The sequence below is a fragment of the Pristiophorus japonicus genome, chromosome 25 (assembly GCF_044704955.1).
Source record: "Pristiophorus japonicus isolate sPriJap1 chromosome 25, sPriJap1.hap1, whole genome shotgun sequence".
Taxonomy (NCBI): domain Eukaryota; kingdom Metazoa; phylum Chordata; class Chondrichthyes; family Pristiophoridae; genus Pristiophorus; species Pristiophorus japonicus.
Window position 1 is genome coordinate 34,220,123 of NC_092001.1, and position 132,561 is coordinate 34,352,683.

Here is a 132,561-nt window from a genome sequence, read left to right on the forward strand (position 1 = left end):
CTGCTCAGTTTTTTCTTCAGTTTTTTTTCTCAGTTCTTTTTTTCTTCAGTTTTTTCAGTCGTTTTTCTCAATTTTTCTTCTCAGTTTTTTTACTCCGTTTTTCTTCAGTATTTATTTGATAGTTTTTTTCTCAGTTTTTCTGCTCAGTTTTTCTGCTCAGTTTTTTCTTCAGTTTTTTTTCTCAGTTCTTTTTTTCACAATTTTTTTCACAGTTTTTTTCTAAGTTTTTCTTCAGTTTTTTCAGTCGTTTTTACTCAATTTTTCTTCTCAGTTTTTTTACTCCGTTTTTCTTCAGTATTTTTTAAATAGTTTTTTTCTCAGTTTTTCTGCTCAGTTTTTTCTTCAGTTTTTTTTCTCAGTTCTTTTTTTCACAGTTTTTTTCACAGTTTTTTTCACAGTTTTTTTCTAAGATTTTCTTCAGTTTTTTCAGTCGTTTTTTCTCAATTTTTCTTCTCAGTTTTTTTACTCCGTTTTTCTTCAGTATTTTTTTCATAGTTTTTTTCTCAGTTTTTCTGCTCAGTTTTTCTGCTCAGTTTTTTCTTCAGTTTTTTTTCTCTGTTCTTTTTTTCTTCAGTTTTTTCAGTCGTTTTTTCTCAATTTTTCTTCTCAGTTTTTTTACTCCGTTTTTCTTCAGTATTTTTTTCATAGTTTTTTTCTCAGTTTTTCTGCTCAGTTTTTCTGCTCAGTTTTTTCTTCAGTTTTTTTTCTCAGTTCTTTTTTTTCAGAGTTTTGTGCACAGTTTTTTTCTAAATTTTTCTTCAGTTTTTTTTCTCCGTTCTTTTTTTTCTTCAGTTTTTTCAGTCGTTTTTCTCAATTTTTCTTCTCAGTTTTTTTACTCCGTTTTTCTTCAGTATTTTTTTGATAGTTTTTTTCTCAGTTTTTCTGCTCAGTTTTTCTGCTCAGTTTTTTCTTCAGTTTTTTTTCTCAGTTCTTTTTTTCTTCAGTTTTTTCAGTCGTTTTTCTCAATTTTTCTTCTCAGTTTTTTTACTCCGTTTTTCTTCAGTATTTATTTGATAGTTTTTTTCTCAGTTTTTCTGCTCAGTTTTTCTGCTCAGTTTTTTCTTCAGTTTTTTTTCTCAGTTCTTTTTTTCACAATTTTTTTCACAGTTTTTTTCTAAGTTTTTCTTCAGTTTTTTCAGTCGTTTTTACTCAATTTTTCTTCTCAGTTTTTTTACTCCGTTTTTCTTCAGTATTTTTTAAATAGTGTTTTTCTCAGTTTTTCTGCTCAGTTTTTTCTTCAGTTTTTTTTCTCAGTTCTTTTTTTCACAGTTTTTTTCACAGTTTTTTTCACAGTTTTTTTCTAAGATTTTCTTCAATTTTTTCAGTCGTTTTTCTCAATTTTTCTTCTCAGTTTTTTTACTCCGTTTTTCTTCAGTATTTTTTTAATAGTTTTTTTCTCAGTTTTTCTGCTCAGTTTTTCTGCTCAGTTTTTTCTTCAGTTTTTTTTCTCAGTTCTTTTTTTCACAGTTTTTTTCACAGTTTTTTTCTAAGTTTTTCTTCAGTTTTTTCAATCGTTTTTTCTCAATTTTTCTTCTCAGTTTTTTTCCTCCGTTTTTCTTCAGTTTTTTTAAATAGTTTTTTTTCTCAGTTTTTCTGCTCAGTTTTTCTGCTCAGTTTTTTCTTCAGTTTTTTTTCTCAGTTCTTTTTTTCACAGTTTTTTTCACAGTTTTTTTCACAGTTTTTTTCTAAGATTTTCTTCAATTTTTTCAGTCGTTTTTCTCAATTTTTCTTCTCAGTTTTTTTACTCCGTTTTTCTTCAGTATTTTTTTAATAGTTTTTTTCTCAGTTTTTCTGCTCAGTTTTTCTGCTCAGTTTTTTCTTCAGTTTTTTTTCTCAGTTCTTTTTTTCACAGTTTTTTTCACAGTTTTTTTCACAGTTTTTTTCTAAGATTTTCTTCAATATTTCCGGCCGTTTTTCTCAATTTTTCTTCTCAGTTTTTTTACTCCGTTTTTCTTCAGTATTTTTTTAATAGTTTTTTTCTCAGTTTTTCTGCTCAGTTTTTCTGCTCAGTTTTTTCTTCAGTTTTTTTTCTCAGTTCTTTTTTTCACAGTTTTTTTCACAGTTTTTTTCTAAGTTTTTCTTCAGTTTTTTCAATCGTTTTTTCTCAATTTTTCTTCTCAGTTTTTTTCCTCCGTTTTTCTTCAGTTTTTTTAAATAGTTTTTTTTCTCAGTTTTTCTGCTCAGTTTTTCTGCTCAGTTTTTTCTTCAGTTTTTTTTCTCAGTTCTTTTTTTCACAGTTTTTTTCACAGTTTTTTTCTAAGTTTTTCTTCAGTTTTTTTAAATAGTTTTTTTTCTCAGTTTTTCTGATCAGTTTTTCTGCTCAGTTTTTTCTCAGTTTTTTTTCTCAATTCTTTTTTTTCACAGTTCTGTGCACAGTTTTTTTCTAAGTTTTTCTTCAATTTTTTCAGTCTTTTTTTCTGTTTTTCTTCTCATTTTTTTCATCCGTTTTTCTTCAGTTTTGTTTCTCAGTTCTTTTTTTTCACAGTTTTTTCATCCGTTTTTCTTCAGTTTTTTAAAGTCGTTTTTTCTCAATTTATCTTCTCAGTTTTTGTACTCCGTTTTTCTTCAGTATTTTTTTCATAGTTTTCTTCTCAGTTTTTCTGCTCAGTTTTTTCTTCAGTTTTTTTTCTCAGTTCTTTTTTTCCACACTTTTGTGCACAGTTTTTTTCTAAATTTTTCTTCAGTTTTTTTACTCCGTTTTTCTTCAGTATTTTTTAAATAGTTTTTTTCTCAGTTTTTCTGCTCAGTTTTTCTGCTCAGTTTTTTCTTCAGTTTTTTTTCTCAGTTCTTTTTTTCACAGTTTTTTTCACAGTTTTTTTCTAAGTTTTTCTTCAGTTTTTTCAGTCGTTTTTTCTCAATTTTTCTTCTCAGTTTTTTTACTCCGTTTTTCTTCAGTATTTTTCAAATAGTTTTTTTCTCAGTTTTTCTGCTCAGTTTTTCTGCTCAGTTTTTTCTTCAGTTTTTTTTCTCAGTTCTTTTTTTCACAGTTTTTTTCACAGTTATTTTCTAAGTTTTTCTTCAGTTTTTTCAGTCGTTTTTTCTCAATTTTTCTTCTCAGTTTTTTTCCTCCGTTTTTCTTCAGTTTTTTTAAATAGTTTTTTTTCTCAGTTTTTCTGCTCAGTTTTTCTGCTCAGTTTTTTCTTCAGTTTTTTTTCTCAGTTCTTTTTTTCACAGTTTTTTTCACAGTATTTTTCTAAGTTTTTCTTCAGTTTTTTCAGTCGTTTTTTCTCAATTTTTCTTCTCAGTTTTTTTACTCCGTTTTTCTTCAGTATTTTTTTCATAGTTTTTTTCTCAGTTTTTCTGCTCAGTTTTTTCTTCAGTTTCTTTTCTCAGTTCTTTTTTTTCAGAGTTTTGTGCACAGTTTTTTTCTAAATTTTTCTTCAGTTTTTTTTCTCCGTTCTTTTTTTTCTTCAGTTTTTTCAGTCGTTTTTCTCAATTTTTCTTCTCAGTTTTTTTACTCCGTTTTTCTTCAGTATTTTTTTGATAGTCTTTTTCTCAGTTTTTCTGCTCAGTTTTTCTGCTCAGTTTTTTCTTCAGTTTTTTTTCTCTGTTCTTTTTTTCACACTTTTTTTCACAGTTTTTTTCTAAGTTTTTCTTCAGTCTTTTTAAATAGTTTTTTTTCTCAGTTTTTCTGATCAGTTTTTCTGCTCAGTTTTTTCTCAGTTTTTTTTCTCAATTCTTTTTTTTCACAGTTCTGTGCACAGTTTTTTTCTAAGTTTTTCTTCAATTTTTTCAGTCTTTTTTTCTGTTTTTCTTCTCATTGTTTTCATCCGTTTTTCTTCAGTTTTGTTTCTCAGTTCTTTTTTTTCACAGTTTTTTCATCCGTTTTTCTTCAGTTTTTTTAAGTCGTTTTTTCTCAATTTATCTTCTCAGTTTTTGTACTCCGTTTTTCTTCAGTATTTTTTTCATAGTTTTTTTCTCAGTTTTTCTGCTCAGTTTTTTCTTCAGTTTTTTTTCTCAGTTCTTTTTTTCCACACTTTTGTGCACAGTTTTTTTCTAAATTTTTCTTCAGTTTTTTTACTCCGTTTTTCTTCAGTATTTTTTAAATAGTTTTTTTCTCAGTTTTTCTGCTCAGTTTTTCTGCTCAGTTTTTTCTTCAGTTTTTTTTCTCAGTTCTTTTTTTCACAGTTTTTTTCACAGTTTTTTTCTAAGTTTTTCTTCAGTTTTTTCAGTCGTTTTTTCTCAATTTTTCTTCTCAGTTTTTTTACTCCGTTTTTCTTCAGTATTTTTCAAATAGTTTTTTTCTCAGTTTTTCTGCTCAGTTTTTCTGCTCAGTTTTTTCTTCAGTTTTTTTTCTCAGTTCTTTTTTCACAGTTTTTTTCACAGTTATTTTCTAAGTTTTTCTTCAGTTTTTTCAGTCGTTTTTTCTCAATTTTTCTTCTCAGTTTTTTTCCTCCGTTTTTCTTCAGTTTTTTTAAATAGTTTTTTTTCTCAATTTTTCTGCTCAGTTTTTCTGCTCAGTTTTTTCTTCAGTTTTTTTTCTCAGTTCTTTTTTTTCAGAGTTTTGTGCACAGTTTTTTTCTAAATTTTTCTTCAGTTTTTTTTCTCCGTTCTTTTTTTTCTTCAGTTTTTTCAGTCGTTTTTCTCAATTTTTCTTCTCAGTTTTTTTACTCTGTTTTTCTTCAGTATTTTTCAAATAGTTTTTTTCTCAGTTTTTCTGCTCAGTTTTTCTGCTCAGTTTTTTCTTCAGTTTTTTTTCTCAGTTCTTTTTTTCACAGTTTTTTTCACAGTTATTTTCTAAGTTTTTCTTCAGTTTTTTCAGTCGTTTTTTCTCAATTTTTCTTCTCAGTTTTTTTCCTCCGTTTTTCTTCAGTTTTTTTAAATAGTTTTTTTTCTCAGTTTTTCTGCTCAGTTTTTCTGCTCAGTTTTTTCTTCAGTTTTTTTTCTCAGTTCTTTTTTTCACAGTTTTTTTCACAGTATTTTTCTAAGTTTTTCTTCAGTTTTTTCAGTCGTTTTTTCTCAATTTTTCTTCTCAGTTTTTTTACTCCGTTTTTCTTCAGTATTTTTTTCATAGTTTTTTTCTCAGTTTTTCTGCTCAGTTTTTTCTTCAGTTTTTTTTCTCAGTTCTTTTTTTTCAGAGTTTTGTGCACAGTTTTTTTCTAAATTTTTCTTCAGTTTTTTTTCTCCGTTCTTTTTTTTCTTCAGTTTTTTCAGTCGTTTTTCTCAATTTTTCTTCTCAGTTTTTTTACTCCGTTTTTCTTCAGTATTTTTTTGATAGTTTTTTTCTCAGTTTTTCTGCTCAGTTTTTCTGCTCAGTTTTTTCTTCAGTTTTTTTTCTCTGTTCTTTTTTTCACACTTTTTTTCACAGTTTTTTTCTAAGTTTTTCTTCAGTCTTTTTAAATAGTTTTTTTTCTCAGTTTTTCTGATCAGTTTTTCTGCTCAGTTTTTTCTCAGTTTTTTTTCTCAATTCTTTTTTTTCACAGTTCTGTGCACAGTTTTTTTCTAAGTTTTTCTTCAATTTTTTCAGTCTTTTTTTCTGTTTTTCTTCTCATTGTTTTCATCCGTTTTTCTTCAGTTTTGTTTCTCAGTTCTTTTTTTTCACAGTTTTTTCATCCGTTTTTCTTCAGTTTTTTTAAGTCGTTTTTTCTCAATTTATCTTCTCAGTTTTTGTACTCCGTTTTTCTTCAGTATTTTTTTCATAGTTTTTTTCTCAGTTTTTCTGCTCAGTTTTTTCTTCAGTTTTTTTTCTCAGTTCTTTTTTTCCACACTTTTGTGCACAGTTTTTTTCTAAATTTTTCTTCAGTTTTTTTACTCCGTTTTTCTTCAGTATTTTTTAAATAGTTTTTTTCTCAGTTTTTCTGCTCAGTTTTTCTGCTCAGTTTTTTCTTCAGTTTTTTTTCTCAGTTCTTTTTTTCACAGTTTTTTTCACAGTTTTTTTCTAAGTTTTTCTTCAGTTTTTTCAGTCGTTTTTTCTCAATTTTTCTTCTCAGTTTTTTTACTCCGTTTTTCTTCAGTATTTTTCAAATAGTTTTTTTCTCAGTTTTTCTGCTCAGTTTTTCTGCTCAGTTTTTTCTTCAGTTTTTTTTCTCAGTTCTTTTTTCACAGTTTTTTTCACAGTTATTTTCTAAGTTTTTCTTCAGTTTTTTCAGTCGTTTTTTCTCAATTTTTCTTCTCAGTTTTTTTCCTCCGTTTTTCTTCAGTTTTTTTAAATAGTTTTTTTTCTCAGTTTTTCTGCTCAGTTTTTCTGCTCAGTTTTTTCTTCAGTTTTTTTTCTCAGTTCTTTTTTTTCAGAGTTTTGTGCACAGTTTTTTTCTAAATTTTTCTTCAGTTTTTTTTCTCCGTTCTTTTTTTTCTTCAGTTTTTTCAGTCGTTTTTCTCAATTTTTCTTCTCAGTTTTTTTACTCCGTTTTTCTTCAGTATTTTTTTGATAGTTTTTTTCTCAGTTTTTCTGCTCAGTTTTTCTGCTCAGTTTTTCTAGTCAGTTTTTTCTCAGTTTTTTTTCTCAGTTCTTTTGTTTCACTGTTTTTTTCACAGTTTTTTTCTAAGTTTTTCTTCAGTTTTTTTTCTCAGTTCTTCTTTTTTTTCAGTTTTGTGCAGTTTTTTTCTAAGTTTTACTTCAGTTTTTTTTCTCAGTTCTTTTTTTTCACAGTTTTATTCGAAGTTTTTCTTAAGTTTTTTCAGTCTTTTTTTCTCAGTTTTTTTCTCAGTTTTTCTCCTCAGTTTTTCTGCTCAGTTTTTCTAGTCAGTTTTTTCTCAGTTTTTTTTCTCAGTTCTTCTTTATTTCCACAGTTTTTTTCAAAGTTTTTCTTCAGTTTTTTCAGTCTATTTTTCTCAGTTTTTCTTCTGTTTTTTTCCTCTGTTTTTGTTCAGTTTTTTTAAATAGATTTTTTTCTCAGTTTTTCTGCTCAGTTTTTCTAATCAGTTTTTTTCTCAGTTTTTCTCCTCAGTTTTTCTGCTCAGTTTTTCTAGTCAGTTTTTTCTCAGTTTTTTTTCTTAGTTCTTCTTATTTTTCACTGTTTTTTTCACAGTTTTTTCTAAGTTTTTCTTCACTTTTTTCAGTCTTTTTTGCTCAGTTTTTCTTCTCAGGTTTTTTACTCCGTTTTTCTGCTCAGTTTTTCTGCTCAGTTTTTTCTCAGTTTCTTTTCTCAGTTCTTTTTTTTCACAGTTTTGTGCACAGTTTTTTCTGTTTTTCTTAAGTTTTTTCAGTCTTTTTTTCTCAGTTTTTTTCTCAGTTTTTCTCCTCAGTTTTTCTGCTCATTTTTTCTCGTCAGTTTTTTCTCAGTTTTTTTTCTCAGTTCTTTTTTTTCACTGTTTTTTTCACAGTTTTTTTCTAAGTTTTTCTTCAGTTTTTTTTCTCAGTTCTGCTTTTTCTTCACAGTTTTGTGCAGTTTTTCTTCAGTTTTTTCAGTCTTTTTTTCTCAGTTTTTCTTCTCAGTTTTTTTCCTCCGTTTTTCTTCAGTTTTTTTTATTAGTTTTTTTTCTCAGTTTTTCTCCTCAGTTTTTCTGCTCAGTTTTTCTAATCAGTTTTTTTTCTCAGTTTCTCTTCTCAGTTCTTCTTTTTTTTCACGGTTTTTTTCTAACTTTTTCTTCAGTTTTTTCAGTCTTTTTTTCTCAGTTTTTCTTCTCAGTTTTTTTCCTCCGTTTTTCTTCAGTTTTTTTTATTAGTTTTTTTCTCAGTTTTTCTCCTCAGTTTTTCTGCTCAGTTTTTCTAGTCAGTTTTTTCTCAGTTTTTTTTCTTAGTTCTTCTTTTTTTTCACTGTTTTTTTCACAGTTTTTTTCTAAGTTTTTCTTCAGTATTTTTTCTCAGTTCTTCATTTTTTTAACAGTTTTTTTCACAGTATTTTCTAAGTTTTTCTTCAGTTTTTTCAGTCTTTTTTGCTCAGTTTTTCTTCTCAGGTTTTTTACTCCGTTTTTCTGCTCAGTTTTTCTGCTCAGTTTTTTCTCAGTGTTCTTTCTCAGTTCTATTTTTTCGCAGTTTTGTGCACAGTTTTTTTCTAATTTTTTCTTCAGTTTTTTTTCTCAGTTCTTCTTTTTTTTCACAGTTTTTTTCAGTTTTTTAAAAAGTTTTTCTTAAGTTTTTTCAGTCTTTTTTTCTCAGTTTTTTTCTCAGTTTTTCTCCTCAGTTTTTCTGCTCAGTTTTTCTAGTCAGTTTTTTCTCAGTTTTTTTTCTCAGTTCTTTTGTTTCACTGTTTTTTTCACAGTTTTTTTCTAAGTTTTTCTTCAGTTTTTTTTCTCAGTTCTTCTTTTTTTTCACAGTTTTGTGCAGTTTTTTTCTAAGTTTTTCTTCAGTTTTTTTTCTCAGTTCTTTTTTTTCACAGTTTTATTCGAAGTTTTTCTTAAGTTTTTTCAGTCTTTTTTTCTCAGTTTTTTTCTCAGTTTTTCTCCTCAGTTTTTCTGCTCAGTTTTTCTAGTCAGTTTTTTCTCAGTTTTTTTTCTCAGTTCTTCTTTATTTCCACAGTTTTTTTCAAAGTTTTTCTTCAGTTTTTTCAGTCTATTTTTCTCAGTTTTTCTTCTGTTTTTTTCCTCTGTTTTTGTTCAGTTTTTTTAAATAGATTTTTTTCTCAGTTTTTCTGCTCAGTTTTTCTAATCAGTTTTTTTCTCAGTTTTTCTCCTCAGTTTTTCTGCTCAGTTTTTCTAGTCAGTTTTTTCTCAGTTTTTTTTCTTAGTTCTTCTTATTTTTCACTGTTTTTTTCACAGTTTTTTCTAAGTTTTTCTTCACTTTTTTCAGTCTTTTTTGCTCAGTTTTTCTTCTCAGGTTTTTTACTCCGTTTTTCTGCTCAGTTTTTCTGCTCAGTTTTTTCTCAGTTTCTTTTCTCAGTTCTTTTTTTTCACAGTTTTGTGCACAGTTTTTTCTGTTTTTCTTAAGTTTTTTCAGTCTTTTTTTCTCAGTTTTTTTCTCAGTTTTTCTCCTCAGTTTTTCTGCTCATTTTTTCTCGTCAGTTTTTTCTCAGTTTTTTTTCTCAGTTCTTTTTTTTCACTGTTTTTTTCACAGTTTTTTTCTAAGTTTTTCTTCAGTTTTTTTTCTCAGTTCTGCTTTTTTTTCACAGTTTTGTGCAGTTTTTCTTCAGTTTTTTCAGTCTTTTTTTCTCAGTTTTTCTTCTCAGTTTTTTTCCTCCGTTTTTCTTCAGTTTTTTTTATTAGTTTTTTTTCTCAGTTTTTCTCCTCAGTTTTTCTGCTCAGTTTTTCTAATCAGTTTTTTTTCTCAGTTTCTCTTCTCAGTTCTTCTTTTTTTTCACGGTTTTTTTCTAACTTTTTCTTCAGTTTTTTCAGTCTTTTTTTCTCAGTTTTTCTTCTCAGTTTTTTTCCTCCGTTTTTCTTCAGTTTTTTTTATTAGTTTTTTTTCTCAGTTTTTCTCCTCAGTTTTTCTGCTCAGTTTTTCTAGTCAGTTTTTTCTCAGTTTTTTTTCTTAGTTCTTCTTTTTTTTCACTGTTTTTTTCACAGTTTTTTTCTAAGTTTTTCTTCAGTATTTTTTCTCAGTTCTTCTTTTTTTTCACAGTTTTTTTCACAGTATTTTCTAAGTTTTTCTTCAGTTTTTTCAGTCTTTTTTGCTCAGTTTTTCTTCTCAGGTTTTTTACTCCGTTTTTCTGCTCAGTTTTTCTGCTCAGTTTTTTCTCAGTGTTCTTTCTCAGTTCTATTTTTTCGCAGTTTTGTGCACAGTTTTTTTCTAATTTTTTCTTCAGTTTTTTTTCTCAGTTCTTCTTTTTTTTCACAGTTTTTTTCAGTTTTTTAAAAAGTTTTTCTTAAGTTTTTTCAGTCTTTTTTTCTCAGTTTTTTTCTCAGTTTTTCTCCTCAGTTTTTCTGCTCAGTTTTTCTAGTCAGTTTTTTCTCAGTTTTTTTTCTCAGTTCTTTTGTTTCACTGTTTTTTTCACAGTTTTTTTCTAAGTTTTTCTTCAGTTTTTTTTCTCAGTTCTTCTTTTTTTTCACAGTTTTGTGCAGTTTTTTTCTAAGTTTTTCTTCAGTTTTTTTTCTCAGTTCTTTTTTTTCACAGTTTTATTCGAAGTTTTTCTTAAGTTTTTTCAGTCTTTTTTTCTCAGTTTTTTTCTCAGTTTTTCTCCTCAGTTTTTCTGCTCAGTTTTTCTAGTCAGTTTTTTCTCAGTTTTTTTTCTCAGTTCTTTTTTTTCACTGTTTTTTTCACAGTTTTCTTCTAAGTTTTTCTTCAGTTTTTTTTCTCAGTTCTTCTTTTTTTTTCACAGTTTTTTCTCAGTTTTTTTTCTCTGTTCTTTTTTTTCACTGTTTTTTTCACAGTTTTTTTCTAAGTTTTTCTTGAGTTTTTTTTCTCAGGTCTTCTTTTTTTTCACAGTTTTTTTCACAGTTTTTTTCTCAGTTTTTCTCCTCAGTTTTTCTAGTCAGTTTTTTCTCAGTTTTTTTTCTCAGTTCTTTTTTTTCACTGTTTTTTTCACAGTTTTTTTCTAAGTTTTTCTTCAGTTTTTTTTCTCAATTCTTCTTTTTTTTCACAGTTTTGTGCAGTTTTTTTCTAAGTTTTTCTTCAGTTTTTTTTCTCAGTTCTTTTTTTTCACAGTTTTATTCGAAGTTTTTCTTAAGTTTTTTCAGTCTTTTTTTCTCAGTTTTTTTCTCAGTTTTTCTCCTCAGTTTTTCTGCCCAGTTTTTCTAGTCAGTTTTTTCTCAGTTTTTTTTCTCAGTTCTTTTTTTTCTCTGTTTTTTTCACAGTTTTTTTCTAAGTTTTTCTTCAGGTTTTTTTTCTCAGTTCTTCTTTTTCTTCACAGTTTTGTGCAGTTTTTTTCTAAGTTTTTGTTCAGTTTTTTTTCTCAGTTCTTTTTTTTCAGTTTTTTTCGAAGTTTTTCTTAAGTTTTTTCAGTCTTTTTTTCTCAGTTTTTTTCTCAGTTTTTCTCCTCAGTTTTTCTGCTCAGTTTTTCTAGTCAGTTTTTTCTCATTTCTTTTTTTTCACTGTTTTTTTCACAGTTTTTTTCTAAGTTTTTCTTCAGTTTTTTTTCTCAGTTCTTCTTTTTTTTCACAGTTTTCTGCAGTTTTTTTCTAAGTTTTTCTTCAGTTTTTTCAGTCTTTTTTGCTCAGTTTTTCTTCTCAGGTTTTTTACTCCGTTTTTCTGCTCAGTTTTTCTGCTCAGTTTTTTCTCAGTTTCCTTTCTCAGTTCTTTTTTTCACAGTTTTGTGCACAGTTTTTTTCTAATTTTTTCTTCAGTTTTTTTTCTCAGTTCTTCTTTTTTTTCTCAGTTTTGTGCAGTTTTTTTCTAAGTTTTTCTTCAGTTTTTTTTCTCAGTTCTTTTTTTTCAGTTTTTTTCGAAGTTTTTCTTAAGTTTTTTCAGTCTTTTTTTCTCAGATTTTTTCTCAGTTTTTCTCCTCAGTTTTTCTGCTCAGTTTTTCTAGTCAGTTTTTTCTCAGTTTTTTTTCTCAGTTCTTTTTTTTCACTCTTTTTTTCACAGTTTTTTTCTAAGTTTTTCTTCAGTTTTTTTTCTCAGTTCTTCTTTTTTTTCACAGTTTGTGCAGTTTTTTTTCTAAGTTTATCTTCAGTTTTTTTTCTCAGTTCTTCTTTATTTCCACAGTTTTTTTCGAAATTTTTCTTCAGTTTTTTCAGTCTATTTTTCTCAGTTTTTCTTCTGTTTTTTTCCTCTGTTTTTGTTCAGTTTTTATAAATAGTTTTTTTTCTCAGTTTTTCTGCTCAGTTTTTCTAATCAGTTTTTTTCTCAGTTTTTCTTCTCAGTTCTTCTTTTTCTTCAGTTTTTTCAGTCTTTTTTTCTCAGTGTTTCTTCTCAGTTTTTTTCCTCCGTTTTTCTTCAGTTTTTTTTAATAGTTTTTTTTCTCAGTTTTTCTCCTCAGTTTTTCTGCTCAGTTTTTCTAGTCAGTTTTTTCTCAGTTTTTTTTCTTAGTTCTTCTTATTTTTCACTGTTTTTTTCACAGTTTTTTCTAAGTTTTTCTTCACTTTTTTCAGTCTTTTTTGCTCAGTTTTTCTTCTCAGGTTTTTTACTCCGTTTTTCTGCTCAGTTTTTCTGCTCAGTTTTTTCTCAGTTTCTTTTCTCAGTTCTTTTTTTTCACAGTTTTGTGCACAGTTTTTTTCTGTTTTTCTTAAGTTTTTGCAGTCTTTTTTTCTCAGTTTATTTCTCAGTTTTTCTCCTCAGTTTTTCTGCTCAGTTTTTCTAGTCAGTTTTTTCTCAGTTTTTTTTCTCAGTTCTTCTTTATTTCCACAGTTTTTTTCAAAGTTTTTCTTCAGTTTTTTCAGTCTATTTTTCTCAGTTTTTCTTCTGTTTTTTTCCTCTGTTTTTGTTCAGTTTTTTTAAATAGATTTTTTTCTCAGTTTTTCTGCTCAGTTTTTCTAATCAGTTTTTTTCTCAGTTTTTCTCCTCAGTTTTTCTGCTCAGTTTTTCTAGTCAGTTTTTTCTCAGTTTTTTTTCTTAGTTCTTCTTATTTTTCACTGTTTTTTTCACAGTTTTTTCTAAGTTTTTCTTCACTTTTTTCAGTCTTTTTTGCTCAGTTTTTCTTCTCAGGTTTTTTACTCCGTTTTTCTGCTCAGTTTTTCTGCTCAGTTTTTTCTCAGTTTCTTTTCTCAGTTCTTTTTTTTCACAGTTTTGTGCACAGTTTTTTCTGTTTTTCTTAAGTTTTTTCAGTCTTTTTTTCTCAGTTTTTTTCTCAGTTTTTCTCCTCAGTTTTTCTGCTCATTTTTTCTCGTCAGTTTTTTCTCAGTTTTTTTTCTCAGTTCTTTTTTTTCACTGTTTTTTTCACAGTTTTTTTCTAAGTTTTTCTTCAGTTTTTTTTCTCAGTTCTGCTTTTTTTTCACAGTTTTGTGCAGTTTTTCTTCAGTTTTTTCAGTCTTTTTTTCTCAGTTTTTCTTCTCAGTTTTTTTCCTCCGTTTTTCTTCAGTTTTTTTTATTAGTTTTTTTTCTCAGTTTTTCTCCTCAGTTTTTCTGCTCAGTTTTTCTAATCAGTTTTTTTTCTCAGTTTCTCTTCTCAGTTCTTCTTTTTTTTCACGGTTTTTTTCTAACTTTTTCTTCAGTTTTTTCAGTCTTTTTTTCTCAGTTTTTCTTCTCAGTTTTTTTCCTCCGTTTTTCTTCAGTTTTTTTTATTAGTTTTTTTCTCAGTTTTTCTCCTCAGTTTTTCTGCTCAGTTTTTCTAGTCAGTTTTTTCTCAGTTTTTTTTCTTAGTTCTTCTTTTTTTTCACTGTTTTTTTCACAGTTTTTTTCTAAGTTTTTCTTCAGTATTTTTTCTCAGTTCTTCTTTTTTTTCACAGTTTTTTTCACAGTATTTTCTAAGTTTTTCTTCAGTTTTTTCAGTCTTTTTTGCTCAGTTTTTCTTCTCAGGTTTTTTACTCCGTTTTTCTGCTCAGTTTTTCTGCTCAGTTTTTTCTCAGTGTTCTTTCTCAGTTCTATTTTTTCGCAGTTTTGTGCACAGTTTTTTTCTAATTTTTTCTTCAGTTTTTTTTCTCAGTTCTTCTTTTTTTTCACAGTTTTTTTCAGTTTTTTAAAAAGTTTTTCTTAAGTTTTTTCAGTCTTTTTTTCTCAGTTTTTTTCTCAGTTTTTCTCCTCAGTTTTTCTGCTCAGTTTTTCTAGTCAGTTTTTTCTCAGTTTTTTTTCTCAGTTCTTTTGTTTCACTGTTTTTTTCACAGTTTTTTTCTAAGTTTTTCTTCAGTTTTTTTTCTCAGTTCTTCTTTTTTTTCACAGTTTTGTGCAGTTTTTTTCTAAGTTTTTCTTCAGTTTTTTTTCTCAGTTCTTTTTTTTCACAGTTTTATTCGAAGTTTTTCTTAAGTTTTTTCAGTCTTTTTTTCTCAGTTTTTCTCCTCAGTTTTTCTGCTCAGTTTTTCTAGTCAGTTTTTTCTCAGTTTTTTTTCTCAGTTCTTTTTTTTCACTGTTTTTTTCACAGTTTTCTTCTAAGTTTTTCTTCAGTTTTTTTTCTCAGTTCTTCTTTTTTTTTCACAGTTTTTTCTCAGTTTTTTTTCTCTGTTCTTTTTTTTCACTGTTTTTTTCACAATTTTTTTCTAAGTTTTTCTTGAGTTTTTTTTCTCAGGTCTTCTTTTTTTTCACAGTTTTTTTCACAGTTTTTTTTCTCAGTTTTTCTCCTCAGTTTTTCTAGTCAGTTTTTTCTCAGTTTTTTTTCTCAGTTCTTTTTTTTCACTGTTTTTTTCACAGTTTTTTTCTAAGTTTTTCTTCATTTTTTTTTCTCAATTCTTCTTTTTTTTCACAGTTTTGTGCAGTTTTTTTCTAAGTTTTTCTTCAGTTTTTTTTCTCAGTTCTTTTTTTTCACAGTTTTATTCGAAGTTTTTCTTAAGTTTTTTCAGTCTTTTTTTCTCAGTTTTTTTCTCAGTTTTTCTCCTCAGTTTTTCTGCCCAGTTTTTCTAGTCAGTTTTTTCTCAGTTTTTTTTCTCAGTTCTTTTTTTTCTCTGTTTTTTTCACAGTTTTTTTCTAAGTTTTTCTTCAGTTTTTTTTCTCAGTTCTTCTTTTTCTTCACAGTTTTGTGCAGTTTTTTTCTAAGTTTTTGTTCAGTTTTTTTTCTCAGTTCTTTTTTTTCAGTTTTTTTCGAAGTTTTTCTTAAGTTTTTTCAGTCTTTTTTTCTCAGTTTTTTTCTCAGTTTTTCTCCTCAGTTTTTCTGCTCAGTTTTTCTAGTCAGTTTTTTCTCATTTCTTTTTTTTCACTGTTTTTTTCACAGTTTTTTTCTAAGTTTTTCTTCAGTTTTTTTTCTCAGTTCTTCTTTTTTTTCACAGTTTTCTGCAGTTTTTTTCTAAGTTTTTCTTCAGTTTTTTCAGTCTTTTTTGCTCAGTTTTTCTTCTCAGGTTTTTTACTCCGTTTTTCTGCTCAGTTTTTCTGCTCAGTTTTTTCTCAGTTTCCTTTCTCAGTTCTTTTTTTCACAGTTTTGTGCACAGTTTTTTTCTAATTTTTTCTTCAGTTTTTTTTCTCAGTTCTTCTTTTTTTTCTCAGTTTTGTGCAGTTTTTTTCTAAGTTTTTCTTCAGTTTTTTTTCTCAGTTCTTTTTTTTCACAGTTTTTTTCGAAGTTTTTCTTAAGTTTTTTCAGTCTTTTTTTCTCAGATTTTTTCTCAGTTTTTCTCCTCAGTTTTTCTGCTCAGTTTTTCTAGTCAGTTTTTTCTCAGTTTTTTTTCTCAGTTCTTTTTTTTCACTCTTTTTTTCACAGTTTTTTTCTAAGTTTTTCTTCAGTTTTTTTTCTCAGTTCTTCTTTTTTTTCACAGTTTGTGCAGTTTTTTTTCTAAGTTTATCTTCAGTTTTTTTTCTCAGTTCTTCTTTATTTCCACAGTTTTTTTCGAAATTTTTCTTCAGTTTTTTCAGTCTATTTTTCTCAGTTTTTCTTCTGTTTTTTTCCTCTGTTTTTGTTCAGTTTTTATAAATAGTTTTTTTTCTCAGTTTTTCTGCTCAGTTTTTCTAATCAGTTTTTTTCTCAGTTTTTCTTCTCAGTTCTTCTTTTTCTTCAGTTTTTTCAGTCTTTTTTTCTCAGTGTTTCTTCTCAGTTTTTTTCCTCCGTTTTTCTTCAGTTTTTTTTAATAGTTTTTTTTCTCAGTTTTTCTCCTCAGTTTTTCTGCTCAGTTTTTCTAGTCAGTTTTTTCTCAGTTTTTTTTCTTAGTTCTTCTTATTTTTCACTGTTTTTTTCACAGTTTTTTCTAAGTTTTTCTTCACTTTTTTCAGTCTTTTTTGCTCAGTTTTTCTTCTCAGGTTTTTTACTCCGTTTTTCTGCTCAGTTTTTCTGCTCAGTTTTTTCTCAGTTTCTTTTCTCAGTTCTTTTTTTTCACAGTTTTGTGCACAGTTTTTTTCTGTTTTTCTTAAGTTTTTTCAGTCTTTTTTTCTCAGTTTTTTTCTCAGTTTTTCTCCTCAGTTTTTCTGCTCATTTTTTCTCGTCAGTTTTTTCTCAGTTTTTTTTCTCAGTTCTTTTTTTTCACTGTTTTTTTCACAGTTTTTTTCTAAGTTTTTCTTCAGTTTTTTTTCTCAGTTCTGCTTTTTTTTCACAGTTTTGTGCAGTTTTTCTTCAGTTTTTTCAGTCTTTTTTTCTCAGTTTTTCTTCTCAGTTTTTTTCCTCCGTTTTTCTTCAGTTTTTTTTATTAGTTTTTTTTCTCAGTTTTTCTCCTCAGTTTTTCTGCTCAGTTTTTCTAGTCAGTTTTTTCTCAGTTTTTTTTCTTAGTTCTTCTTTTTTTTAATTTTTTTTTTTACAGTTTTTTTCTAAGTTTTTCTTCAGTATTTTTTCTCAGTTCTTTTTTTTCACAGTTTTTTTCACAGTATTTTCTAAATTTTTCTTCAGTTTTTTCAGTCTTTTTTGCTCAGTTTTTCTTCTCAGGTTTTTTACTCCGTTTTTCTGCTCAGTTTTTCTGCTCAGTTTTTTCTCAGTTTTCTTTCTCAGTTCTATTTTTTCGCAGTTTTGTGCACAGTTTTTTTCTAATTTTTTCTTCAGTTTTTTTTCTCAGTTCTTCTTTTTTTTCACAGTTTTTTTCAGTTTTTTAAAAAGTTTTTCTTAAGTTTTTTCAGTCTTTTTTTCTCAGTTTTTTTCTCAGTTTTTCTCCTCAGTTTTTCTGCTCAGTTTTTCTAGTCAGTTTTTTCTCAGTTCTTTTTTTTCACTGTTTTTTTCACAGTTTTTTTCTAAGTTTTTCTTCAGTTTTTTTTCTCAATTCTTCTTTTTTTTCACAGTTTTGTGCAGTTTTTTTCTAAGTTTTTCTTCAGTTTTTTTTCTCAGTTCTTTTTTTTCACAGTTTTATTCGAAGTTTTTCTTAAGTTTTTTCAGTCTTTTTTTCTCAGTTTTTTTCTCAGTTTTTCTCCTCAGTTTTTCTGCTCAGTTTTTCTAGTCAGTTTTTTCTCAGTTTTTTTTCTCAGTTCTTTTTTTTCACTGTTTTTTTCACAGTTTTTTTCTAAGTTTTTCTTCAGTTTTTTTTCTCAGTTCTTCTTTTTTTTCACAGTTTTGTGCAGTTTTTTTCTATGTTTTTCTTCAGTTTTTTTTCTCAGTTCTCTTTTTTTCACAGTTTTATTCGAAGTTTTTCTTAAGTTTTTTCAGTCTTTTTTTCTCAGTTTTTCTTTTTTTTCACAGTTTTGTGCACAGTTTTTTTCTAATTATTCCTTCAGTTTTTTTTCTCAGTTCTTCTTTTTTTTCAGTTTTTTTCAGTTTTTTTTAAAGTTTTTCTTAAGTTTTTTCAGTCTTTTTTTCTCAGTTTTTTTCTCAGTTTTTCTCCTCAGTTTTTCTGCTCAGTTTTTCTAGTCAGTTTTTTCTCAGTTTTTTTTCTCAGTTCTTTTTTTTCACTGTTTTTTTCACAGTTTTTTTCTAAGTTTTTCTTCAGTTTTTTTTTCTCAGTTCTTCTTTTTTTTCACAGTTTTGTGCAGTTTTTTTCTAAGTTTTTCTTCAGTTTTTTTTCTCAGTTCTTTTTTTTCACAGTTTTATTCGAAGTTTTTCTTAAGTTTTTTCAGTCTTTTTTTCTCAGTTTTTTTCTCAGTTTTTCTCCTCAGTTTTTCTGCTCAGTTTTTCTAGTCAGTTTTTTCTCAGTTTTTTTTCTCAGTTCTTTTTTTTCACTGTTTTTTTCACAGTTTTTTTCTAAGTTTTTCTTCAGTTTTTTTTCTCAGTTCTTCTTTTTTTTCACAGTTTTGTGCATTTTTTTTCTATGTTTTTCTTCAGTTTTTTTTCTCAGTTCTCTTTTTTTCACAGTTTTATTCGAAGTTTTTCTTAAGTTTTTTCAGTCTTTTTTTCTCAGTTTTTCTTTTTTTTCACAGTTTTGTGCAGTTTTTTTCTAAGTTTTTCTTCAGTTTTTTCAGTCTTTTTTGCTCAGTTTTTCTTCTCAGGTTTTTTACTCCGTTTTTCTGCTCAGTTTTTCTGCTCAGTTTTTTCTCAGTTTTCTTTCTCAGTTCTATTTTTTCGAAGTTTTGTGCACAGTTTTTTTCTAATTTTTTCTTCAGTTTTTTTTTCAGTTCTTCTTTTTTTTCACAGTTTTTTTCAGTTTTTTAAAAGTTTTTCTTAAGTTTTTTCAGTCTTTTTTTCTCAGTTTTTTTCTCAGTTTTTCTCCTCAGTTTTTCTGCTCAGTTTTTCTAGTCAGTTTTTTCTCAGTTTTTTTTCTCAGTTATTTTTTTTCACTGTTTTTTTCACAGTTTTTTTCTAACTTTTTCTTCAGTTTTTTTTCTCAGTTCTTCTTTTTTTTCACAGTTTTGTGCAGTTTTTTTCTAAGTTTTTCTTCAGTTTTTTTTCTCAGTTCTTTTTTTTCACAGTTTTATTCGAAGTTTTCCTTAAGTTTTTTCAGTCTTTTTTTCTCAGTTTTCTTTCTCAGTTTTTCTCCTCAGTTTTTCTGCTCAGTTTTTCTAGTCAGTTTTTTCTCAGTTTTTTTTCTCAGTTCTTTTTTTTCACTGTTTTTTTCACAGTTTTTTTCTAAGTTTTTCTTCAGTTTTTTTTCTCAGTTCTTTTTTTTCACAGTTTGTGCAGTTTTTTTTCTAAGTTTTTCTTCAGTTTTTTTTCTCAGTTCTTCTTTATTTCCACAGTTTTTTTCGAAGTTTTTCTTCAGTTTTTTCAGTCTATTTTTCTCAGTTTTTCTTCTGTTTTTTTCCTCTGTTTTTGTTCAGTTTTTTAAAATAGTTTTTTTTCTCAGTTTTTCTGCTCAGTTTTTCTAATCAGTTTTTTTCTCAGTTTTTTTCTCAGTTCTTCTTTTTTTTCAGTTTTATTCGAAGTTTTTCTTAAGTTTTTTCAGTCTTTTTTTCTCAGTTTTTTTCTCAGTTTTTCTCCTCAGTTTTTCTGCCCAGTTTTTCTAGTCAGTTTTTTCTCAGTTTTTTTTCTCAGTTCTTTTTTTTCTCTGTTTTTTTCACAGTTTTTTTCTAAGTTTTTCTTCAGTTTTTTTTCTCAGTTCTTCTTTTTCTTCACAGTTTTGTGCAGTTTTTTTCTAAGTTTTTGTTCAGTTTTTTTTCTCAGTTCTTTTTTTTCAGTTTTTTTCGAAGTTTTTCTTAAGTTTTTTCAGTCTTTTTTTCTCAGTTTTTTTCTCAGTTTTTCTCCTCAGTTTTTCTGCTCAGTTTTTCTAGTCAGTTTTTTCTCATTTCTTTTTTTTCACTGTTTTTTTCACAGTTTTTTTCTAAGTTTTTCTTCAGTTTTTTTTCTCAGTTCTTCTTTTTTTTCACAGTTTTCTGCAGTTTTTTTCTAAGTTTTTCTTCAGTTTTTTCAGTCTTTTTTGCTCAGTTTTTCTTCTCAGGTTTTTTACTCCGTTTTTCTGCTCAGTTTTTCTGCTCAGTTTTTTCTCAGTTTCCTTTCTCAGTTCTTTTTTTCACAGTTTTGTGCACAGTTTTTTTCTAATTTTTTCTTCAGTTTTTTTTCTCAGTTCTTCTTTTTTTTCTCAGTTTTGTGCAGTTTTTTTCTAAGTTTTTCTTCAGTTTTTTTTCTCAGTTCTTTTTTTTCACAGTTTTTTTCGAAGTTTTTCTTAAGTTTTTTCAGTCTTTTTTTCTCAGATTTTTTCTCAGTTTTTCTCCTCAGTTTTTCTGCTCAGTTTTTCTAGTCAGTTTTTTCTCAGTTTTTTTTCTCAGTTCTTTTTTTTCACTCTTTTTTTTCACAGTTTTTTTCTAAGTTTTTCTTCAGTTTTTTTTCTCAGTTCTTTTTTTTCACAGTTTGTGCAGTTTTTTTTCTAAGTTTATCTTCAGTTTTTTTTCTCAGTTCTTCTTTATTTCCACAGTTTTTTTCGAAATTTTTCTTCAGTTTTTTCAGTCTATTTTTCTCAGTTTTTCTTCTGTTTTTTTCCTCTGTTTTTGTTCAGTTTTTATAAATAGTTTTTTTTCTCAGTTTTTCTGCTCAGTTTTTCTAATCAGTATTTTTTCTCAGTTTTTCTTCTCAGTTCTTCTTTTTCTTCAGTTTTTTCAGTCTTTTTTTCTCAGTGTTTCTTCTCAGTTTTTTTCCTCCGTTTTTCTTCAGTTTTTTTTAATAGTTTTTTTTCTCAGTTTTTCTCCTCAGTTTTTCTGCTCAGTTTTTCTAGTCAGTTTTTTTTCAGTTTTTTTTCTTAGTTCTTCTTATTTTTCACTGTTTTTTTCACAGTTTTTTCTAAGTTTTTCTTCACTTTTTTCAGTCTTTTTTGCTCAGTTTTTCTTCTCAGGTTTTTCACTCCGTTTTTCTGCTCAGTTTTTCTGCTCAGTTTTTTCTCAGTTTCTTTTCTCAGTTCTTTTTTTTCACAGTTTTGTGCACAGTTTTTTTCTGTTTTTCTTAAGTTTTTTCAGTCTTTTTTTCTCAGTTTTTTTCTCAGTTTTTCTCCTCAGTTTTTCTGCTCATTTTTTCTCGTCAGTTTTTTCTCAGTTTTTTTTCTCAGTTCTTTTTTTTCACTGTTTTTTTCACAGTTTTTTTCTAAGTTTTTCTTCAGTTTTTTTTCTCAGTTCTGCTTTTTTTTCACAGTTTTGTGCAGTTTTTCTTCAGTTTTTTCAGTCTTTTTTTCTCAGTTTTTCTTCTCAGTTTTTTTCCTCCGTTTTTCTTCAGTTTTTTTTATTAGTTTTTTTTCTCAGTTTTTCTCCTCAGTTTTTCTGCTCAGTTTTTCTAGTCAGTTTTTTCTCAGTTTTTTTTCTTAGTTCTTCTTTTTTTTAATTTTTTTTTTTACAGTTTTTTTCTAAGTTTTTCTTCAGTATTTTTTCTCAGTTCTTTTTTTTCACAGTTTTTTTCACAGTATTTTCTAAATTTTTCTTCAGTTTTTTCAGTCTTTTTTGCTCAGTTTTTCTTCTCAGGTTTTTTACTCCGTTTTTCTGCTCAGTTTTTCTGCTCAGTTTTTTCTCAGTTTTCTTTCTCAGTTCTATTTTTTCGCAGTTTTGTGCACAGTTTTTTTCTAATTTTTTCTTCAGTTTTTTTTCTCAGTTCTTCTTTTTTTTCACAGTTTTTTTCAGTTTTTTAAAAAGTTTTTCTTAAGTTTTTTCAGTCTTTTTTTCTCAGTTTTTTTCTCAGTTTTTCTCCTCAGTTTTTCTGCTCAGTTTTTCTAGTCAGTTTTTTCTCAGTTCTTTTTTTTCACTGTTTTTTTCACAGTTTTTTTCTAAGTTTTTCTTCAGTTTTTTTTCTCAGTTCTTCTTTTTTTTCACAGTTTGTGCAGTTTTTTTTCTAAGTTTATCTTCAGTTTTTTTTCTCAGTTCTTCTTTATTTCCACAGTTTTTTTCGAAATTTTTCTTCAGTTTTTTCAGTCTATTTTTCTCAGTTTTTCTTCTGTTTTTTTCCTCTGTTTTTGTTCAGTTTTTATAAATAGTTTTTTTTCTCAGTTTTTCTGCTCAGTTTTTCTAATCAGTTTTTTTCTCAGTTTTTCTTCTCAGTTCTTCTTTTTCTTCAGTTTTTTCAGTCTTTTTTTCTCAGTGTTTCTTCTCAGTTTTTTTCCTCCGTTTTTCTTCAGTTTTTTTTAATAGTTTTTTTTCTCAGTTTTTCTCCTCAGTTTTTCTGCTCAGTTTTTCTAGTCAGTTTTTTCTCAGTTTTTTTTCTTAGTTCTTCTTATTTTTCACTGTTTTTTTCACAGTTTTTTCTAAGTTTTTCTTCACTTTTTTCAGTCTTTTTTGCTCAGTTTTTCTTCTCAGGTTTTTTACTCCGTTTTTCTGCTCAGTTTTTCTGCTCAGTTTTTTCTCAGTTTCTTTTCTCAGTTCTTTTTTTTCACAGTTTTGTGCACAGTTTTTTTCTGTTTTTCTTAAGTTTTTTCAGTCTTTTTTTCTCAGTTTTTTCCTCAGTTTTTCTCCTCAGTTTTTCTGCTCATTTTTTCTCGTCAGTTTTTTCTCAGTTTTTTTTCTCAGTTCTTTTTTTTCACTGTTTTTTTCACAGTTTTTTTCTAAGTTTTTCTTCAGTTTTTTTTCTCAGTTCTGCTTTTTTTTCACAGTTTTGTGCAGTTTTTCTTCAGTTTTTTCAGTCTTTTTTTCTCAGTTTTTCTTCTCAGTTTTTTTCCTCCGTTTTTCTTCAGTTTTTTTTATTAGTTTTTTTTCTCAGTTTTTCTCCTCAGTTTTTCTGCTCAGTTTTTCTAGTCAGTTTTTTCTCAGTTTTTTTTCTTAGTTCTTCTTTTTTTTAATTTTTTTTTTTACAGTTTTTTTCTAAGTTTTTCTTCAGTATTTTTTCTCAGTTCTTTTTTTTCACAGTTTTTTTCACAGTATTTTCTAAATTTTTCTTCAGTTTTTTCAGTCTTTTTTGCTCAGTTTTTCTTCTCAGGTTTTTTACTCCGTTTTTCTGCTCAGTTTTTCTGCTCAGTTTTTTCTCAGTTTTCTTTCTCAGTTCTATTTTTTCGCAGTTTTGTGCACAGTTTTTTTCTAATTTTTTCTTCAGTTTTTTTTCTCAGTTCTTCTTTTTTTTCACAGTTTTTTTCAGTTTTTTAAAAAGTTTTTCTTAAGTTTTTTCAGTCTTTTTTTCTCAGTTTTTTTCTCAGTTTTTCTCCTCAGTTTTTCTGCTCAGTTTTTCTAGTCAGTTTTTTCTCAGTTCTTTTTTTTCACTGTTTTTTTCACAGTTTTTTTCTAAGTTTTTCTTCAGTTTTTTTTCTCAGTTCTTCTTTTTTTTCACAGTTTTGTGCAGTTTTTTTCTAAGTTTTTCTTCAGTTTTTTTTCTCAGTTCTTTTTTTTCACAGTTTTATTCGAAGTTTTTCTTAAGTTTTTTCAGTCTTTTTTTCTCAGTTTTTTTCTCAGTTTTTCTCCTCAGTTTTTCTGCTCAGTTTTTCTAGTCAGTTTTTTCTCAGTTTTTTTTCTCAGTTCTTTTTTTTCACTGTTTTTTTCACAGTTTTTTTCTAAGTTTTTCTTCAGTTTTTTTTCTCAGTTCTTCTTTTTTTTCACAGTTTTGTGCAGTTTTTTTCTATGTTTTTCTTCAGTTTTTTTTCTCAGTTCTCTTTTTTTCACAGTTTTATTCGAAGTTTTTCTTAAGTTTTTTCAGTCTTTTTTTCTCAGTTTTTCTTTTTTTTCACAGTTTTGTGCACAGTTTTTTTCTAATTATTCCTTCAGTTTTTTTTCTCAGTTCTTCTTTTTTTTCAGTTTTTTTCAGTTTTTTTTAAAGTTTTTCTTAAGTTTTTTCAGTCTTTTTTTCTCAGTTTTTTTCTCAGTTTTTCTCCTCAGTTTTTCTGCTCAGTTTTTCTAGTCAGTTTTTTCTCAGTTTTTTTTCTCAGTTCTTTTTTTTCACTGTTTTTTTCACAGTTTTTTTCTAAGTTTTTCTTCAGTTTTTTTTTCTCAGTTCTTCTTTTTTTTCACAGTTTTGTGCAGTTTTTTTCTAAGTTTTTCTTCAGTTTTTTTTCTCAGTTCTTTTTTTTCACAGTTTTATTCGAAGTTTTTCTTAAGTTTTTTCAGTCTTTTTTTCTCAGTTTTTTTCTCAGTTTTTCTCCTCAGTTTTTCTGCTCAGTTTTTCTAGTCAGTTTTTTCTCAGTTTTTTTTCTCAGTTCTTTTTTTTCACTGTTTTTTTCACAGTTTTTTTCTAAGTTTTTCTTCAGTTTTTTTTCTCAGTTCTTCTTTTTTTTCACAGTTTTGTGCATTTTTTTTCTATGTTTTTCTTCAGTTTTTTTTCTCAGTTCTCTTTTTTTCACAGTTTTATTCGAAGTTTTTCTTAAGTTTTTTCAGTCTTTTTTTCTCAGTTTTTCTTTTTTTTCACAGTTTTGTGCAGTTTTTTTCTAAGTTTTTCTTCAGTTTTTTCAGTCTTTTTTGCTCAGTTTTTCTTCTCAGGTTTTTTACTCCGTTTTTCTGCTCAGTTTTTCTGCTCAGTTTTTTCTCAGTTTTCTTTCTCAGTTCTATTTTTTCGAAGTTTTGTGCACAGTTTTTTTCTAATTTTTTCTTCAGTTTTTTTTTCAGTTCTTCTTTTTTTTCACAGTTTTTTTCAGTTTTTTAAAAGTTTTTCTTAAGTTTTTTCAGTCTTTTTTTCTCAGTTTTTTTCTCAGTTTTTCTCCTCAGTTTTTCTGCTCAGTTTTTCTAGTCAGTTTTTTCTCAGTTTTTTTTCTCAGTTATTTTTTTTCACTGTTTTTTTCACAGTTTTTTTCTAACTTTTTCTTCAGTTTTTTTTCTCAGTTCTTCTTTTTTTTCACAGTTTTGTGCAGTTTTTTTCTAAGTTTTTCTTCAGTTTTTTTTCTCAGTTCTTTTTTTTCACAGTTTTATTCGAAGTTTTCCTTAAGTTTTTTCAGTCTTTTTTTCTCAGTTTTCTTTCTCAGTTTTTCTCCTCAGTTTTTCTGCTCAGTTTTTCTAGTCAGTTTTTTCTCAGTTTTTTTTCTCAGTTCTTTTTTTTCACTGTTTTTTTCACAGTTTTTTTCTAAGTTTTTCTTCAGTTTTTTTTCTCAGTTCTTTTTTTTCACAGTTTGTGCAGTTTTTTTTCTAAGTTTTTCTTCAGTTTTTTTTCTCAGTTCTTCTTTATTTCCACAGTTTTTTTCGAAGTTTTTCTTCAGTTTTTTCAGTCTATTTTTCTCAGTTTTTCTTCTGTTTTTTTCCTCTGTTTTTGTTCAGTTTTTTAAAATAGTTTTTTTTCTCAGTTTTTCTGCTCAGTTTTTCTAATCAGTTTTTTTCTCAGTTTTTCTTCTCAGTTCTTCTTTTTTTTCAGTTTTATTCGAAGTTTTTCTTAAGTTTTTTCAGTCTTTTTTTCTCAGTTTTTTTCTCAGTTTTTCTCCTCAGTTTTTCTGCCCAGTTTTTCTAGTCAGTTTTTTCTCAGTTTTTTTTCTCAGTTCTTTTTTTTCTCTGTTTTTTTCACAGTTTTTTTCTAAGTTTTTCTTCAGTTTTTTTTCTCAGTTCTTCTTTTTCTTCACAGTTTTGTGCAGTTTTTTTCTAAGTTTTTGTTCAGTTTTTTTTCTCAGTTCTTTTTTTTCAGTTTTTTTCGAAGTTTTTCTTAAGTTTTTTCAGTCTTTTTTTCTCAGTTTTTTTCTCAGTTTTTCTCCTCAGTTTTTCTGCTCAGTTTTTCTAGTCAGTTTTTTCTCATTTCTTTTTTTTCACTGTTTTTTTCACAGTTTTTTTCTAAGTTTTTCTTCAGTTTTTTTTCTCAGTTCTTCTTTTTTTTCACAGTTTTCTGCAGTTTTTTTCTAAGTTTTTCTTCAGTTTTTTCAGTCTTTTTTGCTCAGTTTTTCTTCTCAGGTTTTTTACTCCGTTTTTCTGCTCAGTTTTTCTGCTCAGTTTTTTCTCAGTTTCCTTTCTCAGTTCTTTTTTTCACAGTTTTGTGCACAGTTTTTTTCTAATTTTTTCTTCAGTTTTTTTTCTCAGTTCTTCTTTTTTTTCTCAGTTTTGTGCAGTTTTTTTCTAAGTTTTTCTTCAGTTTTTTTTCTCAGTTCTTTTTTTTCACAGTTTTTTTCGAAGTTTTTCTTAAGTTTTTTCAGTCTTTTTTTCTCAGATTTTTTCTCAGTTTTTCTCCTCAGTTTTTCTGCTCAGTTTTTCTAGTCAGTTTTTTCTCAGTTTTTTTTCTCAGTTCTTTTTTTTCACTCTTTTTTTTCACAGTTTTTTTCTAAGTTTTTCTTCAGTTTTTTTTCTCAGTTCTTTTTTTTCACAGTTTGTGCAGTTTTTTTTCTAAGTTTATCTTCAGTTTTTTTTCTCAGTTCTTCTTTATTTCCACAGTTTTTTTCGAAATTTTTCTTCAGTTTTTTCAGTCTATTTTTCTCAGTTTTTCTTCTGTTTTTTTCCTCTGTTTTTGTTCAGTTTTTATAAATAGTTTTTTTTCTCAGTTTTTCTGCTCAGTTTTTCTAATCAGTTTTTTTCTCAGTTTTTCTTCTCAGTTCTTCTTTTTCTTCAGTTTTTTCAGTCTTTTTTTCTCAGTGTTTCTTCTCAGTTTTTTTCCTCCGTTTTTCTTCAGTTTTTTTTAATAGTTTTTTTTCTCAGTTTTTCTCCTCAGTTTTTCTGCTCAGTTTTTCTAGTCAGTTTTTTTTCAGTTTTTTTTCTTAGTTCTTCTTATTTTTCACTGTTTTTTTCACAGTTTTTTCTAAGTTTTTCTTCACTTTTTTCAGTCTTTTTTGCTCAGTTTTTCTTCTCAGGTTTTTCACTCCGTTTTTCTGCTCAGTTTTTCTGCTCAGTTTTTTCTCAGTTTCTTTTCTCAGTTCTTTTTTTTCACAGTTTTGTGCACAGTTTTTTTCTGTTTTTCTTAAGTTTTTTCAGTCTTTTTTTCTCAGTTTTTTTCTCAGTTTTTCTCCTCAGTTTTTCTGCTCATTTTTTCTCGTCAGTTTTTTCTCAGTTTTTTTTCTCAGTTCTTTTTTTTCACTGTTTTTTTCACAGTTTTTTTCTAAGTTTTTCTTCAGTTTTTTTTCTCAGTTCTGCTTTTTTTTCACAGTTTTGTGCAGTTTTTCTTCAGTTTTTTCAGTCTTTTTTTCTCAGTTTTTCTTCTCAGTTTTTTTCCTCCGTTTTTCTTCAGTTTTTTTTATTAGTTTTTTTTCTCAGTTTTTCTCCTCAGTTTTTCTGCTCAGTTTTTCTAGTCAGTTTTTTCTCAGTTTTTTTTCTTAGTTCTTCTTTTTTTTAATTTTTTTTTTTACAGTTTTTTTCTAAGTTTTTCTTCAGTATTTTTTCTCAGTTCTTTTTTTTCACAGTTTTTTTCACAGTATTTTCTAAATTTTTCTTCAGTTTTTTCAGTCTTTTTTGCTCAGTTTTTCTTCTCAGGTTTTTTACTCCGTTTTTCTGCTCAGTTTTTCTGCTCAGTTTTTTCTCAGTTTTCTTTCTCAGTTCTATTTTTTCGCAGTTTTGTGCACAGTTTTTTTCTAATTTTTTCTTCAGTTTTTTTTCTCAGTTCTTCTTTTTTTTCACAGTTTTTTTCAGTTTTTTAAAAAGTTTTTCTTAAGTTTTTTCAGTCTTTTTTTCTCAGTTTTTTTCTCAGTTTTTCTCCTCAGTTTTTCTGCTCAGTTTTTCTAGTCAGTTTTTTCTCAGTTCTTTTTTTTCACTGTTTTTTTCACAGTTTTTTTCTAAGTTTTTCTTCAGTTTTTTTTCTCAGTTCTTCTTTTTTTTCACAGTTTTGTGCAGTTTTTTTCTAAGTTTTTCTTCAGTTTTTTTTCTCAGTTCTTTTTTTTCACAGTTTTATTCGAAGTTTTTCTTAAGTTTTTTCAGTCTTTTTTTCTCAGTTTTTTTCTCAGTTTTTCTCCTCAGTTTTTCTGCTCAGTTTTTCTAGTCAGTTTTTTCTCAGTTTTTTTTCTCAGTTCTTTTTTTTCACTGTTTTTTTCACAGTTTTTTTCTAAGTTTTTCTTCAGTTTTTTTTCTCAGTTCTTCTTTTTTTTCACAGTTTTGTGCATTTTTTTTCTATGTTTTTCTTCAGTTTTTTTTCTCAGTTCTCTTTTTTTCACAGTTTTATTCGAAGTTTTTCTTAAGTTTTTTCAGTCTTTTTTTCTCAGTTTTTCTTTTTTTTCACAGTTTTGTGCACAGTTTTTTTCTAATTATTCCTTCAGTTTTTTTTCTCAGTTCTTCTTTTTTTTCAGTTTTTTTCAGTTTTTTTTAAAGTTTTTCTTAAGTTTTTTCAGTCTTTTTTTCTCAGTTTTTTTCTCAGTTTTTCTCCTCAGTTTTTCTGCTCAGTTTTTCTAGTCAGTTTTTTCTCAGTTTTTTTTCTCAGTTCTTTTTTTTCACTGTTTTTTTCACAGTTTTTTTCTAAGTTTTTCTTCAGTTTTTTTTTCTCAGTTCTTCTTTTTTTTCACAGTTTTGTGCAGTTTTTTTCTAAGTTTTTCTTCAGTTTTTTTTCTCAGTTCTTTTTTTTCACAGTTTTATTCGAAGTTTTTCTTAAGTTTTTTCAGTCTTTTTTTCTCAGTTTTTTTCTCAGTTTTTCTCCTCAGTTTTTCTGCTCAGTTTTTCTAGTCAGTTTTTTCTCAGTTTTTTTTCTCAGTTCTTTTTTTTCACTGTTTTTTTCACAGTTTTTTTCTAAGTTTTTCTTCAGTTTTTTTTCTCAGTTCTTCTTTTTTTTCACAGTTTTGTGCATTTTTTTTCTATGTTTTTCTTCAGTTTTTTTTCTCAGTTCTCTTTTTTTCACAGTTTTATTCGAAGTTTTTCTTAAGTTTTTTCAGTCTTTTTTTCTCAGTTTTTCTTTTTTTTCACAGTTTTGTGCAGTTTTTTTCTAAGTTTTTCTTCAGTTTTTTCAGTCTTTTTTGCTCAGTTTTTCTTCTCAGGTTTTTTACTCCGTTTTTCTGCTCAGTTTTTCTGCTCAGTTTTTTCTCAGTTTTCTTTCTCAGTTCTATTTTTTCGAAGTTTTGTGCACAGTTTTTTTCTAATTTTTTCTTCAGTTTTTTTTTCAGTTCTTCTTTTTTTTCACAGTTTTTTTCAGTTTTTTAAAAGTTTTTCTTAAGTTTTTTCAGTCTTTTTTTCTCAGTTTTTTTCTCAGTTTTTCTCCTCAGTTTTTCTGCTCAGTTTTTCTAGTCAGTTTTTTCTCAGTTTTTTTTCTCAGTTATTTTTTTTCACTGTTTTTTTCACAGTTTTTTTCTAACTTTTTCTTCAGTTTTTTTTCTCAGTTCTTCTTTTTTTTCACAGTTTTGTGCAGTTTTTTTCTAAGTTTTTCTTCAGTTTTTTTTCTCAGTTCTTTTTTTTCACAGTTTTATTCGAAGTTTTCCTTAAGTTTTTTCAGTCTTTTTTTCTCAGTTTTCTTTCTCAGTTTTTCTCCTCAGTTTTTCTGCTCAGTTTTTCTAGTCAGTTTTTTCTCAGTTTTTTTTCTCAGTTCTTTTTTTTCACTGTTTTTTTCGAAGTTTTTCTTAAGTTTTTTCAGTCTTTTTTTCTCAGTTTTTTTCTCAGTTTTTCTCCTCAGTTTTTCTGCTCAGTTTTTCTAGTCAGTTTTTTCTCAGTTTTTTTTCTCAGTTCTTTTTTTTCACTGTTTTTTTCACAGTTTTTTTCTAAGTTTTTCTTCAGTTTTTTTTCTCAGTTCTTTTTTTTCACAGTTTGTGCAGTTTTTTTTCTAAGTTTTTCTTCAGTTTTTTTTCTCAGTTCTTCTTTATTTCCACAGTTTTTTTCGAAGTTTTTCTTCAGTTTTTTCAGTCTATTTTTCTCAGTTTTTCTTCTGTTTTTTTCCTCTGTTTTTGTTCAGTTTTTTAAAATAGTTTTTTTTCTCAGTTTTTCTGCTCAGTTTTTCTAATCAGTTTTTTTCTCAGTTTTTCTTCTCAGTTCTTCTTTTTTTTCAGTTTTACTCGAAGTTTTTCTTAAGTTTTTTCAGTCTTTTTTTCTCAGTTTTTCTCCTCAGTTTTTCTGCCCAGTTTTTCTAGTCAGTTTTTTCTCAGTTTTTTTTCTCAGTTCTTTTTTTTCTCTGTTTTTTTCACAGTTTTTTTCTAAGTTTTTCTTCAGTTTTTTTTCTCAGTTCTTCTTTTTCTTCACAGTTTTGTGCAGTTTTTTTTCCAAGTTTTTGTTCAGTTTTTTTTCTCAGTTCTTTTTTTTCAGTTTTTTTCGAAGTTTTTCTTAAGTTTTTTCAGTCTTTTTTTCTCAGTTTTTTTCTCAGTTTTTCTCCTCAGTTTTTCTGCTCAGTTTTTCTAGTCAGTTTTTTCTCATTTCTTTTTTTTCACTGTTTTTTTCACAGTTTTTTTCTAAGTTTTTCTTCAGTTTTTTTTCTCAGTTCTTCTTTTTTTTCACAGTTTTCTGCAGTTTTTTTCTAAGTTTTTCTTCAGTTTTTTCAGTCTTTTTTGCTCAGTTTTTCTTCTCAGGTTTTTTACTCCGTTTTTCTGCTCAGTTTTTCTGCTCAGTTTTTTCTCAGTTTCCTTTCTCAGTTCTTTTTTTCACAGTTTTGTGCACAGTTTTTTTCTAATTTTTTCTTCAGTTTTTTTTCTCAGTTCTTCTTTTTTTTCTCAGTTTTGTGCAGTTTTTTTCTAAGTTTTTCTTCAGTTTTTTTTCTCAGTTCTTTTTTTTCACAGTTTTTTTCGAAGTTTTTCTTAAGTTTTTTCAGTCTTTTTTTCTCAGATTTTTTCTCAGTTTTTCTCCTCAGTTTTTCTGCTCAGTTTTTCTAGTCAGTTTTTTCTCAGTTTTTTTTCTCAGTTCTTTTTTTTCACTCTTTTTTTTCACAGTTTTTTTCTAAGTTTTTCTTCAGTTTTTTTTCTCAGTTCTTCTTTTTTTTCACAGTTTGTGCAGTTTTTTTTTTAAGTTTATCTTCAGTTTTTTTTCTCAGTTCTTCTTTATTTCCACAGTTTTTTTCGAAGTTTTTTTCAGTTTTAACAGTCTATTTTTCTCAGTTTTTCTTCTGTTTTTTTCCTCTGTTTTTGTTCAGTTTTTATAAATAGTTTTTTTTCTCAGTTTTTCTGCTCAGTTTTTCTAATCAGTTTTTTTCTCAGTTTTTCTTCTCAGTTCTTCTTTTTCTTCAGTTTTTTCAGTCTTTTTTTCTCAGTGTTTCTTCTCAGTTTTTTTCCTCCGTTTTTCTTCAGTTTTTTTTAATAGTTTTTTTTCTCAGTTTTTCTCCTCAGTTTTTCTGCTCAGTTTTTCTAGTCAGTTTTTTCTCAGTTTTTTTTCTTAGTTCTTCTTATTTTTCACTGTTTTTTTCACAGTTTTTTCTAAGTTTTTCTTCACTTTTTTCAGTCTTTTTTGCTCAGTTTTTCTTCTCAGGTTTTTTACTCCGTTTTTCTGCTCAGTTTTTCTGCTCAGTTTTTTCTCAGTTTCTTTTCTCAGTTCTTTTTTTTCACAGTTTTGTGCACAGTTTTTTTCTGTTTTTCTTAAGTTTTTTCAGTCTTTTTTTCTCAGTTTTTTTCTCAGTTTTTCTCCTCAGTTTTTCTGCTCATTTTTTCTCGTCAGTTTTTTCTCAGTTTTTTTTCTCAGTTCTTTTTTTTCACTGTTTTTTTCACAGTTTTTTCCTAAGTTTTTCTTCAGTTTTTTTTCTGAGTTCTGCTTTTTTTTCACAGTTTTGTACAGTTTTTCTTCAGTTTTTTCAGTCTTTTTTTCTCAGTTTTTCTTCTCAGTTTTTTTCCTCCGTTTTACTTCAGTTTTTTTTATTAGTTTTTTTTCTCAGTTTTTCTCCTCAGTTTTTCTGCTCAGTTTTTCTAGTCAGTTTTTTCTCAGTTTTTTTTCTTAGTTCTTTTTTTTAATTTTTTTTTTTACAGTTTTTTTCTAAGTTTTTCTTCAGTATTTTTTCTCAGTTCTTTTTTTTCACAGTTTTTTTCACAGTATTTTCTAAATTTTTCTTCAGTTTTTTCAGTCTTTTTTGCTCAGTTTTTCTTCTCAGGTTTTTTACTCCGTTTTTCTGCTCAGTTTTTCTGCTCAGTTTTTTCTCAGTTTTCTTTCTCAGTTCTATTTTTTCGCAGTTTTGTGCACAGTTTTTTTCTAATTTTTTCTTCAGTTTTTTTTCTCAGTTCTTCTTTTTTTTCACAGTTTTTTTCAGTTTTTTAAAAAGTTTTTCTTAAGTTTTTTCAGTCTTTTTTTCTCAGTTTTTTTCTCAGTTTCTCTCCTCAGTTTTTCTGCTCAGTTTTTCTAGTCAGTTTTTTCTCAGTTTTTTTTCTCAGTTATTTTTTTTCACTGTTTTTTTCACAGTTTTTTTCTAAGTTTTTCTTCAGTTTTTTTTCTCAGTTCTTCTTTTTTTTCACAGTTTTGTGCAGTTTTTTTCTAAGTTTTTCTTCAGTTTTTTTTCTCAGTTCTTTTTTTTCACAGTTTTATTCGAAGTTTTTCTTAAGTTTTTTCAGTCTTTTTTTCTCAGTTTTTTTCTCAGTTTTTCTCCTCAGTTTTTCTGCTCAGTTTTTCTAGTCAGTTTTTTCTCAGTTTTTTTTCTCAGTTCTTTTTTTTCACTGTTTTTTTCACAGTTTTTTTCTAAGTTTTTCTTCAGTTTTTTTTCTCAGTTCTTCTTTTTTTTCACAGTTTTGTGCAGTTTTTTTCTATGTTTTTCTTCAGTTTTTTTTCTCAGTTCTCTTTTTTTCACAGTTTTATTCGAAGTTTTTCTTAAGTTTTTTCAGTCTTTTTTTCTCAGTTTTTCTTTTTTTTCACAGTTTTGTGCACAGTTTTTTTCTAATTATTCCTTCAGTTTTTTTTCTCAGTTCTTCTTTTTTTTCAGTTTTTTTCAGTTTTTTTTAAAGTTTTTCTTAAGTTTTTTCAGTCTTTTTTTCTCAGTTTTTTTCTCAGTTTTTCTCCTCAGTTTTTCTGCTCAGTTTTTCTAGTCAGTTTTTTCTCAGTTTTTTTTCTCAGTTCTTTTTTTTCACTGTTTTTTTCACAGTTTTTTTCTAAGTTTTTCTTCAGTTTTTTTTTCTCAGTTCTTCTTTTTTTTCACAGTTTTGTGCAGTTTTTTTCTAAGTTTTTCTTCAGTTTTTTTTCTCAGTTCTTTTTTTTCACAGTTTTATTCGAAGTTTTTCTTAAGTTTTTTCAGTCTTTTTTTCTCAGTTTTTTTCTCAGTTTTTCTCCTCAGTTTTTCTGCTCAGTTTTTCTAGTCAGTTTTTTCTCAGTTTTTTTTCTCAGTTCTTTTTTTTCACTGTTTTTTTCACAGTTTTTTTCTAAGTTTTTCTTCAGTTTTTTTTCTCAGTTCTTCTTTTTTTTCACAGTTTTGTGCATTTTTTTTCTATGTTTTTCTTCAGTTTTTTTTCTCAGTTCTCTTTTTTTCACAGTTTTATTCGAAGTTTTTCTTAAGTTTTTTCAGTCTTTTTTTCTCAGTTTTTTTCTCAGTTTTTCTCCTCAGTTTTTCTGCTCAGTTTTTCTAGTCAGTTTTTCTTCAGTTTTTTTTTCTCAGTTCTTCTTTTTTTTCACAGTTTTGTGCAGTTTTTTTCTAAGTTTTTCTTCAGTTTTTTTTCTCAGTTCTTTTTTTTCACAGTTTTATTCGAAGTTTTTCTTAAGTTTTTTCAGTCTTTTTTTCTCAGTTTTTTTCTCAGTTTTTCTCCTCAGTTTTTCTGCTCAGTTTTTCTAGTCAGTTTTTTCTCAGTTTTTTTTCTCAGTTCTTTTTTTTCACTGTTTTTTTCACAGTTTTTTTCTAAGTTTTTCTTCAGTTTTTTTTCTCAGTTCTTCTTTTTTTTCACAGTTTTGTGCATTTTTTTTCTATGTTTTTCTTCAGTTTTTTTTCTCAGTTCTCTTTTTTTCACAGTTTTATTCGAAGTTTTTCTTAAGTTTTTTCAGTCTTTTTTTCTCAGTTTTTCTTTTTTTTCACAGTTTTGTGCAGTTTTTTTCTAAGTTTTTCTTCAGTTTTTTCAGTCTTTTTTGCTCAGTTTTTCTTCTCAGGTTTTTTACTCCGTTTTTCTGCTCAGTTTTTCTGCTCAGTTTTTTCTCAGTTTTCTTTCTCAGTTCTATTTTTTCGAAGTTTTGTGCACAGTTTTTTTCTAATTTTTTCTTCAGTTTTTTTTTCAGTTCTTCTTTTTTTTCACAGTTTTTTTCAGTTTTTTAAAAGTTTTTCTTAAGTTTTTTCAGCCTTTTTTTCTCAGTTTTTTTCTCAGTTTTTCTCCTCAGTTTTTCTGCTCAGTTTTTCTAGTCAGTTTTTTCTCAGTTTTTTTTCTCAGTTATTTTTTTTCACTGTTTTTTTCACAGTTTTTTTCTAACTTTTTCTTCAGTTTTTTTTCTCAGTTCTTCTTTTTTTTCACAGTTTTGTGCAGTTTTTTTCTAAGTTTTTCTTCAGTTTTTTTTCTCAGTTCTTTTTTTTCACAGTTTTATTCGAAGTTTTCCTTAAGTTTTTTCAGTCTTTTTTTCTCAGTTTTCTTTCTCAGTTTTTCTCCTCAGTTTTTCTGCTCAATTTTTCTAGTCAGTTTTTTCTCAGTTTTTTTTCTCAGTTCTTTTTTTTCACTGTTTTTTTCGAAGTTTTTCTTAAGTTTTTTCAGTCTTTTTTTCTCAGTTTTTTTCTCAGTTTTTCTCCTCAGTTTTTCTGCTCAGTTTTTCTAGTCAGTTTTTTCTCAGTTTTTTTTCTCAGTTCTTTTTTTTCACTGTTTTTTTCACAGTTTTTTTCTAAGTTTTTCTTCAGTTTTTTTTCTCAGTTCTTTTTTTTCACAGTTTGTGCAGTTTTTTTTCTAAGTTTTTCTTCAGTTTTTTTTCTCAGTTCTTCTTTATTTCCACAGTTTTTTTCGAAGTTTTTCTTCAGTTTTTTCAGTCTATTTTTCTCAGTTTTTCTTCTGTTTTTTTCCTCTGTTTTTGTTCAGTTTTTTAAAATAGTTTTTTTTCTCAGTTTTTCTGCTCAGTTTTTCTAATCAGTTTTTTTTCTCAGTTTTTCTTCTCAGTTCTTCTTTTTTTTCAGTTTTATTCGAAGTTTTTCTTAAGTTTTTTCAGTCTTTTTTTCTCAGTTTTTTTCTCAGTTTTTCTCCTCAGTTTTTCTGCCCAGTTTTTCTAGTCAGTTTTTTCTCAGTTTTTTTTCTCAGTTCTTTTTTTTCTCTGTTTTTTTCACAGTTTTTTTCTAAGTTTTTCTTCAGTTTTTTTTCTCAGTTCTTCTTTTTCTTCACAGTTTTGTGCAGTTTTTTTCTAAGTTTTTGTTCAGTTTTTTTTCTCAGTTCTTTTTTTTCAGTTTTTTTCGAAGTTTTTCTTAAGTTTTTTCAGTCTTTTTTTCTCAGTTTTTTTCTCAGTTTTTCTCCTCAGTTTTTCTGCTCAGTTTTTCTAGTCAGTTTTTTCTCATTTCTTTTTTTTCACTGTTTTTTTCACAGTTTTTTTCTAAGTTTTTCTTCAGTTTTTTTTCTCAGTTCTTCTTTTTTTTCACAGTTTTCTGCAGTTTTTTTCTAAGTTTTTCTTCAGTTTTTTCAGTCTTTTTTGCTCAGTTTTTCTTCTCAGGTTTTTTACTCCGTTTTTCTGCTCAGTTTTTCTGCTCAGTTTTTTCTCAGTTTCCTTTCTCAGTTCTTTTTTTCACAGTTTTGTGCACAGTTTTTTTCTAATTTTTTCTTCAGTTTTTTTTCTCAGTTCTTCTTTTTTTTCTCAGTTTTGTGCAGTTTTTTTCTAAGTTTTTCTTCAGTTTTTTTTCTCAGTTCTTTTTTTTCACAGTTTTTTTCGAAGTTTTTCTTAAGTTTTTTCAGTCTTTTTTTCTCAGATTTTTTCTCAGTTTTTCTCCTCAGTTTTTCTGCTCAGTTTTTCTAGTCAGTTTTTTCTCAGTTTTTTTTCTCAGTTCTTTTTTTTCACTCTTTTTTTTCACAGTTTTTTTCTAAGTTTTTCTTCAGTTTTTTTTCTCAGTTCTTCTTTTTTTTCACAGTTTGTGCAGTTTTTTTTCTAAGTTTATCTTCAGTTTTTTTTCTCAGTTCTTCTTTATTTCCACAGTTTTTTTCGAAGTTTTTCTTCAGTTTTTTCAGTCTATTTTTCTCAGTTTTTCTTCTGTTTTTTTCCTCTGTTTTTGTTCAGTTTTTATAAATAGTTTTTTTTCTCAGTTTTTCTGCTCAGTTTTTCTAATCAGTTTTTTTCTCAGTTTTTCTTCTCAGTTCTTCTTTTTCTTCAGTTTTTTCAGTCTTTTTTTCTCAGTGTTTCTTCTCAGTTTTTTTCCTCCGTTTTTCTTCAGTTTTTTTTAATAGTTTTTTTCTCAGTTTTTCTCCTCAGTTTTTCTGCTCAGTTTTTCTAGTCAGTTTTTTCTCAGTTTTTTTTCTTAGTTCTTCTTATTTTTCACTGTTTTTTTCACAGTTTTTTCTAAGTTTTTCTTCACTTTTTTCAGTCTTTTTTGCTCAGTTTTTCTTCTCAGGTTTTTTACTCCGTTTTTCTGCTCAGTTTTTCTGCTCAGTTTTTTCTCAGTTTCTTTTCTCAGTTCTTTTTTTTCACAGTTTTGTGCACAGTTTTTTTCTGTTTTTCTTAAGTTTTTTCAGTCTTTTTTTCTCAGTTTTTTTCTCAGTTTTTCTCCTCAGTTTTTCTGCTCATTTTTTCTCGTCAGTTTTTTCTCAGTTTTTTTTCTCAGTTCTTTTTTTTCACTGTTTTTTTCACAGTTTTTTTCTAAGTTTTTCTTCAGTTTTTTTTCTCAGTTCTGCTTTTTTTTCACAGTTTTGTGCAGTTTTTCTTCAGTTTTTTCAGTCTTTTTTTCTCAGTTTTTCTTCTCAGTTTTTTTCCTCCGTTTTTCTTCAGTTTTTATTATTAGTTTTTTTTCTCAGTTTTTCTCCTCAGTTTTTCTGCTCAGTTTTTCTAGTCAGTTTTTTCTCAGTTTTTTTTCTTAGTTCTTTTTTTTAATTTTTTTTTTTACAGTTTTTTTCAAAGTTTTTCTTCAGTATTTTTTCTCAGTTCTTTTTTTTCACAGTTTTTTTCACAGTATTTTCTAAATTTTTCTTCAGTTTTTTCAGTCTTTTTTGCTCAGTTTTTCTTCTCAGGTTTTTTACTCCGTTTTTCTGCTCAGTTTTTCTGCTCAGTTTTTTCTCAGTTTTCTTTCTCAGTTCTATTTTTTCGCAGTTTTGTGCACAGTTTTTTTCTAATTTTTTCTTCAGTTTTTTTTCTCAGTTCTTCTTTTTTTTCACAGTTTTTTTCAGTTTTTTAAAAAGTTTTTCTTAAGTTTTTTCAGTCTTTTTTTCTCAGTTTTTTTCTCAGTTTTTCTCCTCAGTTTTTCTGCTCAGTTTTTCTAGTCAGTTTTTTCTCAGTTCTTTTTTTTCACTGTTTTTTTCACAGTTTTTTTCTAAGTTTTTCTTCAGTTTTTTTTCTCAGTTCTTCTTTTTTTTCACAGTTTTGTGCAGTTTTTTTCTAAGTTTTTCTTCAGTTTTTTTTCTCAGTTCTTTTTTTTCACAGTTTTATTCGAAGTTTTTCTTAAGTTTTTTCAGTCTTTTTTTCTCAGTTTTTTTCTCAGTTTTTCTCCTCAGTTTTTCTGCTCAGTTTTTCTAGTCAGTTTTTTCTCAGTTTTTTTTCTCAGTTCTTTTTTTTCACTGTTTTTTTCACAGTTTTTTTCTAAGTTTTTCTTCAGTTTTTTTTCTCAGTTCTTCTTTTTTTTCACAGTTTTGTGCAGTTTTTTTCTATGTTTTTCTTCAGTTTTTTTTCTCAGTTCTCTTTTTTTCACAGTTTTATTCGAAGTTTTTCTTAAGTTTTTTCAGTCTTTTTTTCTCAGTTTTTCTTTTTTTTCACAGTTTTGTGCACAGTTTTTTTCTAATTATTCCTTCAGTTTTTTTTCTCAGTTCTTCTTTTTTTTCAGTTTTTTTCAGTTTTTTTTAAAGTTTTTCTTAAGTTTTTTCAGTCTTTTTTTCTCAGTTTTTTTCTCAGTTTTTCTCCTCAGTTTTTCTGCTCAGTTTTTCTAGTCAGTTTTTTCTCAGTTTTTTTTCTCAGTTCTTTTTTTTCACTGTTTTTTTCACAGTTTTTTTCTAAGTTTTTCTTCAGTTTTTTTTTCTCAGTTCTTCTTTTTTTTCACAGTTTTGTGCAGTTTTTTTCTAAGTTTTTCTTCAGTTTTTTTTCTCAGTTCTTTTTTTTCACAGTTTTATTCGAAGTTTTTCTTAAGTTTTTTCAGTCTTTTTTTCTCAGTTTTTTTCTCAGTTTTTCTCCTCAGTTTTTCTGCTCAGTTTTTCTAGTCAGTTTTTTCTCAGTTTTTTTTCTCAGTTCTTTTTTTTCACTGTTTTTTTCACAGTTTTTTTCTAAGTTTTTCTTCAGTTTTTTTTCTCAGTTCTTCTTTTTTTTCACAGTTTTGTGCATTTTTTTTCTATGTTTTTCTTCAGTTTTTTTTCTCAGTTCTCTTTTTTTCACAGTTTTATTCGAAGTTTTTCTTAAGTTTTTTCAGTCTTTTTTTCTCAGTTTTTCTTTTTTTTCACAGTTTTGTGCAGTTTTTTTCTAAGTTTTTCTTCAGTTTTTTCAGTCTTTTTTGCTCAGTTTTTCTTCTCAGGTTTTTTACTCCGTTTTTCTGCTCAGTTTTTCTGCTCAGTTTTTTCTCAGTTTTCTTTCTCAGTTCTATTTTTTCGAAGTTTTGTGCACAGTTTTTTTCTAATTTTTTCTTCAGTTTTTTTTTCAGTTCTTCTTTTTTTTCACAGTTTTTTTCAGTTTTTTAAAAGTTTTTCTTAAGTTTTTTCAGTCTTTTTTTCTCAGTTTTTTTCTCAGTTTTTCTCCTCAGTTTTTCTGCTCAGTTTTTCTAGTCAGTTTTTTCTCAGTTTTTTTTCTCAGTTATTTTTTTTCACTGTTTTTTTCACAGTTTTTTTCTAACTTTTTCTTCAGTTTTTTTTCTCAGTTCTTCTTTTTTTTCACAGTTTTGTGCAGTTTTTTTCTAAGTTTTTCTTCAGTTTTTTTTCTCAGTTCTTTTTTTTCACAGTTTTATTCGAAGTTTTCCTTAAGTTTTTTCAGTCTTTTTTTCTCAGTTTTCTTTCTCAGTTTTTCTCCTCAGTTTTTCTGCTCAGTTTTTCTAGTCAGTTTTTTCTCAGTTTTTTTTCTCAGTTCTTTTTTTTCACTGTTTTTTTCGAAGTTTTTCTTAAGTTTTTTCAGTCTTTTTTTCTCAGTTTTTTTCTCAGTTTTTCTCCTCAGTTTTTCTGCTCAGTTTTTCTAGTCAGTTTTTTCTCAGTTTTTTTTCTCAGTTCTTTTTTTTCACTGTTTTTTTCACAGTTTTTTTCTAAGTTTTTCTTCAGTTTTTTTTCTCAGTTCTTTTTTTTCACAGTTTGTGCAGTTTTTTTTCTAAGTTTTTCTTCAGTTTTTTTTCTCAGTTCTTCTTTATTTCCACAGTTTTTTTCGAAGTTTTTCTTCAGTTTTTTCAGTCTATTTTTCTCAGTTTTTCTTCTGTTTTTTTCCTCTGTTTTTGTTCAGTTTTTTAAAATAGTTTTTTTTCTCAGTTTTTCTGCTCAGTTTTTCTAATCAGTTTTTTTCTCAGTTTTTCTTCTCAGTTCTTCTTTTTTTTCAGTTTTACTCGAAGTTTTTCTTAAGTTTTTTCAGTCTTTTTTTCTCAGTTTTTCTCCTCAGTTTTTCTGCCCAGTTTTTCTAGTCAGTTTTTTCTCAGTTTTTTTTCTCAGTTCTTTTTTTTCTCTGTTTTTTTCACAGTTTTTTTCTAAGTTTTTCTTCAGTTTTTTTTCTCAGTTCTTCTTTTTCTTCACAGTTTTGTGCAGTTTTTTTCCAAGTTTTTGTTCAGTTTTTTTTCTCAGTTCTTTTTTTTCAGTTTTTTTCGAAGTTTTTCTTAAGTTTTTTCAGTCTTTTTTTCTCAGTTTTTTTCTCAGTTTTTCTCCTCAGTTTTTCTGCTCAGTTTTTCTAGTCAGTTTTTTCTCATTTCTTTTTTTTCACTGTTTTTTTCACAGTTTTTTTCTAAGTTTTTCTTCAGTTTTTTTTCTCAGTTCTTCTTTTTTTTCACAGTTTTCTGCAGTTTTTTTCTAAGTTTTTCTTCAGTTTTTTCAGTCTTTTTTGCTCAGTTTTTCTTCTCAGGTTTTTTACTCCGTTTTTCTGCTCAGTTTTTCTGCTCAGTTTTTTCTCAGTTTCCTTTCTCAGTTCTTTTTTTCACAGTTTTGTGCACAGTTTTTTTCTAAGTTTTTCTTCAGTTTTTTTTTCTCAGTTCTTCTTTTTTTTCACAGTTTTGTGCAGTTTTTTTCTAAGTTTTTCTTCAGTTTTTTTTCTCAGTTCCTTTTTTTCACAGTTTTTTTCGAAGTTTTTCTTAAGTTTTTTCAGTCTTTTTTTCTCAGTTTTTTTCTCAGTTTTTCTCCTCAGTTTTTCTGCTCAGTTTTTCTAGTCAGTTTTTTCTCAGTTTTTTTTCTCAGTTCTTTTTTTTCACTGTTTTTTTCACAGTTTTTTTCTAAGTTTTTCTTCAGTTTTTTTTCTCAGTTCTTCTTTTTTTTCACAGTTTTGTGCATTTTTTTTCTAAGTTTTTCTTCAGTTTTTTTTCTCAGTTCTCTTTTTTTCACAGTTTTATTCGAAGTTTTTCTTAAGTTTTTTCAGTCTTTTTTTCTCAGTTTTTTTCTCAGTTTTTCTCCTCAGTTTTTCTGCTCAGTTTTTCTAGTCAGTTTTTTCTCAGTTTTTTTTCTCAGTTCTTTTTTTTCACTGTTTTTTTCACAGTTTTTTTCTAAGTTTTTCTTCAGTTTTTTTTCTCAGTTCTTCTTTTTTTTCACAGTTTTGTGCATTTTTTTTCTATGTTTTTCTTCAGTTTTTTTTCTCAGTTCTCTTTTTTTCACAGTTTTATTCGAAGTTTTTCTTAAGTTTTTTCAGTCTTTTTTTCTCAGTTTTTCTTTTTTTTCACAGTTTTGTGCAGTTTTTTTCTAAGTTTTTCTTCAGTTTTTTCAGTCTTTTTTGCTCAGTTTTTCTTCTCAGGTTTTTTACTCCGTTTTTCTGCTCAGTTTTTCTGCTCAGTTTTTTCTCAGTTTTCTTTCTCAGTTCTATTTTTTCGAAGTTTTGTGCACAGTTTTTTTCTAATTTTTTCTTCAGTTTTTTTTTCAGTTCTTCTTTTTTTTCACAGTTTTTTTCAGTTTTTTAAAAGTTTTTCTTAAGTTTTTTCAGTCTTTTTTTCTCAGTTTTTTTCTCAGTTTTTCTCCTCAGTTTTTCTGCTCAGTTTTTCTAGTCAGTTTTTTCTCAGTTTTTTTTCTCAGTTATTTTTTTTCACTGTTTTTTTCACAGTTTTTTTCTAACTTTTTCTTCAGTTTTTTTTTTCAGTTCTTCTTTTTTTTCACAGTTTTGTGCAGTTTTTTTCTAAGTTTTTCTTCAGTTTTTTTTCTCAGTTCTTTTTTTTCACAGTTTTATTCGAAGTTTTCCTTAAGTTTTTTCAGTCTTTTTTTCTCAGTTTTCTTTCTCAGTTTTTCTCCTCAGTTTTTCTGCTCAATTTTTCTAGTCAGTTTTTTCTCAGTTTTTTTTCTCAGTTCTTTTTTTTCACTGTTTTTTTCGAAGTTTTTCTTAAGTTTTTTCAGTCTTTTTTTCTCAGTTTTTTTCTCAGTTTTTCTCCTCAGTTTTTCTGCTCAGTTTTTCTAGTCAGTTTTTTCTCAGTTTTTTTTCTCAGTTCTTTTTTTTCACTGTTTTTTTCACAGTTTTTTTCTAAGTTTTGCTTCAGTTTTTTTTCTCAGTTCTTTTTTTTCACAGTTTGTGCAGTTTTTTTTCTAAGTTTTTCTTCAGTTTTTTTTCTCAGTTCTTCTTTATTTCCACAGTTTTTTTCGAAGTTTTTCTTCAGTTTTTTCAGTCTATTTTTCTCAGTTTTTCTTCTGTTTTTTTCCTCTGTTTTTGTTCAGTTTTTTAAAATAGTTTTTTTTCTCAGTTTTTCTGCTCAGTTTTTCTAATCAGTTTTTTTTCTCAGTTTTTCTTCTCAGTGCTTCTTTTTTTTCAGTTTTTTTTCTAAGTTTTTCTTCAGTTTTTTCAGTCTTTTTTTCTCAGTGTTTCTTCTCAGTTTTTTTCCTCCGTTTTTCTTCAGTTTTTTTTAATAGTTTTTTTTCTCAGTTTTTCTCCTCAGTTTTTCTGCTCAGTTTTTCAAGTCAGTTTTTTCTCAGTTTTTTTTCTTAGTTCTTTTTTTTCACTGTTTTTTTCACAGTTTTTTTCTAAGTTTTTCTTGAGTTTTTTTTCTCAGGTCTTCTTTTTTTTCACAGTTTTTTCACAGTTTTTTCTAAGTTTTTCTTCAGTTTTTTCAGTCTTTTTTGCTCAGTTTTTCTTCTCAGGTTTTTTACTCCGTTTTTCTGCTCAGTTTTTCTGCTCAGTTTTTTTCTCAGTTTCTTTTCTCAGTTCTTTTTTTTCACAGTTTTGTGCACAGTTTTTTTCTAATTTTTTTTCAGTTTTTTTTCTCAGTTCTTCTTTTTTTCACAGTTTTTTTCACAGTTTTTTTCTGTTTTTCTTAAGTTTTTTCAGTCTTTTTTTCTCAGTTTTTTTCTCAGTTTTTCTCCTCAGTTTTTCTGCTCATTTTTTCTCGTCAGTTTTTTCTCAGTTTTTTTTCTCAGTTCTTTTTTTTCAGTTTTTTTCACAGTTTTTTTCTGTTTTTCTTCAGTTTTTTTTCTCAGTTCTGCTTTTTTTTCACAGTTTTGTGCAGTTTTTTTCTAAGTTTTTCTTCAGTTTTTTTTCTCAGTTCTTTTTTTTCACAGTTTTTTTCTAAGTTTTTCTTCAGTTTTTTTTCTCAGTTCTTTTTTTTCACAGTTTTATTCGAAGTTTTTCTTAAGTTTTTTCAGTCTTTTTTTCTCAGTTTTTTTCTCAGTTTTTCTCCTCAGTTTTTCTGCTCAGTTTTTCTAGTCAGTTTTTTCTCAGTTTTTTTTCTCAGTTCTTTTTTTTCACTGTTTTTTTCACAGTTTGTTTCTAAGTTTTTCTTCAGTTTTTTTTCTCAGTTCTTTTTTTTCACAGTTTTGTGCAGTTTTTTTCTATGTTTTTCTTCAGTTTTTTTTCTCAGTTCTCTTTTTTTCACAGTTTTATTCGAAGTTTTTCTTAAGTTTTTTCAGTCTTTTTTTCTCAGTTTTTCTTTTTTTTCACAGTTTTGTGCACAGTTTTTTTCTAATTATTCCTTCAGTTTTTTTTCTCAGTTCTTCTTTTATTTCAGTTTTTTCAGTTTTTTTTAAAGTTTTTCTTAAGTTTTTTCAGTCTTTTTTTCTCAGTTTTTTTCTCAGTTTTTCTCCTCAGTTTTTCTGCTCAGTTTTTCTAGTCAGTTTTTTCTCAGTTTTTTTTCTCAGTTCTTTTTTTTCACTGTTTTTTTCACAGTTTTTTTCTCAGTTTTTCTTCAGTTTTTTTTCTCAGTTCTTCTTTTTTTTCACAGTTTTGTGCAGTTTTTTTCTAAGTTTTTCTTCAGTTTTTTTTCTCAGTTCTTTTTTTTCACAGTTTTATTCGATGTTTTTCTTAAGTTTTTTCAGTCTTTTTTTCTCAGTTTTTTTCTCAGTTTTTCTCCTCAGTTTTTCTGCTCAGTTTTTCTAGTCAGTTTTTTCTCAGTTTTTTTTCTCAGTTCTTTTTTTTCTCTGTTTTTTTCAGTTTTTTTCTAAGTTTTTCTTCAGTTTTTTTTCTCAGTTCTTCTTTTTTTTCACAGTTTTGTGCATTTTTTTTCCATGTTTTTCTTCAGTTTTTTTTCTCAGTTCTCTTTTTTTCACAGTTTTATTCGAAGTTTTTCTTAAGTTTTTTCAGTCTTTTTTTCTCAGTTTTTCTTTTTTTTCACAGTTTTGTGCAGTTTTTTTCTAAGTTTTTCTTCAGTTTTTTCAGTCTTTTTTGCTCAGTTTTTCTTCTCAGGTTTTTTACTCCGTTGTTCTGCTCAGTTTTTCTGCTCAGTTTTTTCTCAGTTTTCTTTCTCAGTTCTATTTTTTCGAAGTTTTGTGCAGTTTTTTTCTAATTTTTTCTTCAGTTTTTTTTTCAGTTCTTTTTTTTCACAGTTTTATTCGATGTTTTTCTTAAGTTTTTTCAGTCTTTTTTTCTCAGTTTTTTTCTCAGTTTTTCTCCTCAGTTTTTCTGCTCAGTTTTTCTAGTCAGTTTTTTCTCAGTTTTTTTTCTCAGTTCTTTTTTTTCTCTGTTTTTTTCAGTTTTTTTCTAAGTTTTTCTTCAGTTTTTTTTCTCAGTTCTTCTTTTTTTTCACAGTTTTGTGCATTTTTTTTCCATGTTTTTCTTCAGTTTTTTTTCTCAGTTCTCTTTTTTTCACAGTTTTATTCGAAGTTTTTCTTAAGTTTTTTCAGTCTTTTTTTCTCAGTTTTTCTTTTTTTTCACAGTTTTGTGCAGTTTTTTTCTAAGTTTTTCTTCAGTTTTTTCAGTCTTTTTTGCTCAGTTTTTCTTCTCAGGTTTTTTACTCCGTTTTTCTGCTCAGTTTTTCTGCTCAGTTTTTTCTCAGTTTTCTTTCTCAGTTCTATTTTTTCGAAGTTTTGTGCAGTTTTTTTCTAATTTTTTCTTCAGTTTTTTTTTCAGTTCTTCTTTTTTTTCACAGTTTTTTTCAGTTTTTTAAAAAGTTTTTCTTAAGTTTTTTCAGTCTTTTTTTCTCAGTTTTTTTCTCAGTTTCTCTCCTCAGTTTTTCTGCTCAGTTTTTCTGCTCATTTTTTCTCGTCAGTTTTTTCTCAGTTTTTTTTCTCAGTTCTTTTTTTTCACTGTTTTTTTCACAGTTTTTTTCTGTTTTTCTTCAGTTTTTTTTCTCAGTTCTGCTTTTTTTTCACAGTTTTGTGCAGTTTTTTTCTAAGTTTTTCTTCAGTTTTTTTTCTCAGTTCTTTTTTTTCACAGTTTTTTTCTAAGTTTTTCTTCAGTTTTTTTTCTCAGTTCTTTTTTTTCACAGTTTTATTCGAAGTTTTTCTTAAGTTTTTTCAGTCTTTTTTTCTCAGTTTTTTTCTCAGTTTTTCTCCTCAGTTTTTCTGCTCAGTTTTTCTAGTCAGTTTTTTCTCAGTTTTTTTTCTCAGTTCTTTTTTTTCACTGTTTTTTTCACAGTTTGTTTCTAAGTTTTTCTTCAGTTTTTTTTCTCAGTTCTTTTTTTTCACAGTTTTGTGCAGTTTTTTTCTATGTTTTTCTTCAGTTTTTTTTCTCAGTTCTCTTTTTTTCACAGTTTTATTCGAAGTTTTTCTTAAGTTTTTTCAGTCTTTTTTTCTCAGTTTTTCTTTTTTTTCACAGTTTTGTGCAGTTTTTTTCTAAGTTTTTCTTCAGTTTTTTCAGTCTTTTTTTCTCAGTTTTTCTCCTCAGTTTTTCTGCCCAGTTTTTCTAGTCAGTTTTTTCTCAGTTTTTTTTCTCAGTTCTTTTTTTTCTCTGTTTTTTTCACAGTTTTTTTCTAAGTTTTTCTTCAGTTTTTTTTCTCAGTTCTTCTTTTTCTTCACAGTTTTGTGCAGTTTTTTTCCAAGTTTTTGTTCAGTTTTTTTTCTCAGTTCTTTTTTTTCAGTTTTTTTCGAAGTTTTTCTTAAGTTTTTTCAGTCTTTTTTTCTCAGTTTTTTTCTCAGTTTTTCTCCTCAGTTTTTCTGCTCAGTTTTTCTAGTCAGTTTTTTCTCATTTCTTTTTTTTCACTGTTTTTTTCACAGTTTTTTTCTAAGTTTTTCTTCAGTTTTTTTTCTCAGTTCTTCTTTTTTTTCACAGTTTTCTGCAGTTTTTTTCTAAGTTTTTCTTCAGTTTTTTCAGTCTTTTTTGCTCAGTTTTTCTTCTCAGGTTTTTTACTCCGTTTTTCTGCTCAGTTTTTCTGCTCAGTTTTTTCTCAGTTTCCTTTCTCAGTTCTTTTTTTCACAGTTTTGTGCACAGTTTTTTTCTAAGTTTTTCTTCAGTTTTTTTTTCTCAGTTCTTCTTTTTTTTCACAGTTTTGTGCAGTTTTTTTCTAAGTTTTTCTTCAGTTTTTTTTCTCAGTTCCTTTTTTTCACAGTTTTTTTCGAAGTTTTTCTTAAGTTTTTTCAGTCTTTTTTTCTCAGTTTTTTTCTCAGTTTTTCTCCTCAGTTTTTCTGCTCAGTTTTTCTAGTCAGTTTTTTCTCAGTTTTTTTTCTCAGTTCTTTTTTTTCACTGTTTTTTTCACAGTTTTTTTCTAAGTTTTTCTTCAGTTTTTTTTCTCAGTTCTTCTTTTTTTTCACAGTTTTGTGCATTTTTTTTCTAAGTTTTTCTTCAGTTTTTTTTCTCAGTTCTCTTTTTTTCACAGTTTTATTCGAAGTTTTTCTTAAGTTTTTTCAGTCTTTTTTTCTCAGTTTTTTTCTCAGTTTTTCTCCTCAGTTTTTCTGCTCAGTTTTTCTAGTCAGTTTTTTCTCAGTTTTTTTTCTCAGTTCTTTTTTTTCACTGTTTTTTTCACAGTTTTTTTCTAAGTTTTTCTTCAGTTTTTTTTCTCAGTTCTTCTTTTTTTTCACAGTTTTGTGCATTTTTTTTCTATGTTTTTCTTCAGTTTTTTTTCTCAGTTCTCTTTTTTTCACAGTTTTATTCGAAGTTTTTCTTAAGTTTTTTCAGTCTTTTTTTCTCAGTTTTTCTTTTTTTTCACAGTTTTGTGCAGTTTTTTTCTAAGTTTTTCTTCAGTTTTTTCAGTCTTTTTTGCTCAGTTTTTCTTCTCAGGTTTTTTACTCCGTTTTTCTGCTCAGTTTTTCTGCTCAGTTTTTTCTCAGTTTTCTTTCTCAGTTCTATTTTTTCGAAGTTTTGTGCACAGTTTTTTTCTAATTTTTTCTTCAGTTTTTTTTTCAGTTCTTCTTTTTTTTCACAGTTTTTTTCAGTTTTTTAAAAGTTTTTCTTAAGTTTTTTCAGTCTTTTTTTCTCAGTTTTTTTCTCAGTTTTTCTCCTCAGTTTTTCTGCTCAGTTTTTCTAGTCAGTTTTTTCTCAGTTTTTTTTCTCAGTTATTTTTTTTCACTGTTTTTTTCACAGTTTTTTTCTAACTTTTTCTTCAGTTTTTTTTTTCAGTTCTTCTTTTTTTTCACAGTTTTGTGCAGTTTTTTTCTAAGTTTTTCTTCAGTTTTTTTTCTCAGTTCTTTTTTTTCACAGTTTTATTCGAAGTTTTCCTTAAGTTTTTTCAGTCTTTTTTTCTCAGTTTTCTTTCTCAGTTTTTCTCCTCAGTTTTTCTGCTCAATTTTTCTAGTCAGTTTTTTCTCAGTTTTTTTTCTCAGTTCTTTTTTTTCACTGTTTTTTTCGAAGTTTTTCTTAAGTTTTTTCAGTCTTTTTTTCTCAGTTTTTTTCTCAGTTTTTCTCCTCAGTTTTTCTGCTCAGTTTTTCTAGTCAGTTTTTTCTCAGTTTTTTTTCTCAGTTCTTTTTTTTCACTGTTTTTTTCACAGTTTTTTTCTAAGTTTTGCTTCAGTTTTTTTTCTCAGTTCTTTTTTTTCACAGTTTGTGCAGTTTTTTTTCTAAGTTTTTCTTCAGTTTTTTTTCTCAGTTCTTCTTTATTTCCACAGTTTTTTTCGAAGTTTTTCTTCAGTTTTTTCAGTCTATTTTTCTCAGTTTTTCTTCTGTTTTTTTCCTCTGTTTTTGTTCAGTTTTTTAAAATAGTTTTTTTTCTCAGTTTTTCTGCTCAGTTTTTCTAATCAGTTTTTTTTCTCAGTTTTTCTTCTCAGTGCTTCTTTTTTTTCAGTTTTTTTTCTAAGTTTTTCTTCAGTTTTTTCAGTCTTTTTTTCTCAGTGTTTCTTCTCAGTTTTTTTCCTCCGTTTTTCTTCAGTTTTTTTTAATAGTTTTTTTTCTCAGTTTTTCTCCTCAGTTTTTCTGCTCAGTTTTTCAAGTCAGTTTTTTCTCAGTTTTTTTTCTTAGTTCTTTTTTTTCACTGTTTTTTTCACAGTTTTTTTCTAAGTTTTTCTTGAGTTTTTTTTCTCAGGTCTTCTTTTTTTTCACAGTTTTTTCACAGTTTTTTCTAAGTTTTTCTTCAGTTTTTTCAGTCTTTTTTGCTCAGTTTTTCTTCTCAGGTTTTTTACTCCGTTTTTCTGCTCAGTTTTTCTGCTCAGTTTTTTTCTCAGTTTCTTTTCTCAGTTCTTTTTTTTCACAGTTTTGTGCACAGTTTTTTTCTAATTTTTTTTCAGTTTTTTTTCTCAGTTCTTCTTTTTTTCACAGTTTTTTTCACAGTTTTTTTCTGTTTTTCTTAAGTTTTTTCAGTCTTTTTTTCTCAGTTTTTTTCTCAGTTTTTCTCCTCAGTTTTTCTGCTCATTTTTTCTCGTCAGTTTTTTCTCAGTTTTTTTTCTCAGTTCTTTTTTTTCAGTTTTTTTCACAGTTTTTTTCTGTTTTTCTTCAGTTTTTTTTCTCAGTTCTGCTTTTTTTTCACAGTTTTGTGCAGTTTTTTTCTAAGTTTTTCTTCAGTTTTTTTTCTCAGTTCTTTTTTTTCACAGTTTTTTTCTAAGTTTTTCTTCAGTTTTTTTTCTCAGTTCTTTTTTTTCACAGTTTTATTCGAAGTTTTTCTTAAGTTTTTTCAGTCTTTTTTTCTCAGTTTTTTTCTCAGTTTTTCTCCTCAGTTTTTCTGCTCAGTTTTTCTAGTCAGTTTTTTCTCAGTTTTTTTTCTCAGTTCTTTTTTTTCACTGTTTTTTTCACAGTTTGTTTCTAAGTTTTTCTTCAGTTTTTTTTCTCAGTTCTTTTTTTTCACAGTTTTGTGCAGTTTTTTTCTATGTTTTTCTTCAGTTTTTTTTCTCAGTTCTCTTTTTTTCACAGTTTTATTCGAAGTTTTTCTTAAGTTTTTTCAGTCTTTTTTTCTCAGTTTTTCTTTTTTTTCACAGTTTTGTGCACAGTTTTTTTCTAATTATTCCTTCAGTTTTTTTTCTCAGTTCTTCTTTTATTTCAGTTTTTTTCAGTTTTTTTTAAAGTTTTTCTTAAGTTTTTTCAGTCTTTTTTTCTCAGTTTTTTTCTCAGTTTTTCTCCTCAGTTTTTCTGCTCAGTTTTTCTAGTCAGTTTTTTCTCAGTTTTTTTTCTCAGTTCTTTTTTTTCACTGTTTTTTTCACAGTTTTTTTCTCAGTTTTTCTTCAGTTTTTTTTCTCAGTTCTTCTTTTTTTTCACAGTTTTGTGCAGTTTTTTTCTAAGTTTTTCTTCAGTTTTTTTTCTCAGTTCTTTTTTTTCACAGTTTTATTCGATGTTTTTCTTAAGTTTTTTCAGTCTTTTTTTCTCAGTTTTTTTCTCAGTTTTTCTCCTCAGTTTTTCTGCTCAGTTTTTCTAGTCAGTTTTTTCTCAGTTTTTTTTCTCAGTTCTTTTTTTTCTCTGTTTTTTTCAGTTTTTTTCTAAGTTTTTCTTCAGTTTTTTTTCTCAGTTCTTCTTTTTTTTCACAGTTTTGTGCATTTTTTTTCCATGTTTTTCTTCAGTTTTTTTTCTCAGTTCTCTTTTTTTCACAGTTTTATTCGAAGTTTTTCTTAAGTTTTTTCAGTCTTTTTTTCTCAGTTTTTCTTTTTTTTCACAGTTTTGTGCAGTTTTTTTCTAAGTTTTTCTTCAGTTTTTTCAGTCTTTTTTGCTCAGTTTTTCTTCTCAGGTTTTTTACTCCGTTGTTCTGCTCAGTTTTTCTGCTCAGTTTTTTCTCAGTTTTCTTTCTCAGTTCTATTTTTTCGAAGTTTTGTGCAGTTTTTTTCTAATTTTTTCTTCAGTTTTTTTTTCAGTTCTTTTTTTTCACAGTTTTATTCGATGTTTTTCTTAAGTTTTTTCAGTCTTTTTTTCTCAGTTTTTTTCTCAGTTTTTCTCCTCAGTTTTTCTGCTCAGTTTTTCTAGTCAGTTTTTTCTCAGTTTTTTTTCTCAGTTCTTTTTTTTCTCTGTTTTTTTCAGTTTTTTTCTAAGTTTTTCTTCAGTTTTTTTTCTCAGTTCTTCTTTTTTTTCACAGTTTTGTGCATTTTTTTTCCATGTTTTTCTTCAGTTTTTTTTCTCAGTTCTCTTTTTTTCACAGTTTTATTCGAAGTTTTTCTTAAGTTTTTTCAGTCTTTTTTTCTCAGTTTTTCTTTTTTTTCACAGTTTTGTGCAGTTTTTTTCTAAGTTTTTCTTCAGTTTTTTCAGTCTTTTTTGCTCAGTTTTTCTTCTCAGGTTTTTTACTCCGTTTTTCTGCTCAGTTTTTATGCTCAGTTTTTTCTCAGTTTTCTTTCTCAGTTCTATTTTTTCGAAGTTTTGTGCAGTTTTTTTCTAATTTTTTCTTCAGTTTTTTTTTCAGTTCTTCTTTTTTTTCACAGTTTTTTTCAGTTTTTTAAAAAGTTTTTCTTAAGTTTTTTCAGTCTTTTTTTCTCAGTTTTTTTCTCAGTTTCTCTCCTCAGTTTTTCTGCTCAGTTTTTCTAGTCAGTTTTTTCTCAGTTTTTTTTCTCAGTTATTTTTTTTCACTGTTTTTTTCACAGTTTTTTTCTAACTTTTTCTTCAGTTTTTTTTCTCAGTTCTTCTTTTTTTTCACAGTTTTGTGCAGTTTTTTTCTAAGTTTTTCTTCAGTTTTTTTTCTCAGTTCTTTTTTTTCACAGTTTTATTCGAAGTTTTCCTTAAGTTTTTTCAGTCTTTTTTTCTCAGTTTTTTTCTCAGTTTTTCTCCTCAGTTTTTCTGCTCATTTTTTCTCGTCAGTTTTTTCTCAGTTTTTTTTCTCAGTTCTTTTTTTTCACTGTTTTTTTCACAGTTTTTTTCTGTTTTTCTTCAGTTTTTTTTCTCAGTTCTGCTTTTTTTTCACAGTTTTGTGCAGTTTTTTTCTAAGTTTTTCTTCAGTTTTTTTTCTCAGTTCTTTTTTTTCACAGTTTTTTTCTAAGTTTTTCTTCAGTTTTTTTTCTCAGTTCTTTTTTTTCACAGTTTTATTCGAAGTTTTTCTTAAGTTTTTTCAGTCTTTTTTTCTCAGTTTTTTTCTCAGTTTTTCTCCTCAGTTTTTCTGCTCAGTTTTTCTAGTCAGTTTTTTCTCAGTTTTTTTTCTCAGTTCTTTTTTTTCACTGTTTTTTTCACAGTTTGTTTCTAAGTTTTTCTTCAGTTTTTTTTCTCAGTTCTTTTTTTTCACAGTTTTGTGCAGTTTTTTTCTATGTTTTTCTTCAGTTTTTTTTCTCAGTTCTCTTTTTTTCACAGTTTTATTCGAAGTTTTTCTTAAGTTTTTTCAGTCTTTTTTTCTCAGTTTTTCTTTTTTTTCACAGTTTTGTGCACAGTTTTTTTCTAATTATTCCTTCAGTTTTTTTTCTCAGTTCTTCTTTTATTTCAGTTTTTTTCAGTTTTTTTTAAAGTTTTTCTTAAGTTTTTTCAGTCTTTTTTTCTCAGTTTTTTTCTCAGTTTTTCTCCTCAGTTTTTCTGCTCAGTTTTTCTAGTCAGTTTTTTCTCAGTTTTTTTTCTCAGTTCTTTTTTTTCACTGTTTTTTTCACAGTTTTTTTCTCAGTTTTTCTTCAGTTTTTTTTCTCAGTTCTTCTTTTTTTTCACAGTTTTGTGCAGTTTTTTTCTAAGTTTTTCTTCAGTTTTTTTTCTCAGTTCTTTTTTTTCACAGTTTTATTCGAAGTTTTTCTTAAGTTTTTTCAGTCTTTTTTTCTCAGTTTTTCTTTTTTTTCACAGTTTTGTGCAGTTTTTTTCTAAGTTTTTCTTCAGTTTTTTCAGTCTTTTTTGCTCAGTTTTTCTTCTCAGGTTTTTTACTCCGTTTTTCTGCTCAGTTTTTCTGCTCAGTTTTTTCTCAGTTTTCTTTCTCAGTTCTATTTTTTCGAAGTTTTGTGCAGTTTTTTTCTAATTTTTTCTTCAGTTTTTTTTTCAGTTCTTTTTTTTCACAGTTTTATTCGATGTTTTTCATAAGTTTTTTCAGTCTTTTTTTCTCAGTTTTTTTCTCAGTTTTTCTCCTCAGTTTTTCTGCTCAGTTTTTCTAGTCAGTTTTTTCTCAGTTTTTTTTCTCAGTTCTTTTTTTTCTCTGTTTTTTTCAGTTTTTTTCTAAGTTTTTCTTCAGTTTTTTTTCTCAGTTCTTCTTTTTTTTCACAGTTTTGTGCATTTTTTTTCCATGTTTTTCTTCAGTTTTTTTTCTCAGTTCTCTTTTTTTCACAGTTTTATTCGAAGTTTTTCTTAAGTTTTTTCAGTCTTTTTTTCTCAGTTTTTCTTTTTTTTCACAGTTTTGTGCAGTTTTTTTCTAAGTTTTTCTTCAGTTTTTTCAGTCTTTTTTGCTCAGTTTTTCTTCTCAGGTTTTTTACTCCGTTTTTCTGCTCAGTTTTTCTGCTCAGTTTTTTCTCAGTTTTCTTTCTCAGTTCTATTTTTTCGAAGTTTTGTGCAGTTTTTTTCTAATTTTTTCTTCAGTTTTTTTTTCAGTTCTTTTTTTTCACAGTTTTATTCGATGTTTTTCTTAAGTTTTTTCAGTCTTTTTTTCTCAGTTTTTTTCTCAGTTTTTCTCCTCAGTTTTTCTGCTCAGTTTTTCTAGTCAGTTTTTTCTCAGTTTTTTTTCTCAGTTCTTTTTTTTCTCTGTTTTTTTCAGTTTTTTTCTAAGTTTTTCTTCAGTTTTTTTTCTCAGTTCTTCTTTTTTTTCACAGTTTTGTGCATTTTTTTTCCATGTTTTTCTTCAGTTTTTTTTCTCAGTTCTCTTTTTTTCACAGTTTTATTCGAAGTTTTTCTTAAGTTTTTTCAGTCTTTTTTTCTCAGTTTTTCTTTTTTTTCACAGTTTTGTGCAGTTTTTTTCTAAGTTTTTCTTCAGTTTTTTCAGTCTTTTTTGCTCAGTTTTTCTTCTCAGGTTTTTTACTCCGTTTTTCTGCTCAGTTTTTCTGCTCAGTTTTTTCTCAGTTTTCTTTCTCAGTTCTATTTTTTCGAAGTTTTGTGCAGTTTTTTTCTAATTTTTTCTTCAGTTTTTTTTTCAGTTCTTCTTTTTTTTCACAGTTTTTTTCAGTTTTTTAAAAAGTTTTTCTTAAGTTTTTTCAGTCTTTTTTTCTCAGTTTTTTTCTCAGTTTCTCTCCTCAGTTTTTCTGCTCAGTTTTTCTAGTCAGTTTTTTCTCAGTTTTTTTTCTCAGTTATTTTTTTTCACTGTTTTTTTCACAGTTTTTTTCTAACTTTTTCTTCAGTTTTTTTTCTCAGTTCTTCTTTTTTTTCACAGTTTTGTGCAGTTTTTTTCTAAGTTTTTCTTCAGTTTTTTTTCTCAGTTCTTTTTTTTCACAGTTTTATTCGAAGTTTTCCTTAAGTTTTTTCAGTCTTTTTTTCTCAGTTTTTTTCTCAGTTTTTCTCCTCAGTTTTTCTGCTCATTTTTTCTCGTCAGTTTTTTCTCAGTTTTTTTTCTCAGTTCTTTTTTTTCACTGTTTTTTTCACAGTTTTTTTCTGTTTTTCTTCAGTTTTTTTTCTCAGTTCTGCTTTTTTTTCACAGTTTTGTGCAGTTTTTTTCTAAGTTTTTCTTCAGTTTTTTTTCTCAGTTCTTTTTTTTCACAGTTTTTTTCTAAGTTTTTCTTCAGTTTTTTTTCTCAGTTCTTTTTTTTCACAGTTTTATTCGAAGTTTTTCTTAAGTTTTTTCAGTCTTTTTTTCTCAGTTTTTTTCTCAGTTTTTCTCCTCAGTTTTTCTGCTCAGTTTTTCTAGTCAGTTTTTTCTCAGTTTTTTTTCTCAGTTCTTTTTTTTCACTGTTTTTTTCACAGTTTGTTTCTAAGTTTTTCTTCAGTTTTTTTTCTCAGTTCTTTTTTTTCACAGTTTTGTGCAGTTTTTTTCTAAGTTTTTCTTCAGTTTTTTTTCTCAGTTCTTTTTTTTCACAGTTTGTTTCTAAGTTTTTCTTCAGTTTTTTTTCTCAGTTCTTTTTTTTCACAGTTTTGTGCAGTTTTTTTCTATGTTTTTCTTCAGTTTTTTTTCTCAGTTCTCTTTTTTTCACAGTTTTATTCGAAGTTTTTCTTAAGTTTTTTCAGTCTTTTTTTCTCAGTTTTTCTTTTTTTTCACAGTTTTGTGCAGTTTTTTTCTAAGTTTTTCTTCAGTTTTTTCAGTCTTTTTTGCTCAGTTTTTCTTCTCAGGTTTTTTACTCCGTTTTTCTGCTCAGTTTTTCTGCTCAGTTTTTTCTCAGTTTTCTTTCTCAGTTCTATTTTTTCGAAGTTTTGTGCACAGTTTTTTTCTAATTTTTTCTTCAGTTTTTTTTTCAGTTCTTCTTTTTTTTCACAGTTTTTTTCAGTTTTTTAAAAAGTTTTTCTTAAGTTTTTTCAGTCTTTTTTTCTCAGTTTTTTTCTCAGTTTCTCTCCTCAATTTTTCTGCTCAGTTTTTCTAGTCAGTTTTTTCTCAGTTTTTTTTCTCAGTTATTTTTTTTCACTGTTTTTTTCACAGTTTTTTTCTAACTTTTTCTTCAGTTTTTTTTCTCAGTTCTTCTTTTTTTTCACAGTTTTGTGCAGTTTTTTTCTAAGTTTTTCTTCAGTTTTTTTTCTCAGTTCTTTTTTTTCACAGTTTTATTCGAAGTTTTCCTTAAGTTTTTTCAGTCTTTTTTTCTCAGTTTTTTTCTCAGTTTTTCTCCTCAGTTTTTCTGCTCAGTTTTTCTAGTCAGTTTTTTCTCAGTTTTTTTTCTCAGTTCTTTTTTTTCACTGTTTTTTTCGAAGTTTTTCTTAAGTTTTTTCAGTCTTTTTTTCTCAGTTTTTTTCTCAGTTTTTCTCCTCAGTTTTTCTGCTCAGTTTTTCTAGTCAGTTTTTTCTCAGTTTTTTTTCTCAGTTCTTTTTTTTCACTGTTTTTTTCACAGTTTTTTTCTAAGTTTTTCTTCAGTTTTTTTTCTCAGTTCTTTTTTTTCACAGTTTGTGCAGTTTTTTTTCTAAGTTTTTCTTCAGTTTTTTTTCTCAGTTCTTTATTTCCACAGTTTTTTTCGAAGTTTTTCTTCAGTTTTTTCAGTCTATTTTTCTCAGTTTTTCTTCTGTTTTTTTCCTCTGTTTTTGTTCAGTTTTTTAAAATAGTTTTTTTTCTCAGTTTTTCTGCTCAGTTTTTCTAATCAGTTTTTTTTCTCAGTTTTTCTTCTCAGTTCTTCTTTTTTTTCAGTTTTTTTTCTCAGTTTTTCTTCAGTTTTTTCAGTCTTTTTTTCTCAGTGTTTCTTCTCAGTTTTTTTCCTCCGTTTTTCTTCAGTTTTTTTTAATAGTTTTTTTTCTCAGTTTTTCTCCTCAGTTTTTCTGCTCAGTTTTTCAAGTCAGTTTTTTCTCAGTTTTTTTTCTTAGTTCTTCTTTTTTTTCACTGTTTTTTTCACAGTTTTTTTCTAAGTTTTTCTTGAGTTTTTTTTCTCAGGTCTTCTTTTTTTTCACAGTTTTTTCACAGTTTTTTCTAAGTTTTTCTTCAGTTTTTTCAGTCTTTTTTGCTCAGTTTTTCTTCTCAGGTTTTTTACTCCGTTTTTCTGCTCAGTTTTTCTGCTCAGTTTTTTCTCAGTTTCTTTTCTCAGTTCTTTTTTTTCTCAGTTTTGTGCACAGTTTTTTTCTAATTTTTTTTCAGTTTTTTTTCTCAGTTCTTCTTTTTTTTCACAGTTTTTTTCACAGTTTTTTACTGTTTTTCTTACGTTTTTTCAGTCTTTTTTTCTCAGTTTTTTTCTCAGTTTTTCTCCTCAGTTTTTCTGCTCATTTTTTCTCGTCAGTTTTTTCTCAGTTTTTTTTCTCAGTTCTTTTTTTTCACTGTTTTTTTCACAGTTTTTTTCTGTTTTTCTTCAGTTTTTTTTCTCAGTTCTGCTTTTTTTTCACAGTTTTGTGCAGTTTTTTTCTAAGTTTTTCTTCAGTTTTTTTTCTCAGTTCTTTTTTTTCACAGTTTTTTTCTAAGTTTTTCTTCAGTTTTTTTCTCAGTTGTTTTTTTTCACAGTTTTATTCGAAGTTTTTCTTAAGTTTTTTCAGTCTTTTTTTCTCAGTTTTTTTCTCAGTTTTTCTCCTCAGTTTTTCTGCTCAGTTTTTCTAGTCAGTTTTTTCTCAGTTTTTTTTCTCAGTTCTTTTTTTTCACTGTTTTTTTCACAGTTTTTTTCTAAGTTTTTCTTCAGTTTTTTTTCTCAGTTCTTTTTTTTCACAGTTTTGTGCAGTTTTTTTCTATGTTTTTCTTCAGTTTTTTTTTCTCAGTTCTCTTTTTTTCACAGTTTTATTCGAAGTTTTTCTTAAGTTTTTTCAGTCTTTTTTTCTCAGTTTTTCTTTTTTTTCACAGTTTTGTGCACAGTTTTTTTCTAATTATTCCTTCAGTTTTTTTTCTCAGTTCTTCTTTTTTTTCAGTTTTTTTCAGTTTTTTTAAAAGTTTTTCTTAAGTTTTTTCAGTCTTTTTTTCTCAGTTTTTTTCTCAGTTTTTCTCCTCAGTTTTTCTGCTCAGTTTTTCTAGTCAGTTTTTTCTCAGTTTTTTTTCTCAGTTCTTTTTTTTCACTGTTTTTTTCACAGTTTTTTTCTCAGTTTTTCTTCAGTTTTTTTTCTCAGTTCTTTTTTTTCACAGTTTTGTGCAGTTTTTTTCTAAGTTTTTCTTCAGTTTTTTTTCTCAGTTCTTTTTATTCACAGTTTTATTCGAAGTTTTTCTTAAGTTTTTTCAGTCTTTTTTTCTCAGTTTTTTTCTCAGTTTTTCTCCTCAGTTTTTCTGCTCAGTTTTTCTAGTCAGTTTTTTCTCAGTTTTTTTTCTCAGTTCTTTTTTTTCACTGTTTTTTTCAGTTTTTTTCTAAGTTTTTCTTCAGTTTTTTTTCTCAGTTCTTCTTTTTTTTCACAGTTTTGTGCATTTTTTTTCTATGTTTTTCTTCAGTTTTTTTTCTCAGTTCTCTTTTTTTCACAGTTTTATTCGAAGTTTTTCTTAAGTTTTTTCAGTCTTTTTTTCTCAGTTTTTCTTTTTTTTCACAGTTTTGTGCAGTTTTTTTCTAAGTTTTTCTTCAGTTTTTTCAGTCTTTTTTGCTCAGTTTTTCTTCTCAGGTTTTTTACTCCGTTTTTCTGCTCAGTTTTTCTGCTCAGTTTTTTCTCAGTTTTCTTTCTCAGTTCTATTTTTTCGAAGTTTTGTCCACAGTTTTTTTCTAATTTTTTCTTCAGTTTTTTTTTCAGTTCTTCTTTTTTTTCACAGTTTTTTTCAGTTTTTTAAAAAGTTTTTCTTAAGTTTTTTCAGTCTTTTTTTCTCAGTTTTTTTCTCAGTTTTTCTCCTCAGTTTTTCTGCTCAGTTTTTCTAGTCAGTTTTTTCTCAGTTTTTTTTCTCAGTTCTTTTTTTTCACTGTTTTTTTCGAAGTTTTTCTTAAGTTTTTTCAGTCTTTTTTTCTCAGTTTTTTTCTCAGTTTTTCTCCTCAGTTTGTCTGCTCAGTTTTTCTAGTCAGTTTTTTCTCAGTTTTTTTTCTCAGTTCTTTTTTTTCACAGTTTGTGCAGTTTTTTTTCTAAGTTTTTCTTCAGTTTTTTTTCTCAGTTCTTCTTTATTTCCACAGTTTTTTTCGAAGTTTTTCTTCAGTTTTTTCAGTCTATTTTTCTCAGTTTTTCTTCTGTTTTTTTCCTCTGTTTTTGTTCAGTTTTTTAAAATAGTTTTTTTTCTCAGTTTTTCTGCTCAGTTTTTCTAATCAGTTTTTTTTCTCAATTTTTCTTCTCAGTTCTTCTTTTTTTTCAGTTTTTTTTCTAAGTTTTTCTTCAGTTTTTTCAGTCTTTTTTTCTCAGTGTTTCTTCTCAGTTTTTTTCCTCCGTTTTTCTTCAGTTTTTTTTTATAGTTTTTTTTCTCAGTTTTTCTCCTCAGTTTTTCTGCTCAGTTTTTCAAGTCAGTTTTTTCTCAGTTTTTTTTCTTAGTTCTTCTTTTTTTTCACTGTTTTTTTCACAGTTTTTTTCTAAGTTTTTCTTGAGTTTTTTTTCTCAGGTCTTCTTTTTTTCACAGTTTTTTCACAGATTTTTCTAAGTTTTTCTTCAGTTTTTTCAGTCTTTTTTGCTCAGTTTTTCTTCTCAGGTTTTTTACTCCGTTTTTCTGCTCAGTTTTTCTGCTCAGTTTTTTCTCAGTTTCTTTTCTCAGTTCTTTTTTTTCACAGTTTTTTTCACAGTTTTTTTCTGTTTTTCTTAAGTTTTTTCAGTCTTTTTTTCTCAGTTTATTTCTCAGTTTTTCTCCTCAGTTTTTCTGCTCATTTTTTCTCGTCAGTTTTTTCTCAGTTTTTTTTCTCAGTTCTTTTTTTTCACTGTTTTTTTCAGTTTTTTTCTGTTTTTCTTCAGTTTTTTTTCTCAGTTCTGCTTTTTTTTCACAGTTTTGTGCACTTTTTTTCTAAGTTTTTCTTCAGTTTTTTTTCTCAGTTCTTTTTTTTCAGTTTTTCTCCTCAGTTTTTCTGCTCAGTTTTTCTAGTCAGTTTTTTCTCAGTTTTTTTTCTTAGTTCTTCTTTTTTTTAATTTTTTTTTTTACAGTTTTTTTCTAAGTTTTTCTTCAGTATTTTTTCTCAGTTCTTTTTTTTCACAGTTTTTTTCACAGTATTTTCTAAATTTTTCTTCAGTTTTTTCAGTCTTTTTTGCTCAGTTTTTCTTCTCAGGTTTTTTACTCCGTTTTTCTGCTCAGTTTTTCTGCTCAGTTTTTTCTCAGTTTTCTTTCTCAGTTCTATTTTTTCGCAGTTTTGTGCACAGTTTTTTTCTAATTTTTTCTTCAGTTTTTTTTCTCAGTTCTTCTTTTTTTTCACAGTTTTTTTCAGTTTTTTAAAAAGTTTTTCTTAAGTTTTTTCAGTCTTTTTTTCTCAGTTTTTTTCTCAGTTTTTCTCCTCAGTTTTTCTGCTCAGTTTTTCTAGTCAGTTTTTTCTCAGTTCTTTTTTTTCACTGTTTTTTTCACAGTTTTTTTCTAAGTTTTTCTTCAGTTTTTTTTCTCATTTCTTCTTTTTTTCACAGTTTTGTGCAGTTTTTTCTAAGTTTTTCTTCAGTTTTTTGCTCAGTTTTTCTTCTCAGGTTTTTTACTCCGTTTTTCTGCTCAGTTTTTCTGCTCAGTTTTTTCTCAATTTTTTTCTCAGTTTTTTTTTCACTGTTTTTTTCGAAGTTTTTCTTAAGTTTTTTCAGTCTTTTTTTCTCAGTTTTTTTCTCAGTTTTTCTCCTCAGTTTTTCTGCTCAGTTTTTCTAGTCAGTTTTTTCTCAGTTTTTTTTCTCAGTTCTTTTTTTTCACTGTTTTTTTCACAGTTTTTTTCTAAGTTTTTCTTCAGTTTTTTTTCTCAGTTCTTTTTTTTTTCACAGTTTTTTCACAGTTTTTTCTAAGTTTTTCTTCAGTTTTTTGCTCAGTTTTTCTTCTCAGGTTTTTTACTCCGTTTTTCTGCTCAGTTTTTCTGCTCAGTTTTTTCTCAGTTTCTTTTCTCAGTTCTTTTTTTTCACAGTTTTGTGCACAGTTTTTTTCTAATTTTTTTTCAGTTTTTTTTCTCAGTTCTTCTTTTTTTTCACAGTTTTTTTCACAGTTTTTTTCTGTTTTTCTTAAGTTTTTTCAGTCTTTTTTTCTCAGTTTTTTTCTCAGTTTTTCTCCTCAGTTTTTCTGCTCATTTTTTCTCGTCAGTTTTTTCTCAGTTTTTTTTCTCAGTTCTTTATTTTCACTGTTTTTTTCTCAGTTTTTTTCTGTTTTTCTTCAGTTTTTTTTCTCAGTTCTTTTTTTTCACAGTTTTTTTCGAAGTTTTTCTTCAGTTTTTTCAGTCTATTTTTCTCAGTTTTTCTTCTCAGTTTTTTTCCTCCGTTTTTGTTCAGTTCTTATAAATAGTTTTTTTTCTCAGTTTTTCTGCTCAGTTTTTCTAATCAGTTTTTTTTCTCAGTTTTTCTTCTCAGTTCTTCTTTTTTTTCACGGTTTTTTTCTAACTTTTTCTTCAGTTTTTTCAGTCTTTTTTCTCAGTTTTTCTTCTCAGTTTTTTCCCTCCGTTTTTCTTCAGTTTTTTTTAATAGTTTTTTTTCTCAGTTTTTCTCCTCAGTTTTTCTGCTCAGTTTTTCTAGTCAGTTTCTTCTCAGTTTTTTTTCTTAGTTCTTCTTTTTTTTCACTGTTTTTTTCACAGTTTTTTTCTAAATTTTTCTCCAGTATTTTTTCTCAGTTCTTCTTTTTTTTCACAGTTTTTTTCACAGTATTTTCTAAGTTTTTCTTCAGTTTTTTCAGTCTTTTTTGCTCAGTTTTTCTTCTCAGGTTTTTTACTCCGTTTTTCTGCTCAGTTTTTCTGCTCAGTTTTTTCTCAGTTTCTTTTCTCAGTTCTTTTTTTTCACAGTTTTGTGCACAGTTTTTTTCTGTTTTTCTTAAGTTTTTTCAGTCTTTTTTTCTCAGTTTTTTTCTCAGTTTTTCTCCTCAGTTCTATTTTTTCGCAGTTTTGTGCACAGTTTTTTTCTAATTTTTTCTTCAGTTTTTTTTCTCAGTTCTTCTTTTTTTTCACAGTTTTTTTCAGTTTTTTTAAAAGTTTTTCTTAAGTTTTTTCAGTCTTTTTTTCTCAGTTTTTTTCTCAGTTTTTCTCCTCAGTTTTTCTGCTCAGTTTTTCTACTCAGTTTTTTCTCAGTTTTTTTTCTCAGTTCTTTTTTTCACAGTTTTGTGCAGTTTTTTTCTAAGTTTTTCTTCAGTTTTTTTTCTCTTCTTTTTTTTCACAGTTTTTTTCACAGTTTTTTTTCTAAGTTTTTCTTCAGTTTCTTCAGTCTTTTTTTCTCAGTTTTTCTTCTCAGTTTTTTTCCTCCGTTTTTCTTCAGTTTTTTTTAATAGTTTTTTTTCTCAATTGTTCTGCTAAGTTTTTCTGCTCAGTTTTTTCTCAGTTTTTTTTCTCAGTTCTTTTTTTTCACAGTTTTGTGCACAGTTTTTTTCTAAGTTTTTCTTCAGTTTTTTTTCTCTGTTCTTTTTTTTCACAGTTTTTTTCACAGTTTTTTTTCTAAGTTTTTCTTCAGTTTTTTCGGTCTTTTTTTCTCAGTTTTTCTTCTCATTTTTTTCCTCCGTTTTTCTTCAGTTTTTTTTAATAGTTTTTTTTCTCAGTTATTCTGCTCAGTTTTTCTGCACAGTTTTTTCTCAGTTTTTTTTCTCAGTTCTTTTTTTTCACAGTTTTGTGCAGTTTTTTTCTAAGTTTTTCTTCAGTTTTTTTCTCTGTTCTTTTTTTTCACAGTTTTTTTCACAGTTTTTTTTCTAAGTTTTTCTTCAGTTTTTTTTAATAGTTTTTTTCTCAGTTATTCTGCTCAGTTTTTCTGCACAGTTTTTTCTCAGTTTTTTTTCTCAGTTCTTTTTTTTCACAGTTTTGTGCAGTTTTTTTCTAAGTTTTTCTTCAGTTTTTTTCTCTGTTCTTTTTTTTCACAGTTTTTTTCACAGTTTTTTTCCAAGTTTTTCTTCAGTTTTTTTTTCTCAGTTCTTTTTTTTCACAGTTTTTTTCACAGTTTTTTTTCTAAGTTTTTCTTCAGTTTTTTCAGTCTTTTTTCTCAGTTTTTCTTCTCAGTTTTTTCCTCCGTTTTTCTTCAGTTTTTTTTAATAGTTTTTTTTCTCAGTTATTCTGCTCAGTTTTTCTGCTCAGTTTTTCTTCAGTTTTTTTTCTCTGTTCTTTTTTTTCACAGTTTTTTTCACAGTTTTTTTTCTAAGTTTTTCTTCAGTTTTTTCAGTCTGTTTTTCTCAGTTTTTCTTCTCAGATTTATTCCTCCGTTTTTCTTCAGTTTTTTGTAATAGTTTTTTTTCTCAGTTATTCTGCTCAGTTTTTCTGCTGTTTTTTCTCAGTTTTTTTTCTCAGTTCTTTTTTTTCACAGTTTTGTGCAGTTTTTTTCTAAGTTTTTCTTCAGTTTCTTCAGTCTTTTTTTCTCAGGTTTTCTTCTCAGTTTTATTCCTCCGTTTTTCTTCAGTTTTTTTTAATAGTTTTTTTTCTCAGTTATTCTGCTCAGTTTTTCTGCTCAGTTTTTCTTCATTTTTTTTTCTCTGTTCTTTTTTTTCACAGTTTTTTTCACAGTTTTTTTTCTAAGTTTTCTTCAGTTTTTTTTAATAGTTTTTTTTCTCAGTTATTCTGCTAAGTTATTCTGCTCATTTTTTCTGCTCAGTTTTTCTTCCGTTTTTTTTTTCTGTTCTTTTTTTTCACAGTTTTTTTCACAGTTTTTTTTCTAAGTTTTTCTTCAGTTTTTTCAGTCTGTTTTTCTCAGTTTTTCTTCTCAGATTTATTCCTCCGTTTTTCTTCAGTTTTTTGTAATATTTTTTTCTCTCAGTTATTCTGCTCAGTTTTTCTGCTGTTTTTTCTCAGTTTTTTTTCTCAGTTCTTTTTTTTCACAGTTTTGTGCAGTTTTTTTCTAAGTTTTTCTTCAGTTTCTTCAGTCTTTTTTTCTCAGGTTTTCTTCTCAGTTTTATTCCTCCGTTTTTCTTCAGTTTTTTTTAATAGTTTTATTTCTCAGTTATTCTGCTCAGTTTTTCTGCTCAGTTTTTCTTCATTTTTTTTTCTCTGTACTTTTATTTCACAGTTTTTTTCACAGTTTTTTTTCTAAGTTTTCTTCAGTTTTTTTTTATAGTTTTTTTTCTCAGTTATTCTGCTAAGTTTTTCTGCTCAGTTTTTTCTCAGTTTTTTTTCTCAGTTCTTTTTTTTCACAGTTTTGTGCACAGTTTTTTTCCAAGTTTTTCTTCAGTTTTTTTTCTCAGTTCTTTTTTTCACAGTTTTTTTCACAGTTTTTTTTCTAAGTTTTTCTTCAGTTTTTTCAGTCTTTTTTCTCAGTTTTTCTTCTCAGTTTTTTCCTCCGTTTTTCTTCAGTTTTTTTTAATAGTTTTTTTTCTCAGTTATTCTGCTCAGTTTTTCTGCTCAGTTTTTCTTCAGTTTTTTTTCTCTGTTCTTTTTTTTCACTGTTTTTTTCACAGTTTTTTTTCTAAGTTTTTCTTCAGTTTTTTCAATCTGTTTTTCTCAGTTTTTCTTCTCAGATTTATTCCTCCGTTTTTCTTCAGTTTTTTGTAATAGTTTTTTTTCTCAGTTATTCTGCTCAGTTTTTCTGCTGTTTTTCCTCAGTTTTTTTTCTCAGTTCTTTTTTTTCACAGTTTTGTGCAGTTTTTTTCTAAGTTTTTCTTCAGTTTCTTCAGTCTTTTATTCTCAGGTTTTCTTCTCAGTTTTATTCCTCCGTTTTTCTTCAGTTTTTTTTAATAGTTTTTTTTCTCAGTTATTCTGCTCAGTTTTTCTGCTCAGTTTTTCTTCATTTTTTTTTCTCTGTTCTTTTTTTTCACAGTTTTTTTCACAGTTTTTTTTCTAAGTTTTCTTCAGTTTCTTTTCTCTGTTCTTTTTTTTCACAGTTTTTTTCACAGTTTTTTTTCTAAGTTTTTCTTCAGTTTTTTCAGTCTTTTTTTCTCAGTTTTTCTTCTCAGTTTTTTCCTCCGTTTTTCTTCAGTTTTTTTTAATAGTTTTTTTTCTCAGTTATTCTGCTCAGTTTTTCTGCTGTTTTTTCTCAGTTTTTTTTCTCAGTTCTTTTTTTTCTCAGTTTTGTGCAGTTTTTTCCTAAGTTTTTCTTCAGTTTGTTCAGTCTCTTTTTCTCAGTTTTCTTTCTCAGTTTTTTTCATCCGTTTTTCTTCAGTTTTTTTTAATAGTTTTTTCTCAGTTTTTCTGCTCAGTTTTTCTGCTCAGTTTTTTCTCAGTTTTTTTCCTCAGATCTTTTTTTCCACAGTTTTGTGCACAGTTTTTTTCTAAATTTTTCTTCAGTTTTTTTTCTCAGTTCTTTTTTTTCACAGTTTTTTTCTAAGTTTTTCTTCAGTTTTTTCAGTCTTTTTTATCAATTTTTCTTCTCAGTTTTTTTACTCCGTTTTTCTTCAGTATTTTTTTCATAGTTTTTTTCTCAGTTTTTCTGCTCAGTTTTTCTGCTCAGTTTTTTCTTCAGTATTTTTTCTCAGTTCTTTTTTTTCAGTTTTTTTCACAGTTTTTTTCTAAGTTTTTCTACAGTTTTTTCAGTCTTTTTTTCTCAGTTTTTCTTCTCAGTTTTTTTCCTCCGTTTTTCTTCAGTTTAAAAAAAAAAAATTTTTCTCAGTTTTTCTGATCAGTTTTTCTGCTCAGTTTTTTCTCAGTTTTTTTTCTCAATTCTTTTTTTTCACAGTTTTGTGCACAGTTTTTTTCTAAGTTTTTCTTCAGTTTTTTTTCTCAGTTCTTTTTTTTCACAGTTTTTTTCACAGTTTTTTTCACAGTTTTTTCTAAGTTTTTCTTCAGTTTTTTCAGTCTTTTTTTCTCAGTTTTTCTTCTCAGTTTTTTCCTCCGTTTTTCTTCAGTTTTTTTTAATAGTTTTTTTTCTCAGTTATTCTGCTCAGTTTTTCTGCTGTTTTTTCTCAGTTTTTTTCTCAGTTCTTTTTTTTCTCAGTTTTGTGCAGTGTTTTCCTAAGTTTTTCTTCAGTTTGTTCAGTCTCTTTTTCTCAGTTTTCTTTCTCAGTTTTTTTCATCCGTTTTTCTTCAGTTTTTTTTAATAGTTTTTTTCTCAGTTTTTCTGCTCCGTTTTTCTGCTCAGTTTTTTCTCAGTTTTTTTCCTCAGATCTTTTTTTCCACAGTTTTGTGCACAGTTTTTTTCTAAATTTTTCTTCAGTTTTTTTTCTCAGTTCTTTTTTTTCACAGTTTTTTTCTAAGTTTTTCTTCAGTTTTTTCAGTCGTTTTTTTATCAATTTTTCTTCTCAGTTTTTTTACTCCGTTTTTCTTCAGTATTTTTTTCATAGTTTTTTTCTCAGTTTTTCTGCTCAGTTTTTCTGCTCAGTTTTTTCTTCAGTATTTTTTCTCAGTTCTTTTTTTTCACAGTTTTTTTCACAGTTTTTTTCTAAGTTTTTCTACAGTTTTTTCAGTCTTTTTTTCTCAGTTTTTCTTCTCAATTTTTTTCATCCTTTTTCTTCAATTTTTTTTAATAGTTTTTTTCTCAGTTTTTCTGCTCAGTTTTTCTGCTCAGTTTTTTCTCAGTTTTTTTTCTCAGTTTTTTTTTTCACAGTTTTTTTTCACTGTTTTTTTCTAAGTTTTTCTTCAGTTTTTTCAGTCGTTTTTTCTCAATTTTTCTTCTCAGTTTTTTTCCTCCGTTGTTCTTCAGTTTTTTTAAATAGTTTTTTTTCTCAGTTTTTCTGATCAGTTTTTCTGCTCAGTTTTTTCTCAGTTTTTTTTCTCAATTCTTTTTTTTCACAGTTCTGTGCACAGTTTTTTTCTAAGTTTTTCTTCAATTTTTTCAGTCTTTTTTTCTGTTTTTCTTCTCATTTTTTTCATCTGTTTTTCTTCAGTTTTGTTTCTCAGTTCTTTTTTTTCACAGTTTTTTTCATCCGTTTTTCTTCAGTTTTTTTAAGTCGTTTTTTCTCAATTTTTCTTCTCAGTTTTTGTACTCCGTTTTTCTTCAGTATTTTTTTCATAGTTTTTTTCTCAGTTTTTCTGCTCAGTTTTTCTGCTCAGTTTTTTCTTCAGTTTTTTTTCTCAGTTCTTTTTTTCCACACTTTGTGCACAGTCGTTTTTTCTCAATTTTTCTTCTCAGTTTTTTTACTCCGTTTTTCTTCAGTATTTTTCACTGTTCAATTTTTTCACAGTTTTTTTCACAGTTTTTTTTCTAAGTTTTTCTTCAGTTTTTTCAGTCTTTTTTTCTCAGGTTTTCTTCTCAGTTTTATTCCTCCGTTTTTCTTCAGTTTTTTTTTATAATTTTTTTTCTCCGTTATTCTGCTCAGTTTTTCTGCTGTTTTTTCTCAGTTTTTTTTCTCAGTTCTTTTTTTTCAAAGATTTTTTCTAAGTTTTTCTTCAGTTTATTCAGTCTTTTTTTCTCAGTTTTTCTTCTCAGTTTTTTTCCTCATTTTTCTTCAGTTTTTTTTCTCTGTTCTTTTTTTTCACAGTTTTTCTTCACAGTTTTTTTTCTAAGTTTTTCTTCAGTTTCTTCATGCTTTTTTTCTCAGTTTTTCTTCTCAGTTTTTTTCCTCCGTTTTTCTTCAGTTTTTTTTAATAGTTTTTTTTCTCAGTTATTCTGCTTAGTTTTTCTGCTCAGTTTTTTCTCAGTTTTTTTCTCAGTTCTTTTTTTTCACAGTTTTGTGCACAGTTTTTTTCCAAGTTTTTCTTCAGTTTTTTTTCTCAGTTCTTTTTTTTCACAGTTTTTTTCACAGTTTTTTTTCTAAGTTTTTCTTCAGTTTTTTCAGTCTTTTTTTCTCAGTTTTTCTTCTCAGTTTTTTCCTCCGTTTTTCTTCAGTTTTTTTTAATAGTTTTTTTTCTCAGTTATTCTGCTCATTTTTTCTGCTGTTTTTTCTCAGTTTTTTTTCTCAGTTCTTTTTTTTCTCAGTTTTGTGCAGTGTTTTCCTAAGTTTTTCTTCAGTTTGTTCAGTCTCTTTTTCTCAGTTTTCTTTCTCAGTTTTTTTCATCCGTTTTTCTTCAGTTTTTTTTAATAGTTTTTTCTCAGTTTTTCTGCTCAGTTTTTCTGCTCAGTTTTTTCTCAGTTTTTTTCCTCAGATCTTTTTTTCCACAGTTTTGTGCACAGTTTTTTTCTAAATTTTTCTTCAGTTTTTTTTCTCAGTTCTTTTTTTTCACAGTTTTTTTCTAAGTTTTTCTTCAGTTTTTTCAGTCTTTTTTATCAATTTTTCTTCTCAGTTTTTTTACTCCGTTTTTCTTCAGTATTTTTTTCATAGTTTTTTTCTCAGTTTTTCTGCTCAGTTTTTCTGCTCAGTTTTTTCTTCAGTATTTATTCTCAGTTCTTTTTTTTCAGTTTTTTTCACAGTTTTTTTCTAAGTTTTTCTACAGTTTTTTCAGTCTTTTTTTCTCAGTTTTTCTTCTCAGTTTTTTTCATCCGTTTTTCTTCAATTTTTTTTAATAGTTTTTTTCTCAGTTTTTCTGCTCAGTTTTTCTGCTCAGTTTTTTCTCAGTTTTTTTTCTCAGTTCTTTTTTTCCACAGTTTTGTGCACAGTTTTTTTCAAAATTTTTCTTCAGTTTTTTTTCTCAGTTCTTTTTTTTCACAGTTTTTTTCTAAGTGTTTCTTCAGTTTTTTCTGTCGTTTTTTCTCAATTTTTCTTCTCAGTTTTTTTACTCCGTTTTTCTTCAGTATTTTTTAAATAGTTTTTTTCTCAGTTTTTCTGCTCAGTTTTTCTGCTGTTTTTTCTCAGTTTTTTTTCTCAGTTCTTTTTTTTCTCAGTTTTGTGCAGTTTTTTCCTAAGTTTTTCTTCAGTTTGTTCAGTCTCTTTTTCTCAGTTTTCTTTCTCAGTTTTTTTCATCCGTTTTTCTTCAGTTTTTTTTAATAGTTTTTTCTCAGTTTTTCTGCTCAGTTTTTCTGCTCAGTTTTTTCTCAGTTTTTTTCCTCAGATCTTTTTTTCCACAGTTTTGTGCACAGTTTTTTTCTAAATTTTTCTTCAGTTTTTTTTCTCAGTTCTTTTTTTTCACAGTTTTTTTCTAAGTTTTTCTTCAGTTTTTTCAGTCTTTTTTATCAATTTTTCTTCTCAGTTTTTTTACTCCGTTTTTCTTCAGTATTTTTTTCATAGTTTTTTTCTCAGTTTTTCTGCTCAGTTTTTCTGCTCAGTTTTTTCTTCAGTATTTTTTCTCAGTTCTTTTTTTTCAGTTTTTTTCACAGTTTTTTTCTAAGTTTTTCTACAGTTTTTTCAGTCTTTTTTTCTCAGTTTTTCTTCTCAGTTTTTTTCATCCGTTTTTCTTCAATTTTTTTTAATAGTTTTTTTCTCAGTTTTTCTGCTCAGTTTTTCTGCTCAGTTTTTTCTCAGTTTTTTTTCTCAGTTCTTTTTTTCCACAGTTTTGTGCACAGTTTTTTTCAAAATTTTTCTTCAGTTTTTTTTCTCAGTTCTTTTTTTTCACAGTTTTTTTCTAAGTGTTTCTTCAGTTTTTTCTGTCGTTTTTTCTCAATTTTTCTTCTCAGTTTTTTTACTCCGTTTTTCTTCAGTATTTTTCTCTGTTCTTTTTTTTCACAGTTTTTTTCACAGTTTTTTTCTAAGTGTTTCTTCAGTTTTTTCTGTCGTTTTTTCTCAATTTTTCTTCTCAGTTTTTTTACTCCGTTTTTCTTCAGTATTTTTTAAATAGTTTTTTTCTCAGTTTTTCTGCTCAGTTTTTCTGCTGTTTTTTCTCAGTTTTTTTTCTCAGTTCTTTTTTTTCTCAGTTTTGTGCAGTTTTTTCCTAAGTTTTTCTTCAGTTTGTTCAGTCTCTTTTTCTCAGTTTTCTTTCTCAGTTTTTTTCATCCGTTTTTCTTCAGTTTTTTTTAATAGTTTTTTCTCAGTTTTTCTGCTCAGTTTTTCTGCTCAGTTTTTTCTCAGTTTTTTTCCTCAGATCTTTTTTTCCACAGTTTTGTGCACAGTTTTTTTCTAAATTTTTCTTCAGTTTTTTTTCTCAGTTCTTTTTTTTCACAGTTTTTTTCTAAGTTTTTCTTCAGTTTTTTCAGTCTTTTTTATCAATTTTTCTTCTCAGTTTTTTTACTCCGTTTTTCTTCAGTATTTTTTTCATAGTTTTTTTCTCAGTTTTTCTGCTCAGTTTTTCTGCTCAGTTTTTTCTTCAGTATTTTTTCTCAGTTCTTTTTTTTCAGTTTTTTTCACAGTTTTTTTCTAAGTTTTTCTACAGTTTTTTCAGTCTTTTTTTCTCAGTTTTTCTTCTCAGTTTTTTTCATCCGTTTTTCTTCAATTTTTTTTAATAGTTTTTTTCTCAGTTTTTCTGCTCAGTTTTTCTGCTCAGTTTTTTCTCAGTTTTTTTTCTCAGTTCTTTTTTTCCACAGTTTTGTGCACAGTTTTTTTCAAAATTTTTCTTCAGTTTTTTTTCTCAGTTCTTTTTTTTCACAGTTTTTTTCTAAGTGTTTCTTCAGTTTTTTCTGTCGTTTTTTCTCAATTTTTCTTCTCAGTTTTTTTACTCCGTTTTTCTTCAGTATTTTTTAAATAGTTTTTTTCTCAGTTTTTCTGCTCAGTTTTTCTGCTGTTTTTTCTCAGTTTTTTTTCTCAGTTCTTTTTTTTCTCAGTTTTGTGCAGTTTTTTCCTAAGTTTTTCTTCAGTTTGTTCAGTCTCTTTTTCTCAGTTTTCTTTCTCAGTTTTTTTCATCCGTTTTTCTTCAGTTTTTTTTAATAGTTTTTTCTCAGTTTTTCTGCTCAGTTTTTCTGCTCAGTTTTTTCTCAGTTTTTTTCCTCAGATCTTTTTTTCCACAGTTTTGTGCACAGTTTTTTTCTAAATTTTTCTTCAGTTTTTTTTCTCAGTTCTTTTTTTTCACAGTTTTTTTCTAAGTTTTTCTTCAGTTTTTTCAGTCTTTTTTATCAATTTTTCTTCTCAGTTTTTTTACTCCGTTTTTCTTCAGTATTTTTTTCATAGTTTTTTTCTCAGTTTTTCTGCTCAGTTTTTCTGCTCAGTTTTTTCTTCAGTATTTTTTCTCAGTTCTTTTTTTTCAGTTTTTTTCACAGTTTTTTTCTAAGTTTTTCTACAGTTTTTTCAGTCTTTTTTTCTCAGTTTTTCTTCTCAGTTTTTTTCATCCGTTTTTCTTCAATTTTTTTTAATAGTTTTTTTCTCAGTTTTTCTGCTCAGTTTTTCTGCTCAGTTTTTTCTCAGTTTTTTTTCTCAGTTCTTTTTTTCCACAGTTTTGTGCACAGTTTTTTTCAAAATTTTTCTTCAGTTTTTTTTCTCAGTTCTTTTTTTTCACAGTTTTTTTCTAAGTGTTTCTTCAGTTTTTTCTGTCGTTTTTTCTCAATTTTTCTTCTCAGTTTTTTTACTCCGTTTTTCTTCAGTATTTTTCTCTGTTCTTTTTTTTCACAGTTTTTTTCACAGTTTTTTTTCTAAGTTTTTCTTCAGTTTTTTCAGTCGTTTTTTCTCAATTTTTCTTCTCAGTTTTTTTCCTCCGTTTTTCTTCAGTTTGAAAAAAAAAAATTTTTCTCAGTTTTTCTGATCAGTTTTTCTGCTCAGTTTTTTCTCAGTTTTTTTTCTCAATTCTTTTTTTTCACAGTTTTGTGCACAGTTTTTTTCTAAGTTTTTCTTCAGTTTTTTTTCTCAGTTCTTTTTTTTCACAGTTTTTTTCACAGTTTTTTTCACAGTTTTTTTCTAAGTTTTTCTTCAGTTTTTTCAGTCTTTTTTTCTCAGTTTTTCTTCTCAGTTTTTTCCTCCGTTTTTCTTCAGTTTTTTTTAATAGTTTTTTTTCTCAGTTATTCTGCTCAGTTTTTCTGCTGTTTTTTCTCAGTTTTTTTCTCAGTTCTTTTTTTTCTCAGTTTTGTGCAGTTTTTTCCTAAGTTTTTCTTCAGTTTGTTCAGTCTCTTTTTCTCAGTTTTCTTTCTCAGTTTTTTTCATCCGTTTTTCTTCAGTTTTTTTTAATAGTTTTTTTCTCAGTTTTTCTGCTCAGTTTTTCTGCTCAGTTTTTTCTCAGTTTTTTTCCTCAGATCTTTTTTTCCACAGTTTTGTGCACAGTTTTTTTCTAAATTTTTCTTCAGTTTTTTTTCTCAGTTCTTTTTTTTCACAGTTTTTTTCTAAGTTTTTCTTCAGTTTTTTCAGTCGTTTTTTTATCAATTTTTCTTCAGTTTTTTTACTCCGTTTTTCTTCAGTATTTTTTTCATAGTTTTTTTCTCAGTTTTTCTGCTCAGTTTTTCTGCTCAGTTTTTTCTTCAGTATTTTTTCTCAGTTCTTTTTTTTCACAGTTTTTTTCACAGTTTTTTTCTAAGTTTTTCTACAGTTTTTTCAGTCTTTTTTTCTCAGTTTTTCTTCTCAATTTTTTTCATCCTTTTTCTTCAATTTTTTTTAATAGTTTTTTTCTCAGTTTTTCTGCTCAGTTTTTCTGCTCAGTTTTTTCTCAGTTTTTTTTCTCAGTTCTTTTTTTCCACAGTTTTGTGCACAGTTTTTTTCAAAATTTTTCTTCAGTTTTTTTTCTCAGTTCTTTTTTTTCACAGTTTTTTTCTAAGTGTTTCTTCAGTTTTTTCTGTCGTTTTTTCTCAATTTTTCTTCTCAGTTTTTTTACTCCGTTTTTCTTCAGTATTTTTCACTGTTCTTTTTTTTCACAGTTTTTTTCACAGTTTTTTTTCTAAGTTTTTCTTCAGTTTTTTCAGTCTTTTTTTCTCAGGTTTTCTTCTCAGTTTTATTCCTCCGTTTTTCTTCAGTTTTTTTTTATAATTTTTTTTCTCCGTTATTCTGCTCAGTTTTTCTGCTGTTTTTTCTCAGTTTTTTTTCTCAGTTCTTTTTTTTCAAAGATTTTTTCTAAGTTTTTCTTCAGTTTATTCAGTCTTTTTTTCTCAGTTTTTCTTCTCAGTTTTTTTCCTCATTTTTCTTCAGTTTTTTTTCTCTGTTCTTTTTTTTCACAGTTTTTCTTCACAGTTTTTTTTCTAAGTTTTTCTTCAGTTTCTTCATGCTTTTTTTCTCAGTTTTTCTTCTCAGTTTTTTTCCTCCGTTTTTCTTCAGTTTTTTTTAATAGTTTTTTTTCTCAGTTATTCTGCTTAGTTTTTCTGCTCAGTTTTTTCTCAGTTTTTTTTCTCAGTTCTTTTTTTCCACAGTTTTGTGCACAGTTTTTTTCAAAATTTTTCTTCAGTTTTTTTTCTCAGTTCTTTTTTTTCACAGTTTTTTTCTAAGTGTTTCTTCAGTTTTTTCTGTCGTTTTTTCTCAATTTTTCTTCTCAGTTTTTTTACTCCGTTTTTCTTCAGTATTTTTCTCTGTTCTTTTTTTTCACAGTTTTTTTCACAGTTTTTTTTCTAAGTTTTTCTTCAGTTTTTTCAGTCGTTTTTTCTCAATTTTTCTTCTCAGTTTTTTTCCTCCGTTTTTCTTCAGTTTGAAAAAAAAAATTTTTCTCAGTTTTTCTGATCATTTTTTCTGCTCAGTTTTTTCTCAGTTTTTTTTCTCAATTCTTTTTTTTCACAGTTTTGTGCACAGTTTTTTTCTAAGTTTTTCTTCAGTTTTTTTTCTCAGTTCTTTTTTTTCACAGTTTTTTTCACAGTTTTTTTCACAGTTTTTTTCTAAGTTTTTCTTCAGTTTTTTCAGTCTTTTTTTCTCAGTTTTTCTTCTCAGTTTTTTCCTCCGTTTTTCTTCAGTTTTTTTTAATAGTTTTTTTTCTCAGTTATTCTGCTCAGTTTTTCTGCTGTTTTTTCTCAGTTTTTTTCTCAGTTCTTTTTTTTCTCAGTTTTGTGCAGTTTTTTCCTAAGTTTTTCTTCAGTTTGTTCAGTCTCTTTTTCTCAGTTTTCTTTCTCAGTTTTTTTCATCCGTTTTTCTTCAGTTTTTTTTAATAGTTTTTTTCTCAGTTTTTCTGCTCAGTTTTTCTGCTCAGTTTTTTCTCAGTTTTTTTCCTCAGATCTTTTTTTCCACAGTTTTGTGCACAGTTTTTTTCTAAATTTTTCTTCAGTTTTTTTTCTCAGTTCTTTTTTTTCACAGTTTTTTTCTAAGTTTTTCTTCAGTTTTTTCAGTCGTTTTTTTATCAATTTTTCTTCAGTTTTTTTACTCCGTTTTTCTTCAGTATTTTTTTCATAGTTTTTTTCTCAGTTTTTCTGCTCAGTTTTTCTGCTCAGTTTTTTCTTCAGTATTTTTTCTCAGTTCTTTTTTTTCACAGTTTTTTTCACAGTTTTTTTCTAAGTTTTTCTACAGTTTTTTCAGTCTTTTTTTCTCAGTTTTTCTTCTCAATTTTTTTCATCCTTTTTCTTCAATTTTTTTTAATAGTTTTTTTCTCAGTTTTTCTGCTCAGTTTTTCTGCTCAGTTTTTTCTCAGTTTTTTTTCTCAGTTCTTTTTTTCCACAGTTTTGTGCACAGTTTTTTTCAAAATTTTTCTTCAGTTTTTTTTCTCAGTTCTTTTTTTTCACAGTTTTTTTCTAAGTGTTTCTTCAGTTTTTTCTGTCGTTTTTTCTCAATTTTTCTTCTCAGTTTTTTTACTCCGTTTTTCTTCAGTATTTTTCACTGTTCTTTTTTTTCACAGTTTTTTTCACAGTTTTTTTTCTAAGTTTTTCTTCAGTTTTTTCAGTCTTTTTTTCTCAGGTTTTCTTCTCAGTTTTATTCCTCCGTTTTTCTTCAGTTTTTTTTAATAATTTTTTTTCTCCGTTATTCTGCTCAGTTTTTCTGCTGTTTTTTCTCAGTTTTTTTTCTCAGTTCTTTTTTTTCAAAGATTTTTTCTAAGTTTTTCTTCAGTTTATTCAGTCTTTTTTTCTCAGTTTTTCTTCTCAGTTTTTTTCCTCATTTTTCTTCAGTTTTTTTTCTCTGTTCTTTTTTTTCACAGTTTTTCTTCACAGTTTTTTTTCTAAGTTTTTCTTCAGTTTCTTCATGCTTTTTTTCTCAGTTTTTCTTCTCAGTTTTTTTCCTCCGTTTTTCTTCAGTTTTTTTTAATAGTTTTTTTTCTCAGTTATTCTGCTTAGTTTTTCTGCTCAGTTTTTTCTCAGTTTTTTTCTCAGTTCTTTTTTTTCACAGTTTTGTGCACAGTTTTTTTCCAAGTTTTTCTTCAGTTTTTTTTCTCAGTTCTTTTTTTTCACAGTTTTTTTCTAAGTGTTTCTTCAGTTTTTTCTGTCGTTTTTTCTCAATTTTTCTTCTCAGTTTTTTTCCTCCGTTTTTCTTCAGTTTTTTTTAATAGTTTTTTTTCTCAGTTATTCTGCTCAGTTTTTCTGCTGTTTTTTCTCAGTTTTTTTTCTCAGTTCTTTTTTTTCTCAGTTTTGTGCAGTGTTTTCCTAAGTTTTTCTTCAGTTTGTTCAGTCTCTTTTTCTCAGTTTTATTTCTCAGTTTTTTTCATCCGTTTTTCTTCAGTTTTTTTTAATAGTTTTTTCCCAGTTTTTCTGCTCAGTTTTTCTGCTCAGTTTTTTCTCAGTTTTTTTCCTCAGATCTTTTTTTCCACAGTTTTGTGCACAGTTTTTTTCTAAATTTTTCTTCAGTTTTTTTTCTCAGTTCTTTTTTTTCACAATTTTTTTCTAAGTTTTTCTTCAGTTTTTTCAGTCTTTTTTATCAATTTTTCTTCTCAGTTTTTTTACTCCGTTTTTCTTCAGTATTTTTTTCATAGTTTTTTTCTCAGTTTTTCTGCTCAGTTTTTCTGCTCAGTTTTTTCTTCAGTATTTTTTCTCAGTTCTTTTTTTTCACAGTTTTTTTCACAGTTTTTTTCTAAGTTTTTCTACAGTTTTTTCAGTCCTTTTTTCTCAGTTTTTCTTCTCAGTTTTTTTCATCCGTTTTTCTTCAATTTTTTTTAATAGTTTTTTTCTCAGTTTTTCTGCTCAGTTTTTCTGCTCAGTTTTTTCTCAGTTTTTTTTCTCAGTTCTTTTTTTCCACAGTTTTGTGCACAGTTTTTATCAAAATTTTTCTTCAGTTTTTTTTCTCAGTTCTTTTTTTTCACAGTTTTTTTCTAAGTGTTTCTTCAGTTTTTTTTCTCAGTTCTTTTTTTTCACAGTTTTTTTCACAGTTTTTTTTCTAAGTTTTTCTTCAGTTTTTTCAGTCTTTTTTTCTCAGTTTTTCTTCTCAGTTTTTTCCTCCGTTTTTCTTCAGTTTTTTTTAATAGTTTTTTTTCTCAGTTATTCTGCTCAGTTTTTCTGCTGTTTTTTCTCAGTTTTTTTTCTCAGTTCTTTTTTTTCTCAGTTTTGTGCAGTTTTTTCCTAAGTTTTTCTTCAGTTTGTTCAGTCTTTTTTTCTCAGTTTTTCTTCTCAGTTTTTTTCCTCCGTTTTTCTTCAGTTTTTTTTGATAGTTTTTTTTCTCAGTTATTCTGCTCAGTTTTTCTGCTCAGTTTTTTCTCAGTTTTTTTTCTCAGTTCTTTTTTTTCACAGTTTTGTGCACAGTTTTTTTCTAAGTTTTTCTTCAGTTTTTTTTCTCTGTTCTTTTTTTTCACAGTTTTTTTCACAGTTTTTTTTCTAAGTTTTTCTTCAGTTTTTTCAGTCTTTTTTTCTCAGTTTTTCTTCAGTTTTTTTTCTCAGTTCTTTTTTTTCACAGTTTTTTTCACAGTTTTTTTTCTAAGTTTTTCTTCAGTTTTTTTTAATAGTTTTTTTTCTCAGTTATTCTGCTCAGTTTTTCTGCTGTTTTTTCTCAGTTTTTTTTCTCAGTTCTTTTTTTTCAAAGTTTTTTTCTAAGTTTTTCTTCAGTTTATTCAGTCTTTTTTTCTCAGTTTTTCTTCTCAGTTTTTTTCCTCCTTTTTCTTCAGTTTTTTTTCTCTGTTCTTTTTTTTCACAGTTTTTTTCACAGTTTTTTTCCTAAGTTTTCTTCAGTTTCTTCATGCTTTTTTTCTCAGTTTTTCTTCTCAGTTTTTTTCCTCCGTTTTTCTTCAGTTTTTTTTAATAGTTTTTTTTCTCAGTTTTTCTGATCAGTTTTTCTGCTCAGTTTTTTCTCAGTTTTTTTTCTCAATTCTTTTTTTTCACTGTTTTGTGCACAGTTTTTTTCCAAGTTTTTCTTCAGTTTTTTTTCTCAGTTCTTTTTTTTCACAGTTTTTTTCACAGTTTTTTTTCTAAGTTTTTCTTCAGTTTTTTCAGTCTTTTTTTCTCAGTTTTTCTTCTCAGTTTTTTCCTCCGTTTTTCTTCAGTTTTTTTTAATAGTTTTTTTTCTCAGTTATTCTGCTCAGTTTTTCTGCTGTTTTTTCTCAGTTTTTTTTCTCAGTTCTTTTTTTTCTCAGTTTTGTGCAGGTTTTTCCTAAGTTTTTCTTCAGTTTGTTCAGTCTTTTTTTCTCAGTTTTTCTTCTCAGTTTTTTTCCTCCGTTTTTCTTCAGTTTTTTTTAATAGTTTTTTTTCTCAGTTATTCTGCTCAGTTTTTCTGCTCAGTTTTTTCTCAGTTTTTTTTCTCAGTTCTTTTTTTTCACAGTTTTGTGCACAGTTTTTTTCTAAGTTTTTCTTCAGTTTTTTTTCTCTGTTCTTTTTTTTCACAGTTTTTTTCACAGTTTTTTTTCTAAGTTTTTCTTCAGTTTTTTCAGTCTTTTTTTCTCAGTTTTTCTTCAGTTTTTTTTCTCAGTTCTTTTTTTTCACAGTTTTTTTCACAGTTTTTTTCTAAGTTTTTCTTCAGTTTTTTCAGTCGTTTTTTCTCAATTTTTCTTCTCAGTTTTTTTACTCCGTTTTTCTTCAGTGTTTTTTTCATAGTTTTTTTCTCAGTTTTTCTGCTCAGTTTTTCTGCTCAGTTTTTTCTTCAGTTTTTTTTCTCAGTTCTTTTTTTTCACAGTTTTGTGCAGTTTTTTTCTAAATTTTTCTTCAGTTTTTTTTCTCCGTTCTTTTTTTTCTTCAGTTTTTTCAGTCGTTTTTCTCAATTTTTCTTCTCAGTTTTTTTACTCCGTTTTTCTTCAGTATTTTTTTAATAGTTTTTTTCTCAGTTTTTCTGCTCAGTTTTTCTGCTCAGTTTTTTCTTCAGTTTTTTTTCTCAGTTCTTTTTTTCACAGTTTTTTTCACAGTTTTTTTCTAAGTTTTTCTTCAGTTTTTTCAATCGTTTTTTCTCAATTTTTCTTCTCAGTTTTTTTCCTCCGTTTTTCTTCAGTTTTTTTTAAATAGTTTTTTTTCTCAGTTTTTCTGCTCAGTTTTTCTGCTCAGTTTTTTCTTCAGTTTTTTTTCTCAGTTCTGTTTTTCACAGTTTTTTTCTAAGTTTTTCTTCAGTTTTTTCAGTCTTTTTTTCTCAGTTTTTCTTCTCAGTTTTTTTCATCCGTTTTTCTTCAGTTTTTTTTCTCAGTTCTTTTTTTTCACAGTTTTTTTCATCCGCTTTTCTTCAGTTTTTTTCAGTCGTTTTTTCTCAATTTTTCTTCTCAGTTTTTGTACTCCGTTTTTCTTCAGTATTTTTTTAATAGTTTTTTTCTCAGTTTTTCTGCTCAGTTTTTCTGCTCAGTTTTTTCTTCAGTTTTTTTTCTCAGTTCTTTTTTTCACAGTTTTTTTCACAGTTTTTTTCTAAGTTTTTCTTCAGTTTTTTTTCTCAGTTCTTTTTTTTCACAGTTTTTTTCTAAGTTTTTCTTCAGTTTTTTCAGTCGTTTTTTCTCAATTTTTCTTCTCATTTTTTTCATCTGTTTTTCTTCAGTTTTTTTTCTCAGTTCTTTTTTTTCACAGTTTTTTTCTAAGTTTTTCTTCAGTTTTTTCAGTTGTTTTTTCTCAATTTTTATTCTCAGTTTTTTTACTCCGTTTTTCTTCAGTATTTTTTTAATAGTTTTTTTCTCAGTTTTTCTGCTCAGTTTTTCTGCTCAGTTTTTTCTTCAGTTTTTTTTCTCAGTTCTTTTTTTCTCAGTTCTTTTTTTCACAGTTTTTCTTCAGTTTTATCAGTCTTTTTTTCTCAATTTTTCTTCTCATTTTTTTTACTCCGTTTTTCTTCAGTATTTTTTAAATAGTTTTTTTCTCAGTTTTTCTGCTCAGTTTTTTCTTCAGTTTTTTTTCTCAGTTCTTTTTTTCACAGTTTTTTTCTAAGTTTTTCTTCAGTTTTTTCAGTCTTTTTTTCTCAGTTTTTCTTCTCAGTTTTTTTCATCCGTTTTTCTTCAGTTTTTTTTAATCGTTTTTTTCTCAGTTTTTCTGCTCAGTTTTTCTGCTCAGTTTTTTTCCTCAGTTCTTTTTTTCCACAGTTTTGTGCACAGTTTTTTTCTAAATTTTTCTTCAGTTTTTTTTCGCAGTTCTTTTTTTTCACAGTTTTTTTCTAAGTTTTTCTTCAGTTTTTTTAATTCGTTTTTTCTCAATTTTTCTTCTCAGTTTTTGTACTCCGTTTTTCTTCAGTATTTTTTTCAGTTTTTTTCTCAGTTTTTCTGCTCAGTTTTTCTGCTCAGTTTTTTCTTCAGTTTTTTTTCTCAGTTCTTTTTTTTCACAGTTTTGTGCACAGTTTTTTTCTAAATTTGTCTTCAGTTTTTTTTCTCCGTTCTTTTTTTTCTTCAGTTTTTTCAGTCGTTTTTCTCAATTTTTCTTCTCAGTTTTTTTACTCCGTTTTTCTTCAGTATTTTTTTAATAGTTTTTTTCTCAGTTTTTCTGCTCAGTTTTTCTGCTCAGTTTTTTCTCAGTTTTTTTTCTCAGTTCTTTTTTTCACAGTTTTTTTCACAGTTTTTTTCTAAGTTTTTCTTCAGTTTTTTCAGTCGTTTTTTCTCAATTTTTCTTCTCAGTTTTTTTCCTCCGTTTTTCTTCAGTTTTTTTAAATAGTTTTTTTCTCAGTTTTTCTGATCAGTTTTTCTGCTCAGTTTTTTCTTCAGTTTTTTTTCTCAATTCTTTTTTTTCACAGTTCTGTGCACAGTTTTGTTCTAAGTTTTCCTTCAGTTTTTTTTCTCAGTTCTTTTTTTTCACAGTTTTTTTCACAGTTTTTTTCTAAGTTTTTCTTCAGTTTTTTCAGTCTTTTTTCTCAGTTTTTCTTCTCAGTTTTTTTCATCCGTTTTTCTTCAGTTTTTTTTCTCAGTTTTTTTTTTCACAGTTTTTTTCATCCGTTTTTCTTCAGTTTTTTAAGTCGTTTTTTCTCAATTTTTCTTCTCAGTTTTTGTACTCCGTTTTTCTTCAGTATTTTTTTCATAGTTTTTTTCTCAGTTTTTCTGCTCAGTTTTTCTGCTCAGTTTTTTCTTCAGTTTTTTTTCTCAGTTCTTTTTTTCCACAGTTTTGTGCACAGTTTTTTTCTAAATTTTTCTTCAGTTTTTTTTCTCCGTTCTTTTTTTTCTTCAGTTTTTTCAGTCGTTTTTCTCAATTTTTCTTCTCAGTTTTTTTGCTCCGTTTTTCTTCAGTATTTTTTTAATAGTTTTTTTCTCAGTTTTTATGCTCAGTTTTTCTGCTCAGTTTTTTCTTCAGTTTTTTTTCTCAGTTCTTTTTTTCACAGTTTTTTTCACAGTTTTTTTCTAAGTTTTCTTCAGTTTTTTCAGTCGTTTTTTCTCAATTTTTCTCAGTTTTTTTCCTCCGTTTTTCTTCAGTGTTTTTAAATAGTTTTTTTTCTCAGTTTTTCTGATCAGTTTTTCTGCTCAGTTTTTTCTCAGTTTTTTTTCTCAATTCTTTTTTTTCACAGTTTTGTGCACAGTTTTTTTCTAAGTTTTTCTTCAGTTTTTTTTCTCAGTACTTTTTTTTCACAGTATTTTTCACAGTTTTTTTCTAAGTTTTTCTTCAGTTTTTTCAGTCTTTTTTTCTCAGTTTTTCTTCTCAGTTTTTTTCATCCGTTTTTCTTCAGTTTTTTGTCTCAGTTCTTTTTTTTCACAGTTTTTTTCATCCGTTTTTCTTCAGTTTTTTTCAGTCGTTTTTTCTCAATTTTTCTTCTCAGTTTTTGTACTCCGTTTTTCTTCAGTATTTTTTTCATAGTTTTTTTCTCAGTTTTTCTGCTCAGTTTTTCTGCTCAGTTTTTTCTTCAGTTTTTTTTCTCAGTTCTTTTTTTCCACACTTTTGTGCACAGTTTTTTTCTAAATTTTTCTTCAGTTTTTTTTCTCCGTTGTTTTTTTTCTTCAGTTTTTTCAGTCGTTTTTCTCAATTTTTCTTCTCAGTTTTTTTACTCCGTTTTTCTTCAGTATTTTTTTCATAGTTTTTCTCTCAATTTTTCTGCTCAGTTTTTCTGCTCAGTTTTTTCTTCAGTTTTTTTTCTCAGTTCTTTTTTTCACAGTTTTTTTCACAGTTTTTTTCTAAGTTTTTCTTCAGTTTTTTCAGTCGTTTTTACTCAATTTTTCTTCTCAGTTTTTTTACTCCGTTTTTCTTCAGTTTTTTTAAATAGTTTTTTTTCTCAGTTTTTCTGCTCAGTTTTAATGCTCAGTTTTTTCTTCAGTTTTTTTTCTCAGTTCTTTTTTTCACAGTTTTTTTTCACAGTTTTTTTCTAAGTTTTTCTTCAGTTTTTTCAGTCGTTTTTTCTCAATTTTTCTTCTCAGTTTTTTTCCTCCGTTTTTCTTCAGTTTTTTTAAATAGATTTTTTTCTCAATTTTTCTGATCAGTTTTTCTGCTCAGTTTTTTCTCAGTTTTTTTTCTCCGTTCTTTTTTTTCTTCAGTTTTTTCAGTCGTTTTTCGCAATTTTTCTTCTCAGTTTTTTTACTCCGTTTTTCTTCAGTATTTTTTAATAGTTTTTTTCTCAGTTTTTCTGCTCAGTTTTTCTGCTCAGTTTTTTCTTCAGTTTTTTTTCTCAGTTCTTTTTTTCACAGTTTTTTTTCTAAGTTTTTCTTCAGTTTTTTCAGTCTTTTTTTCTCAATTTTTCTTCTCAGTTTTTTTACTCAGTTTTTCTTCAGTATTTTTTAAATAGTTTTTTTCTCAGTTTTTCTGCTCAGTTTCTCTGCTCAGCTTTTTCTTCAGTTTTTTTTCTCAGTTCTTTTTTTCACAGTTTTTTTCACAGTTTTTTTCTAAGTTTTTCTTCAGTTTTTTCAGTCGTTTTTTCTCAATTTTTCTTCTCAGTTTTTTTCCTCTGTTTTTCTTCAGTTTTTTTAAATAGTTTTTTTTCTCAGTTTTTCTGATCAGTTTTTCTGCTCAGTTTTTTCTCAGTTTTTTTTCTCAATTCTTTTTTTTCACAGTTTTGTGCACAGTTTTTTTCTAAGTTTTTCTTCAGTTTTTTTTCTCAGTACTTTTTTTTCACAGTTTTTTTCACAGTTTTTTTCTAAGTTTTTCTTCAGTTTTTTCAGTCTTTTTTTCTCAGTTTTTCTTCTCAGTTTTTTTCATCCGTTTTTCTTCAGTTTTTTTCTCAGTTCTTTTTTTTCACAGTTTTTTTCATCCGTTTTTCTTCAGTTTTTTTCAGTCGTTTTTTCTCAATTTTTCTTCTCAGTTTTTGTACTCCGTTTTTCTTCAGTATTTTTTTCATAGTTTTTTTCTCAGTTTTTCTGCTCAGTTTTTCTGCTCAGTTTTTTCTTCAGTTTTTTTTCTCAGTTCTTTTTTTCCACACTTTTGTGCACAGTTTTTTTCTAAATTTTTCTTCAGTTTTTTTTCTCCGTTCTTTTTTTTCTTCAGTTTTTTCAGTCGTTTTTCTCAATTTTTCTTCTCAGTTTTTTTCATCCGTTTTTCTTCAGTTTTTTTAAGTCGTTTTTTCTCAATTTTTCTTCTCAGTTTTTGTACTCCGTTTTTCTTCAGTATTTTTTTCATAGTTTTTTTCTCAGTTTTTCTGCTCAGTTTTTCTGCTCAGTTTTTTCTTCAGTTTTTTTTCTCAGTTCTTTTTTTCCACACTTTTGTGCACAGTTTTTGTCTAAATTTTTCTTCATTCTTTTTTCTCCGTTGTTTTTTTTCTTCAGTTTTTTCAGTCGTTTTTCTCAATTTTTCTTCTCAGTTTTTTTACTCCGTTTTTCTTCAGTATTTTTTTCATAGTTTTTTTCTCAGTTTTTCTGCTCAGTTTTTCTGCTCAGTTTTTTCTTCAGTTTTTTTTCTCAGTTCTTTTTTTCAGTTTTTTTCAGTTTTTTTCTAAGTTTTTCTTCAGTTTTTTCAGTCGTTTTTTCTCAATTTTTCTTCTCAGTTTTTTTACTCCGTTTTTCTTCAGTATTTTTTAAATAGTTTTTTTCTCAGTTTTTCTGCTCAGTTTTTCTGCTCAGTTTTTTCTTCAGTTTTTTTTCTCAGTTCTTTTTTTTCACAGTTTTGTGCACAGTTTTTTTCTAAGTTTTTCTTCAGTTTTTTCAGTTTTTTTTCTCAGTTTTTCTTCTCAGTTTTTTACATCCGTTCTTCTTCAGTTTTTTTTAATAGTTTTTTTCTCAGTTTTTCTGCTCAGTTTTTTCTCAGTTGTTTTTCTCAGTTCTTTTTTTGCACAGTTTTGTGCACAGTTTTTTTCTAAATTTTTCTTCAGTTTTTTTTCTCCGTTCTTTTTTTTCTTCAGTTTTTTCAGTCGTTTTTCGCAATTTTTCTTCTCAGTTTTTTTACTCCGTTTTTCTTCAGTATTGTTTTAATAGTTTTTTTCTCAGTTTTTCTGCTCAGTTTTTCTGCTCAGTTTTTTCTTCAGTTTTTTTTCTCAGTTCTTTTTTTCACAGTTTTTTTTCTAAGTTTTTCTTCAGTTTTTTCAGTCTTTTTTTCTCAATTTTTCTTCTCAGTTTTTTTACTCCGTTTTTCTTCAGTATTTTTTAAATAGTTTTTTTCTCAGTTTTTCTGCTCAGTTTCTCTGCTCAGTTTTTTCTTCAGTTTTTTTTCTCAGTTCTTTTTTTCACAGTTTTTTTCACAGTTTTTTTCTAAGTTTTTCTTCAGTTTTTTCAGTCGTTTTTTCTCAATTTTTCTTCTCAGTTTTTTTCCTCTGTTTTTCTTCAGTTTTTTTAAATAGTTTTTTTTCTCAGTTTTTCTGATCAGTTTTTCTGCTCAGTTTTTTCTCAGTTTTTTTTCTCAATTCTTTTTTTTCACAGTTTTGTGCACAGTTTTTTTCTAAGTTTTTCTTCAGTTTTTTTTCTCAGTACATTTTTTTCACAGTATTTTTCACAGTTTTTTTCTAAGTTTTTCTTCAGTTTTTTCAGTCTTTTTTTCTCAGTTTTCCTTCTCAGTTTTTTTCATCCGTTTTTCTTCAGTTTTTTTTCTCAGTTCTTTTTTTTCACAGTTTTTTTCATCCGTTTTTCTTCAGTTTTTTTCAGTCGTTTTTTCTCAATTTTTCTTCTCAGTTTTTGTACTCCGTTTTTCTTCAGTATTTTTTTCATAGTTTTTTTCTCAGTTTTTCTGCTCAGTTTTTCTGCTCAGTTTTTTCTTCAGTTTTTTTTCTCAGTTCTTTTTTTCCACACTTTTGTGCACAGTTTTTTTCTAAATTTTTCTTCAGTTTTTTTTCTCCGTTGTTTTTTTTCTTCAGTTTTTTTCAGTCGTTTTTTCTCAATTTTTCTTCTCAGTTTTTGTACTCCGTTTTTCTTCAGTATTTTTTTCATAGTTTTTTTCTCAGTTTTTCTGCTCAGTTTTTCTGCTCAGTTTTTTCTTCAGTTTTTTTTCTCAGTTCTTTTTTTCACAGTTATTTTCACAGTTTTTTTCTAAGTTTTTCTTCAGTTTTTTCAGTCGTTTTTACTCAATTTTTCTTCTCAGTTTTTTTACTCCGTTTTTCTTCAGTATTTTTTAAATAGTTTTTTTCTCAGTTTTTCTGCTCAGTTTTTCTGCTCAGTTTTTTCTTCAGTTTTTTTTCTCAGTTCTTTTTTTCACAGTTTTTTTCACAGTTTTTTTCTAAGTTTTTCTTCAGTTTTTTCAGTCGTTTTTTCTCAATTTTTCTTCTCAGTTTTTTTCCTCCGTTTTTCTTCAGTTTTTTTAAATAGTTTTTTTTCTCAGTTTTTCTGATCAGTTTTTCTGCTCAGTTTTTTCCCAGTTTTTTTTCTCAATTCTTTTTTTTCACAGTTCTGTGCACAGTTTTTTTCTAAGTTTTTCTTCAATTTTTTCAGTCTTTTCTTCTGTTTTTCTTCTCATTTTTTTCATCTGTTTTTCTTCAGTTTTGTTTCTCAGTTCTTTTTTTTCACAGTTTTTTTCATCCCTTTTTCTTCAGTTTTTTTAAGTCGTTTTTTCTCAATTTTTCTTCTCAGTTTTTGTACTCCGTTTTTCTTCAGTATTTTTTTCATAGTTTTTTTCTCAGTTTTTCTGCTCAGTTTTTCTGCTCAGTTTTTTCTTCAGTTTTTTTTCTCAGTTCTTTTTTTCCACACTTTTGTGCACAGTTTTTTTCTAAATTTTTCTTCAGTTTTTTTTCTCCGTTGTTTTTTTTCTTCAGTTTTTTCAGTCGTTTTTCTCAGTTTTCTTTCTCAGTTTTTTTACTCCGTTTTTCTTCAGTATTTTTTTCATAGTTTTTCTCTCAGTTTTTCTGCTCAGTTTTTCTGCTCAGTTTTTTCTTCAGTTTTTTTTCTCAGTTCTTTTTTTCACAGTTTTTTTCACAGTTTTTTTCTAAGTTTTTCTTCAGTTTCTTCAGTCGTTTTTACTCAATTTTTCTTCTCAGTTTTTTTACTCCGTTTTTCTTCAGTTTTTTTAAATAGTTTTTTTTTCTCAGTTTTTCTGCTCAGTTTTTCTGCTCAGTTTTTTCTTCAGTTTTTTTTCTCAGTTCTTTTTTTCACAGTTTTTTTTCACAGTTTTTTTCTAAGTTTTTCTTCAGTTTTTTCAGTCGTTTTTTCTCAATTTTTCTTCTCAGTTTTTTTCCTCCGTTTTTCTTCAGTTTTTTTAAATAGTTTTTTTTCTCAGTTTTTCTGATCAGTTTTTCTGCTCAGTTTTTTCTCAGTTTTTTTTCTCAATTCTTTTTTTTCACAGTTCTGTGCACAGTTTTTTTCTAAGTTTTTCTTCAATTTTTTCAGTCTTTTTTTCTGTTTTTCTTCTCATTTTTTTCATCTGTTTTTCTTCAGTTTTGTTTCTCAGTTCTTTTTTTTCACAGTTTTTTTCATCCGTTTTTCTTCAGTTTTTTTAAGTCGTTTTTTCTCAATTTTTCTTCTCAGTTTTTGTACTCCGTTTTTCTTCAGTATTTTTTTCATAGTTTTTTTCTCAGTTTTTCTGCTCAGTTTTTCTGCTCAGTTTTTTCTTCAGTTTTTTTTCTCAGTTCTTTTTTTCCACACTTTGTGCACAGTTTTTTTCTAAATTTTTCTTCAGTTTTTTTTCTCCGTTCTTTTTTTTCTTCAGTTTTTTCAGTCGTTTTTCGCAATTTTTCTTCTCAGTTTTTTTACTCCGTTTTTCTTCAGTATTTTTTAATAGTTTTTTTCTCAGTTTTTCTGCTCAGTTTTTCTGCTCAGTTTTTTCTTCAGTTTTTTTTCTCAGTTCTTTTTTTCAGTTTTGTTTCTAAGTTTTTCTTCAGTTTTTTCAGTCTTTTTTTCTCAATTTTTCTTCTCAGTTTTTTTACTCCGTTTTTCTTCAGTATTTTTTAAATAGTTTTTTTCTAAGTTTTTCTGCTCAGTTTCTCTGCTCAGTTTTTTCTTCAGTTTTTTTTCTCAGTTCTTTTTTTCACAGTTTTTTTCACAGTTTTTTTCTAAGTTTTTCTTCAGTTTTTTCAGTCGTTTTTTCTCAATTTTTCTTCTCAGTTTTTTTCCTCCGTTTTTCTTCAGTTTTTTTAAATAATTTTTTTTCTCAGTTTTTCTGATCAGTTTTTCTGCTCAGTTTTTTCTCAGTTTTTTTTCTCAATTCTTTTTTTTCACAGTTTTGTGCACAGTTTTTTTCTAAGTTTTTCTTCAGTTATTTTTCTCAGTACTTTTTTTTCACAGTTTTTTTCACAGTTTTTTTCTAAGTTTTTCTTCAGTTTTTTCAGTCTTTTTTTCTCAGTTTTTCTTCTCAGTTTTTTTCATCCGTTTTTCTTCAGTTTTTTTTCTCAGTTCTTTTTTTTCACAGTTTTTTTCATCCGTTTTTCTTCAGTTTTTTTCAGTCGTTTTTTCTCAATTTTTCTTCTCAGTTTTTGTACTCCGTTTTTCTTCAGTATTTTTTTCATAGTTTTTTTCTCAGTTTTTCTGCTCAGATTTTCTGCTCAGTTTTTTCTTCAGTTTTTTTTCTCAGTTCTTTTTTTCCACACTTTTGTGCACAGTTTTTTTCTAAATTTTTCTTCAGTTTTTTTTCTCCGTTGTTTTTTTTCTTCAGTTTTTTCAGTCGTTTTTCTCAATTTTTCTTCTCAGTTTTTTTACTCCGTTTTTCTTCAGTATTTTTTAAATAGTTTTTTTTCTCAGTTGTTCTGATCAGTTTTTCTGCTCAGTTTTTTCTCAGTTTTTTTTCTCAATTCTTTTTTTTCACAGTTTTGTGCACAGTTTTTTTCTAAGTTTTTCTTCAGTTTTTTTTCTCAGTACATTTTTTTCACAGTATTTTTCACAGTTTTTTTCTAAGTTTTTCTTCAGTTTTTTCAGTCTTTTTTTCTCAGTTTTCCTTCTCAGTTTTTTTCATCCGTTTTTCTTCAGTTTTTTTTCTCAGTTCTTTTTTTTCACAGTTTTTTTCATCCGTTTTTCTTCAGTTTTTTTCAGTCGTTTTTTCTCAATTTTTCTTCTCAGTTTTTGTACTCCGTTTTTCTTCAGTATTTTTTTCATAGTTTTTTTCTCAGTTTTTCTGCTCAGTTTTTCTGCTCAGTTTTTTCTTCAGTTTTTTTTCTCAGTTCTTTTTTTCCACACTTTTGTGCACAGTTTTTTTCTAAATTTTTCTTCAGTTTTTTTTCTCCGTTGTTTTTTTTCTTCAGTTTTTTTCAGTCGTTTTTTCTCAATTTTTCTTCTCAGTTTTTGTACTCCGTTTTTCTTCAGTATTTTTTTCATAGTTTTTTTCTCAGTTTTTCTGCTCAGTTTTTCTGCTCAGTTTTTTCTTCAGTTTTTTTTCTCAGTTCTTTTTTTCACAGTTTTTTTCACAGTTTTTTTCCAAGTTTTTCTTCCGTTTTTTCAGTCGTTTTTACTCAATTTTTCTTCTCAGTTTTTTTACTCCGTTTTTCTTCAGTATTTTTTAAATAGTTTTTTTCTCAGTTTTTCTGCTCAGTTTTTCTGCTCAGTTTTTTCTTCAGTTTTTTTTCTCAGTTCTTTTTTTCACAGTTTTTTTCACAGTTTTTTTCTAAGTTTTTCTTCAGTTTTTTCAGTCGTTTTTTCTCAATTTTTCTTCTCAGTTTTTTTCCTCCGTTTTTCTTCAGTTTTTTTAAATAGTTTTTTTTCTCAGTTTTTCTGATCAGTTTTTCTGCTCAGTTTTTTCTCAGTTTTTTTTCTCAATTCTTTTTTTTCACAGTTCTGTGCACAGTTTTTTTCTAAGTTTTTCTTCAATTTTTTCAGTCTTTTTTTCTGTTTTTCTTCTCATTTTTTTCATCTGTTTTTCTTCAGTTTTGTTTCTCAGTTCTTTTTTTCACAGTTTTTTTCACAGTTTTTTTCATCCGTTTTTCTTCAGTTTTTTTAAGTCGTTTTTTCTCAATTTTTCTTCTCAGTTTTTGTACTCCGTTTTTCTTCAGTATTTTTTTCATAGTTTTTTTCTCAGTTTTTCTGCTCAGTTTTTCTGCTCAGTTTTTTCTTCAGTTTTTTTTCTCAGTTCTTTTTTTCCACACTTTTGTGCACAGTTTTTTTCTAAATTTTTCTTCAGTTTTTTTTCTCCGTTGTTTTTTTTCTTCAGTTTTTTCAGTCGTTTTTCTCAATTTTTCTTCTCAGTTTTTTTACTCCATTTTTCTTCAGTATTTTTTAAATAGTTTTTTTCTAAGTTTTTCTGCTCAGTTTCTCTGCTCAGTTTTTTCTTCAGTTTTTTTTCTCAGTTCTTTTTTTCACAGTTTTTTTCACAGTTTTTTTCTAAGTTTTTCTTCAGTTTTTTCAGTCGTTTTTTCTCAATTTTTCTTCTCAGTTTTTTTCCTCCGTTTTTCTTCAGTTTTTTTAAATAGTTTTTTTTCTCAGTTTTTCTGATCAGTTTTTCTGCTCAGTTTTTTCTCAGTTTTTTTTCTCAATTCTTTTTTTTCACAGTTTTGTGCACAGTTTTTTTCTAAGTTTTTCTTCAGTTATTTTTCTCAGTACTTTTTTTTCACAGTTTTTTTCACAGTTTTTTTCTAAGTTTTTCTTCAGTTTTTTCAGTCTTTTTTTCTCAGTTTTTCTTCTCAGTTTTTTTCATCCGTTTTTCTTCAGTTTTTTTTCTCAGTTCTTTTTTTTCACAGTTTTTTTCATCCGTTTTTCTTCAGTTTTTTTCAGTCGTTTTTTCTCAATTTTTCTTCTCAGTTTTTGTACTCCGTTTTTCTTCAGTATTTTTTTCATAGTTTTTTTCTCAGTTTTTCTGCTCAGATTTTCTGCTCAGTTTTTTCTTCAGTTTTTTTTCTCAGTTCTTTTTTTCCACACTTTTGTGCACAGTTTTTTTCTAAATTTTTCTTCAGTTTTTTTTCTCCGTTGTTTTTTTTCTTCAGTTTTTTCAGTCGTTTTTCTCAATTTTTCTTCTCAGTTTTTTTACTCCGTTTTTCTTCAGTATTTTTTTCATAGTTTTTCTCTCAGTTTTTCTGCTCAGTTTTTCTGCTCAGTTTTTTCTTCAGTTTTTTTTCTCAGTTCTTTTTTTCACAGTTTTTTTTCTAAGTTTTTCTTCAGTTTTTTCAGTCTTTTTTTCTCAATTTTTCTTCTCAGTTTTTTTACTCCGTTTTTCTTCAGTATTTTTTAAATAGTTTTTTTCTCAGTTTTTCTGCTCAGTTTCTCTGCTCAGTTTTTTTTTCAGTTTTTTTTCTCAGTTCTTTTTTTCACAGTTTTTTTCACAGTTTTTTTCTAAGTTTTTCTTCAGTTTTTTCAGTCGTTTTTTCTCAATTTTTCTTCTCAGTTTTTTTCCTCTGTTTTTCTTCAGTTTTTTTAAATAGTTTTTTTTCTCAGTTTTTCTGATCAGTTTTTCTGCTCAGTTTTTTCTCAGTTTTTTTTCTCAATTCTTTTTTTTCACAGTTTTGTGCACAGTTTTTTTCTAAGTTTTTCTTCAGTTTTTTTTCTCATTACATTTTTTTCACAGTATTTTTCACAGTTTTTTTCTAAGTTTTTCTTCAGTTTTTTCAGTCTTTTTTTCTCAGTTTTCCTTCTCAGTTTTTTTCATCCGTTTTTCTTCAGTTTTTTTTCTCAGTTCTTTTTTTTCACAGTTTTTTTTATCCGTTTTTCTTCAGTTTTTTTCAGTCGTTTTTTCTCAATTTTTCTTCTCAATTTTTGTACTCCGTTTTTCTTCAGTATTTTTTTCATAGTTTTTTTCTCAGTTTTTCTGCTCAGTTTTTCTGCTCAGTTTTTTCTTCAGTTTTTTTTCTCAGTTCTTTTTTTCCACACTTTTGTGCACAGTTTTTTTCTAAATTTTTCTTCAGTTTTTTTTCTCCGTTGTTTTTTTTCTTCAGTTTTTTTCAGTCGTTTTTTCTCAATTTTTCTTCTCAGTTTTTGTACTCCGTTTTTCTTCAGTATTTTTTTCATAGTTTTTTTTCTCAGTTTTTCTGCTCAGTTTTTCTGCTCAGTTTTTTCTTCAGTTTTTTTTCTCAGTTCTTTTTTTCACAGTTTTTTTCACAGTTTTTTTCCAAGTTTTTCTTCAGTTTTTTCAGTCGTTTTTGCTCAATTTTTCTTCTCAGTTTTTTTACTCTGTTTTTCTTCAGTATTTTTTAAATAGTTTTTTTCTCAGTTTTTCTGCTCAGTTTTTCTGCTCAGTTTTTTCTTCAGTTTTTTTTCTCAGTTCTTTTTTTCACAGTTTTTTTCACAGTTTTTTTCTAAGTTTTTCTTCAGTTTTTTCAGTCGTTTTTTCTCAATTTTTCTTCTCAGTTTTTTTCCTCCGTTTTTCTTCAGTTTTTTTAAATAGTTTTTTTTCTCAGTTTTTCTGATCAGTTTTTCTGCTCAGTTTTTTCTCAGTTTTTTTTCTCAATTCTTTTTTTTCACAGTTCTGTGCACAGTTTTTTTCTAAGTTTTTCTTCAATTTTTTCAGTCTTTTTTCCTGTTTTTCTTCTCATTTTTTTCATCTGTTTTTCTTCAGTTTTGTTTCTCAGTTCTTTTTTTTCACAGTTTTTTTCATCCGTTTTTCTTCAGTTTTTTTAAGTCGTTTTTTCTCAATTTTTCTTCTCAGTTTTTGTACTCCGTTTTTCTTCAGTATTTTTTTCATAGTTTTTTTCTCAGTTTTTCTGCTCAGTTTTTCTGCTCAGTTTTTTCTTCAGTTTTTTTTCTCAGTTCTTTTTTTCCACACTTTTGTGCACAGTTTTTTTCTAAATTTTTCTTCAGTTTTTTTTCTCCGTTGTTTTTTTTCTTCAGTTTTTTCAGTCGTTTTTCTCAATTTTTCTTCTCAGTTTTTTTACTCCGTTTTTCTTCAGTATTTTTTTCATAGTTTTTCTCTCAGTTTTTCTGCTCAGTTTTTCTGCTCAGTTTTTTCTTCAGTTTTTTTTCTCAGTTCTTTTTTTCACAGTTTTTTTCACAGTTTTTTTCTAAGTTTTTCTTCAGTTTTTTCAGTCGTTTTTACTAAATTTTTCTTCTCAGTTTTTTTACTCCGTTTCTCTTCAGTTTTTTTAAATAGTTTTTTTTCTCAGTTTTTCTGCTCAGTTTTTCTGCTCAGTTTTTTCTTCAGTTTTTTTTCTCAGTTCTTTTTTTCACAGTTTTTTTTCACAGTTTTTTTCTAAGTTTTTCTTCAGTTTTTTCAGTCGTTTTTTCTCAATTTTTCTTCTCAGTTTTTTTCCTCCGTTTTTCTTCAGTTTTTTTAAATAGTTTTTTTTCTCAGTTTTTCTGATCAGTTTTTCTGCTCAGTTTTTTCTCAGTTTTTTTTCTCAATTCTTTTTTTTCACAGTTCTGTGCACAGTTTTTTTCTAAGTTTTTCTTCAATTTTTTCAGTCTTTTTTTCTGTTTTTCTTCTCATTTTTTTCATCTGTTTTTCTTCAGTTTTGTTTCTCAGTTCTTTTTTTTCACAGTTTTTTTCATCCGTTTTTCTTCAGTTTTTTTAAGTCGTTTTTTCTCAATTTTTCTTCTCAGTTTTTGTACTCCGTTTTTCTTCAGTATTTTTTTCATAGTTTTTTTCTCAGTTTTTCTGCTCAGTTTTTCTGCTCAGTTTTTTCTTCAGTTTTTTTTCTCAGTTCTTTTTTTCCACACTTTGTGCACAGTTTTTTTCTAAATTTTTCTTCAGTTTTTTTTCTCCGTTCTTTTTTTTCTTCAGTTTTTTCAGTCGTTTTTCGCAATTTTTCTTCTCAGTTTTTTTACTCCGTTTTTCTTCAGTATTTTTTAATAGTTTTTTTCTCAGTTTTTCTGCTCAGTTTTTCTGCTCAGTTTTTTCTTCAGTTTTTTTTCTCAGTTCTTTTTTTCACAGTTTTGTTTCTAAGTTTTTCTTCAGTTTTTTCAGTCTTTTTTTCTCAATTTTTCTTCTCAGTTTTTTTACTCCGTTTTTCTTCAGTATTTTTTAAATAGTTTTTTTCTCAGTTTTTCTGCTCAGTTTCTCTGCTCAGTTTTTTCTTCAGTTTTTTTTCTCAGTTCTTTTTTTCACAGTTTTTTTCACAGTTTTTTTCTAAGTTTTTCTTCAGTTTTTTCAGTCGTTTTTTCTCAATTTTTCTTCTCAGTTTTTTTCCTCTGTTTTTCTTCAGTTTTTTTAAATAGTTTTTTTTCTCAGTTTTTCTGATCAGTTTTTCTGCTCAGTTTTTTCTCAGTTTTTTTTCTCAATTCTTTTTTTTCACAGTTTTGTGCACAGTTTTTTTCTAAGTTTTTCTTCAGTTTTTTTTCTCAGTACATTTTTTTCACAGTATTTTTCACAGTTTTTTTCTAAGTTTTTCTTCAGTTTTTTCAGTCTTTTTTTCTCAGTTTTCCTTCTCAGTTTTTTTCATCCGTTTTTCTTTAGTTTTTTTACTCAGTTCTTTTTTTTCACAGTTTTTTTCATCCGTTTTTCTTCAGTTTTTTTCAGTCGTTTTTTCTCAATTTTTCTTCTCAGTTTTTGTACTCCGTTTTTCTTCAGTATTTTTTTCATAGTTTTTTTCTCAGTTTTTCTGCTCAGTTTTTCTGCTCAGTTTTTTCTTCAGTTTTTTTTCTCAGTTCTTTTTTTCCACACTTTTGTGCACAGTTTTTTTCTAAATTTTTCTTCAATTTTTTTTTCTCCGTTGTTTTTTTTCTTCAGTTTTTTTCAGTCGTTTTTTCTCAATTTTTCTTCTCAGTTTTTGTACTCCGTTTTTCTTCAGTATTTTTTTCATAGTTTTTTTTCTCAGTTTTTCTGCTCAGTTTTTCTGCTCAGTTTTTTCTTCAGTTTTTTTTCTCAGTTCTTTTTTTCACAGTTTTTTTCACAGTTTTTTTCCAAGTTTTTCTTCAGTTTTTTCAGTCGTTTTTACTCAATTTTTCTTCTCAGTTTTTTTACTCCGTTTTTCTTCAGTATTTTTTAAATAGTTTTTTTCTCAGTTTTTCTGCTCAGTTTTTCTGCTCAGTTTTTTCTTCAGTTTTTTTTCTCAGTTCTTTTTTTCACAGTTTTTTTCACAGTTTTTTTCTAAGTTTTTCTTCAGTTTTTTCAGTCGTTTTTTCTCAATTTTTCTTCTCAGTTTTTTTCCTCCGTTTTTCTTCAGTTTTTTTAAATAGTTTTTTTTCTCAGTTTTTCTGATCAGTTTTTCTGCTCAGTTTTTTCTCAGTTTTTTTTCTCAATTCTTTTTTTTCACAGTTCTGTGCACAGTTTTTTTCTAAGTTTTTCTTCAATTTTTTCAGTCTTTTTTTCTGTTTTTCTTCTCATTTTTTTCATCTGTTTTTCTTCAGTTTTGTTTCTCAGTTCTTTTTTTTCACAGTTTTTTTCATCCGTTTTTCTTCAGTTTTTTTCAGTCGTTTTTTCTCAATTTTTCTTCTCAGTTTTTGTACTCCGTTTTTCTTCAGTATTTTTTTCATAGTTTTTTTCTCAGTTTTTCTGCTCAGATTTTCTGCTCAGTTTTTTCTTCAGTTTTTTTTCTCAGTTCTTTTTTTCCACACTTTTGTGCACGGTTTTTTCTAAATTTTTCTTCAGTTTTTTTTCTCCGTTGTTTTTTTTCTTCAGTTTTTTCAGTCGTTTTTCTCAATTTTTCTTCTCAGTTTTTTTACTCCGTTTTTCTTCAGTATTTTTTTCATAGTTTTTCTCTCAGTTTTTCTGCTCAGTTTTTCTGCTCAGTTTTTTCTTCAGTTTTTTTTCTCAGTTCTTTTTTTCACAGTTTTTTTCACAGTTTTTTTCTAAGTTTTTCTTCAGTTTTTTCAGTCGTTTTTACTCAATTTTTCTTCTCAGTTTTTTTACTCCGTTTTTCTTCAGTTTTTTTAAATAGTTTTTTTCTCAGTTTTTCTGCTCAGTTTTTCTGCTCAGTTTTTTCTTCAGTTTTTTTTCTCAGTTCTTTTTTTCACAGTTTTTTTTCACAGTTTTTTTCTAAGTTTTTCTTCAGTTTTTTCAGTCGTTTTTTCTCAATTTTTCTTCTCAGTTTTTTTCCTCCGTTTTTCTTCAGTTTTTTTAAATAGTTTTTTTTCTCAGTTTTTCTGATCAGTTTTTCTGCTCAGTTTTTTCTCAGTTTTTTTTCTCAATTCTTTTTTTTCACAGTTCTGTGCACAGTTTTTTTCTAAGTTTTTCTTCAGTTTTTTTTCTCAGTACTTTTTTTTCACAGTTTTTTTCACAGTTTTTTTCTAAGTTTTTCTTCAGTTTTTTCAGTCTTTTTTTCTCAGTTTTTCTTCTCAGTTTTTTTCATCCGTTTTTCTTCAGTTTTTTTTCTCAGTTCTTTTTTTTCACAGTTTTTTTCATCCGTTTTTCTTCAGTTTTTTTCAGTCGTTTTTTCTCAATTTTTCTTCTCAGTTTTTGTACTCCGTTTTTCTTCAGTATTTTTTTCATAGTTTTTTTCTCAGTTTTTCTGCTCAGATTTTCTGCTCAGTTTTTTCTTCAGTTTTTTTTCTCAGTTCTTTTTTTCCACACTTTTGTGCACAGTTTTTTTCTAAATTTTTCTTCAGTTTTTTTTCTCCGTTGTTTTTTTTCTTCAGTTTTTTCAGTCGTTTTTCTCAATTTTTCTTCTCAGTTATTTTCATCCGTTTTTCTTCAGTTTTTTTAAGTCGTTTTTTCTCAATTTTTCTTCTCAGTTTTTGTACTCCGTTTTTCTTCAGTATTTTTTTCATAGTTTTTTCCTCAATTTTTCTGCTCAGTTTTTCTGCTCAGTTTTTTCTTCAGTTTTTTTTCTCAGTTCTTTTTTTCCACACTTTTGTGCACAGTTTTTTTCTAAATTTTTCTTCAGTTTTTTTTCTCCGTTGTTTTTTTTCTTCAGTTTTTTCAGTCGTTTTTCTCAATTTTTCTTCTCAGTTTTTTTCATCCGTTTTTCTTCAGTTTTTTTAAGTCGTTTTTTCTCAATTTTTCTTCTCAGTTTTTGTACTCCGTTTTTCTTCAGTATTTTTTTCATAGTTTTTTTCTCAATTTTTCTGCTCAGTTTTTCTGCTCAGTTTTTTCTTCAGTTTTTTTTCTCAGTTCTTTTTTTCCACACTTTTGTGCACAGTTTTTTTCTAAATTTTTCTTCAGTTTTTTTTCTCCGTTGTTTTTTTTCTTCAGTTTTTTCAGTCGTTTTTCTCAATTTTTCTTCTCAGTTTTTTTACTCCGTTTTTCTTCAGTATTTTTTTCATAGTTTTTCTCTCAGTTTTTCTGCTCAGTTTTTCTGCTCAGTTTTTTCTTCAGTTTTTTTTCTCAGTTCTTTTTTTCACAGTTTTTTTCACAGTTTTTTTCTAAGTTTTTCTTCAGTTTTTTCAGTCGTTTTTACTCAATTTTTCTTCTCAGTTTTTTTACTCCGTTTTTCTTCAGTTTTTTTAAATAGTTTTTTTTCTCAGTTTTTCTGCTCAGTTTTTCTGCTCAGTTTTTTCTTCAGTTTTGATTCTCAGTTCATTTTTTCACAGTTTTTTTTCACAGTTTTTTTCTAAGTTTTTCTTCAGTTTTTTCAGTCGTTTTTTCTCAATTTTTCTTCTCAGTTTTTTTCCTCCGTTTTTCTTCAGTTTTTTTAAATAGTTTTTTTTCTCAGTTTTTCTGATCAGTTTTTCTGCTCAGTTTTTTCTCAGTTTTTTTTCTCAATTCTTTTTTTTCACAGTTCTGTGCACAGTTTTTTTCGAAGTTTTTCTTCAATTTTTTCAGTCTTTTTTTCTGTTTTTCTTCTCATTTTTTTCATCCGTTTTTCTTCAGTTTTGTTTCTCAGTTCTTTTTTTTCACAGTTTTTTTCATCCGTTTTTCTTCAGTTTTTTCAGTCGGTTTTCTCAATTTTTCTATCCAGTTTTTTTACTCCGTTTTTCTTCAGTATTTTTTTAATAGTTTTTTTCTCAGTTTTTCTGCTCAGTTTTCTGCTCAGTTTTTTCTTCAGTTTTTTTTCTCAGTTCTTTTATTCAGTTTTTTTCTAAGTTTTTCTTCAGTTTTTTCAGTCGTTTTTTCTCAATTTTTCTTCTCAGTTTTTTTCCTCTGTTTTTCTTCAGTTTTTTTAAATAGTTTTTTTTCTCAGTTTTTCTGATCAGTTTTTCTGCTCAGTTTTTTCTCAGTTTTTTTTCTCAATTCTTTTTTTTCACAGTTTTGTGCAGTTTTTTTCTAAGTTTTTCTTCAGTTTTTTTTCTCAGTTCTTTTTTTTCACAGTTTTTATCACAGTTTTTTTCTAAGTTTTTCTTCAGTTTTTTTCAGTCGTTTTTTCTCAATTTTTCTTCTCAGTTTTTTTCCTCCGTTTTTCTTCAGTTTTTTTAAATAGTTTTTTTTCTCAGTTTTTCTGATCAGTTTTTCTGCTCAGTTTTTTCTCAGTTTTTTTTCTCAATTCTTTTTTTTCACAGTTCTGTGCACAGTTTTTTTCTAAGTTTTTCTTCAATTTTTTCAGTCTTTTTTTCTGTTTTTCTTCTCATTTTTTTCATCTGTTTTTCTTCAGTTTTGTTTCTCAGTTCTTTTTTTTCACAGTTTTTTTCATCCGTTTTTCTTCAGTTTTTTTAAGTCGGTTTTTCTCAATTTTTCTTCTCAGTTTTTGTACTCCGTTTTTCTTCAGTATTTTTTTCATAGTTTTTTTCTCAGTTTTTCTGCTCAGTTTTTCTGCTCAGTTTTTTCTTCAGTTTTTTTTCTCAGTTCTTTTTTTCCACACTTTGTGCACAGTTTTTTTCTAAATTTTTCTTCAGTTTTTTTTCTCCGTTCTTTTTTTTCTTCAGTTTTTTCAGTCGTTTTTCGCAATTTTTCTTCTCAGTTTTTTTACTCCGTTTTTCTTCAGTATTTTTTAATAGTTTTTTTCTCAGTTTTTCTGCTCAGTTTTTCTGCTCAGTTTTTTCTTCAGTTTTTTTTCTCAGTTCTTTTTTTCACAGTTTTGTTTCTAAGTTTTTCTTCAGTTTTTTCAGTCTTTTTTTCTCAATTTTTCTTCTCAGTTTTTTTACTCCGTTTTTCTTCAGTATTTTTTAAATAGTTTTTTTCTAAGTTTTTCTGCTCAGTTTCTCTGCTCAGTTTTTTCTTCAGTTTTTTTTCTCAGTTCTTTTTTTCACAGTTTTTTTCACAGTTTTTTTCTAAGTTTTTCTTCAGTTTTTTCAGTCGTTTTTTCTCAATTTTTCTTCTCAGTTTTTTTCCTCCGTTTTTCTTCAGTTTTTTTAAATAGTTTTTTTTCTCAGTTTTTCTGATCAGTTTTTCTGCTCAGTTTTTTCTCAGTTTTTTTTCTCAATTCTTTTTTTTCACAGTTTTGTGCACAGTTTTTTTCTAAGTTTTTCTTCAGTTTTTTTTCTCAGTACTTTTTTTTCACAGTTTTTTTCACAGTTTTTTTCTAAGTTTTTCTTCAGTTTTTTCAGTCTTTTTTTCTCAGTTTTTCTTCTCAGTTTTTTTCATCCGTTTTTCTTCAGTTTTTTTTCTCAGTTCTTTTTTTTCACAGTTTTTTTCATCCGTTTTTCTTCAGTTTTTTTCAGTCGTTTTTTCTCAATTTTTCTTCTCAGTTTTTGTACTCCGTTTTTCTTCAGTATTTTTTTCATAGTTTTTTTCTCAGTTTTTCTGCTCAGATTTTCTGCTCAGTTTTTTCTTCAGTTTTTTTTCTCAGTTCTTTTTTTCCACACTTTTGTGCACAGTTTTTTTCTAAATTTTTCTTCAGTTTTTTTTCTCCGTTGTTTTTTTTCTTCAGTTTTTTCAGTCGTTTTTCTCAATTTTTCTTCTCAGTTTTTTTACTCCGTTTTTCTTCAGTATTTTTTTCATAGTTTTTCTCTCAGTTTTTCTGCTCAGTTTTTCTGCTCAGTTTTTTCTTCAGTTTTTTTTCTCAGTTCTTTTTTTCACAGTTTTTTTCACAGTTTTTTTCTAAGTTTTTCTTCAGTTTTTTCAGTCGTTTTTACTCAATTTTTCTTCTCAGTTTTTTTACTCCGTTTTTCTTCAGTTTTTTTAAATAGTTTTTTTTCTCAGTTTTTCTGCTCAGTTTTTCTGCTCAGTTTTTTCTTCAGTTTTTTTTCTCAGTTCTTTTTTTCACAGTTTTTTTTCACAGTTTTTTTCTAAGTTTTTCTTCAGTTTTTTCAGTCGTTTTTTTCTCAATTTTTCTTCTCAGTTTTTTTCCTCCGTTTTTCTTCAGTTTTTTTAAATAGTTTTTTTTCTCAGTTTTTCTGATCAGTTTTTCTGCTCAGTTTTTTCTCAGTTTTTTTTCTCAATTCTTTTTTTTCACAGTTCTGTGCACAGTTTTTTTCTAAGTTTTTCTTCAATTTTTTCAGTCTTTTTTTCTGTTTTTCTTCTCATTTTTTTCATCTGTTTTTCTTCAGTTTTGTTTCTCAGTTCTTTTTTTTCACAGTTTTTTTCATCCGTTTTTCTTCAGTTTTTTTAAGTCGTTTTTTCTCAATTTTTCTTCTCAGTTTTTGTACTCCGTTTTTCTTCAGTATTTTTTTCATAGTTTTTTTCTCAGTTTTTCTGCTCAGTTTTTCTGCTCAGTTTTTTCTTCAGTTTTTTTTCTCAGTTCTTTTTTTCCACACTTTGTGCACAGTTTTTTTCTAAATTTTTCTTCAGTTTTTTTTCTCCGTTCTTTTTTTTCTTCAGTTTTTTCAGTCGTTTTTCGCAATTTTTCTTCTCAGTTTTTTTACTCCGTTTTTCTTCAGTATTTTTTAAATAGTTTTTTTCTCAGTTTTTCTGCTCAGTTTCTCTGCTCAGTTTTTTCTTCAGTTTTTTTTCTCAGTTCTTTTTTTCACAGTTTTTTTCACAGTTTTTTTCTAAGTTTTTCTTCAGTTTTTTCAGTCGTTTTTTCTCAATTTTTCTTCTCAGTTTTTTTCCTCTGTTTTTCTTCAGTTTTTTTAAATAGTTTTTTTTCTCAGTTTTTCTGATCAGTTTTTCTGCTCAGTTTTTTCTCAGTTTTTTTTCTCAATTCTTTTTTTTCACAGTTCTGTGCACAGTTTTTTTCTAAGTTTTTCTTCAATTTTTTCAGTCTTTTTTTCTGTTTTTCTTCTCATTTTTTTCATCTGTTTTTCTTCAGTTTTGTTTCTCAGTTCTTTTTTTTCACAGTTTTTTTCATCCGTTTTTCTTCAGTTTTTTTAAGTCGTTTTTTCTCAATTTTTCTTCTCAGTTTTTGTACTCCGTTTTTCTTCAGTATTTTTTTCATAGTTTTTTTCTCAGTTTTTCTGATCAGTTTTTCTGCTCAGTTTTTTCTCAGTTTTTTTTCTCAATTCTTTTTTTTCACAGTTTTGTGCACAGTTTTTTTCTAAGTTTTTCTTCAGTTTTTTTTCTCAGTACATTTTTTTCACAGTATTTTTCACAGTTTTTTTCTAAGTTTTTCTTCAGTTTTTTCAGTCTTTTTTTCTCAGTTTTCCTTCTCAGTTTTTTTCATCCGTTTTTCTTCAGTTTTTTTTCTCAGTTCTTTTTTTTCACAGTTTTTTTCATCCGTTTTTCTTCAGTTTTTTTCAGTCGTTTTTTCTCAATTTTTCTTCTCAGTTTTTGTACTCCGTTTTTCTTCAGTATTTTTTTCATAGTTTTTTTCTCAGTTTTTCTGCTCAGTTTTTCTGCTCAGTTTTTTCTTCAGTTTTTTTTCTCAGTTCTTTTTTTCCACACTTTTGTGCACAGTTTTTTTCTAAATTTTTCTTCAGTTTTTTTTCTCCGTTGTTTTTTTTCTTCAGTTTTTTTCAGTCGTTTTTTCTCAATTTTTCTTCTCAGTTTTTGTACTCCGTTTTTCTTCAGTATTTTTTTCATAGTTTTTCTCTCAGTTTTTCTGCTCAGTTTTTCTGCTCAGTTTTTTCTTCAGTTTTTTTTCTCAGTTCTTTTTTTCACAGTTTTTTTCACAGTTTTTTTCTAAGTTTTTCTTCAGTTTTTTCAGTCGTTTTTACTCAATTTTTCTTCTCAGTTTTTTTACTCCGTTTTTCTTCAGTTTTTTTAAATAGTTTTTTTTCTCAGTTTTTCTGCTCAGTTTTTCTGCTCAGTTTTTTCTTCAGTTTTTTTTCTCAGTTCTTTTTTTCACAGTTTTTTTTCACAGTTTTTTTCTAAGTTTTTCTTCAGTTTTTTCAGTCGTTTTTTCTCAATTTTTCTTCTCAGTTTTTTTCCTCCGTTTTTCTTCAGTTTTTTTAAATAGTTTTTTTTCTCAGTTTTTCTGATCAGTTTTTCTGCTCAGTTTTTTCTCAGTTTTTTTTCTCAATTCTTTTTTTTCACAGTTCTGTGCACAGTTTTTTTCTAAGTTTTTCTTCAATTTTTTCAGTCTTTTTTTCTGTTTTTCTTCTCATTTTTTTCATCTGTTTTTCTTCAGTTTTGTTTCTCAGTTCTTTTTTTTCACAGTTTTTTTCATCCGTTTTTCTTCAGTTTTTTTAAGTCGTTTTTTCTCAATTTTTATTCTCAGTTTTTGTACTCCGTTTTTCTTCAGTATTTTTTTCATAGTTTTTTTCTCAGTTTTTCTGCTCAGATTTTCTGCTCAGTTTTTTCTTCAGTTTTTTTTCTCAGTTCTTTTTTCCACACTTTTGTGCACAGTTTTTTTCTAAATTTTTCTTCAGTTTTTTTTCTCCGTTGTTTTTTTTCTTCAGTTTTTTTCAGTCGTTTTTTCTCAATTTTTCTTCTCAGTTTTTGTACTCCGTTTTTCTTCAGTATTTTTTTCATAGTTTTTTTTCTCAGTTTTTCTGCTCAGTTTTTCTGCTCAGTTTTTTCTTCAGTTTTTTTTCTCAGTTCTTTTTTTCACAGTTTTTTTCACAGTTTTTTTCCAAGTTTTTCTTCAGTTTTTTCAGTCGTTTTTACTCAATTTTTCTTCTCAGTTTTTTTACTCCGTTTTTCTTCAGTATTTTTTAAATAGTTTTTTTCTCAGTTTTTCTGCTCAGTTTTTCTGCTCAGTTTTTTCTTCAGTTTTTTTTCTCAGTTCTTTTTTTCACAGTTTTTTTCACAGTTTTTTTCTAAGTTTTTCTTCAGTTTTTTCAGTCGTTTTTTCTCAATTTTTCTTCTCAGTTTTTTTCCTCCGTTTTTCTTCAGTTTTTTTAAATAGTTTTTTTTCTCAGTTTTTCTGATCAGTTTTTCTGCTCAGTTTTTTCTCAGTTTTTTTTCTCAATTCTTTTTTTTCACAGTTCTGTGCACAGTTTTTTTCTAAGTTTTTCTTCAATTCTTTCAGTCTTTTTTTCTGTTTTTCTTCTCATTTTTTTCATCTGTTTTTCTTCAGTTTTGTTTCTCAGTTCTTTTTTTTCACAGTTTTTTTCATCCGTTTTTCTTCAGTTTTTTTAAGTCGTTTTTTCTCAATTTTTCTTCTCAGTTTTTGTACTCCGTTTTTCTTCAGTATTTTTTTCATAGTTTTTTTCTCAGTTTTCTGCTCAGTTTTTCTGCTCAGTTTTTTCTTCAGTTTTTTTTCTCAGTTCTTTTTTTCCACACTTTTGTGCACAGTTTTTTTCTAAATTTTTCTTCAGTTTTTTTTCTCCGTTGTTTTTTTTCTTCAGTTTTTTCAGTCGTTTTTCTCAATTTTTCTTCTCAGTTTTTTTACTCCGTTTTTCTTCAGTATTTTTTTCATAGTTTTTCTCTCAGTTTTTCTGCTCAGTTTTTCTGCTCAGTTTTTTCTTCAGTTTTTTTTCTCAGTTCTTTTTTTCACAGTTTTTTTCATAGTTTTTTTCTAAGTTTTTCTTCAGTTTTTTCAGTCGTTTTTACTCAATTTTTCTTCTCAGTTTTTTTACTCCGTTTTTCTTCAGTTTTTTTAAATAGTTTTTTTTCTCAGTTTTTCTGCTCAGTTTTTCTGCTCAGTTTTTTCTTCAGTTTTTTTTCTCAGTTCTTTTTTTCACAGTTTTTTTTCACAGTTTTTTTCTAAGTTTTTCTTCAGTTTTTTCAGTCGTTTTTTCTCAATTTTTCTTCTCAGTTTTTTTCCTCCGTTTTTCTTCAGTTTTTTTAAATAGTTTTTTTTCTCAGTTTTTCTGATCAGTTTTTCTGCTCAGTTTTTTCTCAGTTTTTTTTCTCAATTCTTTTTTTTCACAGTTCTGTGCACAGTTTTTTTCTAAGTGTTTCTTCAATTTTTTCAGTCTTTTTTTCTGTTTTTCTTCTCATTTTTTTCATCTGTTTTTCTTCAGTTTTGTTTCTCAGTTCTTTTTTTTCACAGTTTTTTTCATCCGTTTTTCTTCAGTTTTTTTAAGTCGTTTTTTCTCAATTTTTCTTCTCAGTTTTTGTACTCCGTTTTTCTTCAGTATTTTTTTCATAGTTTTTTTCTCAGTTTTTCTACTCAGATTTTCTGCTCAGTTTTTTCTTCAGTTTTTTTTCTCAGTTCTTTTTTTCCACACATTTGTGCACAGTTTTTTTCTAAATTTTTCTTCAGTTTTTTTTCTCCGTTGTTTTTTTTCTTCAGTTTTTTCAGTCGTTTTTCTCAATTTTTCTTCTCAGTTTTTTTACTCCGTTTTTCTTCAGTATTTTTTTCATAGTTTTTCTCTCAGTTTTTCTGCTCAGTTTTTCTGCTCAGTTTTTTCTTCAGTTTTTTTTCTCAGTTCTTTTTTTCACAGTTTTTTTCACAGTTTTTTTCTAAGTTTTTCTTCAGTTTTTTCAGTCGTTTTTACTCAATTTTTCTTCTCAGTTTTTTTACTCCGTTTTTCTTCAGTTTTTTTGAATAGTTTTTTTTCTCAGTTTTTCTGCTCAGTTTTTCTGCTCAGTTTTTTCTTCAGTTTTTTTTCTCAGTTCTTTTTTTCACAGTTTTTTTTCACAGTTTTTTTCTAAGTTTTTCTTCAGTTTTTTCAGTCGTTTTTTCTCAATTTTTCTTCTCAGTTTTTTTCCTCCGTTTTTCTTCAGTTTTTTTAAATAGTTTTTTTTCTCAGTTTTTCTGATCAGTTTTTCTGCTCAGTTTTTTCTCAGTTTTTTTTCTCAATTCTTTTTTTTCACAGTTCTGTGCACAGTTTTTTTCTAAGATTTTCTTCAATTTTTTCAGTCTTTTTTTCTGTTTTTCTTCTCATTTTTTTCATCTGTTTTTCTTCAGTTTTGTTTCTCAGTTCTTTTTTTTCACAGTTTTTTTCATCCGTTTTTCTTCAGTTTTTTTAAGTCGTTTTTTCTCAATTTTTCTTCTCAGTTTTTGTACTCCGTTTTTCTTCAGTATTTTTTTCATAGTTTTTTTCTCAGTTTTTCTGCTCAGTTTTTCTGCTCAGTTTTTTCTTCAGTTTTTTTTCTCAGTTCTTTTTTTCCACACTTTGTGCACAGTTTTTTTCTAAATTTTTCTTCAGTTTTTTTTCTCCGTTCTTTTTTTTCTTCAGTTTTTTCAGTCGTTTTTCGCAATTTTTCTTCTCAGTTTTTTTACTCCGTTTTTCTTCAGTATTTTTTAATAGTTTTTTTCTCAGTTTTTCTGCTCAGTTTTTCTGCTCAGTTTTTTGTTCAGTTTTTTTTCTCAGTTCTTTTTTTCACAGTTTTGTTTCTAAGTTTTTCTTCAGTTTTTTCAGTCTTTTTTTCTCAATTTTTCTTCTCAGTTTTTTTACTCCGTTTTTCTTCAGTATTTTTTAAATAGTTTTTTTCTAAGTTTTTCTGCTCAGTTTCTCTGCTCAGTTTTTTCTTCAGTTTTTTTTCTCAGTTCTTTTTTTCACAGTTTTTTTCACAGTTTTTTTCTAAGTTTTTCTTCAGTTTTTTCAGTCGTTTTTTCTCAATTTTTCTTCTCAGTTTTTTTCCTCCGTTTTTCTTCAGTTTTTTTAAATAGTTTTTTTTCTCAGTTTTTCTGATCAGTTTTTCTGCTCAGTTTTTTCTCAGTTTTTTTTCTCAATTCTTTTTTTTCACAGTTTTGTGCACAGTTTTTTTCTAAGTTTTTCTTCAGTTTTTTTTCTCAGTACTTTTTTTTCACAGTTTTTTCACAGTTTTTTTCTAAGTTTTTCTTCAGTTTTTTCAGTCTTTTTTTCTCAGTTTTTCTTCTCAGTTTTTTTCATCCGTTTTTCTTCAGTTTTTTATCTCAGTTCTTTTTTTTCACAGTTTTTTTCATCCGTTTTTCTTCAGTTTTTTTCAGTCGTTTTTTCTCAATTTTTCTTCTCAGTTTTTGTACTCCGTTTTTCTTCAGTATTTTTTTCATAGTTTTTTTCTCAGTTTTTCTGCTCAGATTTTCTGCTCAGTTTTTTCTTCAGTTTTTTTTCTCAGTTCTTTTTTTCCACACTTTTGTGCACAGTTTTTTTCTAAATTTTTCTTCAGTTTTTTTTCTCCGTTGTTTTTTTTCTTCAGTTTTTTCAGTCGTTTTTCTCAATTTTTCTTCTCAGTTTTTTTCATCCGTTTTTCTTCAGTTTTTTTAAGTCGTTTTTTCTCAATTTTTCTTCTCAGTTTTTGTACTCCGTTTTTCTTCAGTATTTTTTTCATAGTTTTTTTCTCAATTTTTCTGCTCAGTTTTTCTGCTCAGTTTTTTCTTCAGTTTTTTTTCTCAGTTCTTTTTTTCCACACTTTTGTGCACAGTTTTTTTCTAAATTTTTCTTCAGTTTTTTTTCTCCGTTGTTTTTTTTCTTCAGTTTTTTCAGTCGTTTTTCTCAATTTTTCTTCTCAGTTTTTTTACTCCGTTTTTCTTCAGTATTTTTTTCATAGTTTTTCTCTCAGTTTTTCTGCTCAGTTTTTCTGCTCAGTTTTTTCTCCAGTTTTTTTTCTCAGTTCTTTTTTTCACAGTTTTTTTCACAGTTTTTTTCTAAGTTTTTCTTCAGTTTTTTCAGTCGTTTTTACTCAATTTTTCTTCTCAGTTTTTTTACTCCGTTTTTCTTCAGTTTTTTTAAATAGTTTTTTTTCTCAGTTTTTCTGCTCAGTTTTTCTGCTCAGTTTTTTCTTCAGTTTTGTTTCTCAGTTCATTTTTTCACAGTTTTTTTTCACAGTTTTTTTCTAAGTTTTTCTTCAGTTTTTTCAGTCGTTTTTTCTCAATTTTTCTTCTCAGTTTTTTTCCTCCGTTTTTCTTCAGTTTTTTTAAATAGTTTTTTTTCTCAGTTTTTCTGATCAGTTTTTCTGCTCAGTTTTTTCTCAGTTTTTTTTCTCAATTCTTTTTTTTCACAGTTCTGTGCACAGTTTTTTTCGAAGTTTTTCTTCAATTTTTTCAGTCTTTTTTTCTGTTTTTCTTCTCATTTTTTTCATCCGTTTTTCTTCAGTTTTGTTTCTCAGTTCTTTTTTTTCACAGTTTTTTTCATCCGTTTTTCTTCAGTTTTTTCAGTCGGTTTTCTCAATTTTTCTATCCAGTTTTTTTACTCCGTTTTTCTTCAGTATTTTTTTAATAGTTTTTTTCTCAGTTTTTCTGCTCAGTTTTCTGCTCAGTTTTTTCTTCAGTTTTTTTTCTCAGTTCTTTTATTCAGTTTTTTTCTAAGTTTTTCTTCAGTTTTTTCAGTCGTTTTTTCTCAATTTTTCTTCTCAGTTTTTTTCCTCTGTTTTTCTTCAGTTTTTTTAAATAGTTTTTTTTCTCAGTTTTTCTGATCAGTTTTTCTGCTCAGTTTTTCTTCAGTTTTTTTTCTCAGTACTTTTTTTTCACAGTTTTTTCACAGTTTTTTTCTAAGTTTTTCTTCAGTTTTTTCAGTCTTTTTTTCTCAGTTTTTCTTCTCAGTTTTTTTCATCCGTTTTTCTTCAGTTTTTTATCTCAGTTCTTTTTTTTCACAGTTTTTTTCATCCGTTTTTCTTCAGTTTTTTTCAGTCGTTTTTTCTCAATTTTTCTTCTCAGTTTTTGTACTGCGTTTTTCTTCAGTATTTTTTTCATAGTTTTTTTCTCAGTTTTTCTGCTCAGATTTTCTGCTCAGTTTTTTCTTCAGTTTTTTTTCTCAGTTCTTTTTTTCCACACTTTTGTGCACAGTTTTTTTCTAAATTTTTCTTCAGTTTTTTTTCTCCGTTGTTTTTTTTCTTCAGTTTTTTCAGTCGTTTTTCTCAATTTTTCTTCTCAGTTTTTTTCATCCGTTTTTCTTCAGTTTTTTTAAGTCGTTTTTTCTCAATTTTTCTTCTCAGTTTTTGTACTCCGTTTTTCTTCAGTATTTTTTTCATAGTTTTTTTCTCAATTTTTCTGCTCAGTTTTTCTGCTCAGTTTTTTCTTCAGTTTTTTTTCTCAGTTCTTTTTTTCCACACTTTTGTGCACAGTTTTTTTCTAAATTTTTCTTCAGTTTTTTTTCTCCGTTGTTTTTTTTCTTCAGTTTTTTCAGTCGTTTTTCTCAATTTTTCTTCTCAGTTTTTTTACTCCGTTTTTCTTCAGTATTTTTTTCATAGTTTTTCTCTCAGTTTTTCTGCTCAGTTTTTCTGCTCAGTTTTTTCTCCAGTTTTTTTTCTCAGTTCTTTTTTTCACAGTTTTTTTCACAGTTTTTTTCTAAGTTTTTCTTCAGTTTTTTCAGTCGTTTTTACTCAATTTTTCTTCTCAGTTTTTTTACTCCGTTTTTCTTCAGTTTTTTTAAATAGTTTTTTTTCTCAGTTTTTCTGCTCAGTTTTTCTGCTCAGTTTTTTCTTCAGTTTTGTTTCTCAGTTCATTTTTTCACAGTTTTTTTTCACAGTTTTTTTCTAAGTTTTTCTTCAGTTTTTTCAGTCGTTTTTTCTCAATTTTTCTTCTCAGTTTTTTTCCTCCGTTTTTCTTCAGTTTTTTTAAATAGTTTTTTTTCTCAGTTTTTCTGATCAGTTTTTCTGCTCAGTTTTTTCTCAGTTTTTTTTCTCAATTCTTTTTTTTCTCAGTTCTGTGCACAGTTTTTTTCGAAGTTTTTCTTCAATTTTTTCAGTCTTTTTTTCTGTTTTTCTTCTCATTTTTTTCATCCGTTTTTCTTCAGTTTTTTTTCTCAGTTCTTTTTTTTCACAGTTTTTTTCATCCGTTTTTCTTCAGTTTTTTCAGTCGGTTTTCTCAATTTTTCTATCCAGTTTTTTTACTCCGTTTTTCTTCAGTATTTTTTTAATAGTTTTTTTCTCAGTTTTTCTGCTCAGTTTTCTGCTCAGTTTTTTCTTCAGTTTTTTTTCTCAGTTCTTTTATTCAGTTTTTTTCTAAGTTTTTCTTCAGTTTTTTTCAGTCGTTTTTTCTCAATTTTTCTTCTCAGTTTTTTTCCTCTGTTTTTCTTCAGTTTTTTTGAATAGTTTTTTTTCTCAGTTTTTCTGCTCAGTTTTTCTGCTCAGTTTTTTCATCAGTTTTTTTTCTCAGTTCTTTTTTTTCACAGTTTTTTTCTAAGTTTTTCTTCAGTTTTTTCATTCGTTTTTTCTCAATTTTTATTCTCAGTTTTTTTACTCCGTTTTTCTTCAGTATTTTTTTAATAGTTTTTTTCTCAGTTTTTCTGCTCAGTTTTTTCTTCATTTGCTTTCTCAGTTCTTTTTTTCCACAGTTTTGTGAACAGTTTTTTCTAAATTTTTCTTCAGTTTTTTTTCTCCGTTCTTTTTTTTCTTCAGTTTTTTCAGTCGTTTTTCTCAATTTTTCTTCTCAGTTTTTTTACTCCGTTTTTCTTCAGTATTTTTTTAATAGTTTTTTTCTCAGTTTTTCTGCTCAGTTTTTCTGCTCAGTTTTTTCTTCAGTTTTTTTTCTCAGTTCTTTTTTTCTCAGTTCTTTTTTTCACAGTTTTTCTTCAGTTTTATCAGTCTTTTTTTCTCAATTTTTCTTCTCAGTTTTTTTACTCCGTTTTTCTTCAGTATTTTTTAAATAGTTTTTTTCTCAGTTTTTCTGCTCAGTTTTTCTGCTCAGTTTTTTCTTCAGTTTTTTTTCTCAGTTCTTTTTTTCACAGTTTTTTTCTAAGTTTTTCTTCAGTTTTTTCAGTCTTTTTTTCTCATTTTTTCTTCTCAGTTTTTTTCATCCGTTTTTCTTCAGTTTTTTTTAATAGTTTTTTTCTCAGTTTTTCTGCTCAGTTTTTCTGCTCAGTTTTTTCTCAGTTTTTTTCCTCAGTTCTTTTTTTCCACAGTTTTGTGCACAGTTTTTTTCTAAATTTTTCTTCAGTTTTTTTTCGCTGTTCTTTTTTTTCACAGTTTTTTTCTAAGTTTTTCTTCAGTTTTTTTAATTCGTTTTTTCTCAATTTTTCTTCTCAGTTTTTGTACTCCGTTTTTCTTCAGTATTTTTTTCATAGTTTTTTTCTCAGTTTTTCTGCTCAGTTTTTCTGCTCAGTTTTTTCTTCAGTTTTTTTTCTCAGTTCTTTTTTTTCACAGTTTTGTGCACAGTTTTTTTCTGAATTTTTCTTCAGTTTTTTTTCTCCGTTCTTTTTTTCTTCAGTTTTTTCAGTCGTTTTTCTCAATTTTTCTTCTCAGTTTTTTTACTCCGTTTTTCTTCAGTATTTTATTAATAGTTTTTTTCTCAGTTTTTCTGCTCAGTTTTTCTGCTCAGTTTTTTCTCAGTTTTTTTTCTCAATTCCTTTTTTTCACAGTTTTGTGCACAGTTTTTTTCTAAGTGTTTCTTCAGTTTTTTCAGTCGTTTTTTCTCAATTTTTCTTCTCAGTTTTTTTACTCCGTTTTTCTTCAGTATATTTTAAATAGTTTTTTTCTCAGTTTTTCTGCTCAGTTTTTCTGCTCAGTTTTTTCTTCAGTTTTTTTTCTCAGTTCTTTTTTTCACAGTTTTTTTCACAGTTTTTTTCTAAGTTTTTCTTCAGTTTTTTCAGTCGTTTTTTCTCAATTTTTCTTCTCAGTTTTTTTTAACCTTCCGTTTTTCTTCAGTATTTTTTAAATAGTTTTTTTCTCAGTTTTTCTGCTCAGTTTTTTCTTCAGTTTTTTTACTCAGTTCTTTTTTTCACAGTTTTTTTCACAGTTTTTTTCTAAGTTTTTCTTCAGTTTTTTCAGTCGGTTTTCTCAATTTTTCTTCTCAGTTTTTTTACTCCGTTTTTCTTCAGTATTTTTTTAATAGTTTTTTTCTCAGTTTTTCTTCTCAGTTTTCTGCTCAGTTTTTTCTTCAGTTTTTTTTCTCAGTTCTTTTTTTCACAGTTTTTTTCTAAGTTTTTCTTCAGTTTTTTCAGTCGTTTTTTCTCAATTTTTCTTCTCAGTTTTTTTCCTCTGTTTTTCTACAGTTTTTTTAAATAGTTTTTTTTCTCAGTTTTTCTGATCAGTTTTTCTGCTCAGTTTTTTCTCAGTTTTTTTTCTCAATTCTTTTTTTTCACAGTTTTGTGCACAGTTTTTTTCTAAGTTTTTCTTCAGTTTTTTTTCTCAGTTCTTTGTTTTCACAGTTTTTTTCACAGTTTTTTTCTAAGTTTTTCTTCAGTTTCTTCAGTCTTTTTTTCTCAGTTTTTCTTCTCAGTTTTTTTCATCCGTTTTTCTTCAGTTTTTTTTCTCAGTTCTTTTTTTTCACAGTTTTTTTCATCCGTTTTTCTTCAGTTTTTTTCAGTCGTTTTTTCTCAATTTTTCTTCTCAGTTTTTGTACTCCGTTTTTCTTCAGTATATTTTTCATAGTTTTTTTCTCAGTTTTTCTGCTCAGTTTTTCTGCTCAGTTTTTTCATCAGTTTTTTTTCTCAGTTCTTTTTTTCCACAGTTTTGTGCACAGTTTTTTCTAAATTTTTCTTCAGTTTTTTTTCTCCGTTCTTTTTTTTCTTCAGATTTTTCAGTCGTTTTTCTTCAGTTTTTTTTCTCAGTTCTTTTTTTTCACAGTTTTTTTCACAGTTTTTTTCTAAGTTTTTCGTCAGTTTTTTCAGTCTTTTTTTCTCAGTTTTTCGTCTCAGTTTTTTTCATCCGTTTTTCTTCAGTTTTTTTTCTCAGTTCTTTTTTTTCAGTTTTTTTCATCCGTTTTTCTTCAGTTTTTTTCAGTCGTTTTTTCTCAATTTTTCTTCTCAGTTTTTGTACTCCGTTTTTCTTCAGTATTTTTTTCATAGTTTTTTTCTCAGTTTTTCTGCTCAGTTTTTCTGCTCAGTTTTTTCTTCAGTTTTTTTTCTCAGTTCTTTTTTTCACAGTTTTTTTGGACAGTTTTTTTCTAAGTTTTTCTTCAGTTTTTTCAGTCGTTTTTTCTCAATTTTTCTTCTCAGTTTTTTTACTCCGTTTTTCTTCAGTATTTTTTTCAGTTTTTTTCTCAGTTTTTCTGCTCAGTTTTTTCTTCAGTTTTTTTCTCAGTTCTTTTTTTCCACACTTTTGTGCACAGTTTTTTTCTAAATTTTTCTTCAGTTTTTTTTCTCCGTTGTTTTTTTTCTTCAGTTTTTTCAGTCGTTTTTCTCAATTTTTCTTCTCAGTTTTTTTACTCCGTTTTTCTTCAGTATTTTTTTAATAGTTTTTTTCTCAGTTTTTCTGCTCAGTTTTTCTGCTCAGTTTTTTCTCAGTTTTTTTCCTCAGTTCCATTTTTCCACAGTTTTGTGCACATTTTTTTCTAAATTTTTCTTCAGTATTTTTTAAATAGTTTTTTTCTCAGTTTTTCTGCTCAGTTTTTCTGCTCAGTTTTTTCTTCAGTTTTTTTTCTCAGTTCTTTTTTTCCACACTTTTGTGCACAGTTTTTTTCTAAATTTTTCTTCAGTTTTTTTTCTCGGTTGTTTTTTTTCTTCAGTTTTTTCAGTCGTTTTTCTCAATTTTTCTTCTCAGTTTTTTTACTCCGTTTTTCTTCAGTATTTTTTTAATAGTTTTTTTCTCAGTTTTTCTGCTCAGTTTTTTCTTCAGTTTTTTTTCTCAGTTCTTTTTTTTCACTGTTTTGTGCACAGTTTTGTTCTAAGTTTTTCTTCAGTTTTTTGAAGTCGTTTTTTCTCAATTTTTCTTCTCAGTTTTTGTACTCCGTTTTTCTTCAGTATTTTTTTCATAGTTTTTTTCTCAGTTTTTATGCTCAGTTTTTCTGCTCAGTTTTTTCATCAGTTTTTTTTCTCAGTTCTTTTTTTCCACAGTTTTGTGCACAGTTTTTTCTAAATTTTTCTTCAGTTTTTTTTCTCCGTTCTTTTTTTTCTTCAGATTTTTCAGTCGTTTTTCTTCAGTTTTTTTTCTCAGTTCTTTTTTTTCACAGTTTTTTTCACAGTTTTTTTCTAAGTTTTTCGTCAGTTTTTTCAGTCTTTTTTTCTCAGTTTTTCGTCTCAGTTTTTTTCATCCGTTTTTCTTCAGTTTTTTTTCTCAGTTCTTTTTTTTCAGTTTTTTTCATCCGTTTTTCTTCAGTTTTTTTCAGTCGTTTTTTCTCAATTTTTCTTCTCAGTTTTTGTACTCCGTTTTTCTTCAGTATTTTTTTCATAGTTTTTTTCTCAGTTTTTCTGCTCAGTTTTTCTGCTCAGTTTTTTCTTCAGTTTTTTTTCTCAGTTCTTTTTTTCACAGTTTTTTTGGACAGTTTTTTTCTAAGTTTTTCTTCAGTTTTTTCAGTCGTTTTTTCTCAATTTTTCTTCTCAGTTTTTTTACTCCGTTTTTCTTCAGTATTTTTTTCAGTTTTTTTCTCAGTTTTTCTGCTCAGTTTTTTCTTCAGTTTTTTTCTCAGTTCTTTTTTTCCACACTTTTGTGCACAGTTTTTTTCTAAATTTTTCTTCAGTTTTTTTTCTCCGTTGTTTTTTTTCTTCAGTTTTTTCAGTCGTTTTTCTCAATTTTTCTTCTCAGTTTTTTTACTCCGTTTTTCTTCAGTATTTTTTTAATAGTTTTTTTCTCAGTTTTTCTGCTCAGTTTTTCTGCTCAGTTTTTTCTCAGTTTTTTTCCTCAGTTCCATTTTTCCACAGTTTTGTGCACATTTTTTTCTAAATTTTTCTTCAGTATTTTTTAAATAGTTTTTTTCTCAGTTTTTCTGCTCAGTTTTTCTGCTCAGTTTTTTCTTCAGTTTTTTTTCTCAGTTCTTTTTTTCCACACTTTTGTGCACAGTTTTTTTCTAAATTTTTCTTCAGTTTTTTTTCTCGGTTGTTTTTTTTCTTCAGTTTTTTCAGTCGTTTTTCTCAATTTTTCTTCTCAGTTTTTTTACTCCGTTTTTCTTCAGTATTTTTTTAATAGTTTTTTTCTCAGTTTTTCTGCTCAGTTTTTTCTTCAGTTTTTTTTCTCAGTTCTTTTTTTTCACTGTTTTGTGCACAGTTTTGTTCTAAGTTTTTCTTCAGTTTTTTGAAGTCGTTTTTTCTCAATTTTTCTTCTCAGTTTTTGTACTCCGTTTTTCTTCAGTATTTTTTTCATAGTTTTTTTCTCAGTTTTTATGCTCAGTTTTTCTGCTCAGTTTTTTCTCAGTTGTTTTTCTCAGTTCTTTTTTCCACAGTTTTGTGCACAGTTTTTTTCTAAATTTTTCTTCAGTTTTTTTTCTCCGTTCTTTTTTTTCTTCAGTTTTTTCAGTCGTTTTTCTCAATTTTTCTTCTCATTTTTTTACTCCGTTTTTCTTCAGTATTTTTTTAATAGATTTTTCTCAGTTTTTCTGCTCAGTTTTTCTGCTCAGTTTTTTCTTCAGTTTTTTTTCTCAGTTCTTTTTTTCACAGTTTTTTTCACAGTTTTTCTTCAGTTTTATCAGTCTTTTTTTCTCAATTTTTCTTCTCATTTTTTTTACTCCGTTTTTCTTCAGTATTTTTTAAATAGTTTTTTTCTCAGTTTTTCTGCTCAGTTTTTCTGCTCAGTTTTTTCTTCAGATTTTTTTCTCAGTTCTTTTTTTCACAGTTTTTTTTGACAGTTTTTTTCTAAGTTTTTCTTCAGTTTTTTCAGTCGATTTTTCTCAATTTTTCTTCTCAGTTTTTTGGCTCCGTTTTTCTTCAGTTTTTTTTAATAGTTTTTTTCTCAGTTTTTCTGCTCAGTTTTTCTGCTCAGTTTTTTCTCAGTTTTTTTCCCTCAGTTCTTTTTTTCCACAGTTTTGTGCACAGTTTTTTTCTAAATTTTTCTTCAGTTTTTTTTCTCCGTTCTTTTTTTTCTTCAGTTTTTTCAATCGTTTTTCTCAATTTTTCTTCTCAGTTTTTTTACTCCGTTTTTCTTCAGTATTTTTTTAATAGTTTTATTCTCAGTTTTTCTGCTCAATTTTTCTGCTCAGTTTTTTTTCAGTTTTTTCTCTCAATTCTTTTTTTTCACACTTTTGTGCACAGTGTTTTTCTAAGTTTTTCTTCAGTTTTTTTTCTCAGTTCTTTTTTTTCACAGTTTTTTTCACAGTTTTTTTCTAAGTTTTTCTTCAGTTTTTTCAGTCGTTTTTTCTCAATTTTTCTTCTCAGTTTTTTTACTCTGTTTTTCTTCAGTATTTTTTTCATAGTTTTTTTCTCAGTTTTTCTGCTCAGTTTTTCTGCTCAGTTTTTTCTCAGTTTTTTTCCCTCAGTTCTTTTTTTCCACAGTTTTGTGCACAGTTTTTTTCTAAATTTTTCTTCAGTTTTTTTTCTCCGTTCTTTTTTTTCTTCAGTTTTTTCAATCGTTTTTCTCAATTTTTCTTCTCAGTTTTTTTACTCCGTTTTTCTTCAGTATTTTTTTAATAGTTTTATTCTCAGTTTTTCTGCTCAATTTTTCTGCTCAGTTTTTTTTCAGTTTTTTCTCTCAATTCTTTTTTTTCACACTTTTGTGCACAGTGTTTTTCTAAGTTTTTCTTCAGTTTTTTTTCTCAGTTCTTTTTTTTCACAGTTTTTTTCACAGTTTTTTTCTAAGTTTTTCTTCAGTTTTTTCAGTCGTTTTTTCTCAATTTTTCTTCTCAGTTTTTTTACTCTGTTTTTCTTCAGTATTTTTTTCATAGTTTTTTTCTCAGTTTTTCTGCTCAGTTTTTCTGCTCAGTTTTTTCTTCAGTTTGTTTTCTCAGTTCTTTTTTTTCAGAGTTTTGTGCACAGTTTTTTTCTAAATTTTTCTTCAGTTTTTTTTCTCCGTTCTTTTTTTTCTTCAGATTTTCAGTCGTTTTTCTCAATTTTTCTTCTCAGTTTTTTTACTCCGATTTTCTTCAGTATTTTTTTGATAGTTTTTTTTCTCAGTTTTTCTGCTCAGTTTTTCTGCTCAGTTTTTTCATCAGTTTTTTTTCTCAGTTCTTTTTTTCACAGTTTTTTTCACAGTTTTTTTCTAAGTTTTTCTTCAGTTTTTTCAGTCGTTTTTACTCAATTTTTCTTCTCAGTTTTTTTACTCCGTTTTTCTTCAGTATTTTTTAAATAGTTTTTTTCTCAGTTTTTCTGCTCAGTTTTTCTGCTCAGTTTTTTCTTCAGTTTTTTTTCTCAGTTCTTTTTTTCACAGTTTTTTTCACAGTTATTTTCTAAGTTTTTCTTCAGTTTTTTCAGTCGTTTTTTCTCAATTTTTCTTCTCAGTTTTTTTCCTCCGTTTTTCTTCAGTTTTTTTTAAATAGTTTTTTTTCTCAGTTTTTCTGCTCAGTTTTTCTGCTCAGTTTTTTCTTCAGTTTTTTTTCTCAGTTCTTTTTTTCACAGTTTTTTCCACAGTTTTTTTCTAAGTTTTTCTTCAGTTTTTTCAGTCGTTTTTTCTCAATTTTTCTTCTCAGTTTTTTTCCTCCGTTTTTCTTCAGTTTTTTTAAATAGTTTTTTTTCTCAGTTTTTCTGATCAGTTTTTCTGCTCAGTTTTTTCTCAGTTTTTTTTTCTCAATTCTTTTTTTTCACAGTTCTGTGCACAGTTTTTTTCTAAGTTTTTCTTCAATATTTTCAGTCTTTTTTTCTGTTTTTTTTCTCATTTTTTTCATCTGTTTTTCTTCAGTTTTGTTTCTCAGTTCTTTTTTTTCACAGTTTTTTTCATCCGTTTTTCTTCAGTTTTTTTAAGTCGTTTTTTCTCAATTTTTCTTCTCAGTTTTTGTACTCCGTTTTTCTTCAGTATTTTTTTCATAGTTTTTTTCTCAGTTTTTCTGCTCAGTTTTTCTGCTCAGTTTTTTCTTCAGTTTTTTTTCTCAGTTCTTTTTTCCACACTTTTGTGCACAGTTTTTTTCTACATTTTTCTTCAGTTTTTTTTCTCCGTTGTTTTTTTTCTTCAGTTTTTTCAGTCGTTTTTCTCAATTTTTCTTCTCAGTTTTTTTACTCCGTTTTTCTTCAGTATTTTTTTCATAGTTTTTTTCTCAGTTTTTCTGCTCAGTTTTTCTGCTCAGTTTTTTCTTCAGTTTTTTTTCTCAGTTCTTTTTTTCACAGTTTTTTTCACAGTTTTTTTCTAAGTTTTTCTTCAGTTTTTTCAGTCGTTTTTTCTCAATTTTTCTTCTCAGTTTTTTTACTCCGTTTTTCTTCAGTATTTTTTTCAGTTTTTTTCTCAGTTTTTCTGCTCAGTTTTTCTGCTCAGTTTTTTCTTCAGTTTTTTTTCTCAGTTCTTTTTTTCCACACTTTTGTGCACAGTTTTTTTCTAAATTTTTCTTCAGTTTTTTTCTCCGTTGTTTTTTTTCTTCAGTTTTTTCAGTCGTTTTTCTCAATTTTTCTTCTCAGTTTTTTTACTCCGTTTTTCTTCAGTATTTTTTTAATAGTTTTTTTCTCAGTTTTTCTGCTCAGTTTTTTCTTCAGTTTTTTTTCTCAGTTCTTTTTTTTCACTGTTTTGTGCACAGTTTTGTTCTAAGTTTTTCTTCAGTTTTTTTAAGTCGTTTTTTCTCAATTTTTCTTCTCAGTTTTTGTACTCCGTTTTTCTTCAGTATTTTTTTCATAGTTTTTTTCTCAGTTTTTATGCTCAGTTTTTCTGCTCAGTTTTTTCTCAGTTGTTTTTCTCAGTTCTTTTTTTCCACAGTTTTGTTCTAAGTTTTTCTTCAGTTTTTTTAAGTCGTTTTTTCTCAATTTTTCTTCTCAGTTTTTGTACTCCGTTTTTCTTCAGTTTTTTTTCTCCTTTCTTTTTTTTCTTCAGTTTTTTCAGTCGTTTTTCTCAATTTTTCTTCTCAGTTTTTTTACTCCGTTTTTCTTCAGTATTTTTTTGATAGTTTTTTTCTCAGTTTTTCTGCTCAGTTTTTCTGCTCAGTTTTTTCTTCAGTTTTTTTTCTCAGTTCTTTTTTTCACAGTTTTTTTCACAGTTTTTTTCTAAGTTTTTCTTCAGTTTTTTCAGTCGTTTTTACTCAATTTTTCTTCTCAGTTTTTTTACTCCGTTTTTCTTCAGTATTTTTTAAATAGTTTTTTTCTCAGTTTTTCTGCTCAGTTTTTCTGCTCAGTTTTTTCTTCAGTTTTTTTTCTGAGTTCTTTTTTTCACAGTTTTTTTCACAGTTATTTTCTAAGTTTTTCTTCAGTTTTTTCAGTCGTTTTTTCTCAATTTTTCTTCTCAGTTTTTTTCCTCCGTTTTTCTTCAGTTTTTTTAAATAGTTTTTTTCTCAGTTTTTCTGATCAGTTTTTCTGCTCAGTTTTTTCACAGTTTTTTTTTCTCAATTCTTTTTTTTCACAGTTCTGTGCACAGTTTTTTTCTAAGTTTTTCTTCAATTTTTTCAGTCTTTTTTTCTGTTTTTTTTCTCATTTTTTTCATCTGTTTTTCTTCAGTTTTGTTTCTCAGTTCTTTTTTTTCACTGTTTTTTTCATCCGTTTTTCTTCAGTTTTTTTAAGTCGTTTTTTCTCAATTTTTCTTCTCAGTTTTTGTACTCCGTTTTTCTTCAGTATTTTTTTCATAGTTTTTTTCTCAGTTTTTCTGCTCAGTTTTTCTGCTCAGTTTTTTCTTCAGTTTTTTTTCTCAGTTCTTTTTTTCCACACTTTTGTGCACAGTTTTTTTCTAAATTTTTCTTCAGTTTTTTTTCTCAATTCTATTTTTTCACAGTTTTTGTCTAAGTTTTTCTCAATTTTTCTTCTCAGTTTTTTTACTCCGTTTTTCTTCAGTATTTTTTTCATAGTTTTTTTCTCAGTTTTTCTGCTCAGTTTTTCTGCTCAGTTTTTTCTTCAGTTTTTTTTCTCAGTTCTTTTTTTCACTGTTTTTTTCACAGTTTTTTTCTAAGTTTTTCTTCAGTTTTTTCAGTCGTTTTTTCTCAATTTTTCTTCTCAGTTTTTTTACTCCGTTTTTCTTCAGTATTTTTTTCAGTTTTTTTGTCAGTTTTTCTGCTCAGTTTGTCTGCTCAGTTTTTTTTCTCAGTTCTTTTTTTCCACACTTTTGTGCACAGTTTTTTTCTAAATTTTTCTTCAGTTTTTTTTCTCCGTTGTTTTTTTTCTTCAGTTTTTTCAGTCGTTTTTCTCAATTTTTCTTCTCAGTTTTTTTACTCCGTTTTTCTTCAGTATTTTTTTAATAGTTTTTTTCTCAGTTTTTCTGCTCAGTTTTTTCTTCAGTTTTTTTTCTCAGTTCTTTTTTTTCACTGTTTTGTGCACAGTTTTGTTCTAAGTTTTTCTTCAGTTTTTTTAAGTCGTTTTTTCTCAATTTTTCTTCTCAGTTTTTGTACTCCGTTTTTCTTCAGTATTTTTTTCATAGTTTTTTTCTCAGTTTTTATGCTCAGTTTTTCTGCTCAGTTTTTTCTCAGTTGTTTTTCTCAGTTCTTTTTTTCCACAGTTTTGTGCACAGTTTTTTTCTAAATTTTTCTTCAGTTTTTTTTCTCCGTTCTTTTTTTTCTTCAGTTTTTTCAGTCGTTTTTCTCAATTTTTCTTCTCAGTTTTTGTACTCCGTTTTTCTTCAGTATTTTTTTCATAGTTTTTTTCTCAGTTTTTCTGCTCAGTTTTTCTGCTCAGTTTTTTCTTCAGTTTTTTTTCTCAGTTCTTTTTTTCACAGTTTTTTTCACAGTTTTTCTTCAGTTTTATCAGTCCTTTTTTCTCAATTTTTCTTCTCAGTTTTTTTACTCCGTTTTTCTTCAGTATTTTTTAAATAGTTTTTTTTCTCAGTTTTTCTGCTCAGTTTTTCTGCTCAGTTTTTTCTTCAGTTTTTTTTCTCAGTTCTTTTTTTCCACACTTTTGTGCACAGTTTTTTTCTAAATTTTTCTTCAGTTTTTTTCTCCGTTGTTTTTTTTCTTCAGTTTTTTCAGTCGTTTTTCTCAATTTTTCTTCTCAGTTTTTTTACTCCGTTTTTCTTCAGTATTTTTTTAATAGTTTTTTTCTCAGTTTTTCTGCTCAGTTTTTTCTTCAGTTTTTTTTCTCAGTTCTTTTTTTTCACTGTTTTGTGCACAGTTTTGTTCTAAGTTTTTCTTCAGTTTTTTTAAGTCGTTTTTTCTCAATTTTTCTTCTCAGTTTTTGTACTCCGTTTTTCTTCAGTATTTTTTTCATAGTTTTTTTCTCAGTTTTTATGCTCAGTTTTTCTGCTCAGTTTTTTCTCAGTTGTTTTTCTCAGTTCTTTTTTTCCACAGTTTTGTTCTAAGTTTTTCTTCAGTTTTTTTAAGTCGTTTTTTCTCAATTTTTCTTCTCAGTTTTTGTACTCCGTTTTTCTTCAGTTTTTTTTCTCCTTTCTTTTTTTTCTTCAGTTTTTTCAGTCGTTTTTCTCAATTTTTCTTCTCAGTTTTTTTACTCCGTTTTTCTTCAGTATTTTTTTGATAGTTTTTTTCTCAGTTTTTCTGCTCAGTTTTTCTGCTCAGTTTTTTCTTCAGTTTTTTTTCTCAGTTCTTTTTTTCACAGTTTTTTTCACAGTTTTTTTCTAAGTTTTTCTTCAGTTTTTTCAGTCGTTTTTACTCAATTTTTCTTCTCAGTTTTTTTACTCCGTTTTTCTTCAGTATTTTTTAAATAGTTTTTTTCTCAGTTTTTCTGCTCAGTTTTTCTGCTCAGTTTTTTCTTCAGTTTTTTTTCTGAGTTCTTTTTTTCACAGTTTTTTTCACAGTTATTTTCTAAGTTTTTCTTCAGTTTTTTCAGTCGTTTTTTCTCAATTTTTCTTCTCAGTTTTTTTCCTCCGTTTTTCTTCAGTTTTTTTAAATAGTTTTTTTCTCAGTTTTTCTGATCAGTTTTTCTGCTCAGTTTTTTCACAGTTTTTTTTTCTCAATTCTTTTTTTTCACAGTTCTGTGCACAGTTTTTTTCTAAGTTTTTCTTCAATTTTTTCAGTCTTTTTTTCTGTTTTTTTTCTCATTTTTTTCATCTGTTTTTCTTCAGTTTTGTTTCTCAGTTCTTTTTTTTCACTGTTTTTTTCATCCGTTTTTCTTCAGTTTTTTTAAGTCGTTTTTTCTCAATTTTTCTTCTCAGTTTTTGTACTCCGTTTTTCTTCAGTATTTTTTTCATAGTTTTTTTCTCAGTTTTTCTGCTCAGTTTTTCTGCTCAGTTTTTTCTTCAGTTTTTTTTCTCAGTTCTTTTTTTCCACACTTTTGTGCACAGTTTTTTTCTAAATTTTTCTTCAGTTTTTTTTCTCAATTCTTTTTTTTCACAGTTTTTGTCTAAGTTTTTCTCAATTTTTCTTCTCAGTTTTTTTACTCCGTTTTTCTTCAGTATTTTTTTCATAGTTTTTTTCTCAGTTTTTCTGCTCAGTTTTTCTGCTCAGTTTTTTCTTCAGTTTTTTTTCTCAGTTCTTTTTTTCACTGTTTTTTTCACAGTTTTTTTCTAAGTTTTTCTTCAGTTTTTTCAGTCGTTTTTTCTCAATTTTTCTTCTCAGTTTTTTTACTCCGTTTTTCTTCAGTATTTTTTTCAGTTTTTTTGTCAGTTTTTCTGCTCAGTTTTTCTGCTCAGTTTTTTTTCTCAGTTCTTTTTTTCCACACTTTTGTGCACAGTTTTTTTCTAAATTTTTCTTCAGTTTTTTTTCTCCGTTGTTTTTTTTCTTCAGTTTTTTCAGTCGTTTTTCTCAATTTTTCTTCTCAGTTTTTTTACTCCGTTTTTCTTCAGTATTTTTTTAATAGTTTTTTTCTCAGTTTTTCTGCTCAGTTTTTTCTTCAGTTTTTTTTCTCAGTTCTTTTTTTTCACTGTTTTGTGCACAGTTTTGTTCTAAGTTTTTCTTCAGTTTTTTTAAGTCGTTTTTTCTCAATTTTTCTTCTCAGTTTTTGTACTCCGTTTTTCTTCAGTATTTTTTTCATAGTTTTTTTTTCAGTTTTTATGCTCAGTTTTTCTGCTCAGTTTTTTCTCAGTTGTTTTTCTCAGTTCTTTTTTTCCACAGTTTTGTGCACAGTTTTTTTCTAAATTTTTCTTCAGTTTTTTTTCTCCGTTCTTTTTTTTCTTCAGTTTTTTCAGTCGTTTTTCTCAATTTTTCTTCTCAGTTTTTGTACTCCGTTTTTCTTCAGTATTTTTTTCATAGTTTTTTTCTCAGTTTTTCTGCTCAGTTTTTCTGCTCAGTTTTTTCTTCAGTTTTTTTTCTCAGTTCTTTTTTTCACAGTTTTTTTCACAGTTTTTCTTCAGTTTTATCAGTCCTTTTTTCTCAATTTTTCTTCTCAGTTTTTTTACTCCGTTTTTCTTCAGTATTTTTTAAATAGTTTTTTTTCTCAGTTTTTCTGCTCAGTTTTTCTGCTCAGTTTTTTCTTCAGTTTTTTTTCTCAGTTCTTTTTTTCACAGTTTTTTTTGACAGTTTTTTTCTAAGTTTTTCTTCAGTTTTTTCAGTCGTTTTTTCTCAATTTTTCTTCTCAGTTTTTTTCCTCCGTTTTTCTTCAGTTTTTTTTAATAGTTTTTTTCTCAGTTTTTCTGCTGTTTTTCTGCTCAGTTTTTTCTCAGTTTTTTTCCTCAGTTCTTTTTTCCCACAGTTTTGTGCACAGTTTTTTTCTAAATTTTTCTTCAGTTTTTTTTCTCAGTTCTTTTTTTTCACAGTTTTTTTCTAAGTTTTTCTTCAGTTTTTTCAGTCGTTTTTTCTCAATTTTTCTTCTCAGTTTTTTTACTCCGTTTTTCTTCAGTATTTTTTTCAGTTTTTTTCTCAGTTTTTCTGCTCATTTTTTCTGCTCAGTTTTTTCTTCATTTTTTTTTCTCAGTTCTTTTTTTTCACAGTTTTGTGCACAGTTTTTTTCTAAATTTTTCTTCAGTTTTTTTTCTCCTTTCTTTTTTTTCTTCAGTTTTTTCAGTCGTTTTTCTCAATTTTTCTTCTCAGTTTTTTTACTCCGTTTTTCTTCAGTATTTTTTTAATAGTTTTATTCTCAGTTTTTCTGCTCAATTTTTCTGCTCAGTTTTTTCTCAGTTTTTTCTCTCAATTCTTTTTTTTCACACTTTTGTGCACAGTGTTTTTCTAAGTTTTTCTTCAGTTTTTTTTCTCAGTTCTTTTTTTTCACAGTTTTTTTCACAGTTTTTTTCTAAGTTTTTCTTCAGTTTTTTCAGTCGTTTTTTCTCAATTTTTCTTCTCAGTTTTTTTACTCCGTTTTTCTTCAGTATTTTTTTCATAGTTTTTTTCTCAGTTTTTCTGCTCAGTTTTTCTGCTCAGTTTTTTCTTCAGTTTTTTATCTCAGTTCTTTTTTTCACAGTTTTTTTCACAGTTTTTTTCACAGTTTTTCTTCAGTTTTTTCAGTCGTTTTTACTCAATTTTTCTTCTCAGTTTTTTTACTCCGTTTTTCTTCAGTATTTTTTAAATAGTTTTTTTCTCAGTTTTTCTGCTCAGTTTTTCTGCTCAGTTTTTTCTTCAGTTTTTTTTCTCAGTTCTTTTTTTCACAGTTTTTTTCACAGTTATTTTCTAAGTTTTTCTTCAGTTTTTTCAGTCGTTTTTTCTCAATTTTTCTTCTCAGTTTTTTTACTCCGTTTTTCTTCAGTATTTTTTTCATAGTTTTTTTCTCAGTTTTTCTGCTCAGTTTTTCTGCTCAGTTTTTTCTTCAGTTTTTTTTCTCAGTTCTTTTTTTCACTGTTTTTTTCACAGTTTTTTTCTAAGTTTTTCTTCAGTTTTTTCAGTCGTTTTTTCTCAATTTTTCTTCTCAGTTTTTTTACTCCGTTTTTCTTCAGTATTTTTTTCAGTTTTTTTGTCAGTTTTTCTGCTCAGTTTTTCTGCTCAGTTTTTTTTCTCAGTTCTTTTTTTCCACACTTTTGTGCACAGTTTTTTTCTAAATTTTTCTTCAGTTTTTTTTCTCCGTTGTTTTTTTTCTTCAGTTTTTTCAGTCGTTTTTCTCAATTTTTCTTCTCAGTTTTTTTACTCCGTTTTTCTTCAGTATTTTTTTAATAGTTTTTTTCTCAGTTTTTCTGCTCAGTTTTTTCTTCAGTTTTTTTTCTCAGTTCTTTTTTTTCACTGTTTTGTGCACAGTTTTGTTCTAAGTTTTTCTTCAGTTTTTTTAAGTCGTTTTTTCTCAATTTTTCTTCTCAGTTTTTGTACTCCGTTTTTCTTCAGTATTTTTTTCATAGTTTTTTTTTCAGTTTTTATGCTCAGTTTTTCTGCTCAGTTTTTTCTCAGTTGTTTTTCTCAGTTCTTTTTTTCCACAGTTTTGTGCACAGTTTTTTTCTAAATTTTTCTTCAGTTTTTTTTCTCCGTTCTTTTTTTTCTTCAGTTTTTTCAGTCGTTTTTCTCAATTTTTCTTCTCAGTTTTTGTACTCCGTTTTTCTTCAGTATTTTTTTCATAGTTTTTTTCTCAGTTTTTCTGCTCAGTTTTTCTGCTCAGTTTTTTCTTCAGTTTTTTTTCTCAGTTCTTTTTTTCACAGTTTTTTTCACAGTTTTTCTTCAGTTTTATCAGTCCTTTTTTCTCAATTTTTCTTCTCAGTTTTTTTACTCCGTTTTTCTTCAGTATTTTTTAAATAGTTTTTTTTCTCAGTTTTTCTGCTCAGTTTTTCTGCTCAGTTTTTTCTTCAGTTTTTTTTCTCAGTTCTTTTTTTCACAGTTTTTTTTGACAGTTTTTTTCTAAGTTTTTCTTCAGTTTTTTCAGTCGTTTTTTCTCAATTTTTCTTCTCAGTTTTTTTCCTCCGTTTTTCTTCAGTTTTTTTTAATAGTTTTTTTCTCAGTTTTTCTGCTGTTTTTCTGCTCAGTTTTTTCTCAGTTTTTTTCCTCAGTTCTTTTTTCCCACAGTTTTGTGCACAGTTTTTTTCTAAATTTTTCTTCAGTTTTTTTTCTCAGTTCTTTTTTTTCACAGTTTTTTTCTAAGTTTTTCTTCAGTTTTTTCAGTCGTTTTTTCTCAATTTTTCTTCTCAGTTTTTTTACTCCGTTTTTCTTCAGTATTTTTTTCAGTTTTTTTCTCAGTTTTTCTGCTCATTTTTTCTGCTCAGTTTTTTCTTCATTTTTTTTTCTCAGTTCTTTTTTTTCACAGTTTTGTGCACAGTTTTTTTCTAAATTTTTCTTCAGTTTTTTTTCTCCTTTCTTTTTTTTCTTCAGTTTTTTCAGTCGTTTTTCTCAATTTTTCTTCTCAGTTTTTTTACTCCGTTTTTCTTCAGTATTTTTTTAATAGTTTTATTCTCAGTTTTTCTGCTCAATTTTTCTGCTCAGTTTTTTCTCAGTTTTTTCTCTCAATTCTTTTTTTTCACACTTTTGTGCACAGTGTTTTTCTAAGTTTTTCTTCAGTTTTTTTTCTCAGTTCTTTTTTTTCACAGTTTTTTTCACAGTTTTTTTCTAAGTTTTTCTTCAGTTTTTTCAGTCGTTTTTTCTCAATTTTTCTTCTCAGTTTTTTTACTCCGTTTTTCTTCAGTATTTTTTTCATAGTTTTTTTCTCAGTTTTTCTGCTCAGTTTTTCTGCTCAGTTTTTTCTTCAGTTTTTTATCTCAGTTCTTTTTTTCACAGTTTTTTTCACAGTTTTTTTCACAGTTTTTCTTCAGTTTTTTCAGTCGTTTTTACTCAATTTTTCTTCTCAGTTTTTTTACTCCGTTTTTCTTCAGTATTTTTTAAATAGTTTTTTTCTCAGTTTTTCTGCTCAGTTTTTCTGCTCAGTTTTTTCTTCAGTTTTTTTTCTCAGTTCTTTTTTTCACAGTTTTTTTCACAGTTATTTTCTAAGTTTTTCTTCAGTTTTTTCAGTCGTTTTTTCTCAATTTTTCTTCTCAGTTTTTTTACTCCGTTTTTCTTCAGTATTTTTTTCAGTTTTTTTCTCAGTTTTTCTGCTCAGTTTTTCTGCTCAGTTTTTTCTTCAGTTTTTTTTCTCAGTTCTTTTTTTCCACACTTTTGTGCACAGTTTTTTTCTAAATTTTTCTTCAGTTTTTTTTCTCCGTTCTTTTTTTTCTTCAGTTTTTTCAGTCGTTTTTCTCAATTTTTCTTCTCAGTTTTTTTACTCCGTTTTTCTTCAGTATTTTTTTAATAGTTTTTTTCTCAGTTTTTCTGCTCAGTTTTTTCTTCAGTTTTTTTTCTCAGTTCTTTTTTTTCACTGTTTTGTGCACAGTTTTGTTCTAAGTTTTTCTTCAGTTTTTTTAAGTCGTTTTTTCTCAATTTTTCTTCTCAGTTTTTGTACTCCGTTTTTCTTCAGTATTTTTTTCATAGTTTTTTTCTCAGTTTTTATGCTCAGTTTTTCTGCTCAGTTTTTTCTCAGTTGTTTTTCTCAGTTCTTTTTTTCCACAGTTTTGTGCACAGTTTTTTTCTAAATTTTTCTTCAGTTCTTTTTCTCCGTTCTTTTTTTTCTTCAGTTTTTTCAGTCGTTTTTCTCAATTTTTCTTCTCAGTTTTTTTACTCCGTTTTTCTTCAGTATTTTTTAATAGATTTTTCTCAGTTTTTCTGCTCAGTTTTTCTGCTCAGTTTTTTCTTCAGTTTTTTTTCTCAGTTCTTTTTTTCAGAGTTTTGTGCACAGTTTTTTTCTAAATTTTTCTTCAGTTTTTTTTCTCCGTTCTTTTTTTTCTTCAGTTTTTTCAGTCGTTTTTCTCAATTTTTCTTCTCAGTTTTTTTACTCCGTTTTTCTTCAGTATTTTTTTCAGTTTTTTTCTCAGTTTTTCTGCTCAGTTTTTTCTTCAGTTTTTTTTCTCAGTTCTTTTTTTTCACAGTTTTGTGCACAGTTTTTTTCTAAATTTTTCTTCAGTATTTTTTCTCCGTTCTTTTTTTTCTTCAGTTTTTTCAGTCGTTTTTCTCAATTTTTCTTCTCAGTTTTTTTACTCCGTTTTTCTTCAGTATTTTTTTAATAGTTTTATTCTCAGTTTTTCTGCTCAATTTTTCTGCTCAGTTTTTTCTCAGTTTTTTCTCTCAATTCTTTTTTTTCACACTTTTGTGCACAGTGTTTTTCTAAGTTTTTCTTCAGTTTTTTTTCTCAGTTCTTTTTTTTCACAGTTTTTTTCACAGTTTTTTTCTAAGTTTTTCTTCAGTTTTTTCAGTCGTTTTTTCTCAATTTTTCTTCTCAGTTTTTTTACTCCGTTTTTCTTCAGTATTTTTTTCATAGTTTTTTTCTCAGTTTTTCTGCTCAGTTTTTCTGCTCAGTTTTTTCTTCAGTTTTTTATCTCAGTTCTTTTTTTCACAGTTTTTTTCACAGTTTTTTTCACAGTTTTTCTTCAGTTTTTTCAGTCGTTTTTACTCAATTTTTCTTCTCAGTTTTTTTACTCCGTTTTTCTTCAGTATTTTTTAAATAGTTTTTTTCTCAGTTTTTCTGCTCAGTTTTTCTGCTCAGTTTTTTCTTCAGTTTTTTTTCTCAGTTCTTTTTTTCACAGTTTTTTTCACAGTTATTTTCTAAGTTTTTCTTCAGTTTTTTCAGTCGTTTTTTCTCAATTTTTCTTCTCAGTTTTTTTACTCCGTTTTTCTTCAGTATTTTTTTCAGTTTTTTTCTCAGTTTTTCTGCTCAGTTTTTCTGCTCAGTTTTTTCTTCAGTTTTTTTTCTCAGTTCTTTTTTTCACAGTTTTTTTCACAGTTTTTTTCACAGTTTTTTTCTAAGATTTTCTTCAATTTTTTCAGTCGTTTTTCTCAATTTTTCTTCTCAGTTTTTTTACTCCGTTTTTCTTCAGTATTTTTTTAATAGTTTTTTTCTCAGTTTTTCTGCTCAGTTTTTCTGCTCAGTTTTTTCTTCAGTTTTTTTTCTCAGTTCTTTTTTTCACAGTTTTTTTCACAGTTTTTTTCACAGTTTTTTTCTAAGATTTTCTTCAATATTTCCGGCCGTTTTTCTCAATTTTTCTTCTCAGTTTTTTTACTCCGTTTTTCTTCAGTATTTTTTTAATAGTTTTTTTCTCAGTTTTTCTGCTCAGTTTTTCTGCTCAGTTTTTTCTTCAGTTTTTTTTCTCAGTTCTTTTTTTCACAGTTTTTTTCACAGTTTTTTTCTAAGTTTTTCTTCAGTTTTTTCAATCGTTTTTTCTCAATTTTTCTTCTCAGTTTTTTTCCTCCGTTTTTCTTCAGTTTTTTTAAATAGTTTTTTTTCTCAGTTTTTCTGCTCAGTTTTTCTGCTCAGTTTTTTCTTCAGTTTTTTTTATCTCAGTTCTTTTTTTCACAGTTTTTTTCACAGTTTTTCTTCAGTTTTATCAGTCTTTTTTTCTCAATTTTTCTTCTCAGTTTTTTTACTCCGTTTTTCTTCAGTATTTTTTAAATAGTTTTTTTCTCAGTTTTTCTGCTCAGTTTTTCTGCTCAGTTTTTTCTTCAGTTTTTTTTCTCAGTTCCTTTTTTCACAGTTTTTTTTGACAGTTTTTTTCTAAGTTTTTCTTCAGCTTTTTCAGTCGTTTTTTCTCAATTTTTCTTCTCAGTTTTTTTCCTCCGTTTTTCTTCAGTTTTTTTTAATAGTTTTTTTCTCAGTTTTTCTGCTCAGTTTTTCTGCTCAGTTTTTTCTCAGTTTTCTTCCCTCAGTTCTTTTTTTCCACAGTTTTGTGCACAGTTTTTTTCTAAATTTTTCTTCAGTTTTTTTTCTCAGTTCTTTTTTTTCACAGTTTTTTTCTGTTTTTCTTCAGTTTTTTCAGTCGTTTTTTCTCAATTTTTCTTCTCAGTTTTTTTACTCCGTTTTGCTTCAGTATTTTTTTCAGTTTTTCTGCTCAATTTTTCTGCTCAGTTTTTTCTCAGTTTTTTCTCTCAATTCTTTTTTTTCACACTTTTGTGCACAGTGTTTTTCTAAGTTTTTCTTCAGTTTTTTTTCTCAGTTCTTTTTTTTCAGTTTTTTTCACAGTTTTTTTCTAAGTTTTTCTTCAGTTTTTTCAGTCGTTTTTTCTCAATTTTTCTTCTCAGTATTTTTACTCCGTTTTTCTTCAGTATTTTTTTCATAGTTTTTTTCTCAGTTTTTCTGCTCAGTTTTTCTGCTCAGTTTTTTCTTCAGTTTTTTTTTCAGTTCTTTTTTTCACAGTTTTTTTCTAAGTTTTTCTTCAGTTTTTTCAGTCGTTTTTTCTCAATTTTTCTTCTCAGTTTTTTTACTCCGTTTTTCTTCAGTATTTTTCAAATAGTTTTTTTCTCAGTTTTTCTGCTCAGTTTTTCTGCTCAGTTTTTTCTTCAGTTTTTTTGCTCCGTTCTTTTTTTTCTTCAGTTTTTTCAGTCGTTTTTCTCAATTTTTCTTCTCAGTTTTGTTACTCCGTTTTTCTTCAGTATTTTTTTGATAGTTTTTTTCTCAGTTTTTCTGCTCAGTTTTTCTGCTCAGTTTTTTCTTCAGTTTTTTTTCTCAGTTCTTTTTTTCACAGTTTTTTTCACAGTTTTTTTCACAGTTTTTCTTCAGTTTTTTCAGTCGTTTTTACTCAATTTTTCTTCTCAGTTTTTTTACTCCGTTTTTCTTCAGTATTTTTTAAATAGTTTTTTTCTCAGTTTTTCTGCTCAGTTTTTCTGCTCAGTTTTTTCTTCAGTTTTTTTTCTCAGTTCTTTTTTTCACAGTTTTTTTCACAGTTATTTTCTAAGTTTTTCTTCAGTTTTTTCAGTCGTTTTTTCTCAATTTTTCTTCTCAGTTTTTTTACTCCGTTTTTCTTCAGTATTTTTTTCAGTTTTTTTCTCAGTTTTTCTGCTCAGTTTTTCTGCTCAGTTTTTTCTTCAGTTTTTTTTCTCAGTTCTTTTTTTCCACACTTTTGTGCACAGTTTTTTTCTAAATTTTTCTTCAGTTTTTTTTCTCCGTTGTTTTTTTTCTTCAGTTTTTTCAGTCGTTTTTCTCAATTTTTCTTCTCAGTTTTTTTACTCCGTTTTTCTTCAGTATTTTTTTAATAGTTTTTTTCTCAGTTTTTCTGCTCAGTTTTTTCTTCAGTTTTTTTGTCAGTTCTTTTTTTTCACTGTTTTGTGCACAGTTTTGTTCTAAGTTTTTCTTCAGTTTTTTTAAGTCGTTTTTTCTCAATTTTTCTTCTCAGTTTTTGTACTCCGTTTTTCTTCAGTATTTTTTTCATAGTTTTTTTCTCAGTTTTTATGCTCAGTTTTTCTGCTCAGTTTTTTCTCAGTTGTTTTTCTCAGTTCTTTTTTTCCACAGTTTTGTGCACAGTTTTTTTCTAAATTTTTCTTCAGTTTTTTTTCTCCGTTCTTTTTTTTCTTCAGTTTTTTCAGTCGTTTTTCTCAATTTTTCTTCTCAGTTTTTTTACTCCGTTTTTCTTCAGTATTTTTTTAATAGATTTTTCTCAGTTTTTCTGCTCAGTTTTTCTGCTCAGTTTTTTCTTCAGTTTTTTTTCTCAGTTCTTTTTTTCACACTTTTTTTCACAGTTTTTCTTCAGTTTTATCAGTCTTTTTTTCTCAATTTTTCTTCTCAGTTTTTTTACTCCGTTTTTTTTCAGTATTTTTTAAATAGTTTTTTTCTCAGTTTTTCTGCTCAGTTTTGCTGCTCAGTTTTTTCTCAGTTTTCTTCCCTCAGTTCTTTTTTTCCACAGTTTTGTGCACAGTTTTTTTCTAAATTTTTCTTCAGTTTTTTTCTCAGTTCTTTTTTTTCACAGTTTTTTTCTGTTTTTCTTCAGTTTTTTCAGTCGTTTTTTCTCAACTTTTCTTCTCAGTTTTTTTACTCCGTTTTGCTTCAGTATTTTTTTCAGTTTTTTTCTCAGTTTTTCTGCTCAGTTTTTTCTTCAGTTTTTTTTCTCAGTTCTTTTTTTTCACAGTTTTGTGCACAGTTTTTTTCTAAATTTTTCTTCAGTATTTTTTCTCCGTTCTTTTTTTTCTTCAGTTTTTTCAGTCGTTTTTCTCAATTTTTCTTCTCAGTTTTTTTACTCCGTTTTTCTTCAGTATTTTTTTAATAGTTTTATTCTCAGTTTTTCTGCTCAATTTTTCTGCTCAGTTTTTTCTCAGTTTTTTCTCTCAATTCTTTTTTTTCACACTTTTGTGCACAGTGTTTTTCTAAGTTTTTCTTCAGTTTTTTTTCTCAGTTCTTTTTTTTCACAGTTTTTTTCACAGTTTTTTTCTAAGTTTTTCTTCAGTTTTTTCAGTCGTTTTTTCTCAATTTTTCTTCTCAGTTTTTTTACTCCGTTTTTCTTCAGTATTTTTTTCATAGTTTTTTTCTCAGTTTTTCTGCTCAGTTTTTCTGCTCAGTTTTTTCTTCAGTTTTTTTTCTCAGTTCTTTTTTTTCAGAGTTTTGTGCACAGTTTTTTTCTAAATTTTTCTTCAGTTTTTTTTCTCCGTTCTTTTTTTCGTTCAGTTTTTTCAGTCGTTTTTCTCAATTTTTCTTCTCAGTTTTTTTACTCCGTTTTTCTTCAGTATTTTTTTGATAGTTTTTTTCTCAGTTTTTCTGCTCAGTTTTTCTGCTCAGTTTTTTCTTCAGTTTTTTTTCTCAGTTCTTTTTTTCACAGTTTTTTTCACAGTTTTTTTCTAAGTTTTTCTTCAGTTTTTTCAGTCGTTTTTACTCAATTTTTCTTCTCAGTTTTTTTACTCCGTTTTTCATCAGTATTTTTTAAATAGTTTTTTTCTCAGTTTTTCTGTTCAGTTTTTCTGCTCATTTTTTTCTTCAGTTTTTTTTCTCAGTTCTTTTTTTCCACACTTTTGTGCACAGTTTTTTTCTAAATTTTTCTTCAGATTTTTTTCTCCGTTCTTTTTTTTCTTCAGTTTTTTCAGTCGTTTTTCTCAATTTTTCTTCTCAGTTTTTTTACTCCGTTTTTCTTCAGTATATTTTTAATAGTTTTTTTCTCAGTTTTTCTGCTCAGTTTTTTCTTCAGTTTTTTTTCTCAGTTCTTTTTTTTCACTGTTTTGTGCACAGTTTTGTTCTAAGTTTTTCTTCAGTTTTTTTAAGTCGTTTTTTCTCAAATTTTCTTCTCAGTTTTTGTACTCCGTTTTTCTTCAGTATTTTTTTCATAGTTTTTTTCTCAGTTTTTATGCTCAGTTTTTCTGCTCAGTTTTTTCTCAGTTGTTTTTCTCAGTTCTTTTTTTCCACAGTTTTGTGCACAGTTTTTTTCTAAATTTTTCTTCAGTTTTTTTTCTCCGTTCTTTTTTTTCTTCAGTTTTTTCAGTCGTTTTTCTCAATTTTTCTTCTCAGTTTTTTTACTCCGTTTTTCTTCAGTATTTTTTTAATAGATTTTTCTCAGTTTTTCTGCTCAGTTTTTCTGCTCAGTTTTTTCTTCAGTTTTTTTTATCTCAGTTCTTTTTTTCACAGTTTTTTTCACAGTTTTTCTTCAGTTTTATCAGTCTTTTTTTCTCAATTTTTCTTCTCAGTTTTTTTACTCCGTTTTTCTTCAGTATTTTTTAAATAGTTTTTTTCTCAGTTTTTCTGCTCAGTTTTTCTGCTCAGTTTTTTCTTCAGTTTTTTTTCTCAGTTCCTTTTTTCACAGTTTTTTTTGACAGTTTTTTTCTAAGTTTTTCTTCAGCTTTTTCAGTCGTTTTTTCTCAATTTTTCTTCTCAGTTTTTTTCCTCCGTTTTTCTTCAGTTTTTTTTAATAGTTTTTTTCTCAGTTTTTCTGCTCAGTTTTTCTGCTCAGTTTTTTCTCAGTTTTCTTCCCTCAGTTCTTTTTTTCCACAGTTTTGTGCACAGTTTTTTTCTAAATTTTTCTTCAGTTTTTTTTCTCAGTTCTTTTTTTTCACAGTTTTTTTCTGTTTTTCTTCAGTTTTTTCAGTCGTTTTTTCTCAATTTTTCTTCTCAGTTTTTTTACTCCGTTTTGCTTCAGTATTTTTTTCAGTTTTTTTCTCAGTTTTTCTGCTCAGTTTTTTCTTCAGTTTTTTTTCTCAGTTCTTTTTTTCCACAGTTTTGTGCACAGTTTTTTTCTAAATTTTTCTTCAGTTTTTTTTCTCCGTTCTTTTTTTTCTTCAGTTTTTTCAGTCGTTTTTCTCAATTTTTCTTCTCAGTTTTTTTACTCCGTTTTTCTTCAGTATTTTTTAAATAGATTTTTCTCAGTTTTTCTGCTCAGTTTTTCTGCTCAGTTTTTTCTTCAGTTTTTTTTCTCAGTTCTTTTTTTCACAGTTTTTTTCACAGTTTTTCTTCAGTTTTATCAGTCTTTTTTTCTCAATTTTTCTACTCAGTTTTTTTACTCCGTTTTTCTTCAGTATTTTTTAAATAGTTTTTTTCTCAGTTTTTCTGCTCAGTATTTCTGCTCAGTTTTTTCTTCAGTTTTTTTTCTCAGTTCCTTTTTTCACAGTTTTTTTTGACAGTTTTTTTCTAAGTTTTTCTTCAGCTTTTTCAGTCGTTTTTTCTCAATTTTTCTTCTCAGTTTTTTTCCTCCGTTTTTCTTCAGTTTTTTTTAATAGTTTTTTTCTCAGTTTTTCTGCTCAGTTTTTCTGCTCAGTTTTTTCTCAGTTTTCTTCCCTCAGTTCTTTTTTTCCACAGTTTTGTGCACAGTTTTTTTCTAAATTTTTCTTCAGTTTTTTTTCTCAGTTCTTTTTTTTCACAGTTTTTTTTGATAGTTTTTTTCTCAGTTTTTCTGCTCAGTTTTTCTGCTCAGTTTTTTCTTCAGTTTTTTTTCTCAGTTCTTTTTTTCACAGTTTTTTTCACAGTTTTTCTTCAGTTTTTTCAGTCGTTTTTCTCAATTTTTCTTGTCAGTTTTTTTACTCCGTTTTTCTTCAGTATTTTTTAAATAGTTTTTTTCTCAGTTTTTCTGCTCAGTTTTTCTGCTCAGTTTTTTCTTCAGTTTTTTTTCTCAGTTCTTTTTTTCACAGTTTTTTTCACAGTTTTTTTCTAAGTTTTTCTTCAGTTTTTTCAGTCGTTTTTTCTCAATTTTTCTTCTCAGTTTTTTTACTCCGTTTTTCTTCAGTATTTTTCAAATAGTTTTTTTCTCAGTTTTTCTGCTCAGTTTTTCTGCTCAGTTTTTTCTTCAGTTTTTTTTCTCAGTTCTTTTTTTCACAGTTTTTTTCACAGTTATTTTCTAAGTTTTTCTTCAGTTTTTTCAGTCGTTTTTTCTCAATTTTTCTTCTCAGTTTTTTTCCTCCGTTTTTCTTCAGTTTTTTTAATTAGTTTTTTTTCTCAGTTTTTCTGCTCAGTTTTTCTGCTCAGTTTTTTCTTCAGTTTTTTTTCTCAGTTCTTTTTTTCACAGTTTTTTTCACAGTTTTTTCTAAGTTTTCCTTCAGTTTTTTCAGTCGTTTTTTCTCAATTTTTCTTCTCAGTTTTTTTCCTCCGATTTTCTTCAGTTTTTTTAAATAGTTTTTTTTCTCAGTTTTTCTGATCAGTTTTTCTGCTCAGTTTTTTCTCAGTTTTTTTTCTCAGTTCTTTTTTTCACAGTTTTTTTCACAGTTTTTCTTCAGTATTTTTTTCATAGTTTTTTTCTCAGTTTTTCTGCTCAGTTTTTTCTTCAGTTTTTTTTCTCAGTTCTTTTTTTTCAGAGTTTTGTGCACAGTTTTTTTCTAAATTTTTCTTCAGTTTTTTTTCTCCGTTCTTTTTTTTCTTCAGTTTTTTCAGTCGTTTTTCTCAATTTTTCTTCTCAGTTTTGTTACTCCGTTTTTCTTCAGTATTTTTTTGATAGTTTTTTTCTCAGTTTTTCTGCTCAGTTTTTCTGCTCAGTTTTTTCTTCAGTTTTTTTTCTCAGTTCTTTTTTTCACAATTTTTTTCACAGTTTTTTTCTAAGTTTTTCTTCAGTTTTTTCAGTCGTTTTTCTCAATGTTTCTTCTCAGTTTTTTTACTCCGTTTTTCTTCAGTATTTTTTTAATAGTTTTTTTCTCAGTTTTTCTGCTCAGTTTTTCTGCTCAGTTTTTTCTTCAGTTTTTTTTCTCAGTTCTTTTTATCACAGTTTTTTTCACAGTTTTTTTCTAAGTTTTTCTTCAGTTTTTTCAGTCGTTTTTTCTCAATTTTTCTTCTCAGTTTTTTTACTCCGTTTTTCTTCAGTATTTTTTGAATAGTTTTTTTCTCAGTTTTTCTGCTCAGTTTTTCTGCTCAGTTTTTTCTTCAGTTTTTTTTCTCAGTTCTTTTTTTCACAGTTTTTTTCACAGTTTTTTTCTAAGTTTTTCTTCAGTTTTTTCAGTCGTTTTTTCATAATTTTTCTTCTCAGTTTTTTTCCTCCGATTTTCTTCAGTTTTTTTAAATAGTTTTTTTTCTCAGTTTTTCTGATCAGTTTTTCTGCTCAGTTTTTTCTCAGTTTTTTTTCTCAGTTCTTTTTTTCACAGTTTTTTTCACAGTTTTTTTCTAAGTTTTTCTTCAGTTTTTTCAGTCGTTTTTTCTCAATTTTTCTTCTCAGTTTTTTTACTCCGTTTTTCTTCAGTATTTTTTTCATAGTTTTTTTCTCAGTTTTTCTGCTCAGTTTTTCTGCTCAGTTTTTTCTTCAGTTTTTTTTCTCAGTTCTTTTTTTTCAGAGTTTTGTGCACAGTTTTTTTCTAAATTTTTCTTCAGTTTTTTTTCTCCGTTCTTTTTTTTCTTCAGTTTTTTCAGTCGTTTTTCTCAATTTTTCTTCTCAGTTTTTTTACTCCGTTTTTCTTCAGTATTTTTTTAATAGTTTTTTTTCTCAGTTTTTCTGCTCAGTTTTTCTGCTCAGTTTTTTCTTCAGTTTTTTTTCTCAGTTCTTTTTATCACAGTTTTTTTCACAGTTTTTTTCTAAGTTTTTCTTCAGTTTTTTCAGTCGTTTTTTCTCAATTTTTCTTCTCAGTTTTTTTACTCCGTTTTTCTTCAGTATTTTTTAAATAGTTTTTGTCTCAGTTTTTCTGCTCAGTTTTTCTGCTCAGTTTTTTCTTCAGTTTTTTTTCTCAGTTCTTTTTTTCACTGTTTTTTTCACAGTTTTTTTCTAAATTTTCTTCAGTTTTTTCAGTCGTTTTTTCTCAATTTTTCTTCTCAGTTTTTTTCCTCCGTTTTTCTTCAGTTTTTTTAAATAGTTTTTTTTCTCAGTTTTTCTGCTCAGTTTTTCTGCTCAGTTTTTTCTTCAGTTTTTTTTCTCAGTTCTTTTTTTCACAGTTTTTTTCACAGTTTTTTTCTAAGTTTTTCTTCAGTTTTTTTAAATAGTTTTTTTTCTCAGTTTTTCTGATCAGTTTTTCTGCTCAGTTTTTTCTCAGTTTTTTTTCTCAATTCTTTTTTTTCACAGTTCTGTGCACAGTTTTTTTCTAAGTTTTTCTTCAATTTTTTCAGTCTTTTTTTCTGTTTTTCTTCTCATTTTTTTCATCCGTTTTTCTTCAGTTTTGTTTCTCAGTTCTTTTTTTTCACAGTTTTTTCATCCGTATTTCTTCAGTTTTTTTAAGTCGTTTTTTCTCAATTTATCTTCTCAGTTTTTGTACTCCGTTTTTCTTCAGTATTTTTTTCATAGTTTTTTTCTCAGTTTTTCTGCTCAGTTTTTTCTTCAGTTTTTTTTCTCAGTTCTTTTTTTTCAGAGTTTTGTGCACAGTTTTTTTCTAAATTTTTCTTCAGTTTTTTTTCTCCGTTCTTTTTTTTCTTCAGTTTTTTCAGTCGTTTTTCTCAATTTTTCTTCTCAGTTTTTTTACTCCGTTTTTCTTCAGTATTTTTTTGATAGTTTTTTTCTCAGTTTTTCTGCTCAGTTTTTCTGCTCAGTTTTTTCTTCAGTTTTTTTTCTCTGTTCTTTTTTTCTTCAGTTTTTTCAGTCGTTTTTCTCAATTTTTCTTCTCAGTTTTTTTACTCCGTTTTTCTTCAGTATTTTTTTAATAGTTTTTTTCTCAGTTTTTCTGCTCAGTTTTTCTGCTCAGTTTTTTCTTCAGTTTTTTTTCTCAGTTCTTTTTATCACAGTTTTTTTCACAGTTTTTTTCTAAGTTTTTCTTCAGTTTTTTCAGTCGTTTTTTCTCAATTTTTCTTCTCAGTTTTTGTACTCCGTTTTTCTTCAGTATTTTTTTCATAGTTTTTTTCTCAGTTTTTCTGCTCAGTTTTTCTGCTCAGCTTTTTCTTCAGTTTTTTTTCTCAGTTCTTTTTTTCACAGTTTTTTTCACAGTTTTTTTCTAAGTTTTTCTTCAGTTTTTTCAGTCGTTTTTTCTCAATTTTTCTTCTCAGTTTTTTTCCTCCGATTTTCTTCAGTTTTTTTAAATAGTTTTTTTTCTCAGTTTTTCTGATCAGTTTTTCTGCTCAGTTTTTTCTCAGTTTTTTTTCTCAGTTCTTTTTTTCACAGTTTTTTTCACAGTTTTTTTCTAAGTTTTTCTTCAGTTTTTTCAGTCGTTTTTTCTCAATTTTTCTTCTCAGTTTTTTTACTCCGTTTTTCTTCAGTATTTTTTTGATAGTTTTTTTCTCAGTTTTTCTGCTCAGTTTTTCTGCTCAGTTTTTTCTTCAGTTTTTTTTCTCAGTTCTTTTTTTCACAATTTTTTTCACAGTTTTTTTCTAAGTTTTTCTTCAGTTTTTTCAGTCGTTTTTTCTCAATTTTTCTTCTCAGTTTTTTTACTCCGTTTTTCTTCAGTATTTTTTTGATAGTTTTTTTCTCAGTTTTTCTGCTCAGTTTTTCTGCTCAGTTTTTTCTTCAGTTTTTTTTCTCAGTTCTTTTTTTCACAATTTTTTTCACAGTTTTTTTCTAAGTTTTTCTTCAGTTTTTTCAGTCGTTTTTTCTCAATTTTTCTTCTCAGTTTTTTTCCTCCGTTTTTCTTCAGTTTTTTTAAATAGTTTTTTTTCTCAGTTTTTCTGCTCAGTTTTTCTGCTCAGTTTTTTCTTCAGTTTTTTTTCTCAGTTCTTTTTTTCACAGTTTTTTTCACAGTTTTTTTCTAAGTTTTTCTTCAGTCTTTTTAAATAGTTTTTTTTCTCAGTTTTTCTGATCAGTTTTTCTGCTCAGTTTTTTCTCAGTTTTTTTTCTCAATTCTTTTTTTTCACAGTTCTGTGCACAGTTTTTTTCTAAGTTTTTCTTCAATTTTTTCAGTCTTTTTTTCTGTTTTTCTTCTCATTGTTTTCATCCGTTTTTCTTCAGTTTTGTTTCTCAGTTCTTTTTTTTCACAGTTTTTTCATCCGTTTTTCTTCAGTTTTTTTAAGTCGTTTTTTCTCAATTTATCTTCTCAGTTTTTGTACTCCGTTTTTCTTCAGTATTTTTTTCATAGTTTTTTTCTCAGTTTTTCTGCTCAGTTTTTTCTTCAGTTTTTTTTCTCAGTTCTTTTTTTCCACACTTTTGTGCACAGTTTTTTTCTAAATTTTTCTTCAGTTTTTTCAGTCGTTTTTTCTCAATTTTTCTTCTCAGTTTTTTTACTCCGTTTTTCTTCAGTATTTATTTGATAGTTTTTTTCTCAGTTTTTCTGCTCAGTTTTTTCTTCAGTTTTTTTTCTCAGTTCTTTTATTCACAGTTTTTTTCACAGTTTTTTTCACAGTTTTTTTCTAAGT